Raw genomic sequence first — 121,896 nt, 5'->3', positions numbered from 1 at the left:
TAAAGGCAGGTGACTAATATATAAATTGTTTTGGAATGAATACTGAGGTTTTCCAAGCTCTGCAACAAATGAACCCTTCATGGTGCAATACTTCCTCTCTGGGAGTCACTTTGCTTTGAGTAAGTCTCATGGTAAATTTCCATTCACTACTTGATAAAGCATAGATTTTAAATTAGGTTACTGATGTAAACATTACTGCAAATTTTTAAAAGTGAAATCTCTATTTTGCTGTATAGTGTATTTTACAGTATATAACACATAAAAGATCTCTTGGAATTCAAATTTCTACAAATATTACTAAAATTCTCTACCAATTTCCTGCCTTTTCTTCCTTTTTATTTTTGTCACTTTAACATGTAAATTTTACTGTTTGGTGCTATTTACTTTATAGCCTAGTCTTGTACATGAGAGAAATATTTCTTTTTCCATAGTTGCCCACAGGTTTCTCCTGCTAACACCAGAATATATATATATATATATATATATATACCTCCAAAACCTGGTATTTGGATGTCGGTTACTAGAGTACCATTCATATTTCACTTTTTTAATGGGTGTATCTATGTTAGCTAGTTCTGTCTTAATTTTACTTCACTGGCCAATTCTACTTAATACCAGAGTGTCCTCTGCTGTACATAGCAAAAACAGCAGTATGTTACAGGTTCTTTCATTCATGATGATAAAAAGGCACTGTATAAGTGACTCTGTAGGGATCTGTGCAGTTTCTCTCTTAAATTTCTCTGTCAAAAGCATTTTTGCAGAATCCTTTCTAGTTCCCCCCAAATCACTCGTGCTACAGATGATTTTGTAAATAGAATTCACATTAAGACATCCTAACACTCCCACCTCGCCCTCATCAAAGATTTATGTTTAAAGGGAAGGTTTCACTAGGAACAAATATTAGGAAAAGTGTCTAAAACCAGTCCTCTGGCACACCTTCTCTGAATGTCAGACATGAAATAGGGAGAAAACTTAATAAATTTTTAAAAAATAAAGGCTGGGAAGAATGGTTGATACCCTAGGATGCTCTGCACTGCTTCAGAAGGACCTCAACAAGCTGGAGAGGTGGGCAGAGGTGGGGAAGAATAACCTCAGGCAGTACAGGCTGAGGGCTGACCTACTGGAAAGCAGCTCTGCAGAGAAGGACCTGGGGGTCCTGGTGGACAACAAGGTGTCCATGAGCCAGCTGTGTGCTCTGCGGGCCAAGAAGGCCAGTGGTATCCTGGGGTGCATCAGTAAGAGCATTGCCAGCAGGTCGAGGGAAGGGATCCTACCCCTCTACTCAGCCCTAGTGAGGCCACATCTGGAGTATTGTGTCCAGTTCTGGGCTCCCCAGGATAACAGAGATATGGAGCTCCTGGAGCAGGTCCAGTGGAGGGTTATGAAGATGATAAAGGTTCCCTTTATGAGGAAAGGCTGAGGGAGCTTTGCGTGTTCAGCATCGAAAAGAGGCAACTGAGAGAGGACCTCATCAATGTCTGTAAGTATCTGAAGGGATGGTGTCAAGATGATAGAGTCAGGTTCTTCTCAGTGGTGCTGAGCAATAGAACAAAAGGTGAGGGGCAGAAACTGATTCATGCGAAGTTCCACTTGAATATGAGGAAGAACTTTATTGTGAGGGTGACTGAACATTGGAACAGGCTGCCCGGAGAGGCTGTGGAGTCTCCCTCTCTGGAGACACTCCAAATCCACTAGGACGCGTTTCTGTGTCACCTGCTCCGGGCGACCCTGCCTTGGCAGGGGGGTTGGCCTGGATGATCTCCAGAGATCCCTTCCAACCCTAACCATCTTGTGATTCTTAACCTGTTCTGTGAAAGAAACCGGCCTTGAGGGTTTGCCTTGGGGGGGGGGGGGGGGGGGGGGGGGCTTATTTGCATGTGCGTCTTTATGTTGTTTCCCAGGGCACAGTACGCACGGATCCACTGGGGATGGGATGGATCCCACCGCGTCCCCTCCCGTTCCGCCCCAACCACGGCCGGCCCCCGCCAGCACCGCCCTCCCGCTCGGGCTCGGCGGAAGTGAGGGCGGGGGGCGGGGCCGCGCGGCTCCCCGCGGGTTTGGGCCGCCGCCATTTTGTTGGCGCCCGGCGCTGCCGGCGGGACGGAAAGGGCCGGGAATTGCCTGGCGGCTCCTCCCCCGCCGGACCCGAGAGGCGGGGACTGAGCGAGGCCCTGCCGGGACGGGACGGGGCTGCGGGGCCCAGCGCGGCGCAGCGATGTCGGCGTTCTCGGAGGCGGCGCTGGAGCGGAAGCTGTCGGAGCTGAGCAACTCGCAGCAGAGTGTGCAGACCCTGAGCCTGTGGCTCATCCACCACCGCAAGCACTCGGCGCTCATCGTCAGCGTGTGGGAGCGGGAGCTGCGCAAAGGTGAGGCCGGGGCCGGCTGGGCCCCGCCGGGGCGCCCCAGGGCCGGCGGGTCCGGGGCAGGAGGAGGTGGTGAAGGTGGCGGCCCCCCCTGCGGTGTGTGCGGCGGCGGAAGCAGGGGGATGGCGGCGGGGATGCCCGGCCTGTGGATGGCAGGGAGAGGGGGAGGGTGGGCTCCAGCGCTGGGGAGAGTGGAGCTACTGGGGGCCAGGGTTCAGCCCCAGGTCTCGTTTTTTTTGATGACCGTGGGCTGGGAGGTGCTTCTCCTCCCTCTTTTTCCCCTCTACTCCCCTCTCTCCTGTCTTTTCCCTCCCATTATCCCTTCCTCCCTCAGCGAGATGCCTCTGAGGAGGCTGCCCCTCGTGTTTTGCCTCCCTTTTTTTCTTGTGAAAGGAGAGAGGAAGGTGGGAAACAGGAGGGACGGGATTTGGGTTTTTTGTTATTAATACAGGTAATTACAGGTCTTCCAAGGCGGAGCCTTTTAGGTATTGTCTTTCATCATCTCTGGTGATGGTTGTTAGCTGTAATACTATTTGAATTTCTTGTCCACTCATGCCAGAAACTGTTCTTGTAGGGCAGCTGAGGATGGGAATACTCTGGAGGAAGAGCAATTTAATGTGTCCAAAGTGGTTTTTACTTCCTATTTTTGCCAGATGGCTACTACCAGTGTTAGAATAACAATAAAAATATATGTTTCTTTAGCTATGTTAAGTGTGCAGACTTAAATGCTTATGTGGCTTTCTTTTTAACAGGAAGGAACTTGCAGCTATAGATAGTGGTTCAGGGACTGAAAAGGAGAAATGGCATGTGAAGGTTTATTTGATGTGACTGGAAAATAACTTGATCTTAAATTAATTCATTTAAGAAATTAAAACTCACTCGATAGAACTCTGCTTTGCTCTAGGAAATGTTGCTGTCTTCCAATAGCTTCTTTTGGAGCCTCGCTATTATGTGGATCTTTAATGGAAAAAGTAGAAGACTAGGCTTTCAAGTGGAGAGGAAAAATAGCACTAAGCCATGACAGGACTTATGAAAGAGGAACCACTGAGTTTCATGTAACATGGCCACTGTGTTGGGTTTTTTTAAATACTCTTTTTGTGAGAAGTGTGATGTTTTGAACTTTCAGGCAAGAGTTGAATTCTTTTTTACCATTGCCCTAAGAAAGGCTTACTTGACATATTTCATCTTATGAAATAAATGCATTTTCACTATATGTTAGTTGCAAACTTGCTTTCTTGTTCCTGGAACAAATTAATGGATCTCCCATCTGTGTCTGAAACATTTCACATTTCTGGGCCTTCTAATCAAACAACTTGAATGTTTGAGGTGATGTATGATACCAGAAAGGCATCTTTAATTGAAATAGAGTCAGAGTTTTGGTTGCTCATCTTAATTAATGTGCACAATACTACTACATAATAGTGGAAGATGTTAATGGTCAGTCCTTAACCTTAATTTTCCTGTTGTGCTGTTTGACTAATTGGAGAAATGAAGTCTTTGAAACACGGTCTATGTGTCTGAAGGTGGCATTGAGAGGCAAGGATAACCGTCCTTTTAAGAAGTCAGAGGAATGCTTTGCTTTTTCTCAGCTTTCAATGTCTGACTTCCACTTCTAAGCCTGTTTTGAGCTTTGGATGAGCGTAGCTGCCATAATTGGTTTTGTCTTGAGTTTGTTGAAGCTGTTGTCCAACTTTTGAAGCTGGCGTAGTTAATATACACAGGATGTATTTTAGTTTTTCATCTCTGATAACAGTACTGAGTTTCAAAAATGTTAGCTTGCATTCACCCAATATTAACTTTTTGCTAATTGCATCACAGAATTGCAATATAGTCCCTAATCTCCACAGGGTGGGTGTAGTGATCTAAGCGGACAGCACGTGGAGGATGGGAAGGAAAACCAGTGTACTGTGGTGAAGTGAGGTGCATAAACACCACAAAGCAGAATGCTAGCAATGAGGCTGTAAACAGAGTAAGTTTAAGGCTCCTGACTTGCCTTCCATCCAAGCTGTATAAACATGATTCCTCTCCTACTTGAGAGGAAAATTACCTCTATTTGGAGACTACGGACACAAAAATTACTGGCATTGTCAGCTGCTATTGCTAGCCAGCAGTGTACTGGAATTGAAAATTGAATCTTACCTTTCTAAATTTTATTTCCTTTCATTGTATATCTATTGTCACCCCTATCTTCCAGCTTACTCCCTTTCGGGCTTATGGAATGTGGTATAACTAACTAGGTTGAACACAGTATAGTGTGATGTTACATTTTTTCTGGATGCTTTCAGTTTTGGTAAAACATCACTTGAGTCAGATGAGCTTGCACGAGCTTTTCTGAACATGTCTCTAGTGATACATGAAAACGAGTGCTAAGATCGGAGCTCTTTTGTTCTTAAATGTTTGGTTCTGATTCTTTTATTTTTAAAATAGTTGGAGTAGAGGTGAAGAGGCAGCTTTTCAAATGCGCAAATAATTTACACAACATGAAGTCTTAGTGCCCTTCTGTTTACTTGGCTTAATTGATACTAGTCAGGTCTCGTATTCTGGCATATCTAGAGATCATCGGTTCCATACACCTTCATGTACAGGTTTTCTTTTAAAGTTTGTACTGAGGAAAATGATCCTGCTTTGGCTAGATTTCAGATGTATGTGAAATGTAACACTTGAAGTTAAATAGTTAATTACTTGGTAGTCATAAGCTTTTTCAGTAGTTAAGGAGTTAAGTAGTACTAATTAATTAACTTGTAATGTGAATACATCAGTCATTCCCAAAATGCAACTGGTGGGCCCATTTAAACTATGTAATTTTGTGTATCCATAAAGGGAATAACTTACTGGGTGTTTTTTTTTAAACTGAGTAGTGGTATAATACATAAAAATTTGTTGTGTAAACCTGCAGTCAGTTAAGTGGCTGCTGGGAAAACCCCTAGGAACACCTTTGAATAGGCTTTTCTGAGATGGAGTCTGTTGAGAATTGTTTTTTACTTGCAAATCAGGTATGTTCTCTTGCATGCATCTCTTGCTGCCTAGTTTCAGGATTCTCTGAAACGGTAGGGATTTTTTACTTGTTTGTATGTTTTATTTTGAAATGAAAAATTTCAGTTCCATAATTCAAAGCATCAGCCTTCAAGGGTGAACAATAAGTGCTTGTTCAGGAGGCTCAGTGTGCAATTTGCAATACTGGGTTAAAATGAATTCTTTTTCAAAGCAAAACAAACGCCAAACTTGCTAAAAGTTTGTTATATAGGAGTTGTTATTTTAAGTTCCAGTTAGTTGTCTGTAATAATCTTTTCTTGTCATCTCATTTTCTGTTAGGTTTTCCAGGTCCAGCTCTGTCACTTGTTAGGTATTTATGTCCTAATGATATTTTAATAATCACAGAATATTCTGAGTTGGAAGGGACCCACAAGGATCATCAAGTCCAGCTCTTGGCTCTGCACAGGACGTTGTCGTGTTGTGTCTTTAAACCTAGTTTCAGATTCAAGTATCTGTTTCCTCAGAACCTGACATGGCATCTCATTGATTAGTCAGCCTCAGAAACTGATGCTGATCATCCCCCACCCCCCTTAATCACTTGCCCGCTTGTTTTGGCTGTCATCTGTCACCCCACCCGTGTCACACTGATCACTCTTCCCTGCACAGCTTATCTGGGTTAAGACAGCCACAACTGTGTAAGTACATCTGGGCTACTACAGAGGGATGGATGTATTTTTTAGTGCTGGACTCTGACAGTTTACCTGCTGTTCCATACCTGCTGTTCCAGTTAATATGCCTTTTTTTTTTTTTTTTTTTTTTTTTTTTGTTTGTTTGTTTTGTGGTGTTGAAGTCATTCAGTGGTATGAGAAGCTATTATTCTTTGCTTATTTGTAGTTGTTTGTCTGCAACTTCTGCTACTGGGACATATGCTGGTGTTTGGGTCCTCACTCAGTATAGCTGTTGGCACTGATGCAATATGTTTTCCTGAAGCTAGTGGCTGTTGTGGCAGCTGCTGAAATTTGGAAGATAGAGGATTTTAGTAGGCAAATTGAGAAGACCTAGCAACACTGAAAGCAGATTTGAAAGTTGTATTGCATTTGAATTACTCTGATACTCAAGTCAACTGCTTTGAAGCACAACTACAGCCAAAACTGATTGCAGTATATTGCCTTGCAGATGGGAAGTAGATCACAGGAAATAAGTTCCTGATTTGCAATTATTTTCTATACTATGTTGTGTAGCTTTTTCTGCCAGAAGGAATCTTTCTGTACTGGTGATTGTAAGGTTATTTTACTTAATGGGGCTATAGTGTCATTGGCCCATGTGAGAGAATAAATAGATTCTGTTTTAATTAAAAGAAAGAAAACTGTGGCTTCCTGACTTGGCTGGTTAGTAGGTGTTCTTGAGGAGGCCAGTAAGAATACTTAAGACAGAGGTGCTTGTGGGTGCCTTCCTGCTTATCCATGTGAATTTTCTCATCTATGCCAAAAGGTTTGGAGATCATCAAATAACAGGCAAAACTTTAGGTGAATTGGAGTAATTGAGTCAGGTTAGAGAAACCTATTTGCTACACACATGATTTAAAAAATGACCTACAGTTAGGAGCAACAGAGTAGCAATATAAGAGTATAACTATTTAAAATAGTTATATTTGGATAGCGTAGTCCAAATATGTATTTACTTAGTGCTGTATGTCGAGAACTCATATTTTGCCTGTACCTGCCTGTCTTTTACCATTCTGATTCTGAATACTTAAATGTAATGTCTTTTTCTTGTCCTGAAACTGTTGTTGCTGTTAATTCATATCCATCTTGGCATTGTACTAGCCAGGCGAGCCAATGAAAGAAATTGTTTTGTTTCATGTGTTCAGGTAATTCAAGATACACCAAGTGCAGTGGGAAGCTTCTGCAGAGTAATTATGTTGGAATGGTTTCCTTGGTCTGTGACCAGCTTTCTGCATCCCCTGGTAATTTGATGCTGATGGCCTTTTTCCCAGAAATGTCTGTATGCTGTGTTCTCTTTGTTATTGGCCTCCAAAGTCAAAGTCAAAGTACTTGGACTGTCAATCCAAGTGGGCAATCCCATTCCCTTCTTTGAAAAGAAAACACAGCAGTTATCAAACCTTGGTAAAATTCACCAGGAGAATCAGGTGACTGTGCAATGTTGAACACTTAGTTTAACTTTTTCTTAAAAGAAGGTTAATGAATTTTAAGTGCTCATTGTACAGTGTGCCTTTTATGGATTATGTTATCTTTAAATTGTCCTTTCTGGTGGCAGCCTCTCAAGTGGCTTTTTACAGTCATGTTACAAAAAATGCTGCACTTCATCAGCTTGCATAAAAACTCAGGTTAGCTCTCCTCAGTGTGAAGAATCAGTAATCTTGCCCTCAAGCTTCAGTGCTGCTTGACCTGAAGATGTTTGGTTGTGTAATGAAAAGCTTGAAAGCTTGTCGAGTGTTTACAGAGATGTTGTGAACTCCTCTTGCAAAGGTGTGAAACGTGCTATGAGACAGGAAGTGTCCTAGAGATTCTAGAAGTGATGACACTCTCCTGCATGTATGTAGACTAAAGTAATTCTAAAGCTATTGAGCCAAGTCTTTATTTGAATCCATATTACATAACTTTAGTGGGCTAAATAAACTGTTTAGTCCTGATAACTGTTGTGGGATTTTAATATACTGAAGCTTATTGTCTCAAAACCTCTTGTTAGATGGTATTTTCTTTCAAGGTCAGTCGATGTAGCAAAGCTGGCCTGTAGAACCTTAAAGCCTGATGTAACATTTTCAGATGGCTCAGTCAATCTATACAGTTGAAGTGGGATGTGAGTGAAATCTCTTATGCTTGGGTGTTTTTCTATAGTTTTATCTAAGATGGCAAATAACTCTTGGTTCTGGGGAAGAGGTGTAGAACAGCATGAAACTAATGGGCACGTTACTAGCAATCTTCATGAGAGCTCAATTTCAAATCAGGAGGTAAACCTGGAGAAGACAAATATAGGTGATTATGCTGCCTTTGATTGCCAAAGCTAACCTCAGTAAAAATGACCATCTTATTGCCTTTCAAGGTAAAATACTAGTTTCTTGCACTAAAATGGTGTCTTATCAGTGTTAGGAGTTCTCTTAAGTGTTATGGACTAAAGCATATAATGTCAGGGCATCTATATTGAACTGGCAAAGAACCAGGCGTACCCAGGTATGCTTTCCTAAGAAGCATGGCTTGCCAAAAACTAAGACTTAATAATGTAGTTTCCACTTGGATGCCTCAGTATGCCAATTGTAGGTGAAATATCATTAATATCTGAAGGATATTCATTGGCATTTAAACATGTCAGATACATTTTTCGGACATAGTTTCATTTGCAAGATGCAGATCCCACTTAGTGTCATTGTGGATGCTTTATAATCAGAATAATCTGCTTAATATGGCTCTTACACCAACCAGCACTGTTGACATGTTAAAATATTTCAGAATACAGTGCTTCAGGGACCTACTTTGGTGACTAAATGGTAAATCTAACTGAAACAAGCAGAGGAGTTATGTGAACGCTGCACAAATCTTCTGAAAAGATGACTCAGTCCAATGTGGATGATTTCTCAGAAGTTTTGTGTTAGCTCACTGTACTGTTAGTGTACCAGAGGTACTTATAACACTGTACACTCTGGCAGCATGTGCCTTACAGATCCTTCTTCAACCTAAGTTCTTATGTTTTTTCCCCTTCATTTTCTTCTCACAGTAGGAATGCTTTTGCTAATAGCCTTGCCACGTGTTGAGGACACTTAAAATAATCCATTTGATCCATTTTGTTATTCTGAGATTTATCAAAGCCCTGGACTGCAAAGTTCGTGTCACTACGAGTGAAGAAAGATGCTTTTAACATAATTTTTTTCCAGAACAGATCTGTATGGTCCTGAATTCAGTTTTGTATTTCAGACTTCAATAGTTAATTTACAGTCATAGTAGAATGCTTTTCAGCTCAAATTTGTCAGCTTCAGTTGCCAGAGGTTACATTGTACTTCGGTCTCGTGGGTAAGGCAGGTTACTAGTAGATCAGTATGTAAGTCTTGAAGATTTGTGAAATGAAAGGAAACCATTCTCAAGACTAGGCATAACTTTCAGCATTGGAATTTTGTGCACCACATTCTTACAGCAAGAGGGATTCAATTTTATTTCACAATTGTCTTTGTGAACATAAGGGTACAGTATTGATTGAACTTTTAACCAAAGCCACAGTTAGCTTAATAGTGGGTTTAGGATTTTTGTTCATTATATGCAGCTTTGTTTATGTTGAATTGTAATAGCAAGCTGAAAAGGTAGTACTAGGTGAAATAAACCTGAAAGTGAGTTTCTGGGTTTTCAAGGGCTTCCAAACCTGATATATGGATCTGTTTACTGCAGTGAATAGATCAAGTCTAGGTTTTGTGAGAATCAGCACTACCTGATTTCATGGCACTGTGCGTGCATCTCCTGTCTTTGCCAGCCCAGTTGATTTGGCTTATGTTGGAAAGATAAGATTTGTCACAAATTAGTTACATCACTGAGCATTTTAACATCATTTTTTTTTTCTGTAAAATGGACGGACAAGGACCTATCTTGCATGCAGTTCCAGAGGATATAGTATGGGGAGTGGCTTCATTAGATTTTGGGTCATAATTCTGGGCTTATTTAAGAAATGGGGAGGGGTGCAGGGTCATCTTTGGTAAGTGCTCGTTACTGTTTTGGTATGCCTGTGAGACAATATGTGTTTTCTAAGATTCTCTCTTTGAATAATTCAAAGCTTTCTCTATGTCAGAACTTTGATTTACCTGAAACCTAGGTAGGAGATGTGGTGTTGTATCATCAGTCAGGTTTTAATATAGAAATTGAGTAGCATAAGTTTATAAAATCTACATTTTAGATTAGCCAGATTTTGTCACAAATTTATTTCCTATAGTGACTTCAGTGTTTGCAGTAGACTTTTAATAGATCCACCTTGTGTCCAGCACTTCCAAGCTAATTCTTTTTTTTACCACTCTTTAGTTTGCCTTGATTGTAGGAGGTAGGTGTGCTTTTTACGTTTAACAGAGGGGTTTTTTTCCCCCACTTAGTCCAGAACTCTCAACTTGTTAGATATGTCTGTCCAAGAGGATGGGAAAAATTCAGTACTTGAAGGAGAAATCCCTCAGAAGAGTCTTTCTGTAGTGCAAAATTTATTCTCAAAAACATTTCACTGGAGTGAAAGCATATCAACAATGAATTTTCTCTTTGTATGTGAGGGTGGTGGTTCTGCATTTTTGAGAGGCTGGAGTAGAAATTAACAAAATCAAATCACATTGTGGACTAAGCATGAATTATAGGAAATCCTAGACTGGCTTTACTACAGTTGAGAGGGCAGAAAAACCTTGTCTTTCAAAAGAAACCTCTTTTTAAAATCAAAGTGTACGTACTGAGACTATGTAGTGGTAATGATATTCTGGTGTTAACCAAGGATAGAAGTGTTACAATAAGAGTTATAGACTTGTAGACTACTGAAGATTAGATGAAGTATGATTGTAAATGAAAACACCCAGGTAGGAACACTTAAAAACCATGGAATAGATTTTCAAAAGCAATTGTAAATTGCTTGTAAATTGCAAGCTTGTAATCTATTGCACATTAATGGAGAGGAGGTAGAATACTTAAGATGCTTGGAGAAGGGATACACCAAGGAGCCTGAAAGTGGTTTTTGAATGTTTTCTTGATGTTACAGCTACCAGCATGTGAGTATTTTAACAATTAGGAGATGAGGGAGGAAAGTATCACAGTGATAACAAGGAGACTGACTAGGGGTTGACTGTTCAGTTTGCTCAAATGCGAGAATGAGAAGTGGGTATGTAAGACTGATGAAATTCAGACTGAAAAGGAGGAGGTTCTTCACAGGAATGAATGACTGTGGATCTGTGAATTGACTTGTGAGAGGACTTCATGAGTGTAAGAAATTTGTGCAGGCTCAAAGGAAAGCTGAAGAAATCCACGAGGGCTACCTAACAGACAAATCTCATAAGACTCAGGAAAACACCTGAGAATAGTTGGGGTCTGAAGGACACTTTGGAATTTCTGGGGTTTTTCCTGTTTGTTTTCAAAGATGATGCTAAAGGGAAGTTTTCATACTATGAAGGAAGAGGAATTTGTACAAAGAGAGCAGAAGAGAGAGAACGCAATGGGTGACTGGAGTCTTTTCACATGAAAATGCTGTAAATGTGAAATGGTTGTAAGCAGTAATGAAAAGAGAAAAAAACATCTTTTATTTCAGAGTGGAGGAGGTCTGGAGGTGGGTGTTTGTATTTGGTATAAATGTGGATAAGTAGGTATTAGTTAAAGGAAATAAAATTTCTAATTATTCTTTATTATTCTTTTTATTAGCAAAACCAAATAGGAAGCTGACATTCCTGTACTTGGCCAATGATGTCATACAGAACAGCAAAAGAAAAGGACCAGAATTTACAAAAGACTTTGCTCCAGTAATAGTGGAGGCTTTTAAGCATGTTTCAAGGTACAGTAAACTTGTATGTGCAGTGTCCTTCTTCATACTGTGTTTGAGGGGGATTTAGAGAAGTCCTCAGTTGGTCTCTTCTGGCCCAGCTAGTCTTTGTGTGCTATTTCTGTACTTGAGGTCTTGTTAATTTAATTTATTCGGTGTTCTTTTGATCTTGGAGAGTCTTAATGCTGTTGGATGAAGTTTCATAGTCAATTCATCAGCATTCAGTCCGTTCTGCTTTGGAAAGCTGTCAGCTATTCCTGAAACTAAGACTTGCTTTCAGTTTGTGTGTATGTGCTGCAACAGTTTGATATTTTTCATTGCTGGTGTTTCATGATTTGTTTTTCCCCAGCAGCCATTAATCTCATCGCATGAGGAAGCTAGAGTCTTGATACAGGATTATTTTCACAATGATACACAGCTGTTGAAGCAACACAAACCTATTTGCAGTGTTTGTATAATAGGGTTACAGACCTACAGATTTATGGGTTGAGCAAGAAAACAGGGAGTTGGGCATTGGCCCTTTTTTATTTATGTGCTTGCTAAGACACTATGAACCGGCATTTGCTTTTTTTTCTTTAAAATGTGATTTTGTTATTTTCTGAGATTATTTGACTTCTGATACTTGGATATTGCTAAGGTATGTGAAGGTTCTTCTGTGAAAAATAATCATGTAGCAGCACTGTACTTCTACCTAGTGCTGATGCTTGCTTTTTTCCCCTGTAACAGTGAGTCTGATGAGAGTTGTAAGAAACACCTTGGCCGAGTGCTGTCTATCTGGGAAGAAAGGTCTGTTTATGAAAATGATGTATTAGAACAACTTAGGCAAGCTTTATGTAAGTATTTTGTGTGTGTATCAAGGTTCAGTCTCTTCTTTGAAATACTATTTCCCTGACTGCTCTGTTTGTTTTCATTTAGACGGAGACAGAAAGGGGAGGAAGCGCACGTATGAACAGATAAAAGTTGATGAAAATAACTGTTCACCTAGAAGTTCTCCCACTGACCCTCCTCAGGTAAAAACATGTTTATAAAATTCTGTATTTACATATGATTTCATGCAGAATTTTTCAGTTACTCCTGGTTTTGAATGATCTCTGTTTTTCTTTTTAACAGTTTTTCTGTTTAACAGTACCTTAAACAAAGGTACTCTTTCTGTGCAAAAACTTTTCACAGTATTTCAGGTTACAAGTATGTTGTAACTTTAGTCATTTGACGCTAAACCTGAATGTATTAACTGTATGTCCAGCTTTGCTCACATCAGGATTTCAGCAGTAGTTTCTACAGTGTTTTGGGTTGTCATTCAGTTTCCAGGGTAGTAATGAGTAACCCATGTATTAGAGTAAGATTGTTATGGATTTATCAGTAAAATATTTCTCAGAGTTGCAATCATGATGGTTGGGAAAAATTGTCTACCTTGCACTGTTATAGCTTTCCTAATTCTTGCGGGTTTTTTATTATGGTATTGCCCTATCTCAAAAGGCTTTTTGTTATGGTCAGGAATGACTGTCCTCAAATAATCACATGAGCTCTACTTGCAAAAGAAGCACACTGATCTGGTCTGATGTAATAGTGAAGCAAAATGACACGAAAGATAATGTTAAAAATCTATACTAAAATGAAAGATATTGTAAAATATTCACTGTCAAAAATAAAAGATGTATAAGTAATCCTTATATACCAAGAATTTAAATGAAAAAAATCTGTTGGAGGAAGGTGACCTTTAATACTGGGAACGCTGCAATATTATCCTGAGAATGAAAGGTTTGGTTTTGTTTTCCATCTAAAAGCTGATGCTGTAAATGCTGTTGAAATTGCCATCAAATCAATTCCAAAAGCTTATTGTAAGATACTGTTTTGTTCTAGGATCTGTTTACTTAAAGTAGTTCTCCATCTTGCATGCTTTTTTCAGACCACAGATCTCATTAGAGCATTACAAGAACTAGAAAATGCTGCCTCTGGGGATGCAGCAGTTCATCAGAGAATAGCCTCGCTGCCTATAGAGGTCCAAGATGTGTCCCTGTTAGACAGAATAACAGGTGAGGGTTGGGGACCCAGTAACCAAAATGCTGTTCTGAGAACTTAACGATGTGTGATGAAATCACACTTTACTTGTTTTTCTCTGCTTGCTTTTTAGATAAGGAATCTGGAGAGCAACTTTCCAAAATGGTAGATGATGCATGTATGTTGCTGGCGGATTACAATGGCAGGTTGGCAGCTGAAATAGATGATAGAAAACAGCTGACTCGAATGTTATCAGACTTTCTCCGATGTCAAAAAGAATTCCTTGCAGAGAAAGAACATAAGCTGGAAGTGCGTAATGTTTTGTTTTAGTCCATTCTTCACTAAAGCTTGTTCTTGTAAATGTTTTTAGTTGGCCTAAAAAACTGTTATCTCCAAAGATAAATATTTAATTGCCACTCTTACATCTTTGCTTCCAGCACATTATTAACATTTTGTTTGATTCCAGTGCTCTAAACCTGTTAAACCAGCTCTTTGGTTTTTTAGCTATTCAGTCTTTGTTATATGTACAGACTTAGTTTTAGTAGTGCAGATAAAAACTCTTACCCTGAGTGTTACAAACGTAATGTCTCACAATTTTTTTTCATGCTCCTTTCATTCATTGTTGTAAATCTTAGTTATGTATTTGCTAAAGGATAAGAATTTAATCATTGGTTTCAGCACAACTTTTTAACCAGACTCAAGCATCCATTAAACCTAGTAAAATGTAGTTTTAGCCTCTACAGCCTCTAATACAGCTGGTTAGCAGCACTAGCAGCATTAGGACCAGACAGATCATAATAAAAGAAGGATGCAGAGTCAGCAGCTCATTATGAGCATGATCCCCTAAGTTATTCTGTCCTTTACTATTCCCAGTCATCTGTTTTCCTTTCCTACCATGTAATACTGTAAAGCCTCCTGTTAAACATCCCACATATTTAGAATATGTCCATAATTTTATATGAATTGCTTACCAGGGCTAACTTGAGTACTACAGTAATAAAACTGAAGCTGTATCATTTTTCAAGAGGAGATATCTAAACAATTGCAGTGCCCTGTAACTGTAGCATATGCATATATGATGCCCAAATTAATTACTCTTAAGATTTCATCATACAGGCCTGTCAGGAACATTTTCTTTGCTTAATGGGTTTTTTTTACCTTTTTATAACTTGAGTTCAGATTTTGTGTTGCCTTTGTTCAGGAAAATGCTGTTCACAATGTATTTGAAGTCATCATTCAGATCAGTTGTATCATTCCCACTCTTATTTCCTGACTTACTTACTTTCCTCTATGCCTCACAGAAAAGCAATTGATGAAGGTTCTTCCTGTCAACTTTACTGTGTGTTTATCCTGTGGGAAGAATATCAACCAACTTCATGTAAGATAGGTGGTATCACAGTAGTTCTGATTGCAATAGCAACTGACCCAACTGGATAATGGAACCTGGAAGATTAAAGAACAGGAAGCCTTAAGCTTTTCATCACATACCCTACCTCCCCTCTGACTGTGTGTAGTGGGTTTGAAGGACAAATACCCAATTTCAGTGAAGGACTGGTTGTATAGAGACACTGACTTGTTTTTGTAGCTCACTACCAGGAATTATTCCCTGTTTAGGTATAGTAGACCACTGGGATAGTGAGTTGCTCAAAAGGCAGTGACTTGGTGTTTCAGACAGATTTATAATTCTGTGAAAACAAGAGAGCTCAGTTAAAAAGAAATCACAAATGGTAGTGCAGCTGTGAGCAGATTCTGCCCTTGTTCGTTGTTTTCATCAAATATAAACCAGTTTAATTTCCCAGTATTACTAGATCAGAGAATTCATAATTGTAAGAGACAGGAGTTGCATGTTACTGGGCTGTCCTAGTCCTTAAAACCAGGTTTCTTGGCTGAATTATTTGAACTGCTAAAGAATTGCATTCTAATACAGCACAGTTCCTTTTTTGGACTAGTTTGAGGTCTTTCTTTAAAAAGTGGGAGACACTCTTCAGTAGCTGTAGCAGTCTGTTTTAAACAGATGAAGTCCTAGGATGTTGAAGGATACTGTAAGAATGTTTTTAGGCTGATCAGTGTGGTATACATGTGAATTACTAATAAAGAACTGTGAGCTGAGATGGTGTCAACCCAGGTTACTAATAAAGGCTGATGAGCCAAGAGATCGTTAAGAACAACAACCTTACACTGAAGTTTCTAAGCTAGTGTTAAGATAAATGAAGTGACCTCATGCTCACTACCATTAGTGCTTTTTGGTTTGAGAAGTGGAGGCTGATAAACATTCTGATGTTTTGAAATGTTATGATCAGGATGTTTTCATGATACTGTCTGCAGAGCCTCCTGACTTAGCTCCTGTGTTTTGTTTTTAGTTCCTAAGAAATGGAGATGAAGCAAGGACTCTGTCTTTACTGTCTTGGGAAATTCCATACCTTAAATTGAGCCTTGCTTCTTGGCTTCACATTTGAAATAGCACTGGGAAAGGGGCCTGTCACCTAATTCTTTGAGAATGTATTTCCTTGAACTGTGTTCCTAGGTTTCACTGCTCAAGTGTGATTTCTGATGAAATTAATTTGTTCTAGACAAGATTGTTTCTTTTGTTAGACTTCTGGCTATTGACATTTTTCTTAGTATAACTTGGTCTCTGGGTCGTAACATATCAAGTCTTCATTTCTTCCTGAATTAGTATCACCAATCTGTGAGTATAATGCTGAGACCCTGGCTTACTGATTTGTTAAACACCCAGGGATGGCAAGAAACAAGTGGATGTATTCTTGGTTGAATCTAGAGATGTTACTTGCTGTTGACCTGGTTTAACAGCGATAGAATTTGAATTTCCAGAGAATTCTCATTAACTTTCAACTTTAGATGGGACCATTAGACCTAAATTTGCAGCTCTTTTATCTTCTAAAGACAATTTACAGGTAAGTAATTTTGAATAACCAATCTTTCTATGAGTAGTTTTTTTAAGAATGAGAGTTTCTCTAATTGTTATTTCTGAAACAGAAGTGCATGATTCACATAAAAATCAAGGTAATGTATGCATTAAATCTTGAAAGGAGATTTTGGTAACAAATAAATAATACCATGTCTGCATCAAAAGCTAACAGTACTGCTTAGTAGGTGACTTTCCTAAGTATGTTTGGGGTAAGTAGTGTCATTTTTAACTCTTAAATTGTTTTCTTTAATGTCTTTCTAGCTTCTGTTGCAGGTGGTGAACATGGACCTATCTTCTAATGATGTCACCATCCATTAGTACACACATCCTGCTAAAAATAAATTTAAGAATCAAAATCTTGTATTGTCTGTTGTTTTTGAAAACTTGAAGAGGAGGATTTCTGTAACTACTCATACCAAACCTCTGCTATTTTCATCTATATTCTCACAAACATTACTGAGTTTATACCTGAGATGGATAAATATTTATCCAGTATCATTCCTTTTTCTTGAAGACTAAATCTTTCACGTGATTGTTCTTAAAACTCCCAGATCCTTTTGATAAAATCATTCGAAATTTGCAATGGAGAAGTTTGGGGGTCACTTGCATTGAAGCTGCCATTACCGAAAGGAGAGACCTGTGAAAACAAGACTTTTTCAGACTTTCACTTACACTCTAGCTATTGGGTTTACATGATCAGAAATGAGAAGTGATGAATGCACGGCTTGTCCTTCACAAGCACAATAAAAAACTTTATTAGGTAGCAGAGAATGTGTGTTTTATAATTGCACTTACGCCCTTTTGGAACCCCCCCTTAAATTTCAGATCATCTTAAAGAGTATTTTCTCTTCACTTTTGTAAGTTTTAGATTAGTATAAATATTTAAGGTTCAGAGTACTGTAGCTCTGTCTAGGATTTCTAGCTATATATGATTCTGTTGATTAGAGAAAATGGAAATTTTTGCAGAAATAATTTTATGGAACCATTTCTTTATGAAAACTTTGAGCACTAATACCATTTCAAGTTTTCTGCTTTTTGGGTTGACTGTTCCCACTTTGCTTCCTTTTTTGTATACCCATCCTAACTCCCTGCCCATCCCCTACTTTTTGAACAGAATTGTTGATTGGTCTCTTGGTCTCACTGAAGGCTGATGAAAAGAGCTTTTTATGTTTGTTATACAGGAACAGAGAATTGGGTATTCATAAATTGATACCCAGGTGTGTTCATGTCCTTTTGATAAGACTGTCCTGTACACGTTCTGAGGTTAACATGGCCTTAAAAATGAAATGAATGAGAGAAGTATTTGATTTACTGTTCTTTCATGTTGCTTTGCTCTTGCCTCTTCCACGGGTTGATTACAGGGTAAATAGTCTCTTACTACATTTCAAATAAAGGATCTGATAGTCTGAAATCTTACATGACATTAACAAGTGTGAGGAGGGGATCATGCAACCTTTTTCTAGAAAAACAAGACAGCCTCTCACATTCATTTTGACATTATGGAAAAACGAAGCATTGCTGCACTTAGTGTATACTGGATGACCCAGTTTCTCACATACTGTTTCTGTCAACTTACCACTTAAAATTGGGGAATATCTTGTCACTAGATCCAAATTTTTATGGAGGAACTACTACTCTGGGAAGTAAAACACTACTGTGTTTTAGCAGCTTGCATTTAATTAAGACACTTTTATTGATGATGTCACTGTCTTGCATTCCTGATTTTCTACAGCTGTATATACAATACTCTTACACTCACACATCTGGTTATAAGTGTGGTTTCTTGGCATGTTGAGAGAGTACTATATGTTCAGTACACTTTTATTATATTATTGAGCTTTATGGCTCAGTATAGTTTGACTTGTCTTCCTGAAGGTTTTGTCATGGATTTTTAAAGGTAAACAGGAAAAAGTTATTCACCCTTGTCCGTAGCTCTGGACTCAAAGGCCTTTTATTTTTTTCCTGCTTGGTTCACAATTAATGGTTCCAAGTGTAGGCAAAAATGTTAAGTAAACAGTTCAGGGATGGCAGTGGTATAACAGGCCTCTTGTCCTTAGGTTTTGTTTCACAATACAAGACTGGATTGGTACTATTGTCTGCTGTTGCCCTCCAGCATGGCCTTAATGTAATCACAGGGTGTAGTGCTTTCCTTGCTATTTTTTTTTCTTTTTACCGCTTGTACTTCACTAGAACCTTTGTATGTCAGCTCTTTTCATTCAGTGACGGATTACTTAGGGTAATATATTCCATCATGCTTCCTACTTTTCAAGTCCACTGCAAATAATTCATTTCTTCATAACCTTGCAGCTGAGCAGCTAAAGTGTTGTGCTGAGCTTTGGTTGAAGTCAAAAATTGATTTGTAGCATGAGTCCTACACTGCCCTTTGTTAGGGGGTAGAGTTTGCAGTATTGTAGGTGATCTACAACTCCATAAATGTGGCAGCAGCACAGTGACTCAAGTTGATCTGGAGTTAAAGCTGAGCTGCCAGCAGTGCAACCATTACAGAACTGGTAGCTCGGAGGTAGCAGGAATTGGGCAGTAAGGTTCATCTATACTCATGAGGACTTTTGAATATTTAAGATCTTCTGACACATGCTTGGCAACGGAAATAGTGGTACCAAACAGAACATGTTATATGATCTCTTGACATGAATCATTAATTTCTGTTCAGGATTGCAGCTTCAAAAATTGAAGCTGAGTTGGCAGTGCTTCCAGTTTGTGGATTACGACTTCTACAGAAAGAGGTGTTTGAGTCAATTCAGATATTCTTGTGCTGAGGGGAATGTGACTGTAGACCTCTTCTTTTTATAATAAAGGGAGGAGACCTTCACCATAAGTACTTTCTTTCTGTTGTGGCCCAGTTTCAAGTAACTTGCATTGTTTTTCAGAGAAATGTATGTAACTCTTAACAATCAGGAAGGAAATATAGGCTAAGGATCTCTAATCGATGAATTCTCTTCATCGTAGCTCTCCCCATCCTACCCTTTACGAAATGGAATATGCTTTGGAAACGGGCTCCTGTGCTTAGATATTTGTGTAGGTTGGTTGAAAGCCCTTGCTCATAGGTTGGCTTTGAATAGCCAGTAGAGGCTTTGTGTAGTGTAAATGCTTTATTAAAGTCGAGTTGCACAGTGCAAGTCCTTTAGTGAATATGAGTCATTGGGGTGGTTGTGTTTATTAAAAAAAAAAAAAAACAACCAAAGAAAACTCTAGAAAAACCAAACCCCAAAACTTCAGTGAGCTCAGTAGTTTTGATTATCTACCAAAGGTGACTGGGGAGAATTAAGTGATCACTGAAATACTTATCTCTGCTTAACGTTTATTTGGTTAGAAGTTAAAATAAGACCTAGGTTGGATCTCTTTTCTGCAATATAGGCTTTCAAAGCATTTCGACAGGTAGATAGTGTATCTTTTAAATGTGGTTGCTTTGTTTCCATGAGCACTTTTTTCAGTGGTAGGAGATACAGTTGCAGAGTTTTGTAGCAGTAATTTGCAGGACTAGAATGGAGAACAGCAGCCTGGACATCAAACACAGCAAAGCAAAGTCAAGTGGTCACTGCATTTTATTACCCTGTGTTGTACACATTTTATGAGCATAATGCTTATTTGACCCATTTCTCATAGCAAGCTTATACCCTGTCTGTACTTGAGTAATAAATATAACTTTTTCATATAGTGACTTAACAGTTGCAGGCTAAGATACCATGGTGCATAGTTACTCAGTTTTCAGTACCTGAAAGAGTATTAGACATCACAGATCAATTTAGAACAGCAGAAACAGTTGAAGACTTCCACATTTTAAATTGCCTTGCCAGATATTTGAATATAAATCCTGGCTTTACTAAAAGATAAGGCAGGTTGTAGGTTGTACTTTGCTTATCCTTGTAAAGTAAGGATAATATCTGCTTCAGTTCATCACATTTTAAACATTGCTTGTCACCTTGAACATGCTCTGGTTTTAAAAAAGGGTAATAAAAATGTTACAACTTTTTTTTTTTTTTTTAGCAATTTCACCCTTATTATTTGTGAAGGGTGGGGGTTTTTAATTTTCACTCTGCAGCTTACCTATTACTTTTTATTTGAAAGGGGGAAAAAAAGTACAAGATACCACAAGATACCAGGTACTTTAATACCCTTGAGGTACCTTTTGAATTCCTCATTATAAAAATACAGAGAGAAGATACTGGTCTTACCTAAGTAGGACTTGCTGTTGTTTGCAAGGCTTTTAGACAGAATGTTCCTGGCTATTGCCAGCCAAAAACTTCATACTGCTAACCAAAATGAATGGATCTGTTTGTGTCACCCTCAGAAGAACAAGTTTTGCAGGTATGTAAAACCTTGTGCAAACCTCTGAGATGCTGGGAAATTGAAAAGGAAATAATCAGTGTTATGTCTAGAACTTCTTAAATTTTTGAAGGACAGCTATAGATTGGCAAGTGACTTTGTGCTGCTTCCTGCAGCAGATGTTTCCTTTGCTTTGATCAGGTGTTTGCTGGAAGAAAAAGAAAACCTGGATGTAAGAAATGGATTTAAGAAATACTGAAACCATAGTGCCTGTTTGTGTTGGTAGTAGCAGTGAGGTTTTTCAAGTTAAGACTACACCTTTTCTGCAAGCCTTAATTTCCTGCAGTGATACTGTTACTGTTTACAACTTTTTAAAATTCTGATGTTTGTGTTGCTAGACTTATTAAATTGTAATAATTTTTTTTCATCTGTGTTGTGAATACAAAGTTAGCAGAACTGTAAACCCTGCCTGTATGCCTCCCACAGCTAGAAACTTGCTTCTGGAATTATTTGTTAAAGCAGCTGTGAACTCCAAATAGGAATATAAGACCACACTGGGGTGAAAGTAGTAACTACACAGACTAAACATTGGACTTTCTCTCTCAGGAGTTACAAAGGAAACATCTGTAGTCTAGTTTCCAAAAAGAATGTTGTGGATGGAAAGGAAGAGGGAAGGGAATGTATTGGAAAGCTCTGCCCTACAATTGGAGATGACTTGTGTAAACAAACCTAATGAAAATCTGTTGCTTTAGCTAATGTCTCCTGATAGTTTCATTTAATGGGAAAATAAGCTTATGTGTATTTGAAGATAAGTGTGTCTGACTCAAAAGCTGTGACTCAAAAGAGAACTTAATGTTCTCTTTAAATAGTGTCCTAATTAAGGCCTGTGCTGTTAGGCTGATACTCAAAAGTTATAATTGGAAATTTTTTCTGCCATCATTAAGATCTAGAAACTTTAATATGTTTTTTTTTGTTTAATGAGCTTCTATATGAAGTTCAAGCACCATGCTCAAGTTGCACTTTACTATGCCCTCTACAAGTACTTAGATTTTTTTGCTGTGTTTCTGATAATGATTTGCCTGGTAGGTTGGAATAGCTGATGAGAATTGCTTCCACGAATTTCCGGCAGCAGAAAGAAGAGAAATGACTAGAATATCAGCTTGCTTTTTCTCTCAGCCTTAATGAAACAACACAAAGCAAATTTCATTCTATCTCACTGACAGACTTCTGATGTTTTCACTTAAAACCACTGTAGTGTTATACAGAGCAAGTGATTTATGTGAAATCTGATGTAGAACATAAAAACACTCATGCTTTTGTGGATAGAAGGAAACAGTGTTCAGGTGGACAGCAACTAGTTGTTTGTTAGATGGCATTTAAAGAAAATGTGCATCCAGTGTGCTTACTGTAGATCTTGGGTAGAGTGCTTGTATTTATCTCTGTCCTCATATCTACCTAGGAAAATAATTCATCAGCTTAAGTAATCATTTGAGGTGGCAAGTATTTTCAGATCTTGTTAATGAATTACATATTGTTATCAGTTGTGTTTTAGTGTCAACATAGGGCAAAGTAAAAAAACAAACTGGTGCAAACTAATTAGTAAGTATAGGTGATATGACAAAAACATTGTAGTATGTAAGGACAGTGTACTTTCCATGTGGTTCTGTTTGTTTATTTGGTGGGGTTTTTTTGGTTTTGTTTTTTTTTTTTTTTTTTTAAATCCAGAGCTTGAATTGAAATTTGCCTATTATTGAGTCCATCAACTTTGAATAAAATATAAGAAAGTAAGAAATAAGAACACTCAAGAATTCATATGAATCTTACATGACATAAGAATAATTTTTAGTGTTAGTAATTTTGTTGTCAAAATGATTTGAGTTCATGTGAATCAAAATGAAGGAGTTCATAGTTGAGTTTCTTTAATCAAGCACCCAAGCAATTCTGTTTCGTAATTTAAATTCATTATGATCTTATGTAATGGTCCTCCTGAACTAGTCACAGTTCTGTGACTATTGCAGACAAATTCCATCTCTTCAGCTAAGGCTATGAATATAGAGGGCATAAATACTCTTCAGTAGGACTCCGTGAAACTGAATTTTACAGATCAAAAGCATCACAGTTAAACTAGTGTCTTACTCAGCATAGTAAACCTGGGAAGTTTACTTCAAAAAATAAAATCCAGCCCTTTTTTTTGTTTTTAATCAGCTACTCGTCATTCCTGAAAAGCTTAAAGAATAGTAGTCCTCTTCATGGAGCAGTAGGTCAAGAGCCCCAGCTGAGAAGAGATGAAAACTGTTAGGGAACATAATTCTTAGCTGGGCTGTGCTGATAAATCCAGTTTGTAAAAACTCTTTATCTTTCTGTTATAGCTTGCTGGTTAAAAACAGGATTTTGAGTAATGTTTCCTTTCATGTAGTAGCACCTGTAGTTCAGTTAATACTGGCCTTATTCTGAAAATTGATCTCCAAGAAGAAATGATAGCCCTTTTTCCTAAAGAAGCCAATCTGGTAGGCTTGCTTCCATACTGAAACACACAATGTGTGTACTCTGAATCAAAATGCTGAGGGGGAAAGAGGAGTAGGGGAACTCCAGAACTTTCACACAGTGCTGCAGGTACCTGGCAGAAGTGTTTATTCTTTCACTGATTGGAAGCTGAGATTTATGTTCATGTATATGTTTAGACACATGCCTGCTGTTTGCTGTTTTGTTTTTTTTTCTTCCTAGCATCTTATTTCAAAATGTGTTTTTTTAGAAGCTGGATTATTTTCTTCATACCTAGATTTCCCTGACTGAGCAGGGTATGGTATATGTGTCTGCAGAGCAGGGAGAACAGCTTGGAACTGTGGATTAAAACACGGTTGAGGACAATGCAGAAACACCAGCTCTCATTTTGAAGCTGTATGGATTAGTTATTCTGAGGGGGTGTAATGAAACAGTAAGAGCAATTGGGAGAGCTGTTTTAGCAGCAGTGAGGAAACAATGTATTCCACATCTGTTGTGCTTGCTGAGAATTAATTTCTTAGCTGGGAAGAAATGGAAGCTTTTTGTCACAAGAGTGCTCAGCACCACCTGATAAGTGTGTAAAGTGGTCCTTACACTTGCCTTAGAGTTTTATTCTAAACCAAAGAAACAGCCAGAGTACATTTACTTCTGCATTCAGGCTGAAGCAGTTGTAGTGTTTTTCAGTTCTGCCAAAAGTAAAAGAATATTCTGTTGGTCTAGTATGGAGTTGGTGAAGTTTTTCTACTGCCAAAGTCTGGAATGCTGTGGACTAAAATTGAAGGAAATAAGGAGAAACAGAATTCTGGGAAACAACACAGGATGATGTATAAATCCTGTAAATGAACTCTATGTTGTCTTGGAATTTACTTTTATTTATATAGTGTGAAGATGTATCTCTGAGATAAAAAGTGCATTAAGTTGACTTTTTATCAGATTAGAGAGTGTAAAACATTTTTCTAATATTTCTTAGGTAGTGCTGGCAGCAATTGGCAGAAGAGGGGAGTGAATTGCTCTTATATAAGGCTTACAGGTACTGTCTGATTTCCTGTGATATTTGACTGTTGCAGTTGTGCTGCCAGTTGTATCAGTTCTTTCATTTGACAGAGAAACAGTTGTTCTTGAAAGTTTGATAAAATTACTTCTGTGAATGCGTAAATAGCAGAGGGGCATAAAGGAATGCTTCAGCAGCTCTTCTCCCCTGAGTCTGCTATCCTGAGCTGTAACCTCCACTGCTCTTTGCCGCGACAGTAGTTGGGCAATGTAGAAGATGTCAAGGGATATTGAGATGGAAAGGGGAGAGTTGGAGGGGGCAGACTGGGTGGGAGTTACTGTGGGATGGAGAATTAGGCTAACTGGGATGCAGTTAGGACATTTGGCTCTTGGTTTAGAGGAGTCAAATAGCATCATTACTTATGGAACGCTCTTGTACCACTGTGCTGCCTCATCTTGAATAAATGTACTACTGCGGGTGTAAAATATTTGCATGTGATAATAGAATTGAAACAGTATTTCTCTGAAAGCAGTCTCAAGTACCAGTGTTTTTAGGTGTTCTCTCCAGTATCACTAGCTGTTTTACTTTCTTGCCTGATTCAGTATTAAATTCTTTGCTTTTCACAGAAGCACCTTTGTTTAATTTTCTTTGTCTGTGAAATTCACCTCACAGCAGTTTCTAAATTCTCACTGGGTTGGTAATTTAGAAATATATTATGAATTCCAATTAATTAAAAAAACCCCCTACATATAGTTATCAAATAAAGTACACCCTTCCATCAAGAAAAAGAAGAAAAATCTGCTGTTACAACTTCTTGAAATTGAAGAAGAGCTTCAGTATTTGAAATGAAATAGTACATATTTAAATGGAAACATTTGAAACACTTTGTTGTCCAAGTGTCAAAAAAGAATTTTAGATACTTGTTTTTCCACACTTCGACACTACCAAACTGAAAAAATCACTTTTTTTTAAGTCAATGAGAACAGTATTTTTGAGGGGCATAGGTAGGAGAGGAATGTACTGTGACAGGCAGACAAGTATGTTACAATTTAGTTAGTGGAGGAAAGAAGGACTCTGATGAAATAAAGTATTGTTAAGAGGATTATCTGGCCCCAAGCCTTATCTCACTGAATCAGGCTCATTTCTCAGTGTGAAAGAGAGACTCTTTCTCCATAGTTGGCTTTGTTTTCCACAGCATACACATAATTTTTAACTGGGGGTGAGAGAGGAAGCTGAGAAGTAGGAAAAATGCCACATACTTCCTAAAATAATTGTTGAAGTTACAGTGGCTGTGCACTGGGGGGCTGGGATATTAAATCAGTATTTTGTGATTTAGTGCAAATCCAGAAATATTTGAAACTGTTCTGCGAGTCTCTGATTTCAGTATAGGCTGGTGTTAACAAATAGATAGAAATCACTGTAAAATTAAGCCTTAGATCTTCCTGTAAGTTAGACATTTCCCTTTGTGTTTTGGTGAGATATTTTCCCTCATCCCCATTCATCCAAACCAGACATTTTGCTCCATCTTTGAGGCCTCATAAACCAGATGGGGAGAATTTGTTTTACAGTCAGCACATGCAGCAGTTTTAAAGCTCTGCTGCATCAGAGTTTGGGGTAGAAAACGTGTAGTAGCTGCTTTGTTAGTTATTACATTGCAAGACAGAGGGTCAAGTTTTGAAAAACACAGAATTGAAAGTTGGAGATAAGCACTGAACTTTTGAGTTCGACCCTTCAAAAGACTTTTCCTTTGAAGTGAATTCTGAAAGTAGAACGTTAACAATAACATAATGTGAAGAGGGCTGGAGAATCAAGATTTACATCTGACTGTGGTCGTAGACATCAAGTAAATGCTTATTTTGCTCTATTTCCTCAAATCCTTGGTTTTCATGACCCCTTTCTGTTCTTAATTTTGTATTTCTTCCTTTGTTTCTCTTCAGTCAGTATCAAAGGTTCATTTTACTCCAGCCCAGATACTTAATTCATTGGCCAGCAAAGGGGGTAGAGAGACATCATTGTTTGTTTGTACCACAGTTATTTATGCCTGTGAACAGTTCTCAGATTTTATGTGGAGCACTGAGCTCCTTATAACTTCTTTAAAGACAAGCCTCAGAACTGTTGTGTTCTTAGTAAATGCGAGCCCTTTGATCCTGGGTGCAATAGAAGGCAGGAGACAGCAGATGGTATAACTCCCCCAAGTGATACATTTGGCAGTGTTTCAGACACAAAAAGTTTTGATGTAATTTATTTCTAGGTTGCTAGTGGCTACCATAGAGTAGGAGGAATGATTCTACAAGAGCATTAGATAAGAAATCACATTTTCTGCATCACATCCCTATTTGCTTTTTGTAATGACCCATCACTTTATTTCTTCTTTTCTGCCCTGTCACTTATTCTGCATTCTCCTCAAACCATGGTCACTAAGAGAGCACTTTGCATGTGTATAGAACCTCCTTCTTTGCCTCCCTCCGCTTTGTCTTTGCTATCCTACATATCCAGACTCAACAGTGAAAGCTGAATCTGGTGCACTTCATTACCCAAGATTTTAGTGTCAAGGTGTAGCCAAGTTAATTTCTAGATCTGTTCTAGAAACATCATAAAATTTCCCGTCTTAAGGTCCCTGTTTTCTGAGGGAGATAATTGACATCCATCAGAACCATCCATAGTGAACCATGTACAAAAGGTGCTGGCTTGTTTATAAGGTCACCATATTTAATAAGTAAACTTGGCGAGCTGTGCCATCATCAACTTTATTTTGAAGTATTTGGCATCCAGGGAAAATTAGTTTTGTTGAACTGAAACTCCATGAGTAGCTTCCAGCCATAGCTTTTCAGTCTTACTCATCTACGATGATTCCACAATGACTAATGTGAGAGATACTGCATGGGTACCAGTAGATCATGGTTTCCTCTTTCCTCACTTTCTGTCTTCTGCCCTAGGAAAGCTAGGTGGTGGCAATTTTTGTTGCTACTGTTGTGTTTTAAACCACTAGTACATTAAAAAAATCTTTAGTTTTAGATGATTAAAATCTAGAAGCTGTACCACTCTAATTAGTATTGCATATACTGACTGTTTAAGCAAAACAATTTAGTATGCCATCTTGAAAGCCAGGCATTTTTTGTGCTTGCTGTCACAGGTCATGTAGTTGAATTAAGTGCCATTTCCTGTACAGAAACTCATTGTTTGGTGTAGGATGATATTAGATGCAACCTCTGTACAGAGAATTAAATTCTGTCTGCATGTATGCCTATTAATATGCCATAACACAATTACTGTGCTTAGCTTATCTGAAGACATAGAAGGTCCTTATTCATAATATTCTTATCTGTGGAAGAAATCAGGCATTCTTGCTCAGCAGGGTTATCTCAAAGCGTTTTTATTGTCAGGCTGAAAGATTGTGGAATAAAGCGGTGATGCAGGTGCAAACCCAAAGCAGAAAGTATGGTCACTACATACTGGTTTCGTTTTGAGGAACCTGCATGAACTTTTTCAGACAACACATTCCTCTCAAAAACTAACAATTCCCAGTTTTCTGGATTTCTTGTACAGTAGTGCTGTCTTAGAACACAGCAGCAAGAAATTTAACATGACAAGGCTATCTTCCAGAAAGCAGTATTTAAACCACTACTCTTTTGGTTTCCTAGCTAGCTTCTCACCTATAGTTTATGTGGATTGTCAGTGCATTCCCTTGCTGCAGTGCCTGTAAGTGAAAGTCATCCTGATGTCATTGAAAATGTACTGGGCATTTCTTCAGCAGCTGTTTTGTACCCATGTTCTCAGCATTTCTAGAAAGAATCACCTTGAAATTTCTTTTTATCTCCTGGCTGATTAGTGTCTTCTGCTTTGTGCAGAGTGAAGAATCTAGGCCAGTTTTCTGGAACACCAAGATCTTCCTTTTTTCCCAGCTCATGCTCCAGTAGAGCTATTATGCTTTGTGCTAATCCTTGAGTCCTAGAAGGATGCTGCTTTATTATTGGGCTTACTAATATTATTGGGCTTTACTAATGCTGCATCATGCAACTGCTTTCAAGCCAGGTAGTTGAAAATGATTGTGTTGATGCATATGTAAAACGCAAAATTACTATTAGCATAATTTTTTTCAAATCTAAGAGTTCATGATAGAGAAGGTTCCTGTCACTGCTGACTAGGAGCATTTCACTTATTCCTTTTGTGTCCTCTGCGCTCTATGTGTTCATTTACAACTTGGCAAATATCCTAGCCCCAAATCCTTGGATAACAGCCACTAGTAGTCAGTGGAAAATTAATGTTTTTTTCATGCAACATGATCAGAAAAATTGTTCACACTCAATAGCAGCTATAGGTTTTAACTTATGCTTCTGTTAAACAGCAAGCAATAATGTTTAAGCTTCTGAGGGTAAAACTGTGTGGGCTGTAGGATCATACTGATCACTTGAACTTCAGGTTTGGATTTAAGCATTCATTGTCTTCTGGTGTCTGAATAACTAACATTCAGTTAGGTAATAACTAAAAGAGTGAGAGAGTTTACAGAAGCTACTTTTAAAAATACCAAAAGTGATAAAGACTGAGCTGTATACAGTAGGTTTTAATTATCTTCAGTTATAAAATACTGAGCATAAATGCCGAATTGCATCTTTCAATGTAATTGATAAAGGCTTTACATTTAAATATATATTTTCTAATTTAAGAAATCCTAATTGTATTAGGTGATTTAAGATTTAGAGCAAATTTATTTTCTGCACATGAGCTAGTACACAAGCTTCAATAGGAGGAGAGTGCTGGAAGATACTGAATTTCATTACGGCTTCAGTAAAAACAAAGCTATTAGTGAAAAAGGTACATGCATAGACACTGTTTTGAGGGTCAGCAGGCAGGCTGTCAGTGCTGCTGTGGGAGGGAGGGATACTGAGCAATTCTGACAATGCTGTGGGTCCAGAGTTTCCTTGAAATAATTTCTGCAGGAGACGTGTTCTAAATGTCCCTCAAAATTTTTAATTGCACAAAATGTATGCTACTGCATACAGACTTATTTGTTAAAGCATGTTGTTCACTGCTTCATGGGACATGTGTGATTAACAATGCTATTTCTTCCAACTTTGGGGCACGTAGCATAGTTTTATGTGATGTCACACAACTTTTGCCATGTTGCACAGTAAACTTTATCCTCCGAACTTCAGTTGATCTGGCAACATAATGAAATATGCCATAAACAGTTGCAGCTTTCCTCCTCCACATGAATGACTGTGGAGAGGTTTTTTTTGTTGGTTTTATTTGCCGCTGTTCTCTTAACTCTTCTTGATAACGTAGCTGTGAGCAAGTCACTTTCCCTGAACAGTGACAAAAGCATGGTTTTGTAGTTTGTTCTTTTTAGCTGTGAAAAGGGGGACAGGTGTGTCTTCTCTGCACCATCAACAGGTACTTACCCTTTCAGCAGAGGCTCCTCTTGCTATGTTATTGCACTACTGAAGACCTGCTAGAGTTGGCTGGGAGTCACTGAGGGACACATTTGGGCTGCTTAGCCATTCAGCTTGTGGTGCCTGGCTAGCTTGCTTTTGCAGAGTGTCACTATAGAAATCACCTTTTACTTTACAAGGCAAGCTCTTTAATTTTTTTTTTTTTTTTAATTTTGAATGCATGGTGACTTGTACAGTCACTCTTAAAGACGGTATCTTAAATTTGGGCGCAAGTCTTTATATTGTATTATAAGTCATGGCTAAATCATACATAATTTACTGTAAGTGTACCTTGGGTTTAGTGCTGTTCATTGTCATGTTTCCCCCCACCCCTACAAGGGGGAAACATTGCCCTTTTCCATGATGATTGCACTGCAGACTGAAAGCAAAGTGCTCCTAGTACTCAAGCTCTCTACCTCATAGTAGGGTGGAAACATATACACAAGGGAAATGTATATAATTCTTTGTACACTTACTCTAACCTACCACATGTCCTGGCAGGTGGGGTTTGGTGTGCCAGCCAGCCAATCCAGCTCTTGCCCAAAGTTCAGCTGCAGGTTCAGACCTGCTGGCTTTGTTTCCCTTGATGAAGTCCCAGATGTCAGGTGCTGGGTGTACTTTATTTTTATTTTTCTTTCAAACATCACATTTAGAGGAGATCTGGAAGCATGAGCTTATGGACAGACCAGCCTTAACGGTTTACTGAGCAACTAGGGATAGACAATTAATAAAAAAGTTTTTAAATCGCCCTACTAGCTGTGAATAATGGATTTGTGTTCAATTCAGTTTGCCACCGTGGTAAGCCCTTTGCTGCAGCCAGAATGCAGTTTCCATTGCTGCTTCAAGACTTGTTTTCTCAAGGAATTTGAAGCAGCTCACCAGTGAAATGAGACAAATGTTATTATTCTGCAATTTGGACATTGAATCTGCTAAACCCCATGTACTTCCTTGCTTTCCTGAGACACTGTAAGGCAGGAAAAGTTTCTAGATTCTTATTTTAACCTGTACAAATGGAAGTAGAGCCTGAGGTTTTCTTTAGAAGCTTTGGTACAAATTTAAAGCAGTATCAAGTTTGTGAGAGCAGATTTAGTGTGAATAAGGGAGAAAATTGGAGTGTCTGTCATAAAAGAAACCCAGGGTAATGTACTTGGTGAAAATATATCTAAGTGACTTGCATTCTGACATGCAAGGAGCACATAGCAGAAAAGGAAATTTAAGTGATTTATTACTTTGTATAATTCTATTTTTTTCAACACTGGAAACACAAATAACTAGTTTAGAAAATACAGTAGAGAAACTGATGAAGAAGAGTAACTGTGTTTAGATGCCTACTGAATAGTCAGAAATCTTATTCATTAGAATCTTTATCAGGAATATCTGAAATGCTCTGCTTTGAAACAAATGGTTCTTTCCTGTGTTCCCCTCCATCCCAAAATAACACATTTTTTAAAAATTGGATGAAAATTGAAAGAACAAAAGATTTTTTTACATTATTTACTTCCCTCCCCCCATAACAAGTCTACTGATTTACTCATGCTGATATTTGTAAATATCATGAGGCAAACATAGTAACACTTATTATGTTTGCCTCGTGACCTGATCTTCCCAAGTCCCTTCATCCGCAACTGGATAGAAATACAGACCTACAAAACAGAAAACCCCACAGATACTCTTCAGAGCTTCTATATAAACCAGCATAATGATTTTTAAAGATCATTTTAATGAAATATAGGTGACTTGAATGGATGAAAGAGGCTTTAAAAAACTAAGACATTTTAGATTGAAATGATTGCTAACCTCTGATAGATGCTATCAGTAGATCACAGAAAGGTGTGCATTAGTGAGGTTATTGCAAGCTGTAGGCTTTTGGGAACAAAATAGTTTATAATGGGAAAGAAGGGTTCAGGAAAAGAACTGAAAATGTCTTTTCTTGTTCCTTTTAATGTTGTTTACTTGTTGTGTGTTCTTTTTCTCTGGACTTTTTCTTCTCTAGTTGCTCATAATTTCTACCCTAACAACCTCTTTTTTACACCCTTTTTGTTATAAAATAAAACCTGCAATTTGAGCAATTTGGAATCTGGCAAATAATGTAAAAAATGTGCATGTGCCAAATTTGCTGTCTGAAATTGATTGATTGGTAAGAGACTTTTACATGGTGAATTTTTCTTGTAATTGCTTTGTGACTTCATTGGTATCACTTTGCTAAGGCAGATTTTTCTCATCATAATATTTTAATACTAAAGCTCGAGAATAAGCACTTTCTTTCAGTGATGGAACTTTTATTTATGTGCATTGTTGGAAAATTTGCATTCTGATCCTTGTTGGTTGTAGAACAGGTGCAGTTGTTTGCTTGCTTCGTGCATAGTAGAGTTTTCATTGGAGATATTCCCACAGGGCATATGAAGGGCAGGTAAATCAGAATATGTGTTGCTGCTGTGTTGTTCTCCTTTCCAGCTTTACCTTTCTTAACACTTCTATCCCCGTCACTGAATACTACATTTGAAGTATCTATTTCACACAAAATATGAGAAAACCACAAAAATCACCATGCAGCATATCAACAACTGTCTTACACAGACAGTTATTCTTATTAGTCATGTAAACTCTAGTTTCAATTATCAGTTGACACTGAGCACTTTCAAGTACCATTAAACAAATCAGGCTTGTGAATACGTATTTTTGAAATGTAACTTAATGCTCTTCTTTAGAATCCGTGTCTCTAAAATGGATATTTCAACCTACTTAATGAAACTGTTAGAATGAGTTGACAACTGTAAGTGTAATATGAAACTGTCTACCTGATAAAATTTATTAGAGCGTACACATATGAGATGGCCTATGGCATTTCTTGGCTTATTTTGAGAACCATTCTTTAAAAATGTGTGAGAAATAGCCACATGCTCTTCAGGTAAGGCTTTTCTGGGATTGTAAGGTGGCTGTCCTTCACAACTCTTTCTTCAGGTTGAATAGAAGTAATTTATGAACTTTGAAACAAAGGACAAACATGAATAATTAAAAAAAAATAGTTGTAAGAGCTTGTTCAAAAGGTCCATGACCAGTTTTATGTGGATAGACCTGCACTGATTTTTTAAATGAACAAGGTCAACAGTCTGGGCTTGCCTGTGGCTGAAATTTTGGGTCTCTATCTGCACTGCATTTATTTATTTCACCCTAAATATAGCTAATACCCAATCTCAGGTCAATAAAACACTTTGAATCAAACCGTTCTCATTTTCTTTCTTGCTCACAGGTTAACATTGAGTGGCTCTATACTGCAGTTGCAAAAACTATATGCTTTAGCCGATTTTAAGTTCTCTGCTGTTTGGATTATACTGCTACTAGTGCTTAGCCTTGCTACAATAAAACTAGGCTTTATGCTTCTTTATGTAGATATGTCTTTGACAAAAGAAAAGGATTTGAGACAGTTTTAACATGGCTAGCAATAGATAAATCCGTACCTGGTGACTTGCAGTGGTACTCTCATTCTCAGATTCACTTTTCATCTTCTAAATAAGTACATGAAGTCTTGGCTTTACAGCAGTTTCATACTTTCAGATGTCCATTTGTCTCTGTTAAATAACGAACTTCAAAGTCCACGTTTTTGTGATTCAACACTCATAGCATTAGATTTAGAAAGATGAGTTGCATGTGTGGAATCTGAAGTTGGAACTGATACTGTTGTAATGACCTACAGGCACGGGGGTGCGTGAAATGAGAATTGTGCATCTTATGCACACAATTTTTATAGTTCAGCTGTTGGGTACAGTAAATATTTGAGCCTGAAGACTTTACACAACTGTTCTTAAATGCATTGATAAAGGCATGTTTTTCTTACAGACCACCAAAATTTTTCACTCATAGATTCCTTTAAAATTAAAAACCCTGGTATCCTTTAATTTAGATTTCCTTTAGATTGTTTGTGGATGATTGAAAATAAGAAGCTATCTATAAGCCTCGAGCCATTTAATTTTATTTATTTTCTTATTTTCAAAACTGTTCTGCTTTATCCCTTCTGTGTCTGTATAGAGTATCAACTTGAGTATTCGAGAGCATAATTGCTCAGAATTGTTCTGAAGTATTTGATTGTCATCAGAAGTTCTCCAAAACTTCATTCTGTCAGCCAAGGTTTGAAACTTAAGGATTGAGTATAATTTAAGCATCTCTTGGAATTGCGTAGCTTTGAGTTTATTAATGGCTAATTTTTCAATCAGATAAAAATGCTGTATCAGATAATAAAACACAAGGAGGCCAAATTTAACCTCAAGCAGGTATCTTTCATTTGAGCTGCTGCTCATATCTGCCATCCTGGAATGCTTTAAATTCGATCATAGTCCTGTAGAGATTGTCTAATTAAACCAATGTCTTTATATAGTAATTTATAAATTAATATTCATCACCCTGGACCTTTTATGATTGAATGGAGATAAATATAAACTAAGTAAGCCTAGTAATACTCCTGCTAATTAAGTTTAATCATAGAATCGTCAAAGTTGGAAGAGACATTCAAGATTGTCCAGTCCAACCATCCACCTATCACTGTCTCTGTAGCCCCTAAACCACTAAAGCATATCGCCCAGTGCCAGATCCAGATACCTCTTGAACTCCTCGAGGGATGGTGACTCCACCACCTTCCTGAAGGCTTGTAAGTTCCTGTTTTCTTTTCTTCAACTTTCCCAAACATTGACCACCTTTTTGTCAACAATGCCACAATCCTCAATAATAAAGCTAAGGACAAGTTTGTGATAAAAAAGTCATATAAAATTATATTTTATTTGAAATTAAATAATTTATGTTCTTTCTCAAATTAGTACAGAATGGGGAAATCCTTCTTTCTGAGGGGACATGCATTTTGATATACCAAGGAAAATCAACCTGAATTTAATGAAATTACAAGCCTGTGGAAAAAAATCTTACTTTTGATATGCTCATCAGAGATTTCTTAAAACACTGCTAATTTCTATGAAGAACTTCTCTGTCAGACAGTTTTCTGGTTGGGCTCAAGAAGACTTCTGCAACTGGAACTGTGTACAGTTGTTCTCTAGGCTGACCATGGGCCACTTGGCTGTTTGCTCTCTATGATGTGAGAGCAGAGAAATTCCATGCATGGGTTGTCCATGGCTCCTATGAGTGTGAGTAATGGACAGGTGGAAGCCAATCAGTTTGAATGCAAAGTTTTGAAAAGTGCACATGGAACTTGGCATTAGAAGCTTTGGAGATTAAGAAGGAATCCACGACTAGAAATTACAGTAATGAATGGATTAGGAGATCAGCTGACTGAGAAGGGAGTGACCAGCCAGAAAAGCGTAACATCATGTAGGACTCAAATGAGAGGAACTGGAATTCATTTGGACTAAGAGAATGGATAGAAAGATCTCATGAAGGTACTATAAAGGCAGAGAATAGGGACAGGCCAGGTATAGGACTGGGGAGAAACAGGTGTAATGGGCTCAAAACTATAGGCAGAATGATAAATGCAGATGAGGATTGGAGAGGAAGGAATTTAGATATGGAGTCAGAAGAGGCGGAAATGGGAAGAAGTTGGCAAAAACCAGTTGTGATTGTCTGTATTGCGTGTGAATACAGGCACAACAGGAGTCTGAGAGGCATTGAACATCCTTGCTGGACAAAGGTTGGTTCTAGAAACAGTGTTCCAGGAATGGAGATGGAGACCAGGAGTCAAGACTGCAGTGAATGAGATTTGAGATGCAGTTTTAGGCTGGAAGGAGCTGGACAAAGAAATTGCATATTCAAGGAATGGGAAGAGTAGTTTGTGACCCTGTGGAGGATTTTGCATTTTTGATAATCACTCTTCAGATGGGAAACATCCTGATAAAATGCTTTGTTCCTATTTACTACTGTTTAGCTCAGGAATTTGTGATTTGAAGACCTGCAGTGTATTCCGGTCTGTACCACAGCATAATAGTTGATGGTAGACAAAGTCACATGATCAAGCTTTCCCCAGGTGTTCACTGATTTAGTTTGTGGATTTCACACTTCTGAGTTCATTGCTTCCTGTTGCTTCATTTGCAGACAAGCTGAAGAGTCTCTAATACTTTAACTTAATTCAGAAAATTGATTTGGAAGTTTTAAGTTCTTGGTAATTTTAAGTACTAAGAAAAATGGGATACCCAGAATTAGACGATGCATTTCATTTTGATCTGTCAGCTCAAAGGTTTCTGAAGAATAAATTGTGTTTTGCAATGGTGAAGCATGCCATTAGAAAACCTATGAGAATATTAGTAAATCTGCACACAAAATAATGCATACAGTTAGTAATACCTGGGGCAATGAACAGAACAATAAGGAGTAAACAAAGCAGTCACTAGGTAGGTGTACTCATGGCTTATTTAGCTCTAAATGTGACAAGACGTAATAGAAAATGGTTAGATATTAACATACCAGAAAGTTGCAGTTTTCTTCCAGAAATCTGTTTTCTAGGAAATACACAATGTGCAATGGAAGGTTAACCAGGCCAGTCCTTTCCTAAGCTTGTCATAACTGTCCCTGGTTTTTCAACCTTGTGTGAAGCATATAGACGTGTTCAAACGCAGTTCAGTGTCTTAAATGAAAGCTATTTCAGGGGTTTGTTTGTCCTTAACACTGGTAAATAGATTGAGCTTTTAATCATACTGCCGAAGAATAAGGTATTCCAAATTTTAAAAGGCAGCACAAAATTTCACCCTGCTCATTTGTTTTCCAGGGTGATAGGCTTGTCTGGCTCCTTTAAGTGTAGTTGTCGGTCTTCCTTGCAGAAAAATACCCTGACTGCATGAGGCATTTGATTTTAAGAAAGTGGAGTCTATAAAAAAATACTGTGATTCTGAACTTCGAAATCTAGATATCAGGTTATCATATAATATTTACTTTCATCTGAACCTTTGAAAAATTCTGGTGGTTTCTGCACTGTTGGGCACAGCGTGTGAGAAGCCTTGCGCTGTGACGCAGCTCTGACGTGTGCACCTGAAACTGGAAGGTTGTAATGGACATACAAAGTCAGAGATCTCAGTTTTAAATATGGTGTATGTACAAGCCGTGGATGTCAATGTACACACATGCTCTCAACACCTTAAAAGCCTTTTAAGCCTTTTTTTTTTCTGTACTGAAAGTATTGATTTCCATCTTACCTTTCTTTCTGTAGCTAATAGGGGTGCAGATTAAATACTGGTCTTCTGCAAACTTTTTTATTCTTGCTTTGCTATACATTTCCTACCACACAGTATTTAGATGCATACCATAGCCTCAGTGATCAGATGAAGGTTCAAAGTCATATCAATATCATAAAGAGAAAGCATATCCATGAAATTTCAACTTGTTTTATCTATACCGCCTTCCTACAGAGGTAATTGCAGAAATTTTATATTAAGATCTGTTTTAGTTGGAAGGGAAAATATTCTCTTCAGCCTGTTTAGCCTGCCCACATTTTTATTATTTATGATGTCTGTAGTGTCTAATAAAAAATTATTTGGCTTTTTTGCCCGGTGCTTATTTGATAGAGAATCACTGTTAATCTAGATGCTGAATCCGTATGTTGTTAGCATTGCTTTCACAAAACATCCATATTCTACACTGACAAGTAATGGTAACTGTGGTAATCAGTGGGATTCTAATGAGCAAAATAAGTTCTTCTAATTATCTCATAAACCTACTTTTATGACTGGAAGTACAAAAAATTATTACTTGAAAGTGGTGTTATCTTAAACCACTGGAGAAATTGAAGAGACTTTACTTCCATACATCAGGTTGCCCATATATCCCAAGAGTAAGGTTCTCCACAGGTAGGAAGGAATGCAAATTATTCTCAGTGTAGCAAGACAAAGCATCACACTTCTGCCTGTCCTTGACTGTTTTAAGTAAAAAGCTTGAATCTTGCCTCATTTACACAGGGATAATTGGAAGTATATCTTAAAAATCAGCATAATGAAAATGAAATTCTCCATGAGGATTTCAACTTAAAATTTTCAATTTAAAAGTGTCAAAAATATGGTTGAATTGCTATTTGGTTGTATGGTGTACAGCATTTCTAATGGAACAGAGATATCAAAAATAACACCAAGATATCCCCATTCCCATGACTCTGCTTTAATTTAGTCACACACTCAACATACATGCTGAGGAAAAAGGTTATCGGTACATGTGCATGCTATTATGATAAAATAATAAAGCCTGTACATATAATGAGTATTGTTGGTAATGAGTACTTGATACTTGTATTCCAACAGTCCAAGACTACTTATGTAATGCCAGAACTACAGTAGCAACCTTAAAATTATACAACCAAACCTTTTCAGAAGTCACTAGTGATTTTAAATAGAATCAAACTATGAAAAGCATCTGTCTTGAAAATACCTCAAAACTGCTGGGTCACTGCACTTGAAAACTAACCCTTTTTTGAACTTGCTCACCGGTCATCAAAACTGGAGATTTCCAGAGATTTCTAGGATGGTTTCAGGTGTGTCATGGGAAAAGAGGTGCTCTGGATAAGGTGAATAATTTTTCTATTTGTGGGGGAGGATTACTATGAACATCTAACCTGCACTTTCAATCTCACATATGCAAAATTGAATTAAAATTGCATTCTGTAGCTTAACAATAATATAATGAACTACAAAACCTTATCTGTTTTTTTTTATTTATTTATTTACTCTAGTTTTACAGTAAAAACTTTGAGCAAACTTTCTCAGGGTTCTCTGTTTCTGAGAAGACACGAGGAACAAGTTTTGACTACTGAGGGTGTGCATTATGCCAGAAGTGTTGGCGAGAGGAAGATGACTGTTTTATGTGGGAGATTGAATGTATGAGAACATTTTCCTTAGTGAAAAAAAGGAACCTACTGTCAGTAATATTGATCAAGCTGATAGTCACTAGGCAACAAGTGCCAGACAAAATTTATGTGGAAAATGCTGGAGATCAGAAAAGTGATGTTGTTATGGAAGTTATTTATTATCAGCTAAAGGGAATTTTAAAGGAGTCAAGCAACTGACAGTCTAATATAAGGCATGTTTCAGGTTTTGGAGTAAAGTTTTGCAATAATATGGCTTCTAAGTGTCACGAAGTAATTGTGCATATTTGGCGAGCATCAGGCTTCAAGCTTATAAAGGGATACTGATTTGTTGCTTCACATTCTTCATTGATGGAGAATAAATTTGGACAGGATTCAGCTGTTTACAAGAATTAACTGCTGGATTTTTTAGTTACTATCTTTTATGAATTTTAGGCCTTTTGAGTGTATTGATTGATTAATATTCTGTGTATTGCCAAGTTGGTTGTTTTACTAAACCATGCAACCTGAAAGCTGTCTTTTCCTTTGACATTAAAATCTGTTTCCTAAAATAATAATCAGGGGTATATCTCTGCAACCTCAATTAAAATGCCTAGTGAGAAGGGCAAGAAGTAGCTGGCAAAGGACTATGCATCTTGCACAGACTCAGATCACTGAGGCCTCTCAATGCTGCTGTAATATTATATATGAATGTATATTATATATGAAACAGTGAAGTATTTGTGACCTTTGGGCATTATTGAAAGGATACAGTATCAGGATACAGACCTTAATTTCTACAGCCGCGTCCTGAAGTCATTTGTACCACAGAGAACGTTTTGGGCAAGGGTGAGCAAGTGATGGTTTTCATAGGACCAAGGGACTTGTAGTTGTAAGACTTCTTTGTTCATCTGTATCATAAAAGGAATGTTGCTTTACCCTGTGTACTGTTACCAAATGTTTACAGTTCCACTGACTGGGCATCTGTAGTATTTTCACTGTGTTTAGTATCTTGTAAGACTCTGAACTGTATGTAATATTTGATTTCGAAAGATAAATTATATCAAGGAATTGATGATCCTAATTCAGGGACACTTTGTTCCTCTCTATGTAAAGATTTAATTATTTTTAATTATTTTTAAATTATTTATTTTTATTATTTTTACCTTGTTGTTAAGAATTTATGATATCTTGTGGTTCTTTTACTGCCCTTGGTAAGAAGATCATGCTGCTGCTAGTGGTTGCAAATTTTTTTTTTCAACGTGTGTTGGACCTTGTCCAGTAATCTTGATCATTCCCCAGGTATGTGGGGATACACTTTTACTAGTGTATTGGGTTCTATGACCAAAAGGTCCTTTTCTTTGTCCTTCCTTATTTTTCCATGCTATTAACAGTATAGTAACGTTTCAAATTATCTTTAGATAATAAACAGCATGATTGCTATCTCTAGTAGACATTTGCACAGTGTTTGTATACTTGTTGGAACTTTCAAGTGTTTTGGCACTGTTGCAGGATGATATAGAGTTTTTTCCTCACTATTATATAAAAGTGGTTATAATCATGAGATCTTGGTTATCCATGTGTTGATTGTCCAAGTTGTAGGTTAAGTATTTGTTGTTATTTCTAGCCATTCCCAGGCTGCAGCAAAACCTGCAGCCACTCTAGAAAGCATCTGCATTTGATGTGTTGTGAATTGTGGTATAATTTCATGAAGCACCACTTTGCCTGGTAATGCTTAGCTGCTTCTGCTTTCCAAACTTTCCAAGTATTTGAAGTTTAAGTATTTCTGTGAATTGTACCTTAATCTTCTTACATTTTGGGATAACTTTTCATTTTATACAAACTGGTATTCTTCTCCATTACGTATTATGTTCTTAATAGGTGAGCACTAACTATATTTCAGTGCACTGATTTACATTTTTAAATAGTTCTTCTTGTATAATGTTGTTTCAAGTGAAAAGTGCCTCATGATCATGAAATATATCAATTATGAGTAGTATTCCAACACAATGTGAAATCCTAAGTTTCCAATTCAAGAAGTTTCTCAAAGCTCAGGGTTAAATGCATAAATGTACTGATGAAGTATGGTTTTTATTATAAAAGTAATACAAAATTGTTCAGCTTGGGGGGGCGGATCAGCAGGCCTGGTTAGAGGATATTTGGTTTGTTGTTATTCTTTCATCAATATGAGATGAAAATAACTTCTATGACATCAGTAAGTTTATTCTCCCATAGTCTGTGAATGGTAATGGCATATGTGTACGAACTATCCATAATAAAGTTTTAAGAATAATTCCATTTTACTAGTTACATGGAAAAAGCCTGTGGTTGTGTTAACTGGGATTGTCTTCCTTGTTTAGCAATTATGTACTTACAATTCAAAGCAAAATAATGTGCTTTTGAAGTCAGTTGCTGAAAAAATGCTAGAACTGATGCCTCTGTCTCCAAAATAGCCAGTTTTCTGGTATCTCACCTGTTGAAGGCTGTTTATCTAACTTGCAGAAGGAATACTTAATTTGGAAATTAATTACTGTCAAGTGCAGTAAGTAGTAGGGATGGTATTAGCAAAAGAACCTCATATTGAATTCTTCTGTGTTACAGGAGTACAAACGCAAGTTAGCCAGAGTGTCCCAAGTACGGAAAGAACTCAGGTCAAGGATCCAGAACCTGCCTGATCTCTCACGACTTCCCAACGTCACAGGCAGCCATGTACACCTACCATTTGCAGGAGACATCTACAGCGATGATTGATTACAAGAACATCCTTCCATAACCTCTGCTTTTCTGTGAAATGAGGAGTAGGCCAGACTGATCGGTACTCTTGTAGTATTATTTTTGTATATTGTTGGAGAGTGTCAGTAAAAATACTTTAATAATTTATAAAAAATGGTTTAAAAAGTTGATTTGTTTACTATTTTATTGGCAAGTGAACATAAGGGTACATTTATAAAAGTGGCATGTGTGTCTGTTACACTGAGGAATTAATGATTATCTTATCTTTTGTAAAGATTTTGGTTGGATGCCCTGTAAAAAAACTTGCTAAGATTTTTCTTATGTACCCTATATTTAATGTAGATCAACATATAACGAAGACATAATTCTAACTTGAGACATTTCCGTTGCTAGTGAGGAAGCGAAATGTGGAAATCACAGGCTTGTGTTTGCAAAAAGGTCAATGCAATTTAATGCAAAGTTAAAAGTGATCTTACTGTCTATTACATTTAAATTATCCACTCCCAAAAAAAGTAAGTTTTTTGAGGTAAATGTTAATAACCAATTTTCTGTTGGAAAACATAAGTCATGTTACACTGAGCAGATCTTTAAATGACTCAAAATACTGCAATATTTTTGTTTCATTTAAAAGTCATTGTGTAGAAACTATACAATTGACCAGTTTAATTATGTTTCGAAATTGTAACTTTTTACAGCTGCTTAGTTTCTAAATTGAGGGACCATTCATTTGTACTCTAATCTCTTTCTAGAACATCTGTCTCCATCTAAAAAGGTTAATCCCAGAAATGTGAAGCTATTTTAAAGCTTTAATTAAATTGAAAGGTCATTCTCTAAACTGTCTCAATTGCTAAATGCTCATTATTAATGTTTGGCAACGCTACGTACCATCCATACATGAAGCAAGATGATGCTACAGCTGTTCTGTACATTCTCTTCCACTGAGAAGCCCTAGAGGCCAGCATGGGCTACCAGCTCCCCACCTTGACCCACCCCAGCAAAGATTTCTAAATCTCGATCGTCTTTTTCTCACACAATAGGAGGAGACAGTTCAGACCTGTGTATGAGTCAAACAGTGGAAAATTATTGCCAAGTTAACAATTTCCTCTGCATGGCACAAATATGGTGTTTGTCTACAAACAGCTGAATTTGTGAAGAATCCTTGTTAGTGTGCTATGCATCAGCTACATATCTCAATGGCATCAAAGTACACTGTGCGCCGGTGTCGTCTAGAGCCTTATATCTTTGTGGGTCTGATGTGCCAGGCCATTGGATCCATACAGTCCAATAGACCCGATTGTCCCTCTCCTCCACCTGGCTAAAGGCAGGGCCCCTCTAGTTCTGGTTGTGGTACTCGTTGCTCTCTTACCATAAATATGACCTGGAGGTCCCTTCGAGAGGATCGCATATAATATCATCACTTCTTTACCGTTTGGAGTCTTGCCCATGAGAGACTGGAGCAACATTTATCCTCGAAGAGCTTCTTCTGGTAGTCGTTCCTCTTTTTCAATTCACGTATCCAGGCTGCTAAGGAAGAGGTGGGTTTTCCATCCCACCTCCTCATATCTCCTCCATGCTCATGAAGGTAAAACCATAGATTATCTCGGGGAGTGTACCCTCTCTCCTTAGCTGGGGGATGCTGGCTCCTGGTAGCAGAGGCTCTCCTTTGTCCTGATGAGGTATGGAAGATTCCTTCCTTAAATTCCTCTCTTAGCTTCTGGTGGCCCTCTTCAATCTTCTTTTCTAGGCTTCGGACATGTTCAGCCAGTTTTGTTTCCACAGAGGAGATGTGGGCTTGTAGTGGGGTGGTGACAGTGTCTTCATAAATCCTGAGTTTACTAACCAATGCGCCCACTTTGTCTTCTCCCTCCCTCCATTGTAACATTGCTTAGTAATGGGAATATATTTCTGGCCCGAGCTGTGCAAACTTTAACCACATCTGGGATGTGCACTGTGCGCCGTCTGGACTTTTAGGGAATCTTTCATCCTCTGAAAAGATTATCTCCAGCATCAGATTATCTTGAGCATCATTATCTTGAGCATCAGATACCTTGTTCCATCGTCCTTGCTGCACATGGAAGTCCTCCGTACAAAGATATCTCTCCCTTACACTTGACAACAGTCACTGCCAGAGGCTTTTTCCTGCCTCTTTACAATCCCCTGATCAATGACCATATCTCAAGACAGAGATCTCAGTTACCTTGCTTCACTCCCATCTAGAATTGTATCATTAGCTGTGGCATCCCAGATTCAGAGCAGCCATATCAAAATGGACTCGTTTGCCTGTCACATGAACTCTCTCTGCAGCTCATGCAGATCACCCAGGTTAGGGACCAAGTGGATGATTTCTGGCTCTGTTTCTTCTGCTGAGCATGAAGGTCCCGCCTCTTCCCCGTCACTCACTAAGCAAACTGATTTAGTCTTGGATGCTCTTTTCTGGACAGGGGCGACTGCTGTTGGTTCAGTTTGTCCTTCTGGCTCCACAATGTGGATGTCCATGCGTGGACATCATGCTGGTTAATTTGCTTTGTTTTACCTCTGGCTCAGCCGTGGTTTGTGTGGACGCAGTACCTGTTGATTTGTTTCCTTCCTCCTCCTCCTTAAGGTACTGTACCATACCAAGCAGTGACCGGTAGGCAGTGGCCAGGGCCCAACATGTTGCCGTAAGCTGCCCATCTCTGAAGCTGTCAGAGCACCTTCCTCTCATGTATCTTATTGCTCTAACAGGGTCCTGCAGTTGTTCAGGGGTGAATTTCCAGACCATTGGCGGAGAGAAGCTCTACAAATACTGGTCCATGTCCTGCCACTTTTGATGCCACTTAGCATTATCCACTCCCAGAGAGGCCTCCAGGCAACTTCCCTAGAAGCTGCCCTGGGCAGCTGCTGCAAATGACCCTTCCATCAGAAATCTCATACAGGGTGTAGGATACACAGTTTTGGTTATACCCACATAGTGATAAACTGGTCCTGGCCCCTATAACTAGGACAATGTTTGAATTCCATCCATGGAAAACTTAATTTGTACCCAGAGGTACAAAATAAGTACAGTGACATGGCTTGTTGGGCTGCATTGAAGGATCTGTCTTGGATACTCAAAATCATAGGGAATTTTTAAACAATCTTTTGCTGCCTTAATTGAAAATAATTATAATAATGAAGTTGTATGCTGAATTTTCTTGATCTCTCGAGGGTTTTAAAAAAGACATGACACTTCACTAGATTTGTTTTTCCTCTTCATAACTCTTAGTGGTAACGTTGTTTATCTGCAGATAATGTAGAACTGATAAAAGAATGAGGAAAAAATGTCAACTACTTCTTGATGTATATAAGTTTTAATTTTGAGAGAGTGTTATTTTCTGGATATATTTTTCTTCATTTTACTGTGAAATTGTTTGCTTCAAGGAGTTTTTCACAGCTGGGGTTTTGGAAATGATCCCTCAATATTTCTTTGGAAAAGAGGACTTGTGGAAGGCAAAGGTCACTCTTACAGCAAGTGTTATATATTAGTGGCTGAATGGTACTTTTTTTTTTAATTTATATGAAAAAGGCATCAGGTATCAAGTAGTTAGAAGATTTATCTTGTGACTGTAATAGTATAGCAGAAGATAACATGGTACGATACAAATGCAGTCCTGTAGTGTCAAAAAATACCTCCAAATTCTCAGGTTCCAGAGTTTAATGTACGTACTTCTGACATCTCAGGAAGAAAAGAGGCTGGGTGGGGAACGGTGGAGTGCCTAGGAGCTGGAAGGGAGAACATGCCTGGGTGGAAATGTAAAGCAAACTGAATGTGAACTTTCATCCAAACAGAAGTAACTGTGAAACTGGTTGCGTTACCACCCTGGGAAAGAAAATGTGTGGGTATACCCTGCCTGCCTCTTCTAACGTGGTCTGACTCTATGCAGACCAGAATGCCCACCCTACAAAAGGCACAATTATAAAATATCTGAACATTTTTCATCTAATAATAAAAGCATAATAATTAGATTATTTGCTTCACTGTATTGCACTTTTATTGAGCATTCTCTGAAAAAAAGCAAAGAGATTCCTGCAGCACTTTGCCATATGAGAATGCTTATCTTGGAGGTCACTGGGACTGCTTGTGTATTCTAGTGTTTGCAGGCTCAAGCTGTGTTTTTTGCAGAATGTTTTGAAAGATATCAGGAATATTACCCCAATTCTGTGGTTTGAAAAATAAATGTGAAGTCATTAGTTACAAAAATTACTATTCTTAGAAATTATGTTTCATTACTCCTTTTGGAAATTAAACTACAGCCTGCAGTAACATTAGCTTGTCTGATTCACTCTGTTAATGTTTGTATTAATATATTAAAACACCTCTGTTAATCCCTAGCAACACAACCCAATCTACATGCTTATTATGTATTTTATCTGAGTAGTCTTCTGAGTGTCAAACTGAGAGCTTTCATTATGACAAAATTACATTCCTGTTTACCTGAAGTTTAAAAAGACAGTGTGTTAAGACTTCCACGGACTAATGCTGCTCTCACAAGTCAGTGGCAACTCAGTCTGGTACTTCGATGATGACCCAAAATAGATACATAGGATGCAGTAGCCAGCTGTGGAGACAACTATGGAAGACATGGAAATCATACACAGGCTTGATTGGCCCTCTACAGAAGTGCTGGATGTCAGCCTCTTGAAACGTAAGCAAATAGATCTGTGGGTGTGGATTTTTTTCAGTGGGAAGATCAATGAAAACCAGCACATCTAAAATTTGATGGTTACTTCTATAAATATTTAGGGCCGGTTCTCTTCATTACTCATGCATATAATCACAGTGACTATTCCTGCAAGTAAAGAAGGCAGACTCAAATGTGGTGTCTGAAGTGGAATTCTTTTTTAATGAATGACCAATTTTGTCTTGGCTCCTATTTCAGTGTGTCATTTATCTTGATTAAGTAGTAAATCTCTTCCATTGTGTTATTTACTAATCTAATTCAGAATTCATATTTACAATATTTAAATTATCCTACTGAGCATGATGTTTTTGTGGGAATTTGCAGAAGTTCAATAGCTCTCGTTATTTGTTTGCAACAAAAATAGATTCATTTGTTAAAAGCTAACAAGAAAAGTTTGAAATGTAAAGATGTTTCATTATTGTGCTTTTCTGACAGAACCTGTAATCCTTGTGTAATTTATGTCCTCAGAATAACACACCTGTATGTACGCTCTTTCATATTTAATAAAACATTGTTGTAAAAACATCTTTGAAATTATTATTTATTGCTTGCCTACTCAATCTCATGGTGAGAAATGGCTTTTATGTAAATGCTTCCTATACTTACGAGTCAGACAAGATCTCAGAATGATGATGCTGAGGAAACAGTTGATAATAATTACGAGGTTTATTACTTTCTGTATTTTGTGTGACAGTTTTCATTGAGGAAGCAGTGCATTAAAGGGTCTGAGGTCCTATCTCTAGAACTGTAAATTTTAAAAAATAAACTACTGTTCATACACCATCTAGTTTAGCCGAAGTTTGCTGTTCTTCAGAGGTGGGGATGGGTGTGAGGGAACAAGTTGGAGTATGTCACCTTGAGGCTCCCAATACTCAAAAAATGGGAAAGTGGCTCAAACTGATGTTTTAAAGTAAAACATGCTTTAGTTGAGCTGGTTACATTAAGACACAGTAACATTTTTGATATGGTATGATGCTGTTACTGCCAATGAGACACACACCGTTGCCTAGACAGGATTTGTATGAGCTGGGAAATAACTCTCACTCTATACTTAAATGCCTATATGCAGGGCTGTATGCTTAACAGAGATCTTCTTGGTCTTGCTTTACAAAGTCTGGGTGAAGTTCTGCCCTCATTGAAATCAGGTAGGCTGTTTCTAGAGTTGTTCTTCCAGCTTTTCAAACACAAACCAGTGACGTGGCCTGGCAGTGGTTTGGCGGGGAGGCTCAGGAATAGTCTCTTGCAGCCAACACTTAACCTTCGGTGTTTCATTGAGTACAGGAACATAATGTATTCTGAAGGGAAGAGTGCATGAGATGCATACATGTGTGTAATTTCTGCATATATATATGCAGCTGATGTGTATAGGTATTTATATACCCATATACATTATGTACAGAGATATGTAGATATATATGTTTGTCTGTATTTTTGTGTTTTTCAATATACTGTTTCTGTGAAAGTCCAATAACAGAAAAAGACTGTTTTAAAGGCTTAGGAAAAACATAAAAGCACTGGAGGTCATTTCTACCCAGCATTTTTAAGCACACTTGTAAAACAAGGAAAGACACATACTGAATGACCTTTTTTAATTTTTTTTCACTGAATAAAGTCTTATAGCTTACAATAACGATCACTTTTAACAACACAGCTGGGCATACCTGACAATTTTGGTAATTTCAAAGAAAAAACATGTTTTTTGGAACAAGACAAGAATATATTAACAAATAGCGTGATGTAATAGTGATAGATTTGGAGTGCAGAATAACTGTAGCTTGGTGCCTGCCACCCACAATACACTTTTTGGAGACACCTAGTTTAGACATCTATCCTGTGGTCCGTGAATAGATTGCCCAGTAGCTTTCTCAGCATGCTGGTTGTGCCCCCCTTATTGTCTTTTATCCCTTATCTGTAGTTTTATCCAAAAAGAATGCACTCTCGAGACCACAAGGTGGTACGTAAGAAGCACAGTAAACAGGGACAATTGGGAGATGTGCTTTGATCTAATATTAATGTTGGGGCACCTTAAAACACAGCAGATGGTTTCACATAAGCCTCATGGGAAGCACAGCAATAGCATAACTAATGTGTGTACTTTTAATAGGAAATTTTATTGTAAAACTTGTTTTTTCAAACACTTTCGTGTTTGAAACAATCTTATTTTCCATCAATAAGATTGAAGTATTTTTCCAGAGGACTGGATCGTAAATACAGCAACAGGTGAAGTAATGCCAAGTTCTACACTGGAAAAGGCATTACTCCAAGGTTTATTTTGATCAAAGAATGACAGTTAATTTGATCCTACATGTACATAAGAGACAAACGGCAGTGAACCTTTCTGTTGTTGTGCAAGTGTACAGGAGATATAAAAAGGTTACATGCCAATCTTTGAGACTGTATGTACAATTTACAACAAACTATTCTCCCCTGCCCTGGATTGCTTTCCAGTCTGCCCACTTATTTGCTGGTCCAGTTTTGTTAAGCGCTGTTCACTGAGTCTGAAAACACTTGAAAGGAACTATTTACTAGACTAGCAAAAAAAAAAAAAAAAAGAAAATACAGACATTTAAATTCAAGTATGTAAATGTTTTTAACTGATTCGTTCTCTTTTTCAGAGGGGAAATCTGAAGAATTTACCACTGCAGACTGTATGCAGGACAGGCTATGACCTCAGTCCTCAACAGTGACTTTATATACTGTCCTCTCTCATCTCTGTACCAAACTTAAATTGAAAATCTGACACTGGAGACTGCTTTAATCTTGACAATCACCTTTTCCCATCAAAACGACTTCTCTACTGTCCAGGGCAATACTAGTTTTCTAGACTGAAGTCCAGAAAGGAAGCAACTCTGAAGCCTGACGAAACTGAAAGATATTTAAGAAAGAGGTTCTCAGAACTCGGTCATTTTTACGAGACAAAAGTGACCCATTTTGGTAGCACCAGAGCAACTGGAAAAGAAGTATCCTCTCTTCTTTATGACTGTGCCACTCTTCTATCAGTAACTAATCAGGGTGCTGGTACCAGTCTAGTGTGGAGTTCTCAGTTGGTACTGAGAGCATCCCACATCTGAGTGCAATTAGTGCACCCAAGGCTCTGTGTTATCATGGGACCCATACCATCTGCAGTCCAAATCATGGAGAACATTCTTATGAAAATGAAGAAACTTAAATCTGGTGATAGTTTTCTCTCTCTGTATATGAGCGCTGTCTTAAAAAGTAATTTACTTTTACCTTTGTAAAGGCTGCGCTTAAATTGCCACAGCTATCAAAATACAGCGACACTACATGACACTGCATTAGACCCTTGAAAATACTGTACCTGAAGAAGGTGTCAGTGAGTGTGTCTTTGTTTTACTCAAACATGCAAAGCAAGGGTGAGATTTTTTACATTCTGTTGTGATGAATTATCTTAATAGTGGGACAGTGAAGGGGAGCAAACTGTGACCTCCCCATTCCCAAACTGCTTTCTGGTCAGCCAACCTATCCCTTGGTTCTGGTGAATCCACTGATCAATCTGATATCACTGGCTTCCTCAAAGGATAAATCCTGGCTTTTAATTCTTGGACTATCAGAAACTGCAAAACACGTTCAAGGTTCCCAAGCATAATAGAGTGGCTGTGTTCTCATCTCCCTCTGGCAGACAATCACTACTCTTTGAAACCGAGCTTGCCTGTAAAAAAATATGATCTATGCTTTCGCGGGGTACAGGCTTGAGTTTTAGACACACTGCTTTGTTGATTTACTAGAACAGGAACAATATTTATTGCTGTAATCTTTATTACTTTGAAATAATACAGAACTAAAGTAAAGTTAAGAAGGTCTTGAAATCTGCCTTCTGGCTTCTCTCTTTTTCTTCTAGGTTGAGCATCCGTTTTAGCTTAGAAAAGTGAAATTTGGAGTTTCGGGGAGTCTTGGAAGCAGAGTTGGTTGTTGCCTGTCCAGATTCACATGTTCTGAAAAACAAGACTCAAATGTCTTAAAGGTGAAAAATCAGAATTAACATAAAGTAACTGAGAAAGTGCACATATATAATTTGGGTGAAAAAAAATTCAAGGTAAGTAGTGTATTTTCATGTGAAAGCAGTCAGAAGTATAACTTTGTTATGCAAATTTTAAGACAGACATTTCACATTAATGACACTAACATAACCGAGCATTCTTTTGCACACAGTGGCTTTTCATGAGAATCTCTGATTTTAAAGGCTGGACAGTTAACATTGATCTCCTCAACCATACCACCGAGAAAAACACTTAGTTATCAGTTTAAAGTTTACTAAATGACTGATCTAAAATCAAGACATAATACACTCTACTTGGCAAAGTGCTTCTTTAAATAGGAGAGAAACAGGTACCTGGGAAGTGTTGAGGGACCGTTCCCTTTAGATCCCGACCTACTGGAGCTTACAGGTGTAATTTTCTTTGAAGATGGAATTTTTACATCTGGTGTCTTGAGGCTAGATTTAATACTTGGAGTGCCAGAATTTTGTGTCTTGGTTGACAGAAAATCCCTGCTTTTACCATAATGTCTTGTTGTTTTGTTGCATGATTTGCAAGTAACTAGCTGTGGAGAGAAGAAAAGAAATATCAAGCCTTCTTTCAGTCTTTCTACCTTGATGTTATAAAGCCATTTTAAGAATTATCCAAACTGTTCTCCAAATACCATGACACAAATTAAATATTTGCTTAAGTAAAACATGAGATACTAAAAAGTAACATATACTTTACAACTAATATTTTAATTCAGATTTCTTAAGCCAAACACTTCCTATAGGTTTATCTGGAAATTACTCCAATTCCCTGGTAACTAATTTCAGAAGACCTGTAACTCTGAACTTAACATTGTACAGTGAACTACAGAGAACAACCCTGTCAAGACAGAGAGATGAAAGAGCAACTGAACTGGATATATGGTATCTTGGGCATACAAGATACATTGAGTATACAAGAGCACCTCTGTACATTAGAGGTACTTGTATTTGGCTAAAAAGCATGACATACCATATGATCTAAATACATTAGCATATTGTACGCCTGATAAAGTCATACTGCACACTTTCCAGGGAGTCTTGAGGTAAAATATTTAAATTACCAAAGTCCCAAAAACTGCCATCTGTTTAACTAGTAACACCAAGTCTCAGTGAACAAAGACGAGGGTTTCTATTAGGGCAAAAGTACTTACTACAATAAGGAGGATATTCTGAACAAAGGGCACTTTCTCTTCTCTCTGTTTACTTCTAGGCTGCAGGGAACTTCCAGCAGCACAGTAAGCTGAGAGGTGCATCAGAACAGATAATGTCAGACAGTCACAGAGACTGCCAGATATTCCTGATATCCCTTACTGTCATGGCAACTACCCATATTAAGAGACACGAGAGTAATACAGCCAGACAACTTTCTGAGGCACACAATTACACTGACAGAGAAAGAGTTACGTGATGTTTCTGGTTAAAAAAACATACTCAAAAGACTGTCACAAAAATGTCTAAGCAGTTTTGAAAACATCTATACCAAATCATTTCAAAGTGTGTAAATTTAACTAAATTCAGATTGTTTAGAAAAAAATTGCATTTAGAGATGCTGAAATGAAATGTTTTCAGTTACTTAGGTATTTTGACTGTTTCTAGACATTATTTTGTCAGCCTAATGAACTAAAAAAAAAAAGAAATAACATTAACTTTTGCTGCTCAGGTATCGATGTATTTTTAGTTTTTCTAAATGCAATTCAGATGGGAAAAAAACCAGCATCACATGATGACTTAGCACTCTGTGGAATATAAGTGGAGGTGACCACCTTACAATGCAGGAATTACTGGATTAATAGTAGCACTTCACAGCTAGTTTCTGTTCCCTGAACTGGATCTGCAGTAAACTGCAAAAATTTTGAAGCCCCAAAATTGCCCTGTGTTATATGCCTTTTCATAGCAGAAACAGACTAAAATCAAGCTCTACTTGCTAAGAAAGGTATCAGAGGTACAACCTGTCACATTGTTGCTCACTTTAATTTTCAACCACACTTGAATTTTCATTTTAACAAGTCTCAGGTATTAGATTACAGGGATCTACATTGCTAATTTTGAAAGCTGCCGGTTGCTGACAGCATTTTAAAGACTAAGACGAGAAATACTTAAACCATAATCCGTAGGACAAATGCTGAACAGAACAAAAGTGCAGCAAACTGTAGTTACATACCAAGATTAAAATATTATCCAGAGTTTACACTGGACCTCTTTGGAACTGAATTTTAAACTACTTATATGAATGCACAGTGCGTCCTTACAAACTCTCTCCAGCTACAGAATAAGACTAAGAACCCATCATAATTTCATGTTCATCAGTTGCTTAAAGAGGGAGTTCTTAAGATACCCTTAAATGTTTGTGATCCCAGAAAAATAAAGCCAAGATTTCAGCTCACAGAATCTTAGAACACCCTGAATTGGAAGGCACCCAAAATCATCATCAAAGTCCAACTCCTGGCCCTGAACAGGATATCCCCAAGAGTCACACCATGTGCCTGAGAGCATTGTCCAAATGCTTCTTGGACTCTGTCAGCCTTGGTGCTGTGACCACTTCCCTGGGGAGCCTGTTCCAGTGCTTCACCCCCTGGGTGAAGAACCTTTTCAGATATCCTTTCTGAAGCTCAACTATGCTCTACAATTTGGGGAAAGTCATTTATGGAGCATCTTATTTTGCTCTCACAGCCAAGAACCTCGGTGATATTTCCTGAGTTTAATGTTGTTTTATAACTCTTTAATAATTTTTGGTTTCATAAATTTTACTCCCCAAACCAGCCGACTCTAATAGAAGAAAATACCAAGTGTGCTAGCAACTGCTGTGCACAATAGGGTGCTGTTTCATTTATTACAACAGCCATTCACATAACGTGTTCTAAAAGTAGTACATACCTTGGCAACACTAGATTAAACATACACTATTATTCTTCAAATAGTAGTTATTATAAAAAATAGTAATTAAAGCTCACATTCCTAAGTACTTCTAGGAAAAATAACTGAACCCCCAAGAGCAACATCAGCTTGTTGAAATTACCTCCATAGTTTAGTTTTCAAAGATTTCTATAAACAGTAATATTCAGACAAAAGTAAAAAATTCAATTAATACAGAAGGTAACAATAATCTGATGTAGCCATGAGAGCCTAGTGAAATAAATGAAGTAAAGCTTGTGTAAAAATATATTTGCTCAACAACTGATAAAACTGAAAAAAAGGCAGTAAATGTCAAGTTATCACAACAAGCCTGACTTCAGTCAATGGCATGTTTTGCTCCTTAGGTATGGGACTATTCTTAGCAATGGATTTAGGATCTACATGGCTGTATTAAAGCTCTGCATCTGGTACAGTTGCCTGGTCCTAGTTCTGCCACATTTGTAGGAAAAAAAGGAACAGGCAGAAATCTGCTACTCCTGCCATTTTTTTTGCAAAGCTATGCTGATGATACAGTAGCTGACAGTGGAAATACCAGAGCTTCTGGCAGGAAAAGATTACTTAATTTTCAGCAAAAGCTTAGACATCTGCAGAGTCTACCCAGACTGCTGCTAAAGATATCACAGGGAAGGCAGAGCTGTTTGCATAGCTTCTGACAATGTGGGGTTGTGGGGTTTTTTGGAGGGAAAAATCTTACAGTTCTTGTCATTGTTCATGATTTATCTGTTGGGGAGGGTAGATTTAAAAAGTTTTGATTATGAATAGAAGTTATTCCAAAAGAAAGAGTCATACGCTCATGAAAAAGAAATGTGCAGGTGTGGGCTCCTCTTCTGAGAGAAAGGTTTCTGCATCTTCTTTTTTATGCCACTGAAATAGGGACATGAAATTTAGAGAAATGTCATGTACTTGTCACTCCAAAATAACTGTCCTTACCAGAACGCTGCTTGACTCCCTGTACTTTTTCAAAAGCTTTGTCTGTTTCATGTTAAGTTTATGGTTCTTCGCCTCTCGCTTAAGAACTTTCTCTATCTGTGGAGACACTTTCATCTTTGGTTTGAGACGCACTCGGTAGCTGTCAGGAACCAGGAACTGGAAGCAGTAAGGACATATCCTTTCTAATCCATGTTCATTAGCTACAGATAAATAAAGGTAAAAGAATGAAAAAATTATTTTTATAAGCAAAGATTCATAGAGTATGTTTCAGTTTCAACAATACCTAGATACGTGTTTTTATGTTTAAGATACAACTAGGATCCCTAAATCTTCGTTCGCGAAGCCTAGCCATGATGACAACTAGGATTCCAGAGGAAGCTGGGCAGCAGTATGTGCTCAGCTAAGCACAACTCAGGGTAATTTTATGCTTATGGTGTAAGTTTACACAATATGTAACTGCAGATTTTACTGAAAAATGAAATTACTCTCTGAAAATCTTTTAACAACGGAGGCTCACAATTCTGCAAGGAGCTCCCTGCAGGCACACTCTTCCCAGATCAGGGCAAAAGCCTTGTAAAGCTCTTTGCCCATTTTAAGTGCGAGAAAACGACCGCACCTCAGCCTGGGATAAAGGAATGCTTTGAGATAATTTTCAGACCCAGTAAGAGGCTCCTGCATCTGCTTTATCAGCTCCTGCTACCAGAGCCGGAGTCGAGCCCCTCTCCCCACACCGCTGAGGAACACCTGGCCCCTGCTCTCCGGCAAGCTCGACATTCCTGGCGGCAGCCAGGAGCACAGGGCGGCACAGCCCTCCGTGCAGTGCAAAGGGAAAGGCGATAATGGAGGAAATGGGAAAGGCGGCATTCCCACGCTCCTGCCCCTCGGCAACCTCTGCGCTGCTCTCCCACCGCAGGAGCCTCCGCTGGAGGGGCGCCCTGCTTCGAAGCCCCTCTCCTCCGGCCCCGGTACCACCGTGTGTGCCCGGGGACCCTCACTCGCCTCGGGAGCTGCGGAGCGTCCACCTGCGGGAGAGAGGGAAAGCGTCACGGCACCGCCACCGGGCGGGGACACCCCGCGCGTCACCACCGCGCTCTCTCTCCCACCACCCCCTCCCGCCCGCCCGCCCGCCCCCACCGCCACCGCCACCCCCGGCGCGGCTCCTTACAGCAGGAACCGCGCCTGTCCCGGGCAGGCTCCCGCCAGCTGCGCCGCCGCCGCCGCCAGCAGCCGCCGCCGCCCCATGGCGCCGAGCGCCCGCCCCGCCGGAAGGGAAGCACGGCCGATGTGCAGCGCTCGGCCGAGCCCCGGCGGCTGCCCGCGGCCGCAGCTTCATGGTACCGGGCTCGGGTGGGCCCGCGGTACCGCGGGTCGCTGGGCCGGGAGCGGGGGAAGGGCCGGGGTCGGCCGGGGCTGGCGCTGAGAGCGGCGGCGGGGCCCCGCGGCCGCCCCGGGGGTTCGGCGGGCGGAGGGGCCGGGGGGGAGCCGAGCCCGGCCCTCACCGCGCCGCCCGCTCGGAACGGGGAGTGCGTGCTCGGGAGCCGCCTGTGTCTCCAGCGGCGTGAAAAGTTTTGCCTGTAGGGAAGAAAACTTTTACCCTAGGGAAGAAACATGAGGAAGAACTTTGCGTTGAGGGTGGCAGAGCTCTGGAACAGGCTGCCCAGGGACGTCGCTGAGTCTCCCTCTCTCTGGAGACAAACCGACCTGGACGCTTTCCTGTGTCATCTGCTCTGGGTGACCCTGCCTTGGGGTCCCTTCCAGCCCTAACTATTCTGTGATTCTATGGGGGAAAAAAACAAACAAACAAACCCAAAACCAAACCCTACGGATGTCTCTGTCAGGGATTGTCACGTGAAGGATTTGCAGCAGCTCCAGAGTGACGCCTGATGCTCGGGAGTGCTGAGCTTAACCCGTCGCCCGCTCTATTTGAGGTGCCCTTCTATGAATTTTGGCAACTGCATACTTGCTTTATCGCTCTGCAAATGTGCTCCCATTAAAAAAACCCCAACCAAACAAAAACCAAAAAACAAACCCTCAGCTTTTCACCGTTTGATGTGTGTCCTCGGCCCCATTCATTTGCTAGATGTTTTCCTCCTTTGATCTATTGGTAATGGTGTTCATTTAGGAGAGGTATTCAGCTGAGCAGGCTTCGATATTCTATCAAGGAATTTGAATAAATACAATTATTTCTTATTTTCTAACATGGAATAGCTGAGAGCTTTAGGCGTAGAAAAAGCATGGGGCAAAAAGGAATTTCAGGGCTCCCTTTAATAGAGCTTTACAATGCAGTCAGTAAATCTGGCTTGTTGGTGAAATGTTCATAATAGGTACAATTAGGGCCTCTGCTGACTTTGAATTGAAAATAATTTTTTTCAATGAACCTTTCAATATTATATTTTTATTGCCATGTTGCTGGCTTGGTTGATCATAGTTTTTATGTGAACTCTATCTTTCCTAAGTGGAAGAGCAGGGATGTCGTATAATATCTATTTAAAGCACGACCAGTGTTCATCAGTCAACAGATTTTTCGGCAAATTAAATATTCCTGGTTATTAATATTGGTGGGAAAAAAATGAATGTATTTTTTGAATGCAAGTAAGGAAAAAATAGTTCCAACACTTTTTTGAGGGGTGGGTCTATTTTTGTAATTTTTTAACCATGCTTGCTCCCTAGGAGAGTTGGTTGCAGAGAAAGAATGGTACAGCAGGATAATGCCATGTTCTCTCCCAGCCTCTGCCTAGCAAAAGGGAAATGTGCTGGGGATTTATTCTGTTGCCTGGAGCTGACAGACTGACTTCTTCCTGCCCCTGCAATGGTGCAGGTGGGCCAGAACACTTGCACCAGCACCCTGGTTTAACTTTTTTTTTGGTGAGAACAAGTGCCTGAGTGACCTGGTTAGCAAGCACTGTGCTTTACTTATTAAGCAGTGACTAATACAATGCAAAGGATTAATTTTGATTTCTCCACCAACTGCTTTCCCCTCCCCCACACTCTTACACTCTTCTTATCCCTGCTTTTTTCTTCTCAATCTCTTACAGTCTGGCTGAAATGCTGATTTTTTTTTTAACTCTGCTCCTGAAACAACTCTGGGCCATTCCCTTTTTTATCTTAATTCACTGGGTTCTCTTTGCATAATAGATCATCTTTGTCCGAAAAGCAGTGCCAACAGCCACTCCCAGTGCCATTCATACACAGTATGTGTCTTGCCCCGGGTCCTGTCACATGATGTTTCCCATGTTAGGTGTGGTGCTGAATGTGCTAAACAGAACTCTTAGACACAAAGGGGAAATGACCAAAACCCATGGCCTTAAATTCATGGCTCTCTACCAGCCACTTCATGCAGAACTCCCATCAAAAGTCAGTGTTTCTGTGCATCCAGTGCTGGCAGGACCAAACCCTTAAAATCAGGTAACATTCAGATCCCCAGTACAATATTTGTGGCATCAGTGGGGTGAATTAATCTGCATTTCAAGGCAGAATGCATTCATCTGTACTTTCTCCTGCCTTTTGTTCGCAAAAAACAACAAAAAACCCCACATTAGCAGAGCCATGTTGCTGCTTCCTGCTTCTGTTGTTTAGTGTTTTGCAGCTACCACGGCTGGCCAAGAAGCTGTAAATCTTGCCTGGTGTTCTGTAACAAAGAGAAAAATAGAATGATTTGTGTTGACTTTTGGTCATCGTGTATCATTATCGATCCGAGGGAGGGCGGCGGGGGAACACGTTACCGTGTATCTGTTGCTCGCCAGTTCTCCGGGAAGGCGGCGTTACCCAGCAGTCAGTAGAGGGCAATAGAGAAATACAGTTTTGTGATGCCTAAAGGATTTAAAGCCCTGATTATGTGTTTACAGAAAAGAAAAAGAAGAAAAGAAGAGCCAGGAGGATAGGTTGTTCAGTTTACTACCGGAGACCTGACTGTGACAGACTACCAAGGGAACAAAATTTTCTAAGAGAGTAAAGAAGACCCTCTGCAGCATTTGCAAGGGTCTCCTTTTTTTCTTCAGAGTTACGTGGGATAACTTAGCCAGAACTTATTGATGTCTGCATGTTCAGTGGACTCGGGAATGGACTGGGAGATGCAGAAAGGCACTCTTTGGAAGGAACAGAAGAGGAGGCATTTCAAAAATCCTGCAGGTGACCGAGGTGAGCAAACTCACAGCTTCTCTTTCGGGTGAGATAATAGATGTTCAGTCAGCTGTATAAAAGTCATGAGCAAACTGAGTGAGTGATTGAAATTAGATGAGAATTTTGCTTTTTTGGGCATGCTGGTGCAAGATTAATTTCCTCTTGGAAAAAAAGAAGGGATAATGATGCTACAAGGATAAGCATTTCTAAGCATACGTTATTTTGGAGACATGCTAAAACTGGTGAGCTGTTTTATGTGTGATATTTTATATTAAAACTGTTTGAAACATGCTCATCATTTTTCAAGGTTTCTGTGCTATAGTTCCTAGACTCTGGTTTACAGATAAATATATAAATAAGATGTAAATATTATTGTTCCTTTTAGCGGAGATTTTTGCTCATCTCTTTACTAAGAGGTTTTTGGATGCATGTTGGCAATGCCCTCAGGTTCCTCAAAGGCTTTATAATCAGAAAGATACTGAGAAATGATAACAAAGAATATAGCAATAACAAAGGAGTTGAGCCATAGAAATCAAGGGAGTGACAGAGGCTTGGGAAAGCAGAAAAAAACCCAAAAGACTAAGTTAGGAAATAAACATATGAAACACTTTTCTGTTGCCAAGATCTCAGCTGGTGTCACCATAACACTTGGAAAATATCCTCAGGATGGTGGGAACCATTAAAGCAGTACAGATTATCAGAGGATAAACTTCCACTTCAGCTGCCACTGGTAGCAGAAGTGACCAATAAGAAACGTTTAGGAAATGAAAGATGAAGAATCAAAGCATTGACATTCTGGGGATATCACAGAGCAAGTGCAAGGGTATCTAGAGGTCAGTCAAACAGTATCCATCTGAAACAAGGCAGGGTGATAAATAAATAAATCATATTCTAAAAAGTATCATCAGCTTTGAAAAGCTAATTAAAGGAAAAGTTATCTGGTGTTCCTCCTGAGCACAGATTTATTTTGTAAGTGGTATGATAGGTAAGGCTATGACACAATGATTTTTCTGTGCCTTGAATGCCAGAACATGTAAAAGATTAATATGTTTATTGTTAGTTTATACATTGTTTATACATACTTCTTTGTAGTATATACCTGAGGGAGGTAAAAGATAACATACACAAACCATGTCACTGTTTTCCATAGGTTGGCAACATCCATCTGATAGACCCCATAAATATCAGAATCCACCTGGTATTGAAAGCTACGAGTTCCAGTTTCCAGTTTTTAATTCCCTTCATTCCATTTCCAGTATTCTATGTCTTGTATACTTGCAAATCCATTCTCTCAAAAGAAAATAGAAATTAAAGATGGTACTGAACAAAAACCTGAGAGAGAAATACACATGCAGTTTAAGGATATCTATACTTGTGTGCCAACTCTTCTTTAAAGTATTCTCTCGCAGAAGTTACTAGTTCTGTATCTAAAATATGAAGCTCTTGGGCAATAAACATTCTCTTATAGCTGTTACCTATTTTCAGTGAATTTAGCAGTGTTGCTTTTTGGTGTTTGCTGAAGAGTTTTCCCACAGGTCATATCTCTACGGATACAGTGGAAGGGATTGTTGTAGTGGGGACCCACACAGGTCAGCGGCTGGGGCTAAAGAATAGGAGCTACTGCTTGTTGAAATCCAGGCTTTGCTTTGCCCCTGTGTGACTTTGGGGTATATTAGGCTTGTTTATGGTCAGCATATGAAGTGTCCAGCCTGGCACCTTGCCAAGGCTGAGGGCCAGGCTTTGAATGGCAGGGTGCAGATTGTACAGCAAGGCCCTCCTCGCATGGAAGTTATGAGAAAGGCCATTGACTGTTTGCAGTGTCCTTCAGTACATAGATAAATATACTTCTATGCCAGTTCTGCATAGGAGTCCTTGTCACTTAGAGTGTCACCTTTTTATGACCTTGAGTCATAAAAAAAAATATTCCTTCATTTTCACTCACAGAACGTTGTCTAAAAATGTTGAAATCTCAAGGCAAAGTTCCAACTGTGAAAAAGATGGTGCTAATTAATGTGTTAATTGTCATGTAAACCTCCTTGTTTAATGAGATGTGAAATAGCCCCTACCGTTAGGAATATCAGTGTGCACAGGAGTTTGTCCCAAGTGCTCAGGGTCATTTATTGCTGTGTTGCAGCACAACCCAGGGCTGCTATTTCGGCCTCTTGCCAAAATAGAAATGTTTTACTTTCTGATGAGTCATCTGGGTTTCACTGAGATCTAGCAAGGTTTCCCCACCCTATTCTTCTTTGCTGTACAGTCCAGGCCCTGCCCTAGAGGCCTTGCTTTCCCAGGGAAAGATGGGGTGGAACCCTTCTCAGCAGCTGTTGGCTCTGTTCCTTGATTAACTTGGAGGGGACTGCTAATGAATGGAACATTTTCTCTGTCACTGGAGCTGAACTTGCAGCATTCCTAGCCTTTTCTGGCCAGCAGTGTGGCAGAGCAGCGCTGGCAACTGAGTTGGAGATTGCCACACATTGTGCTTAAATGTTACCTGCATCAAGACAGAAAGGGAAGTAGGTCAACCAAAGGAGGAAGCTTTAATCTATTTTCCATGTTGGTCATATTTACTAATAAACAACATAGAAGAGCTATATGTTTCAAGAAAATATTTCCTTACTTCCCCCCCCCCCTTCTGGTGCAAAAGGGGATGGAGGAAAACTTAATTTTTTTAAAATTCTTTTTCTTTAATTTCTTTTTCTTTAAATTATTTTCTTTCCCTTTTAATTCTGAGCTACCTGTTCTAAGGTGGCACTGATTTGACCATGAGGTTGGACTAGATGACCTCTAGACATTTCCAGCCTTACCCTGTGATTTTCAACAATCATGCTGTTATTTTGGATTCTTCCTGGCTCCAAATTACCTGAGAGAGGAAAAAAACCCCACGACTATTTTAAGATAATTTTCTTTCCCCTTAAGTTATTATTTTAATTCATTGAAAATGGACCAGGGAGAATAAAAAAACCAGGTACTTCCAATAAATAACTGTGTTATGGAATAGTTCTTTGCACTTGTTACTTTCTGAATTTTGTTATAAAATGCTTTGATTACCATGTTCAGGCTGTTTTACAGAATTGCTATTATGCAGAAATTTAGTCTGGCGAGGGCTAAATTGTTTGAGGGCTGTACTCCCTGCTGCAGTCAAAAAGTGACTTCTTATACCTATTGTCACCAAAGTTAGTTTCATGTTTGAGAAGCTGAATGTCATTGCTGATTCTTTCAGTTTATGCTTGGTGAGTCAGATGGCAAGAAGGGGTAAAATATTTACTGGTAAAGTATGTGAAATAATATGAATTTGAAAAATCCATATTGTTTTTTCAGTAATCCATTTTAGCTAAGTTCATTCGAAATTAAACTGTTTGCCCAGCTGACATCCTTAATTCATCACCCTTGCTCAAACTGAGGTCTTCAAAGCCATTTACAACAGCTAAGCAAACATATCTTTCATTAGCTTCGATTATAAAGCCTGATGAAGTGTGCAGAAGATCTGAATCTTTAGAGGTGACAGTGATGGATATGATTTAGACACGGGAGAGGTAACAGAATCAGTGATGCTTAGAGTGAACTTTAATCCAGAGTTTCACAGTCAAATATAGGTGAGCAGTGCGTTGCTCCTTATGTGCTTCAAAACTGCTGCTGAGGCACAGTGGTAGCACAGCACATTGTACCTGCCCTGGGAAGTGAGAACTTGAGTCTTCATTGCTGGCAATGTGGTGTTGTCCCCAAAACTTACTCCTCTTTAAAGGATAAACTGGAATGGAGAGGATGTAACTATCTTCTAAGTCTGAAGCAGCTACAGTAAAGAGGAAAAACTCCATGTGACACCAATTTAATTAGTATGCAATATCATTGCCTTGATTAGTGATGGAAAACAGTGAATGTTGTATTATAACTGCACAATTCTCCATTAGTGAAAGGATCTAGCCTTTGTAAAGTTGGCCTGCGTGCAAGGCCCTCTGCTTTCCTGTACCCCTCAGAGATTTTGTACAAAACAAAACAGCAAGGGATAGATGATTCAACAGAAGATTTTTTTTTTTTCCTAAAACCTCAGAGGTCTCTGCTTAAGCATCCTAAGCCAGAAAAAGCTAACAGTAGTTATATGCGCATATGTTAAACAAACATCAGTGGAGTTGTCATTAACTTGCTGCTTATTTAAAGTGTGGGGAGGGCCTGATGCGATCTCCAGACTTTTTGAAGAAGGCACATAGCCATACGTTTTTATGTATTCTTTTCATTATTATTAGATAATGCTAACAATAGTGTTGAAGTATTGTCTGCATCAGTCTCCTGAAAGATCATATTGGCCCTCAGTGAAGAAAGACTTGTTTTCCTTCTTCAGAGAAGTAATTTAAGGGTTGAGCTGATGTCAGGGCAGATATAACAAAGTTTGTCGATTCATAATTGGTTTGTACAAATGAAAATTATTTTTTTCCTTACTTTGTCCTTAAGCAGTGTTTTCCTGATGAAAGTGTGTATTGGTTTTTGGGTTGATTGGGTTGGTTGTTTTTTGTTGTTGTTTTTTTTGTTTGGTTGGGTTTTTTTATCTCCTTCTTTCTCCAAAGCCAATCTGAGATCTCTGCATCCTTTATCACTGCTTGAAAAAAAGACCTGGTTATCATAAGAATAGGAAACATAGGACAGTGGGAAGCCTGAAGGAGTAAAAGTCCAGACAGAGATGCCCTGGTATACAGTAAGGTCTATGAAGAGCTTGTCACAGTGGCTGATGGCTCTCAGCTTCTGTTTCATTTGCTCTGATGGTTAATCATTTGCTTGAGTGCTCAGGTGCCATGGTGATGGACACACTACCAGTGCCACAAACCCAGTGTGCTGCATATTTATTGGAACATTATTTTTGAAAGGAAGCCAAAAATAAATACAACTTTTGAAAATCCTCAGCACAGCTAATATTGCCATTTACTTTCCACTCTAACAATACAAATTAGCATGGTAGAATGTAGGCATCTTCCTCCCATTTTAGATTTTTTCTTTCTGCTGTTGATATCCATAGCTTTCTCATTAAGTGGTTTGAAAGGCTTTAGGCTTCCTCCATATGTTGAGTATTGCACATTTGTGCATCGGCCTTTCTGTGCAGCTATTGAGATGTTAGTTCCACTGTCATCAATATTAACATCAAGGAAAGGACCTTGGAATAAGAGCCAAATGTATCCTTGCTCTGTTAAGCTCCAGCAGTTTGCTAAGTGTGACCTTTGTGAAGCTACGGGTATAAAGTTCAACCTTGAAAATCTTGGCCGGCAACTAACTGCTGGAATGCCAGTTGGCAAGATATTCCTTCTTCTTCTCCAAATGCGAGGCCTTGTGCATGAATAGCTCCAATGCAGCATCTCTTCCGCAGTGTCACGTTTTGAAGTCTTATCCTCACACAGACCTCTGTTGCTGTTGTTACTTTTTATAGTGCTGTGCTATTTATATCTCTATTTGAATATGAATGGTGGCCACCTCGGGGAAGTCAGCACTGAGCAGTAGTTTCCCACTGAGGGCATTGCTGTGCTAGCATCCCTCCAAGATAACTGCGTGGAATATAGAAACAGCTCTTTATCACAAGCACCTTATGAGTTTGCTCCTGGTTTTAGTATCTTGAATTGCTTCACAACGCTGCTCTCTGACCGCTGGTGCCCGGAGCAGATTGAAGTAGCATGCTGGCAGTCTATGAACCCCCAGAACACGGCGTGCCCACCAGGCAAGCTAAACCACAGAAGAAGGGATCAGATGGAGCTAGATGCAAGGTATGAATCCACTGGAGTTGGACAATTGTTCCTCAGACTCCACTGATCGTAAAAGCTTGCTTTAACTTTTGTTTCAGCCCACAGGAAATGGAAAAGACATCCTTTCTCCCTTACATTTCCTTCACATGATATAAAAGTACCAAATTTTTTTTCACGCTTATCTTACCATCTGCTCCAACAGCAATTAGCTCACCAATTGGTGTTGGACAAGTTCAATTAATACATGGTAAAAGCATGCAGAAAACCTCAAAACTCAAACAGTGATGCAGGGATGCTGCTTATCTCTCCCTGGCATGAGGTAGGAAGGGCCTGCTTGGCAGAGTTGGAGACAGAAGTGTGAAGACAAAGCAATACCATTTGAATCCCCCATATTACTGATATATTTTTTTTTCTGAAATACAGTAAAGACACTAAATATGGCAATCCTATAAACATTTCTGAATCAAAGACAGAGTGAGATTTATAGGACTTGTGGGTTAGGACAGTGGCCACCTCCTAGTGTGCTTCCTGTGAGGTCTGAACTGATGTTGTTACAGGGGTGGTGGGAGAGAAGCCGTGATTGACCCTCTAGGGATTTAGTTTGGAAGGCATTGGAATTGGAGTCCTCTCCTCTCTATCAATTCTTCTGCAGTATGGGACTTTCCACCTTGGCACCATCCAGTGCTTGGACTCTCTAGGATACACAAATCCTTGTAAAACATACCAGTAACAGCTACTGTGCTCTGGTGTTTTACTGGAGTGAAAGAACAAACCCTGAGGAAAGTGGGAGATGAGTGGTGCTTGCCTCTCCTAACTCCAGGGCCAGTGCAGGTAGAGTCATATCTCTCACCCAGATGGAAGATGGGCCAGACTGCCCACACCATGGGGTGTGGTGTGGTATTGTAGGGTGTGGAAGTAATACCTTAGCGTTCCTGGTCCCTGTAGTACGATTGCAAAACTGGCATCAGAATACGAGTTTTCCTGTAAAATAATTTTATTGCCATGATATTGCCAGTCATACAGGCAACCCTTCCTGCCAACCATTTCCTTCTTTTCAGTGCTGTGCGGTAATTTTTTGTTTACTCTGAATACTTTTGGTTACTTTGCTTACTTTGAATGGTTTTTTTGGTGTTCCTTTGCAATAAAGCTGAAGGGTATTGCCATTCACAGGTAGGGTGCAATTCAGTCCATCATCCTTCTTTTCCTAAGGTTGTTCCGCTTTTGAGAACCACCCTAGAACACGTGCAAATTGAGCGTGGATAGAGGCATCTCTTGCCAGCAAATCTGTGCACTTGGATTTTTCTATGGACTGTTGTCTGAAACTTGGCAAGTCTTTTGAATCTTTCCTGGATGAGCAGTTCTGGATCATTCACCAATTTTTTGGGGAGTTGGAATGAAAATAAACATGTGCTTGGGATGCTGAGTGCAAACTCAAACCCAGACTTTCCCACTGTGAGCCCAGAACAGAGAGATTTAATTTGGCCTTTTATGGATTATGATCTAGTGTCAGAATTATATTTTGAGTCTGAGTGGCATGCAGCGTCTGTGATAGTCATGTAAATATACTGGTTTAGTGCTTGCAATATATTTACAGCCTCCTATTAATTGCTGACTAGTGGTGTTTTCCTTTTTGGCTACAGTGGGAGAAGCTGTGGGCCTTACTGTTGGTACTGGATTTGGTACTTTTGATAGTAACAAAATCTACAGGTGTAGAAGCACCATAAATCCTCAGACCCGAGGGTCAGAAATAAGTCCATTACTGAACAATCTTAACGTCTGTTGGAATGAACAGAGGCAGAGTTTATGTAGGTTTATACAGTCAACTGTAGCCGTTGACTGTTCACTATCATAAAAGAAGATCCATGGTATTTCTGTCCTCAAATACTTGGTAATTTTGGCTTAAAGCAGTAGGCCCAAATCCAAACTGAGTTCAGGTGTTTAAAGTGTCTAGTTAACAACAGGTATTGATATGCCTGGAATCAAAAGTATTGTAAGGCAAGGAAAGCAATCGCCTGGTCTGGTGCTGAAGGGGTTAATGAGGAATTAAGGAGAGGAAACAAATAAAGGCTTCTGTGTTAAATTTTTCAGTCTCTTTGCTGTCTGACAGTCCTTTACACGAGTGCTAAAAATTTCATAGAAAAATTAAAAATGTATTTTAAAAACCAATTTAAGAAACTGAACATGCAATGCTAACTTTGGAAAATTGCAGCTCTATTTTCTGACAGAATCTTACATTTGTGACTAAGGGAAAACTTGATTATTTCAGTGGATTGCTGGAGAAGTAGATGTGAATTTCTCTTTATCCATTCTCACCTTAACGGATTGACTTGGAGACCTTCAGTTCCAAAGAAGGTAAAAGTGTCAGAGGAGTTCATATGCAACAGACAGGTTTTCTGGAAAAAGCCCTAGATTTGATAAACTTTCAGAAAAATTTCACAACTTACTGGAGACAAAGTACTTTTGTTGTGAATGTTTGCTGGTCCCACCAAAGTTGATGCTCCTTTGGGAATTCACTTCAGCTGAGACTAGGACTTTGGTTATAGACTGTTGTGAGCACTGAAGATGAAGACACTGGTCATTAAAGCTGTGTCAGCGTCTCAGCAATGAATTGATGTTCTTTTTGGCTAAAGTTCAATGTTCTTTGAATGAGAACTCTTGATTTGCATTAACTGTTTCTCAGCCATTCTTGTGTGAGTATTAAGCTGATGTCTTGCTACTCTTTGTGGAGCCACCAAAGAAATAAGCAAAAAAAAAAAAAAAATAAAAGAACCTCAACCAAACAAAACCCCACAGAAAATATTGATTTAAGTTTGGTGGCTGCTGTTGAATCTGCTTGTCCTTCCCTCATGCAGCTGCAGAACTTATGGCATTCCAGGTAGGTTGTTTGACTGTTTCCTTTTGAAGCTTTGCCAGTTCTGCTTTGTGGATCAGCCAACAACAGCCTCCTGAATTGTGCTTGCACCTGTTTCCTCTTCTTCTGGAATAAGCAGTTTTTTCTGAAAAGGTCCTTGACAAAGGCCAAAGTTGCGCGCCTAGCCCGGCCCACTGATACAAAGGAAATCACATTTTCTTGGTGTTTGTAGACTGAAAGTGGCAGCTGTTACCATGAGAATAGGCAATTTATGAAAGAAGTCTTGAGAAGCCTGAACATTACCACTAATCGAAGAGATTGCAGTCAAGACAAAAGGTTAATGTTCAAGATCTGATAATTAGGAGAGAGCTGCTTTTCTGATAATGTGAGGATGGATACAAATGACTTCTGTTTGATAAAAATGCTGTTGTCCTGGCTAATCCCTGAACCTATTATTTTAGATACAAGGGTTAGATTCATCCCTAGTATAGTATCCACTGATTTGTTTTCAAATAGGTTGCAACTTAATGGGTAAAAATAGGCACTATTTCCTGGAAAGGTTCTTTCAGATACTTTCTACTTCACATTCCCTTTTTGGAGACATTTTTCTGCATTTTGTTTTGTATTTTGCAATTACTGATATCCTCTCTGTCCTTTTGTCTCTGCTCAGCACGTTTTCAGGGGTGTAGAAATTACTGTGGTTCTTCAAATGTCTCCTTAAATGTGCTGAAAATGTTATCAGCAAATAGAGAAAAGGCTTTGTTATTTCTGCTGCACTTCCTCTGATGATTGACTGTGCCAAGACAAAGTGCATAATATAAGTCATCATCTGCAAACACGAATGTTTGGGCCAGATCGTCTCTGCTCATATGAAGTGCCAAATCTTCACTCTCTTCAGGAGAATTCCATCTCTCCACAAGTTCTGAAAGTACAGTTTCTGTTAAATTTCTCAGCTTTAGAGCACCCATCTGACAAACTCCGTCTAAGCAGCTAATAACAATTTTTAAACAATTCCACAGTTTGCCCTGGATTATTTCACAAAATACTTAATTATTCTTAATTAAAACTCCTGTTGATTGTATTTTTGTGAGCCCTAGCTGTTCAAATAATCTTGGGCTCTACATTCTTCTCTTTATTTATTTTCACTTGTAAGTAGCCTGCATTATTGCAAAAGCCTTTATCTGTGTAATTAGTTTTACATGGATTTTGTAATGAAAACTGCATGTGAAAAATGGAATGGTAAATGTTCTTGGTTATGTTCCCCAAAATGACACCAGTAACATCGAAGCAGTAAAAATGTCAACACCACACTATTAATGGAGCTTAAGGACCCTCTGTGACCAGTGGATGCAAGCAGTGGGTCCAGGAAATTGTAAAGGGCATTACAGCGTGTGATACTTCCAACTATATCTCAACCTCTATCTCAACGGTTGTAATTTTACCCTTACTCTTTTATCTGGGAGGTTATTTGAGGAACTCATAGGCTTATTGAAACTTCCCTTCTTTACAGCCTTGATGAATGTGTGGCATGTGTACTGCCTTCCCCCCTGCCCATGCTGTTGTTGCTCTATAAATTAAATAACACTTCTCCCACCTGGAAGCATCTTCCTCAAGACATTTCTAGCCAGCAGCTACGTGCTCTTCTGTTACTGGGCTAAACCACTTAGCTCTGTTAGTATCTTTGGATGGAGAATCTCCATGTCTCCTGTGTTCTACTGAAAATCTCCATCCTCACTTGCCTTTTTCATTATGTTACTTGTTTAGTCATTTGCTCATTGACAACTTCAATCTTCATTTGTCACTACTGGGTCGTCTCCGAGGCTACAATTGAATTTGCTGCCTGGGGCCTTGCTACTTACCCCATTTCTTTGGCTCCCATCTTCGAGCTGCTCACTTTGTATAGTTTCACTGCTCTTCTTTACTGGCAGTACAAGAACATGCAGGTAGTCTTCTACCTGGATGACAGTGGTCAAGAGCTATGAAAGGACAACAGAAGCCCCAGGGTGGATCCTGAAGGCTGTCACTGCTAATCTCAACTGATTTGATGCATCCCTTCTTAATGGCACTTGCCTGTTATTAGTCCTCCTTTAGCTGTTTTCTTTAACCACTAAAAAAGTCTTAGTTCTCAGATTCCTTAATAACATATAACATAGTGTCAAATGCAGTCCTACAGTCCTGAAAGATGAGATCTATTACACTTCATCTGTTCACAAAATCACTTACCTCATCTAAGAAAACTATGTGGATAATTTGTGTGGTGTCCTTTTGGGAAATTGCTGTTGCATTTTATCCCATTTTTCATTTACCTCTGTGTCTTTATATATTGTCTCTCTCAAAATGTATTTTAAGGCCTTTCATACTAATGAGATCCAACGAAATAGCTTGTAATTTCCCAACTGCCATCTCCTCTTATTTTTCTTCACAGATTTTTTGTAAGTAAAGAAACCATATCTGCTATTTTTCAGTTTCACTCCCAGCTGGATGGTGCTATTAAAAATATTTGTCACTGGACTAGCATTACATGTGAACAAAATTTTAAAAAGGGTGAGTTAGTGATTAATCAGACTTCAAGCTTGATGCATTTAACTTTTTGAATCAAGTTTTTTGTTAGCTGTGGGAGTTTCTATTTGCATACCCACATTCTCATTATTCACCCTAACTTTGTCTCTAAATTTAACCTGAAAGTTTCTGATTGAAAACTGTGGAAAAATATTTATTGAAGGCCTTCCTTGTGTTGTCCTTAATCTTTTCCCCATCCTTCTTCTGCAGTGGAACATCATTTCTCCTTGTGTGTTTTTGTGGAGTTGGTTTGTTTGTTTTGTTTGTTTGTTTTCTGCGTGGTTTTGTTTGGTTTTTTGTTTATACGACCAAAGAGCCTTTTACTATATGTTGTCATATTCTTTTCAGGACAGAACTCAGTGAAGTTCTTGGGACTTCAAACTTTATCTTAGTATTTTTTGACTTCTCAGATGTTTCTAGTTTGTGGACAGTACCTTTGGCATTCTGTGTGGACTCTGCTTATTTCCGGTACCTTCTTTTTAGAAAGTCCCACTAGTTGCTGGCTGTAGCTTTGTAAAAGCTTGTTGAATTTACTGTTCTTTTTCCGTATTACAGAATAGATGTAACTTAAAAGAGCTTAAATGCAAGTTTTAGTATTTTATTTCATTTTACAGTGCTTTACTATGTTAGCACAATTCTTAAGTTCCTATGCCTTCCTTTATTCTCTCTTGTAGAAATAATCCTTCTCATGTCATAAAGCTATGAAGATTATGCATGTGAGAAAAGGGTTCCAGATCAGGGTCTACATTCCTTGAAGTACTTTCACCACGTGCAGCATTTTTTCACAGCGGTGGCTTTTTTAGCTGTTTAAGAGATATGCATGCAGTATCAAAAGAAATGCAGAATATTTTGGAAGATGAAACTGCTTGGAAACCGAAGGATGCACGGGTTTGTTCAGGTGCCCAGTATTTCTCTAATAGCCATTTTGCCACTTGACTCATATTTTATTTCTGTCTTTTAAGTATTAGATTTTCTTTTGTCACACTGGTGATTTGCAAATATACAAGTACTGTAGTGAGTGCTCAGGAAAGTGGTCTTTCACAGAACTAAATTGTTGCATGGAAGAAGTTCCTTGGTAACTACTTATTACTGGGATTTTTGTCAGGTCTCAAGATATATCATGGCTGTGTTGCAATAACACTAGAAAAGCATATTCAGCTGCAGACTGTGCCCCAAAGAGCTTGCAACTAAAATACATTTAAGGCCAAAGGAAGCAAACATTCTTTTCATGGTTACTGTGAAATGTGGGGAAATAAACCAGTGTCACTCCTCTGGGGCATGTCCAGTAGCTGCATCCAGTCCCCTTGACTTCTCAGTCTTTCTCTCAGTTGCAGGAAGGTTTTTCTCTTTTTCATCTAGTAGAGTCATTATCAGGAGTAGGAAATTACAGTAGGATACTGGGAATGAAAGGAGACAAAATTTCATTTATTTTCCTGCTGTTTCACTTACTTTAATAATCTGTCACTATATACAAAGCAATTGGTAAAAGGAGGAGGCATGGTATGTTCTCTACTGGTGCCATTGCATTTTTTAGCCAATCCAGTAGGATTATTCTTTAGCCATTAATCTCTTACAGGGAGGAGGCAGTGGATGGATCAAAACCTGATTTGTCTGTTAATTTACAAATTTTGAGCAAAAGGCATAAGCTGACTGAACAAAGTAGATGACAAAGCAGAAAATATTTTTTGTTATTTAGAAAGCTTCCTCTTGAATTGAGTCTATTCATAAGTAATATGACACACAATTCTGAGAAGATATTAGAAAGTCTCAATAGATTTAAATTTTCAGATTAGCTGGTGAGCCGCACAAATGTGACCTGAATGATGACTCTCCTGTGGTTTCTACTTATAAATACTTTTTCCAATACAAATAAATTATAAAATAAAGTAATAATTAATGAGAAAAGAATTTTTTTTAATCTCAAGGACACAGGTACTTTGAATAGTGTAATTTTTTGCTGTGAGAATGAAAAAAAAACCTCTTCAAATCTCTTTTGTGTATAAATACATCCATTTACTTCAGTAGCATCTGTGAATCCAAATTTGACCAATAAAACTCAGCTGGAATGTCACTTCTCTGTGTGTCAGAAAGATTCAGGAGGGGTTGGTAAGGAATCTGTGTGTGTTTCAGTACTTACCTGCTGTGTGATCTTCACATCAAGACGGGATCCTTGGTTATAGGAAAGAAAAGAAAGCAGAATTTTGTTTTATAGAGTGTCATCTCCTGTATGTACAGAGCTATTACTTCCCTCTCTGGCAGTGAAACCATGTACTATATTTAGGAAGAAAGAAATTGTACTTGGTACTAACTGTACTTAGGAAGAAATACTTAACTGTCAGGCTTGTGAGATACTGGAACAGGTTTTCCAGGGAGGTTATGGATGCCCCAACCCTGGCAGTGTTCAAGGTCAGGTTGGATAAGGCCTTGAGCAACCTGGTCTATTAAGAGGTGTCCCTGACCATGTAAGGGGAGTTGGGACTAGATGGTCTTTAAGATCCCTTTCAGCCCTTAACATTCTATGAATCATTCTATGATTTTATGATTTGCAAAAAGAAGAGCAACAAATCTTATCAAGGTGCTTGCATAATGTTAAGGAATTTTAAGGAAAATCTGATCAAGATGGTACTAAGACTATGAATGGAATTTCAAATACCAGCATGATTTACTTTTACTCACCCAACAAATCTTGTGCTCAGTAATTCATTTTAACAACAACAACAAAAAGTACTAATAATTTTATCACTGACAGCGTTTTTTCCCCCACTCTCTGTTCTGAAACAGTCAACACAAATTTCTGTTCCGTTTTTCTGATTGTTTGGGGTTTTTTTTCGGGGAAGAAGAAGGTATTCAAACAATTGGAAATTTTTCCATCAAGAATGTGGAGATAATAGATTAAATGGGGATGTTAAATCACAGTAATGGAAATCTGCCCCTTCTAATATATGTCCTGGTTTTCTGAGAGAAATTTTCACAAAACGGGATCTTAGCCTTAGGATTTGTACTCTTCCATAACTTTTCAGGAAAGCAATTCTGCTACATGAAGGACAGTCCCTTTGTTAACAGCCTTTTAGAGTGATGTGTGTTGATTTAAAATTCAGAGAGACAAAAATAACTGGTTTAATTTTCGGATGTGTAAAATGTAGAGATCACTAGTTGAATAAAAATACCATTTCTTGTAATGCTTATTTGTTAAAAATAAAGCATATTTTTTACTTGGCTTATATGTCTGTGTTGATTTTTCTTATCTCTGGAGCAAGAGCTGCAATACAGATAGCATGGCATAGCTGTTTACTCAGCAGTCATCGAAAGAAACTGACCTGAGTAAGGTGAAACTTTCTCATTGCAGCAGTGTGTTAAAATTGGTGTGTTGAAATATTTATAGTGAAAGGCATGTTCCTTTTGCAGGTTTATTTTAATAAAAAATCCCAAAATGCTCAATGACAAAATCATACATTTTTTAATTTTAAAAAGGCTCCATAATGCCTTCTGAGTATTACAATTTAGATACTTCTTGTTCCTGTTCTGCTTAGGGGCTTGTTTTCCTGTTTGGACCTAGTCTTCCATGACATGCCACTATCTCTGCTTTCTGATTATGGACATAGTGTATTCTCTGATGAATTGAGGGAAATACAGTCTAATAATGTAGCTACACAAGGGAATGAGAATATGAATCACTCAAACTTTAACATCTGTGAGGGCCAGAAGCTTGTATTTAAAACTCCTGTGGAAAATTTAATTCTTTTCTGCAAGGGGAAAAATCGCACAAATATTTTTAATTCCCTCCAGACACCTAGTTCTTATTAACAGTTGAATATGTAGGGTGACTTCTGTAAAATTCTGTGCAAAAACATAGTGTTGTGAGTGAAAGGCTCCATCTGAATTTTTGTACAAATGATTTCTTCTGACAGGTGGAAGAGAAGGGTGATGGTGAGTCAAGAACATGTTGGGCTATTGGTATTCTTCAGTCATACTCTATTTGTACAGAGAACTTTTTTGTTGGTGTCTCTATTAATCCTTTCTCTTAGTTTGTAGCATTTGAGACAGAAAGAATTTTTTTACGCAAGTGTTGTGCGAGTGGCATGGCCCACACAGCTGAAATACATCTGTATCAGCTTAGCATCAATCACTGTCTGTGGCTCCAGGATAGGTATCTTTAAGCATCGAGCAACAAGCAGAAGTTGTATTTCAAAGCCTTGAAACCAGCAGCTGGTTTGAAAGCTCTCCAGTTTGGATAGAATATTCTCGGCTTGGATTGCTTAATCAATGCTCTGTTTTCACTTCATCGGCAAAAAATAATACAAAAAGAAAGCTTCTCTATTAACAAATCATTTGTCATTTCCAAGCTGGCTGCAGAGGTCTGTGCAGTCATGTCTACTGAGTCGCTAAATCTTTATGCCTCCTCCTCTTTGGAGAGTCATTAAGCTTAGAAGCATTACCCTCTACAGGGCTGATCAGGATGGCTTGTTTTAAAACATGTCAAAAATGTTGGACAGCAGCTCGTTAAAAACTTCCACATTATGGATCTTTCAGATTGACTGGCCATAAATTAATGCCAGTTCTTTTATTATTTTTAGCACAACTTGAAAAGATGCTTACACATCGTAATTAAGACTTTAGGCTGGGGTTGGCACAAGGATGTAGTGAATCTAAGCTCTTCCAATTTTTCTTCATATTAATCCAAAATATTTTTTACTGTCTGTCTATTTCTTAGAAATCTCAGTAACTGTTACTCAGTACCACTACAAGACTTTGCCCAGAGAAGCTGTGAATGCCCCATCCCTGGAAGTGTTGGATGGAGCCAGGTTGGATGGAGCTCTGAGCAACGTCATCTAATGGAAGGTGTCCCTGTCCACGGCAGGGGGTTTGGAACTACATGATCTTTAAGGTCCCTTCCAATCCAAGCCATTCTATGGTTCTGTGATTTTATGACTGTTGAGAAACTGCTTTTCAGAAAGTCTGTTTGCTCACATCTTCATTGTCTTCAGCTCAAGTGAAGTGTCACTGCTTCTAAAAACTGCAGTTGACCTAAAGCTCTGCAAGAGACTATTAACTGCAACCTAGCCCTGCAGACCAACACCTCGGACCAAACCTGTTTGCCAGGGATTTGTGTCCAAACACAGAGCAAGTGTTGAGTGTGTGCATATACTCGTGTCCACCCTGACTTCCATCAGGTGACCTTCAGTGCATTCTATTTGTACCCTGGTGTCTCATCTGCTTTAAGACAGTGGGCGACCTGGGGCTTGGAGCGGGTACGGAGCAGGTACATGTTTCAGCTGACAAGGTCTCTGGCAAAGGGGCAGGTGGGGGCAGCCTGTGGAAAATCTCTGTGCCAGAATTCACTTGAGCTTGGCCCTTTGGTGAACAGGAGATGGAGGAGAGGAGAGCAACCCTCCTCCTTTACTCCCTTTCAGGGGAGTTAGTCCCTATCAGGGAGAAAGAAGGGCTCTCTCTGCCCACAGGAAGGGCTTTTGGCTCTCTGCCTTTGTATGCACCATGTGAGGGTGTGAGCTATGTCTTTCATCCTCTCCATTATACCACAAAGACAGGCTCTCCTCTCCTCCTATAACTAGGTTTTCAGAGCTCAGCAAAGGTGCAGACCCATGTTTTGCTAGAAAATGACTTGACATTTTGTTAGTGCCAGAGAGAATTGGACTCTAGTATCCAAAAGCTGATTTTAGGTCTTTTTTTTGAAGACTACACTCCAAATTAAATAATTTTGTTGTCTGACCAATTCACAGTGAAGAACTACATCTCTATTTCCTGTCTTGTATGCTGTAAGTGCAATTTGATTATATTATGTTTATTGTACTTTGAACATTTTTAGTTTCCAGGAAAAGAAAGGAAGAAAAAATAGGAGGAAGATTGTGAGATAAATGACATCATATAATTCACTCTGGTCTAATTTGTGACTTTCAGATTTTGAGCATTTCTTAATTTGATTTGCAGGTGATGATCTGCTGACAGAATAAATAAATCATAGATAGTACTGAGACTGCTCAGCCATTTGCTGTGGTATCACTTCTACATAGGGTACCTGTATCCCTCTCTTTCTTCGAGTATGTTCTCTCTTGTATAATCTTCTGTGTTAGGGGTTTTATGCACAGTGAGTGAGATGAGTTCTGAAAAGTCCAGCTCTGGACTAGATCCTAGGTTTTGTTGTCAGAACTGGAAGCTATAGTCAGGAAACTTAGTTGTATTCTTGTAGAACACATGAAAGGTTTAGTAAGGCTGTGGAGTGTAGTAAATACCACAGAACTAAATTACAGGTGTCACTAACTGTAGTTTTTATTGCCTTTGTCCCCGTGAAGTGGATTGCGTTTGCACAGTGTGTAAAATTTTTCTACTTGTCTGATAACCTGAAATTAAATTTTTTAATACTGGCACCTGTATTTGCAATTTATGACTTTCAAAGTGATGTCAGTTCCTCTAAATAATTAAAAAAGACCCTCTTGTCCAATATTAAAAACAAACAAACAAAAAGCCATAAATAATTCTGACAACTAACCTTTGGAATGGAGACCTAATTAGTTCTTATTGAGCTTGGTCCAGAGATCATTGAAGTAATTTGGAGTCCTTCCATTAAAGTTAATTGACTTTAGAGCAAAACTCTTTCTCAGACACACTGGTTTAGCAACATAGCAAATAGTCACCCTGTCACCCATCAGCAACATCACCTACAGACAGGGTGTGTTAGCTGTTCTATTTGACCGTGGATGTTGCCTAAATTGATGATACCCCTGTGGGCATATAGAGGATGTAGGAAAAACTTTGTGCCCTGGGTACCTGTTTATTTGGCAGTCACCAAAGCCTGCAGGTTACACTCATTCCAGTGTCACTGTCAGGCTTTCGTCAGAAGTGTCAACATTAACAAGATTTTAAACTGTGGGCGAATATAGAACATCATTTGATCCTGGCGAAGAACTGTTTGCCTCAGCACTTGTGGAATAATGTAGAGTAAGCAGCAAATCATTGATGAATCTGTAATGCAACACTACTCCCAGGAGTGCTCAGGCAAAATTGCTGCAAAGAAGAAGGAAAGACACCAAAAGTGATTAAATGCAGCGAAAGATTTTAAACATAAAGGAAAAAAGAAAAAAGAATACAGAATTATAAGCATAACCTTTTCATTCTGGCTTCATAAAGGCCATAAGGAACCCACAGATGCTGAATATTTGCTGAACCTTAATTGGTCTGGAATCATCCTTTTATGGATGTTTCTCTAGTTTTATGCCTGTGGTAATGTTGACCTATGGCTATTAGCTACAAGTTTCTAGTGAAACTTTTACACATTCTATCAGGCCATTAATTCTCATCACTGTTAAACACCTTATTTGCTTTTGTTGTTCATAGAGATAATTAATAAACATAGGTAAAAATATGCATTGATAGAGCAAGGTATTTGATATTTCTTTGTACATTTAAAACGCGGAAAATTCTCTGACAATGTTCTGCAATACTTAATGGAGATTAGAGAACCTCGGTGGACTTGCATTGTCAAAATGGTACATCATATCTGCCAACACAGACAGTTGGCCCTTAACCTAGCATTTCAGTGGATGCTTTCTTGTTCCCCATCTCTGTTTTGTCTTGTATCTGGCTGCCGTAGTTCTAATATAGATCCAGTGGGGTCAGTGCAGGTTCTTCCAATGTAATAGCTGGGACTTGTATTGAAAGCCTTGGTACTTGGGAGATCCCTGTTCAGTTTCCATCTCTGTGGTGTATTTCCACTGGGAATATAAGTAAGTCACTCTTTGCCCAGGGTTGACAGAGGTACTTTCTTATGCTTGAATAGTCTGCTTTGTGACATAAGTTTGTTTGCTGCTAAATTGCTGTACCTAGGGAGTAGGGTTCAAATTCCATTTGGTGCCCCAGGTTACTTAATGTAGCAATTTAATTTAGACAGTTTCAAATAATGACATCAAGATAAAAAACCCCCACTTCCCTATCACATTAATTATCCTCAGAGTAATCCACTCCCTTTGCAAATTTATTTGAGAAACTAGGCAAGGTTATACTGCAGTATTAAATACAGTCATCTGTTTGGGTGAAAGTATTTGCAAAGCTCCAGCTTATACTCTTATGAAGTTTAGATTAGAGTATGCATTCCACCTACTGATACAAAAATGCTGAGTTAATGTACCAAAAATAAATATTTATTTAAAGAAAACAAGGAGCCTTTAAGTGAGCATTCTGAAAATTTCAATGCAGTTTTGCAGTCTGTTGTGTTGCGTGATTCGTGCTTGAAGTATTGTTTTCTACTTTATTTTAAATATGCTTCTCTATTGTTGGAAATTAAAACACCTTTTACTTTGCACTGGCTGATAGTTTTGGAGGTAGATGGAGATGGTTGTTAGTCTTTTATAATTTGCAGCAGTGGGGATGTCCCTTTAGACTATATTGGCCTAAAATGATGTAAGATCTATTTAAGATCTTACATCTAAAATGGTGTAAGGAACTTCATGTTTATATTCAAGCCAGTGGACATCCAAAAGAATTTGTCTCCCAGGTACCATCAGAAAAGTGGTGGGCAGTGTGGATGGGCTTGGCAATGAAACCCTACCTGTTCCATGACAAAAGAGCCCCACAAGGCTTTTCAAGTCTGCAATAAAGCACAAGATCAAGGGATTAGGCAGGAGGGAAGAGGAGAATCTACTCTTTTTTTTTTATCTGAACTCACAAAAAAAAAAAGAAACATTCTCAGGCATAACCAAAATGGAAGGCGATGTCTTACTAACAGAGGAACATATATTTAGCACCATGATTTATTGAAAGTGTGTGTACTTGTTTCCTGAGAAATGCATAGAGCCTTTTGATAACACTAGATGATAGCAATCTGCTCTGTAGGCAGATGTGCATATAATAGATGTGCCTGAGGCATATTGGCCCACATTGGGTGAATTCTTTTTTTGTTTATTTTACTACATGGTTTAGTTTTATTATATTGACTGTTGAGAACAATGTCTACTTAATGTTGGAAATCACTACCTTTTTTATAGGTATGCAGATTTTAATAATGCAGTAACAGTAATGATTTTTTTCTAAGTGTATGATAAAAATAGTGTCAGTATTTTCCTGTGGTTGAAAAGACTTTAAAATTGCTGGACTGGTCAAACTAATTTTGAAATAATCTATTTTTGCTGTTGTTCCAGATGATATAAATTAATAGAAAATGGACTCAGAATCTAGCTAGACAATGCTTTTGCTTTTTTGAGAGTTTATGCACTATGTTTAGGAGTCTTGCTCTATCCTCTCAGCTGAGATTTAGATGGGATCATTTTCTTTGAAGTTTTGTTATTAAGGTTTCAGATCAATACAGGACTCATGTTTGCATGTTTTCAAGTACATAGGTAGTCCATCTGAAATCAGTGAATAAAGTTCTGACTTAATTGATGTCAATGCCAGAACTTTTAGTCACTTCGGAGAGGCCAGACCTAATCACATTTTTCAACTGAGTAATTTTGGGGCAGGGAGAGGGAGAATTGTTCTGGTTTTTTACCAGTGAATGAAGGATAGTCTTATTTTAAGATTTTAGATACAGTGCAGATATCCACAGAGAACTGTCCAACATAATTATTTTAGTTTTGTAAAAATATTCTGGTTTAGTAATTCCCATTCTTTATTTTGTCCTGCCTTTTACATTATATATTAATGTTAACTATATTACTATGATGACATAAAAATGTAATCTAAAATGGTTCAGACAGCATTTAGATACAATTGATGCAAAGATTCTAACTATATCAAACTTAAACCACTCAATTATATAAAAATAAATTGTTTTGTGATTACCAAAATGCTTTTGGTTTAGATTCCTGAATATCTTCTCTTCAACACGTCTGTTTAATGGGAAATTCTGAAGTAGTGACATTCTTTCTGATTTAGAGCATAATCAAATTTTGAAGTGTCAGGGTTTCCTGCAGAACAGAAATTTCAATTTTGACCACCTTTCAGTGCAGTGAGTACTTAGTTCACTGAGACTGTTTGCTGACCCAGTGAAAAGCTGGATGCTAAAGTGCTGTTCAAATGTGGAGCTTAGCTGGCTAATGTTATCCCTGATCAAAATAATGTGAACATATGATCATACTGCTGGACAAATACATTGTCTGTTGTGCCTTGATTTATCAGAAGGTAATGAGTCATTTTATGTTTGCTCTTACTCAGACACTCCTCCTCATTTCTGGTTGACAAGATTTTTAAATAGAACCCAAGCTTTTGTAGAAAATAGAATGTTTATTTTACCTTCCTTCTGCACTCGGAAAACAACTTCATGACATACAGTCAGAAATAAGCCATAGCCACAAGTAGGTCCCATAGCCACAAATAAGTAATAGTTTTACTATTAAAAGCTTTTGCAATAGATTGATGCACATTATAGCCTCTTTTATTGAACCTTTTATTAATTTCTACTTGTTTCTTAATTTCTTGGCAGAGCACAATATACTAACAACAACTCTTTATCCACTTACCTGGTAACTTTACCTACAGAGCCACAGTGCTGTTTGTCTTCAGCTGTACTGGTAATGGTCTGAGATTGACACTGTCTTTACACTATTTTATACAAATATAGTGTCCTCTGTTTAAATGGAATGGGTCCCAATTTATACATGCGGCTGCAAAAAACGGCTTTTTGGCATTTTATCACATATTGAAAGTGCTGAACTCTTGGGTAGTACAAATGCCTGTCTAGTGGTAATATCCTCAAAATGTTTCTGCTTGTTTCCTAAAATATCTACCTTATCAGAAGTGTCGTTCACACAATCATGGAGTCCTTTGTTCAAACAGGGCTGACTATGGTGTAGTAACTATCCCTAGCTGTTTGATGGGGACCTTTCACACACAGGCTGAGTGACAACTAGTCACATAAACCTTCTTCCACTGTTGTAATGGACCTGGAAAATCTGCTAAGCCCTGGGGGACAAGGGAGGTCAAGGAGAGGCAGGATATAAAAAATAATATCAACACATTGTAAGTGTAAGCAAATATAATGAGATTTTGCATTTAAATGAAATTTTATATACTCACAGGAGGCATCATCTAGTGGTTAAAGTATAGAATTGGGAGCTGAATGATGCTGCTTCTATTCTTGGCCATGCTGCTGCAGGTTTTGTTCGAAATAGAGAATAGCAGAGGTCAAAAATATACCTGTATGAAAGAGCTTTCCGTTTTTAATAATAGCATGAGATAAGGCATATCCCAAAGCATTACAGAGAAACAGAGCTTTGATTGTAGATAAGATTTTTATGAAAACCAGCTCAGAATTTCAAAAAAGGGACAGATCAGAGTTAAATGAGAATGGATATGGAAGGAAAGTCATACTCAGTCTGAAATCATGTGAAGAGAGGTATGTAAGTGTAATCTGAGGTCGGCAAATGTGGAAAGCACCAAGGGTAGTAAAGGCACAATAATTAGTTAAAGGGTCGTAAAATGTGTCCATCTAATACACCCATGAAATTTCGGTAGCTGTCTGGCAAAGGATATTAAAAGCCTCCTTTAGTATGAATGTAAAATTACTTATAGAGAGAGATTTGTGCAAAGTTCAGGGTAGAATTCATGGTGTTCACAGGGTTTATGTCTGCAGTTTGAATGGGAATGGATTCAGACGAGTTCATGTCCAGCTGTGCTTAGCTGCACAGGTAAGGTACACATGTGAAACTGCCATCTAAAAAAACCAGAACTTAACTGAGACAGTTTGGAAGGTATGCAGAGCTTTGTCTGCATATTCTTTCTCCTAGCACACCTTCATGCCATCACCAGATTTCTTCACCATTCCAGGATCCAGGATCTTACTGAGCAGTTTAGCTATTGATTTACAAAGCTTGAATTAATGTGTGGTGGATTTCTCTTCTGTTCATATCGTGCTGCTCTATGCTCTAGATTTGGAAGCTGGTGGTGCTTGGACATTCTGAAAATGTGAAGTTATTTATTTCCAAGATAAGAAAATATATAGGTCTTTGCAATCACATATGGGCAGAACCACTTTTCTCTGAATATCAAGTGTAGTCTAAGCATCTGATATTAAAAGGTTCCTGATGTGCCTTTTATCTTGCTCCTCTACATGCCCACTATGTCTCCAGCCTTGAGGCTCTGAGCATTGCATCAGGCCTTGCACCTCAGACCTGTTGGGATTTCAGAAATGGATGGCTCACTTGCAAGACTCAGTGTTACAAATATTCTTTAAGCATGACATTGACACCCTCAGTCAGCTCTAGTGGCATTCATCCAGTAGCTAGGAGATCCCATGTCAAATTCCACCTCTGCCTAGGTAGATATGAGTTTGTATTTTCTTCCTCCCAGGAGAAGCACCTTAAATAGCAGGCTGTAAGAGTAAGCTTTGAGAAAGAGTGATGGGACATTGAGTCAAAATTATCCTTCCCTTGGGTCAAGCAGTTCCAATTTCTATGACGTCATTAAATGTTCATTGGACTGGGGGGGGTTGGAGTCGAGGGAGGAGGCAGGAGGAGAATGAATTGTACCAAGGGATAAAGAAGAAGGAACCAAACATTTTCAGATATTTGAAGGATTTGAAGCTGGAATTTGAGATCCCACATGAGAGCTCCAAGAACGTTGTAGACATCTTGTCTGTATTTGGTGAGTAAGGGGTGGCTTAAGTATCCATCTTCAGGAGATGAATTACAGAAGTGCCAGCTGCAGCTCAGGATAGCACCTATGTTGGGGAGGACGGGGAAAAGAGGAGGGCACCTCCATCTCCAGCAGCACCACTCTTCCAGCTTCTTCAGATTGACCTTCCATGCGTCCTGCGCTGAGGCACCTAACTGTCCCCATGCATTAGGTGGTAGCACATCAGTATCCAAGTCAGGATACGGATTGTAAAGTATCAAAACATCAAGGTAGTCCATTATACTTTATACATCAAGAATCTCAGTGGTATCTGTAAACCTCTTTGTAAAGCTCTTTAAAATCTCCAAATGAAAAGTGAAATAGCAATAGTTTTTCTATTCAGAATGGATTAAAAATCTAAGAGAGGCAATGTTTTAGAGGAGCTATTATCTTTTATTAGATCAACTGCAATACTTGAAAGAAGCAGGCCACCTTTCAGGCATGAACCTCTTCTTTGTAATCTTGATTGTCACTCATTACCACAAGGGGTTGCAAAGTCAACCTCCCAGTTTGACTCTATCTTTGCATGCTTTTCTCATTTTATTGCAGGAAGTTATATTTTCCTTTATGTTGCTGATTCTGTGATTATTCTAGTTAGTCATCTTGCCTGAAGTATAGTTTTCAGAAGCTGGACTGCATTACCTTTTACAGCTCCAGAGACTTTTTTGCAGCAGCAGAATACCCATCTGCCGTGTTCCATCTGGTTTCCACTTCTACCTCTGCCACCTGAATGTAGAAAGCCAAAAAAAAAAAATGGGTCCAGCATTTTGCATTTAGCAGGCACACATGCAGGAAGTATATTTAATGGTTAAATGTTTAATAGTTAATTAATAAATTTTTACAACTGAATCTCTAAAAAGAACAGCTGTTGCTTAATTTTTTGAAATTAAGTTACCCCAATGCACTTGAGTTCACGCTTAAAAAATAAGTTAGTTCCTTGAGGGTTGAAAAGAAGAAGAAGCTGGGGACAGAGGGGAAAAATAATTACATTATTTTTTTCCATATTTCCAAAATGACTGTTAGCTTTCTGTGGAAAATCAGTCTTCGTGTTCATCCACCTGCCCTTCTTTGACTTAAAAGATTCTAGTCTGATATCCAAGAGTTTCTGCAAATGCTCTTCAGAGATTATTGAACCCGTTTGTTTTGTTTTCTCTCTAAAATCTTCACTAGGCTTTCAGGATTTGTAGATGGATATGCATTAATGAGAAAGCAGAAGCTGGGTGTAAAAATGAAGTAGGTGTTCAATGAAGTTTGTCTGTAGCATTTGCTCCAGTAAACTGAACACTCTGTTATGCTCTATTTAAAGATGTCTCTAAGAACCTGTTCAGTTTTGCGTCTGTCCAAATTCAAGGCATTCTGAGAAGAGATTTTGTCTCCAGCTGAGTCCTAAGGCTGGAATTCAGCTGCTCAAGCACTAATGTAACTGTGTATTTTTTCGTTGTAAACAGTTTTCCTAAATTTTTGGTAGATTTTTGTTATTTTCAGCTTCAAATGACAAACAAGTGTTCTCCCAATCCCCAGATGTTCAAGAATATATTGGCTATATCCATATGAGGCTAAACTGTGACAAGCTAACACCTGTACCATACACTATGGGTTTGGTGGATTATTTATGGAGCAAAGCATCATTCATTGATATAAACAAGAGTAATGACACCCTGGCCTGTTGTTTTCCCCCCTTTCTTCTTGATCCTTCTCATAAAGATGCAAAATATAAGGAGGATTTCAGGAAGCTTTACTTTATGGGAGGAGTCAAAATTAAGAATTGTGATGATGAAAATTGTCAGCAAGAGTAGCTCATAAAAAGTCAATTGCTTGCAAGGCATCGGGAGCTTGGCAAGAAAGTATCAAACCAATAGCACATAATGGCTCCCTATTAAGACTATAGGTGCTTTGCAGAGTAACATTAATGAGCTCCTCTAAAACTTTGGGGAAGGTTAGACCAGTCTAAACTCACTTGCTGCTTCGGTTTAATTTAGACATACATTAATGTCTCTACAGTTGCTTGATGCTGAGGAGTAGAAGGAAACCTGATATAATTCACTAAATATGCTGTCGTGTTGTGTTAGCAAAACTATCAGAATTAATAAAACACTTTACATATATAACAAAATTAGTTACAATTGCGAAATAAATTATAATACAGTAAATCAAAATAATAGCAAATGCAAATGAAGAAATAGTAAAGTGAAATATTGCATTTAAGAGTAAAAGATACGGAAACATTAACATTGGTTTGCATTTAAGAAATCACTAAAATGATGATTTAGGATTTGATGCAAAATTTATTGGCAAAGAATTGTTTCTAGATCAAGGCACGACCGTTTGTTCTAACATCAGTAAATTCATTGTGAAGAAGCATGAGTGTACAAAATTTCCCTCTCCACCCATTCTTCTATCTCAACTCCTTTCGGAATTGTAGATATGCTTCTGTATGTCACCAGGACATATTAAAATGTAGCACATTTCTTAAAAGCTATTCAGTTCCTTCTCTTTTATGCAGATGCATGAAAAATGCTTTTGTTGGCTCAGGCATTGATAAAGTAATAGCAATTTCTACAAGCTAAACTACTCAATTTCATTATTTATTTGGAGAAATTCTATGGAATGGAGCAGAGGGAGTGAAATTGAGTGAATTTATTGCAATTTAGAGTTGAAGAAAATGGTAATTAGTATGAAATAAGAAAGAGAATACAAAACTTTCCCATAGTTAGTTACTGGTAAGGTTTTGGGTATTTTTATATGAATGTCCTTTCCTTCCCCTTAGTAGATGTTTTCAGTGCATGACCCATACCTATCTGAGAGTGTGAGAACCGCTCTTAGGGTGTCTATAGAACTTTGCTAAGAAAATCAAGTCTACTGAGTAAATTTCAAGGAACTGGGAGCAAAAAAAAGGTTGAAAACTAATGCTATATGATAGTACCAGTACAGAGTTAGGTAATTTTTTTCCAGTATCTTTATTAAGCTCTTAAAATTGTATCCTAAATACCTTGAAGTCAATAGGAGAACTGTTACTGACTTTCATGAACTTAGAATCAGCATCTCAGTTTACTGGAGTTTTGTTTAAGTGTCTCTAATGTACCCAGGAAGATGCTGAATAAGTGATTGGAATTTCCTAGCTTGGTCATTTGGCAGACAAGGGTGGGGTGCTAGAGACTGGCCCTATTGAGTGTTATACTGATGCTTTACCACTGACTGGCTGTATGACCTTTGCACACTGACCCACCCAATACAGTTAATTTATAATGAAGAGTCAGAAAATATAAAGAACCCATTTTTTTTCCTTTCAGAAGCCAGCAGCTGTGAAATTTAAAATAAAGCATCTTCAGTGATTCTTGGTCAGGGAAAGAGGCAGAATGCTTGAAGGCAGCAAAGCAGAGGTTTCTATGTCTGCAGACAGATCCACATGGCTGGTAGCTAAGTAGAGGAAGAAGCTGCTTGTGAAGATACCAGCACAAAAAGATTTTTTCTCTTAATAATAGTATATTCCTTCAAGTAGAATGGAATATAGAATAATTCCACAGAGGACGATGCTTTTACTGCAAGAACAGAGCTGAGTTTGGCCCACAAGGTGCAGAAATCTTTTACCTTTTCCCTTATGGAAACTGCCATTCACAGGAAGACTTGGGGAGGAAAAAAATAAAATGTTAAGGAAAAAGAAGGTTATAGGAGTGGGAGGCTGCTGTGGTAGTGATCAACCTTCCACTCCTTTAAGTTCTGATGTTTATTATGTTGTGTATTCTGGGTTTAATTATGGATCTGGACTGTCGTGCTAATAAGGCTGCACCGTTTTGTCTTCTTCCTCTCTCTGAGGCAGAGCTAATTAAAATGAGCATTAATTAATATGTGCTTTGAGGTCCCTGAACTTTAGGTGATTAAAATATTCTAAATAATATAATTTATAGCACATGGATCACTATGAAATAGTTTAATGTCACTGACTGTAAAATGTGACCCATCTTAAATGCCGTACATCATAGGGAACAGAGCAGTTTGAATTGACCACCTTCATATCCCTGGAAGAGATCTGTTTAGCTGTCAGTCCCTAGACTCCATTCTCAAGCCAGCCATGGAGACACTATTGGCAGAAACTTTCCATCTTTAATCTCAGTACCTTTTTCTGATGCAAAGACTTTGCCTTATAGTCAGGTGCTTAACAACCTATTGCTAGTTTTATATTTGCTCTAGAAAGTTGGAGGTTTGAGTAAGTCATTTTTTTATGGCTTTGTGCTTTTAGGAGTCTAACCCACAGCATCTTGCCCTCTTGTTATGGGTGATACATAAGAGATAATTAATTAAATATTGCAAACATTTTTACCAGCTTCACATTTGCTCTTTGCATCCATTACTGACTTTTTATGATGTTTATGATCAAGCATATGCAATGTCAGCAAAGTAGACAAGTAGACCTTTTGGTCTAGAATACTTATCTAGAATATGAATTCAGTGAGCAGTAAAGGTAGCAGTGAATGTTAATAAATGCAAGAGCCGAGACTACCTTAGTGCTAAATGGGGAAGTTCCTGGTCAAGCAGGATAGCTTTTAAATGATTGGCATGGTGGTGCCACCCTTACAGCCACCTCAGGGATGATGGTACCTTCTCCTTCACACCCCTGCTGAGAGGAGGAGGCTCGCCTTCCTAATGGGAGTGATATCCTTCAGATCTCCTTCAGACATGTTAGTAAGTTAGACAGTCCTCTCCTTTCAGGAAAAGGGTCAAAGGTTTGCTTTTCAAAACGACCTCTCTGCTCCAATTTTCCATCCCCATGCCCTTCATGTACACAGTAAAAGCCTCCAGTTAGACAGGTCTCAAACCAAATCCCTTGGCTACTGAAAATTTTTAGTTTGTATCTAGATTTCTAGGCAACTGTTTGGTGCTGATTTGTTCTTATAATCACCATGGCAGCAATACTTAACTCATTTCATTAAAAAAAAAGAAGCTTTTTAGACACTTTGTCTATGAAGCACTGTGCCAAAAAAAAAAAGATAATTTTTGTAATTTATTACATGACAACACAAAATTGGAAGCCTGCAATCAGTGGGAAGTAAAAGCTTTCAAAAATAAAGCTCCAAGGTGATAAGTTAAAATTGCTGGTTGTCACATCCATCCTACTGCTTTTATCCATAACTGCTCTGTTCCTTGTATAAAAGCCTGGATTTATTAGCAACCAGTGGAGGCCTTCAGACACCATAAGCCCTTGTAGCTCCCAGGTTAATAACTAGTATTAATTGCTACCAATGTACAAATTTCTAAGGCCCCATACCAGTTGCTATGTTTTTGTCTCAGATGCATCTAAAAATCCAGTCTCTTGCTTGATTTAGTGTCACTGTCTTCAGCACTGAGAATTATGCTAAGACAAAACCATTTACAGGTGTCATGAATAGCCATATTTGTATTTGACTGTAAAAAGGGTCAGTTTATTGCAGCAAAATGGGCCTTTGCTCAGGTTTCAAGGGGAAAAAGGGAGCTGGTGCTTTGGTCTAGCCTCCTTTCTGAATCATTTCACATCTTGCAGAAATGAAAGAACTGTTCGATTGATCACTTATATAAAGGTTAAAGAACAAAGATACAACTTTCTAGACTTCTTCCTGGCTTAGTGGTATCTGTCTTGTCTTGTATTTGAAGTAGAGCCTGACTCTATATGGCTCCTTCAGAGCTCCTCTTCAGTGCTGTATTCACATAAACCTTCTGGGAAGTGCTGAGACTGCCATGGGTACCATTTTCCTGCAGGTAATCCAATAAGTTGGTCCTGCCTACAGGCCACCTAAGGTTTGCAAACAGCCACTTTCATGCTTTATCCTCTGATGTCTCTCATGCTGAGGAACTACCCTCTACAAATATCTGTCAACATCTACTTCATCATCACACTTCAAAACTGTTTTCCTCTGTAGCTCCATTTGTGAGTTACCAGCAGAGTACATGGCAACATTGACAGCCAGTGGGCTGGCACCATAACTTCCCACTGGCTAGGGCTGTCTCATACTGTTCTTCCCACGACAGGTAGATCACTTCTGAAAGTCCTTGTCAAAGGATATAGAATCATAGAATAATCATAAAATCATAGAATCAGCTGGGTTGGAAGGGACCTTCGAGATCATCAAGCCCAACCCTTGATCCACTACCGCTGCGGTTGCTAGACCATGGCACTAAGTGCCACATCCAGTCTCTTTTTAAAAATCTCCAGGGATGGAGAATCCACTACTTCCCTGGGCAGCCCATTCCAATGTCTGACCACCCTCTCTGTAAAGAAATTCTTTCTAATATCTAACCTAAACCTCCCCTGGCACAACTTGAGACCATGCCCTCTTGTCTTGCTGATAGTTGCCTGGGAAAAAGAGACCAACCCCTACCTGGCTACAACCTCCTTTCAAGTAGTTGTAGAGAGTGAACATGGTAGATTCTAAACATTTATAAACATGACTGAAGCTCATGAAAATAAATCCACTGAGCATTACAAAATACTTGAAGCCTACATTCAGAGAAATAAGGTCCTGAGCTAAAATCATTAAAGGCAGAGAGATTATTAGCAAGTTTTACATATGGTTGTACTGTTCTTATGGTTCAATAACCATCCATTTATGGCCATGCTTTGTGGAGTTTTTTTAGTCAAGACACCAGAATAAGATATTGTCAATAGTTCCAGGAGCAAAAACTGTGTTCAGAGATCTCTTAATGTCAATTCTGTAAAAACAAGGATGCTCTGCTGGAGTGGACAGACCTTTGGTCTAATGTACTGTAGTCATTCTTAGGTTTCCCTTTTATGTATCTAAAATGGGAATCAAAATCAGAGCATTTCTCTCTTTTATTGTTTTTCCTGTAGCACAAGTAAATTAGTTACAGACACACACAGACAGCATTGGAACAGTGGCACTCAGGGCAAAAAACCCCAAACCTTACCACCACATCCCAATGACAACACAGATGCTCTGATAAGATGCGAGTTGGAGGATGTCAGTAACATCTTGAGCCACAGTCTTCTCTTGGAGAGCTGTTGTTTGAATCGGAAGAGGGTGAAGCAGGTCCTAGTGCATCTTTTACAGAGAATTTTGTGATGGTTTCCCTGTGATTTATCCAGTGGTACAGTGTGAGAGACTAAAACCCACTATGAGTTTTAGATATTTTGTTCAGTGCATTTTCTACCAGTAGAAATTTAACGGAATAATTTTCTACCTTTGAAATACCAGATGCCATATTGATCTTTCTCTTATAAATGCAGTTATTATGGATTTTAATGCCTCCTTGCTTATAACAAGACACAGAGATTTGTTGTAGAGCATGTTTCTGTATATGTTTTATAAATGAACATATTTTTGAGTGATGGAGATTGCTTTTCTCTTTTGCATAGGTTTGAGCTACAAAAACAGTATTTACAGGAGGAAAAATTTTTGAACATTTGAACCTCAGAAGGTACAGAAGAGGTTTTTATTCAACAGTTAATTTCTCCTTTACCTGCATTCTTTTATGTGGAACTACAAAGTTAATCTGTCTGTCTGAATACTTAAACAGCTACAGGGGCTTATTTTACCTGTCTGTGGCCTCTTAAGGAGAAACACAAGTCCTCATTTACTGAATACTAGTATTCCCTTTATTGTAATTTTTTTTGTTGTTGTGTATACAAATATATTGTTTTACAAATTTCCCAGACCTCCATCTTCTCCCACCTCTTTTAAGCAGTATTTCCCAAGCTGAAGATGAAGAATTCCCTGTGTGGATTCACAGATGACAGCAGTATTACCATTTGATAAACAGATCCTCAAAGATAATTTAAGCACATGTTCTTCCGTTGAAGCTCACGGGAGGTTGGTGCCTGGTAGATTTTAGCCCTGTTGCACTGGAGTGCTGGAAAAAAACTGAACCAGTATAGTTCACCACCAGCTCTATCATAAGGATCAGCTCGCAGCATCACATTCCCCTCATGTATCATATGTACCCACAGCCTGTGCTGGTCGCCTTGTGCTACTTCTCACATATGGACAGTCCAGACTGCTGCAAACATCTCACTGAAAACTACCAGTGACTCTCACTCTCTTTAATATATGCATAGTTGTAAACCTTCTCCAGCTCTGGCCTCTCATCTGACTGACTGTAGAAACTGTTCAGAGCTCCAAGTTTATGTCATGTCCCATCAAAAACTTCTCTGCTGTCCCTTGGCATCCAACTCTGTGTTTGCTGTCACTGGACAGCCTCTGCTCTGGAGCTCAGCCCACAATGAACCAAGCATCCTTAGCATGCTCTGGTCACCATTTATTGTATTTAAATTAATTTATAGACAGTTAAATTAAAATTGAACCACAAGCTCTAATCTAGATTTACTTAGAGACATGTTACCCAGATGGCGTGTGCATTCTGCGTAAATGCATGTTGCTTATCAGTCCAAATCATTTTAATTAAATACAAGCTCTGACCAAAGTACTTTTTATGTGCAGTTTTGTATGAACAACATTGCAGAAGAGCGAGTCCACCTGTAGCAACCGAAGGCTATACTACTGAATGATTCCTGTAAGGAATATATAAATGCTTGATTCCTTTGTTTTCTGTTTCTCTTTCCTCATTTTCACTCCCGCAGCTATCTTTGGGAACCTTCTGTTCTGTTATCTGTTCATTTCATTCCGTGTTGAACATGATACCCCTAAACTTGCCCAAAATTTGCAATTTTCCTAAAGCACCTTTGACCCCGGGGAAGTGGGGAAAGCATTAAATCATATTCAAGTTCAGTGTCTTAGAGCTGTCTACTACCCTTTGAAAGGGTTGTCTCCAGAGTGGGTGCAAGGATGACGTCCTTTGCCTCCTCTTCACCTCCTTGATGTGGCTGCCTTGGAGGCAGGCAGTGGACGGAGTGTGTGAGCAGGCTGTGAAAGCCGTGCACTAATGTGCTGATCTTGCTAGGGCACATGCCCTGGAGGGCATTTCTCATCTGTACCAGCTAATGTGCTTTCAGGCTCACCCCTGAACAGAGGACATGTTTAGTTTTGAGAATATTTAAGCTTTGATCCTGTCCCTGCCAGACATTGTAGCCATGGTCTGTGTGACCTCAGACTAGTTACTTACTATTTTTGTGCATCTGTTCTTCTTCTTTTGCAGTTAGCTGCAAGAATAGTCATTGAAGTATATGAAGTGCTCAAAAACTGTACTTCAATAGTCTGAACTTCAAAAAATGCCTTGCATGTTATTCCTTCCCTAAGTGAAAGCATTTGTTCTCCATGGGGGCTGGGTAACAGAAGGGCATTTATGGACAGGGTGGTAGCTTAGTCTTTTATGTTCTTTTATGTTCTTAAGAATTGGAATGGACATATATATGCTTTTTCAGAGTCAGAAGGACTTTGCACAAAATTTTTCCTGAATTAAAGAGTAATCAAAGGCACAGAGAATACAGCAGGATGATTCTCTCGTAGCTGGTTTCATCAGGCTGGTTTCATCTACCTACATCCTTCACAAGCAAATGCAATAAAGCAGGAGGTCTGTGTAGAGCAGACAGGTACCAGACACGGTGTCTGCAGTTTCTTACTGACTTTGTTCCTTCACCAATGTGATGCAGTGCGACCCATTTGATAGCAAATTCTGTAGTCAAATGTAGTGTAGATGCTTTAGTAAATGGCTATGCCTGAGCACCTGGCTCAGTACAGCCATAGCTACAACCTAACTTACCTAAGTAGCAACTAAGCTGGAGCTAACATGTGCCCTGTGGGTAGGATTCTAGGTGTAATATTTGTATAGTGTAATAATTTGGTATAATTTTGTATGCTTCATAATTTGGTGTGTTCCTACACAATTCAGCCTATCTGGCACTAATGGAAGACAGAAGGACATAAGCTAATGGTGTTCGAAGGTGTTGCACCGAATTTGGTAGCAGGTATCCACGTGGTTTCGCAAAAATTACTGGCAGGGGTGTTGTTCCTGAGTGTATTAACTGTGCCTAGCTAAACACACAGCTTCAGTCAGAGTTGTAGCTGTACTATTGCTGGGGAAGAAGAGACTGGGAACGCATACACTGCCAACCCCCACCTGGGTGGGATGTTTCCACCTGATACATGTTTCACATCCTAATCACCCTTGCCAGATTGGTGAAGGAAGCAGAATTTACAGAATGGAATAAGCTGCCTTTTTTTTTTTTTCTAATAAATTCTGTCTTCTTCCCTTATTCATGAATTTCCACAAGAAAAAGCAACTGCAGTCCCAACTTTTGGAATGGATCCAGATATCAAAGTTCAGTGTTGTAGTGGCAACTAAGTACTTTAGTTCAGTTTGAAGTTAGAGTAATTTAGCAAGAAGGGAATGTATTGCAAAGTGCTATTCAATCCCACACATACATTAGACAGCAAATGGTCTGTAGGTTATTATTATTTCATTTCAAATTTCTGTCAGTTGTGCTGCAGGAACAATTTTTTCATATAGAGTATTTAATTCTGGAAGCAATAGTCAGTTCTTAGTAGTAGAAGGAAGTAGCAGTGGACAAAACCTCCTGCACACTGGCAAATTTAGGGCATCTCTAAGTCTATCGTCAGTTCCATTCTTCATGAAACCATGTTACAGTTACATACCATAGACAACACCGACAGGGCCTTAACAGTGAATGTGGAAATCAGTTTCTGCAAAATTGAAGTTTACAAGCTGTATTTGCATTTCAGATCCATAGGCTGGCTGGGAGGAACTAGATGGCAAGTGTTGCATGTGGCTGATGGCATCTGGGAGGCTTGTTTTCTGTATGCCAGTGTGGCACACCAGTCAGGCTGTGTCCAACCCTATTTTCTGGTGCCCTCTGGGAACCAGCTTTAAGCCTGCCAAGTATTTTTACATACATTAGCAGATGCTTGTTCAGTCACACTTTTAAAATCTTATTTGAATGGTTGATTCTGCCCCACAATTTCCATGTAACTGTGCAGCAGGGCTCCCAGACATAAAATGCATGCAATAACTGCTCAGTTCTCCAGGACGCAATATTCAGTGTCACGTCTCCATCTCATGGAGACATTGGTCTGAGGGTCACTGTATCCATTAAGGGTACCACTAGATGAAACTTTTGTATCAGTCCATGTGTATAGCCATGTCTTCCCTTGGTGCTATTTCATTTAATAAATTAGGATGGTTTTAGTAACTGACTACCTAGCTCTGCTTTGCAAACTGGTACCCAGAAAGCAGCGAAAAGACGGTGTTAAGTGCACAGGAGCAGGATGTGGATGCTGTTACACAAGCATCGTGTGCTGTTACACAAGAGCATTTCTATGGGAGAAGGACAGTTTGAATCACAACTGAATGAGAAGTGGAAAAAATACGAAGGCCTGTTGTAATGACAGTGACAGTCTCCTTGTGTGTCCTCACCCTGCAGGACCAGGGAGGCAAAGGAGCCTGAACCTTGAGAGTCGCAGCATCCCCACTGGAGGATGTGGATGCACAGCAGCAGGCATGTGTTGGTGGCTGCCCAGCGAGGACAAATGGCTATGTAGAGCAAGGCCATGGGAGGACAGCACTACCTGACAAGACAGAGCTTCTGTTGATGGCCTTTCTCCCAAACTGATGCCAGTCCTGCGGTGAAAGTGGCAGTTTTGCAGGTTTTCTTCTGTGTTGAGTTGAAGTTCTGGGCCAGCTTCCACTCTCATTTAGGAAAGACACACTTTTTGTTTAGGAATTAATGCCTGACTCAGTTTTGACTTTGTCTGTGGAGATGGATTTTCTCTGTGCTACCAAGCTAGATAATGAACTGCAGCCCTCTTACAGCATAAACTAGCTCTGCCTAAGGAGGAAATGCTTTCACAGGGATGGGTTTGCTAAATAGAATCACTAGCACAATCATTTTCACCTTGACCCAATGCTCCATCCTTCTGGGCTCCTGAAATAGCTGTGATGTTGATTAATTCATGCACTTTATGCATGTTTGCTGTACAGCTGGAAAACAAGCAACAAGCAAGAATTTAACTTTCAGACTTTCTTTGGAGGTTGATGCAGAATTTGGACAGATTCTCCAGAAACACAGTGGCCGAGGTGATTGAATCCATCAAGCATAACAATGTGAAGAGATATCATGGGGATATGATGCAAACTTTCGCAGTTCAGTGATGAGGACTGTCAGCAGAAGCCTCAAAATAAATGCTCGATTTGTTGAGATGGTGTGCTTTTTTGTGGCCTCTTTCCAGAACTGGAAAAAGTCAAGCAACCTCAAAAACTTTGCAAAGTCACAATGTATGAACTGATGGTAAAAGAAAGTGGAGGTTGACTAATAGAAGGCAAATTAAAATGTTTGGAAAATTCATAATGGATATAGAAATTAAAAAAAAATCTTTCCCAAAAGGTAATATATCTAAATCAGCATAAAACAAAAAACCACTAGCCTTTAGAATTTTGTCTAGTGGTGCAACCCCAGCTCAATGGAGTGTGAAGCATGACAACCCATCCATGGCAACTGCAGGTCATTTCCACACCATGGTTTGTATGCTCTAGTAGGAACAAAGCTTGGTATCTCCAAGTTACACAACTCCACAACTCTGAAGTAATCTCAGTGTTCAACCAGAGATATTGAGTGTGAAGAATGAAGGGAAGCTCCTTAAAATAAAGGCCATATGAGATACTTACCCTAAAGCTGCAAGAGCCATTGAAATAATTGCTAGCTCCTTAACCTTTCAAGAAAAAAATTATCTGAACTGTAAAAAATGGAGGATTAAAGAGTGAGGAGGGGGGAGAGAGAGAAAACTAGTAAGAGAAAGACACTTTTAATTTGCAACCTGCTCTCTTCATCAGAATTACTTTAAGATAATCAGACAGATGCAGATGTTTCTTGGAAGGAAATGCTTGAGTGGTGAAGGTGAATATGATGGTTGGATAATACATGCTTGCAAATTTGACAGGTTACATTATCTTTTATTGACATCCAAACAGAACTGCCAGACTCTGGAGGCTTTATTTTTGCATCAGCCTCTTTTTTTATGACATCTGCCATCTTTAGAAATTAAACAAACTTTTTATTGCTGAGTTTTAGCAGAGTATTTCAAGCAATCTTGACTGCTTCTAGGTAAATTGTGTGATATGTGATGTGCTTCTGACTTTAACCTGCATTTTTTCTCCTTTCTTTTTTTTTTTCTCTAAAATCATTCAAAATAATTTATGAAATTCACTCTATGTTGTAATCTAACTTTGATCTGGGGAGACAATACCAAAGCAAAATAGAAAAAGATGGATTATAGTTCCTGCATTAATAGACTTGCAGAAAAAACCCCCGTGCACTTTGTGAAATGAGAAAGATAAGAGCATGAATTAATAATGCTTTAACAGCAATGGCACAAAATCCTTGAACGGTAATGCTCCCAAACTACTCATATTGATTTAAAATCTATATTTAAGACAGTTAGGTCTAGAAGTCCCCCTTCAGCCACATCAGATATAGATTTTCAATTTACAGGATTATTTTAAATCACAGTCTTTAATTCAGAAAATATCATACAAAGCTTTCCATGTTTAAAAGTAAATTCCTTTCTTTTGCTCTCTCAAGTTATGCTAGTTAAAGTTTAACAATCACCACTGATAAATGCTCGTGCATGACCATGTCAAAACAGAACCACAATGCCCCACAGAGGCCTTGTCCTAGGTTGCATGGTTATTGGCTTTGGAGTCTAGAATGAGGGAAATCCCACTGTGGATACTGATCTGAAGAAGATGAGGCTTACGGGGAGCTTAAGGTTACTGAGGGCCAAATTCTGCCTGAGGTGATATGTACCTATTGAGTACCACAAGGGTTTGTGTTCATGCAAGGGCAGAGTTTGTCAAAATTGTTTTACTACTAATAAATAGAGATTGATCTTCTTAAAAAATAAAGTTAGCCAGATCTTTGCTCTATATTGAAGTAGCAGCAATAAGAATTGATTATTGTTTTCTTGTATTCCAAAACAGTTCTTGAGGACTTTGCTGGAAGTGTGCACTGTTCAAAGGGAAATGATTACAGCCTGCAGCTACATTAATGTACTGATGTGTAATTAGTACAGTGTCACCTTAAACAGCAAATTAATTGGAAGTAGTTAGGTAAATTGTAACACATACCCACATTTATTTTTCTATAAAATGACTGCAACTTTTAGTGTGCCCCAGCAAAAGTGCCCTCACTAAAGAAAAAGATGAACTGGTGTGAAACAGATGTGAAACTTAATTAGAAAAACTAAAGAGTATTTGTCATAAACTTAGAAATTGTAACAAAGAGTGGGGGCTGGGAAAGAAAATTAATTCTTCTTAATAACGGTGGCAAGAAATTTCTCCCTTAGCTAATAATAGTAGTGGGCAGAGAAGGCAGTATCCAGATCCAAAGGAAAGTGCTAGTTTTTAATGGCTTGAAGATGAGGACAAATCACTCCCGTCTTGAGTTCAAATTCACATTCTGTGTCTTCAGTATTCCTGTGATGTGTTTCTGGAACTGGAAAATAACTCCCTTCCCATTTTGGGTCCAGCCACACCAACAAATTTTAAGTGTGGGTTTGGTGGTGGAAGTCAGAATTCCTGTCAGGCCTCCAGTTTATAGGTTTGATTTGATGGCCAGGTCTGGAATGGAATCTCCTTGCCCCAGAGAAGGACCCCTTGGACACCTCTGAGGTCACATGAGCACATTATATCTATTCTTGCTCGTTATGCAAACCACAGAAGTAATGACTGTCTGGCTAATGATATCACCACTGATTGTTCTCAAATGGCTCACTATGAAGATTACGCTGGCCAGTTTAGCTGAGAGGCAAAATTTCAATGATTATTCACTGCAGCTTCCAGCTTCCTCTCACAATAGGAGAGAGAGGGGAGTGAAATACCAGGCAAGAGGTGATTTGCAAATCTCTCCCTCCCTTCCATCAGTATTCATCATGACTCAAAGCTTATAGCCATGGAGTGAAAGATGATTGCACTGTCAGACTAGGGAAATGGATCCCGAGGAATGAGCAGGTTTCCCATTTGTCCATAAATCGACTTACCCTTGTTGGTAGCATAAAACAGGTAAAAGGATGGGCTGTATAGAGCAGGTTACCGTGCTAATGCATCCTGCTTATTATTTGAGATGTTGCACAGAGCAGACAATGAAACCCTTCCAAAGAGGCTTGTGGGCTCAGACCAACTTCTCAGAAATGCCTTCAGTGAACAAAAACAAGGCGACACGAGAGAAGGAAACATAGAATAATTAATTGGAATCTTCTCTAACTCAAATGATTTTCATGTTTTTTCTACAGGGCATCAGCAAATTTTTAAGGATGCAATTTCAGCTCTAACCTTGAATTTCCTTGCTGTGGAAATGGGATAGAGTGAATCATTTAGCTTTATCTGAACATAATTTTTCTGTAAAAAGCAGATTAATTCTGGGTCCCAAGATTCTAGTACTCTGTTTTGATTTCCTTTTAGTGCCTATATAGGCACAGTTTAGGGAATTGGTAAGACAGATGGAGCTTGGCGTGATTTTTTTTTTCACACTGAATATGAAAATGGTTGGGTTTTTTTTACTATGTGGCTGAGATAAGAAAGGCAGGTGGCTGGAAATAACTAATTTCTAGATAAACTGTATAATTCTTAGCAAAAATCTCAGAATATATACACAAAAAGATTTGGGGATTCTTCAAGCTTCAGACTAATGGCTGAAAACTGTTGTTGCACTTGTCATTAGACAACCTTAAGAGCCATGTTATTGTCAAAAATACTGATGGCATTCCTTTTGATGCCCTTATATGGAAAGACCAGACCTTTTAATTCATAGCTTTGTCCTTTGCCTAATCTGAGCTGTGACTAGTTGAACTGTACTTTGTTCCATGGAAGATAAATCTGGAAATGAACAAAGCTGATAGCTATGAGTTTTATTTGAAGTAGATAGGAAAACTTAAAAAAAAATTAAAATCTTTTGAACAGAAGTTTGAGGAAACAGCTTATGTAGTTTGCTAAGTTCTGTTAATGTGAGTACTTATCATGAGAGTGCCTGTACAGGCAGTCGGTCATCTTCGTAAAAATAGCAGCTAAGTACACTTCATTTCCTCTCCTGCTTCTTTGAGTTTGTTTGGAGAAGCAAAAGTACCAAGCAAAGTAGTGACAGCATAAAAGTAATATATGGAAGGTCAGGGACAAAAAACCAATAAATCTGCCAAAGATATTTTGAACAGAGATAGTAATAATCTTGTGTTGTATACCTGGCTCCATAGTGCTGATCTTTATTGTAATGCACAGCAATATACTGTACTGGATTGACATTTTTATATAAATATATATATATATATATATACACACACACACATACACATATATAAAGGGATTTTCAAGCTCTGCTTTTCAAAGTGTTTTAGTTGAGAATGAATTGTAAGTCCACAAGGAAAAGAACATATACAAGTAAATACTGTGCTCATAAGAAATTCAACAACAGCTCTGAATATTTTCATTAGCATTAATTTATGACTTAAGTTGAGCAAGCAGTAGAAAAACATGCTGTCCTGTGACTATCTGCTTGGATTCACAAGTGAATTTCAATTTAACTCTTTGAACCATTTCAAAGGGTTGTTTTATGTGGATATTTGGTACCGAGCTTTATTAGCAGAAACTGTTCTCAGCGATGCTCCTTTTAAATTCATAAGTTTGGATGTTCACCAAAAGTGATTTGTTCAGCTGCATATCCATAGCGTTAGTTAGTTAATTAGACAGCTAACCTCATCAGGAGTAAGTTTTACGTGGCTTATATAATTAAGAAATGCAATGTGATTTGCAAATGTTCACGACTCCTTATGAGTGATCTGCAGACCTGGAATTAATAATTATGAAGGCATTCATAAATAATTCTGCATAACAAATTTGAAAATGTTGTGATCCGTATAAGGGCAATTTGCAAACAAGAAACAAAAGGCAACATTTGTTTTTACATGATTAGTTGCTAATTATTTGCTTAGCTTTATCTACTATTGAAAGAACAGGTGCTGGCAAAGTTGCCAAAAAAATGCTTTTAGCCTTCAAGATCTGGAGATCATGCTGGAAAGGCAGTAGGGCTAATTTAAACTACTGTGAGCTGGCATGTCTTTGCTGAGGTCAACTGAATGGCAGCTTTTAATTCCAGGTCAGAATTTGGCCTTTTTGCTCCAGGTTGGCAGCTACTCTGGTTCTTTATCCATTTACTGTGTTGACAGTAGCAAAAGCACACAGTGTTATCTGTGCATGTGATTTCCATTCTTCTCCACTTCTCTTTCACAGATTGACACTTAGGTTGAATTCAAAAGTGCAGGAAAAGAGCTTTACCTATGAAAGGAACCTACACGCCAGAGGGTTTGCTCTAAACTATTGTGAGACCTCCGGCTACAACACAGGACATGGGAGCTTTTCTGAACCCTCGTGTCTTGTGTTGCAGCCAGAGGGGCACATCTTTTCAACTGAGTCTGAGACAAGTAGAAGAAACCAATGTGGAAGAGATGTAAAGAAAAAATGAGAGACGAGTACAGGCGTGGGACTTCACTGAACATCTAAGAGAAGCAGACTCAGGAATGTGATCCTTGGCATTAGCCTTTGAAACTTTCTCCTAGATCCAGAGGAGATTCTGTCAGATTTCTGCCTGTTCTTTAGTGCAGGTTGAAAGATCTGAATCAGGTAGCAAAAGTTACTGTACTTACAATGCTACTAGTATTGATCTTTTTTGTTTCTTTTTGCAAATTTGACTAGGATCACTGAATTAAACACTAAACTGTTTGCATGTATCTCATGATCTGTGCTTTTGAGACTCAGCAGTTTTGTTTCTGTCCTTCAGGAGTTGTAGGTGTGAGTTTTCTGTAGAAATAGAATTAAGTATCCTCACAAGTTTTGAGCAGAGAGCATGTATATGATTAGCATTGAACTTTTTTGCTTCTCACTTGGACAAATTTTTCACTTTTTCAGCAGCTGAGTTCAGGGTGTGCCTGAGCTTGGGTGGGAGCTGCAACACAATTTCTTTGTTTTGGCTTAACTTTACCACTTGATTAAAATATTGCATGCTTTATGTCCCATCTAATAAAGTATACTCAATTGAAATCTTTTCTTTTTAATGCTGCATTAGACTGGATATACTGGGATACAATGTTTTAAATATATGCATTAAAAATATATTGAAATACCGAAACACTCAGAAGAGGACGCTGGAATTGTATTTTGAGTTGTTAAAATAACGAGGATGATTAAAAATGGCCATGTTCCCATCCTTCCATTTTGTCATCTTTTAGGAAGCTACAGAAAACGTTTCCTCATGTGGCAATAGACACGTTTAGATTTTCGCATAAAAGCTGAATAATTTAGAGTATGTTTCCAGACTGTCTCTGATCATTCAGACTTTGCCCCATTCTGTATTGATTGATTTCAGTGAGAACACACACAAAACAAAGCTCTGTTCAAGGGGTTAAGAATAGCAGGAGCTAAACCTTGTATCATCACAAGACAGATTTTTTTTTTACGATTGCCTTACAAGATAAATATTTACTTTTCTAGTCCATTTTAGATTGCTATTTCCTGTGGGAAAAATAGAAAGGTAGTTATAAGAAATGTAAATAAATACTCTTACCTTCACTCTTCTGATCAGGCTCAGTGTTTCCTGCACACTTTCTATAGTTATCATATAAATGAGAGAGAATGCTTTCATTAAGAAAGTGGCCTTCTGGCTCAGTACTCCTGGCTTACTTTTCAATGCCATTTACATTCTTCTGTTTGTTTTTCTGAGCTTTGGTGCAAGTTCAGCAGAATGAATTAGCAAAATAACCCATTAGACACTGATGATCCGTTGCCATCTATTATCCCTTTAATTCCCACTGGCTTAAAAAGTCCAGTTGTTGCATCCCTGTGTGCATGTGTCTCTGCGTCCAGGGCCTCTTTCAATCCTGGGAGCATAAAACCTGATAATCTGAAAATTTTTGCTAGAGAAGCTCCATCTCACAGTATTCTCAAATACAAGTCACGTTCAGACATCTTCTGAGGGAAAAAGGAGTGAGAAAAACTTTCCTATCCCAGTGGAAGACGTTGGAGGTGTCAACACTTCAGGAGGAAACAGGAACACATGCACCTGGATAGAAGAGCAGAACTCTGGGTGTAGATCTCTGCAGTTGCAAAGTTTACTACAGCCTAAGCATTTTACCTACTGATTTTTCTGTTTCTGAACTATCCCATGTGGGCTAGCAAAAAATTCCAAGAGCTTTCTAAAATACTCAGAGTGAAGGATGTACTTTGGGGGTTTTCCAGTGATCTTTATTCAAATACTTTGCTTCCTGTTGCATACATTAAGTTTTGCACTTGAATTACAAAGCAAATTATTTGAAAGAAAATTATGCCTATACTGCAGGAGAGTTTTTTTTTTGTTTGTTCTGGAATCTACCAGCTAGACCATACCAGTTGAGAAGATTTTTCCAGGTAGCTAACCATCAAACTGTAGCCAAACCTCTAGTTTAAAGAAAAAAAACCCCAGCAGTTAAGTATAGTTTAAGCACACCCCCCCCGGAAGTATTGTTATTATAAACTGTAATTAGTGGTTTTAACTCAGCAGTATTTCATTTCTCTTGCAGGAGAAAAAGCTTCCTAGCTGAGCATCTTTGTTAGAGCTGTCAGTGTCTGCTTTCATAAAAGGAAAAGAACTGTGATCGAAAACGGGTAATTTCTTGGCAGTTTAGATGCACACCCCGCCAATCAGGAAAGCCAAGGCCTCCTAATGATATTAAAATAACAGAAAATGGAATTTTGTCAAACATTCAGATGTTTTTCAGAGAACCTATTTGCTCAAGTGAGAAGTTTATTTGTTGGTGATGGCTGAATACTTAATTACAGTAGCTGTACTAAATATCACTACTGGCACTTGAGATATATTTAGATTCAGCTCCCTCTGTCTCAGAAAACCCAGCAATTAAAATGCAGCACTGTAACATAACTTAACTGATAATAGGTATAGGGCTGAGGAAGCTTTGAGATATTGCCAAATCTGCTATGGAAACCATAGATGAAGAATGAAAATGGTGTGAACAGTTTCTTCCTGTACTAGTCAGACCCCTTACTCAGTTCCGTCTGTGCAACATGTAGCAGTACAGGGATTTTCTGGGGAATCTGAGGGAGTTATATGCCTTTGACAGTAATAATCACTACAGCATTAGTCTTACTGTCTATAATTTATCTGCTTCACAAGATTTGCTTCAAATAATGAACCAAAGCTTAGTCCTGAACAGACCTAAAGTATCCCTTTAAAAGGCTCTTTTCTTTTTCCTTTCCTCGCACATGAGGTTTATCCATCCTTTGGATTTTGAATTGCAGCATGTGATTCCTTCCCATTTTGTCTGACTTCTTGCACAGATAGCACAAGTCTACACGATCATTCCAGTTGTCCCCATAAGGGCTTTGATTTCGTCTTGAGTTCTCAGATGGTGATAGAGAAGGAGACTGAGTGTGGGACATAAAACCTCAAGGTTTATCCTAAGCGCGCCTGAACCTTTTGTGATTTCATCAGTTCTCTTCTTCCCCATTCTCCTCCTCCCTCTTCTCTGAGTACCCTAAGCCCCTCTGATTTAATGAATACTAAAGTAGTTAAACCCTATTAAGGCTCAGACCCTCAGACAGTCCCAGGACAGAGCACGTAGCAGAATGCAAACTCTAATATGTAATTCTTGATTGTGTTTTTAACTGTCATCCATGTGCAGGAAACCCAGCACGGTACATCTTGAAGGGCAAAGTGGGAAGGCATTGTCTCCTAGGCACATACTGGTTTGACTTTGCTGGAGGAAACCTGCTTTGCAACGTGGAAAAAGCCTGCACTCTTATGGGCTCTGAATTTTCCAGGAGTTGCATTAATTGAGAAAAAGAGATGTAATAAAGACCTATCCTTGTCCTCATTTAAGCTCTGCTTAGGCTTAAAAGTCCCATGCAGTTCACTGAAAAAGTTTCTCCATCCTTCTTCAAAACATGGAACGTATTGATTGTCAGAGCTCCGTACTGACAGGATATGGAACTGACTTAGCCTGTTTATCCATAAAACAGTGGCACTATATAAGTTACTTTAGCCAGTGAGTTGCTTGGAAAGCAAAGGGGCTGTTTGTATTTGCAGGCTGATTCAGTCTGTGATCACTATGTAGAGCATGAGAATAAAAGTGACAATTTATTCAAACCACACAAAAAAATATTATCTGTCATTTACAGCACCATTCTTTAAAGCTCCTTTTCTTTCAGTATGTTTTTTAAATTGAATTATTATATGTATAGTGCACGTCTTTGTTTCACTGAGTATTTAATTGACAAAAACCTCATTTTCAACTGAAAACGGCAGCTTTGCTGGAAGCATAATAATCCATGCACCATTAGCCTTGGTTATAGTCAAAAAGAAACAGTAAAAATGTCACCTTCTAGCTCAGGTCAGCTTCCTGAGTGGATCACATGTGGTGTTTGTTCACCTTACTGACTAAAATAAATCTTACTCCTCTTGGCTGTAAGAACAAAGCAGATAATGGATATGGAGGTGGGCTTCAGGCTGTGTCACATATATTCAGCAGAGATTAATTTAGTACTTTAATGAAGAATGTTTATCAGTAGTTATGATGCAGAGGAAACATCCATTAAGAGCCTTGGGTGAACTTCCAGTAGTCAGAAAATAGATTGTCCCTGTACATTAAACCTAGCCAAGGGGGCATGGTGAGCATGTGGGTCCCCATAGTATTCCTTGAATGGGGCCAGGCTAGGCAAGGCACGCCAGCTGGGGGGACATGCCTCCTCCTGCAGGTGAAGGAAGGGAGCAAGGCAAGGTCTGGCAGAGCAATCCCGTAACTCTGACACCAGAGTGGTGGACACCAAATCCCAATTGGAGTGATGGGGTAAGTCAGATCAGTGCCTATGGCATCAGGAACGTGCAGAGGAGGTTTCTTCCCTCTTCACACTGACCTGCAAAGCCAGCTAGCTGTGAAAGGACATTTTTCAAAGTTGTCTGCTTTTTTTAAGGCAGACTGGCTTCTGTGGCGTTACAAACCCTGTTGTGAACCCTCCTGCATTCTGCTGTTGGATGACAGGATGACACCATGGCAGCGTTGCTGGCTGTCATGCGTGCAGTATCAGACTGTTGGCCCTCACCCCAAGTGTAGGCTCTTGTCTGGCCCCACTGTACTTGTGACAATTTTCTCCCTTCTCTCTGCTCTCCAAAGATGAGGCAGAACCAGTAGCAGAAGGGAGATTGGTGGGATTTTCTACATAATGCCATTGGTACATCTTTTCCTCACCATCACTGTGCCAGAGAAGAGCTGTAAGCTATATGAACCCAGAGGGGGGTTTTGGTCATATGGTGCAGCTGGAGCAGGAGGGAACTCTACTGGGATTAGGGCATTCCATTAGGGCAACATGGGAGTGGGCAAAGGCTCCCAGCTTAGGTCACTGTGCTCTAAGGGGGCTGGGAGGGAGTGAGAGAGGAAGGGAGAAAGAGTCAGGGGCTGAGGGAGAGAGAAAGGAAGAGGAGATCCAGACCCACATCCTTCAGGACTGCACTGCCTCCCCCTCCTCCTCCAGGTTTTGCAGTGTGTACTTATACCAAGATACTACTTCGATGTCAACTTTGTGGTTGTTTGGATTGCCATTGGACCTCAGCATTTGACGCAGAAATGGAAAACCACGGTCTCTGCTTTAATTACAGAAGGAGGCTGGGACTGTTTTGAATTTTGAAGTCATGACAATCAAAAAGGTTGGAAAGGAGAATGGTACAGAAAAGGAGACAAAAAAAAGAGCATATGTGGGTGTGTGCAGGTGTACTCTTCAGATCATGAACTGAAGAGAGAAGAGGTGCAAAACACTTGGGAGCTGATGTTAGAGATGCCTGTTTCCCTCATGTTCATCCGGAGCAATTCCATCAACTTCTGAGCCATGTCGCTTCCCTTTAGAGTGATGGGTCATGAAACTTTGCTTAGTCTTTGCTGCATGAGCCATTTCAATTATTCGGAAGAGTTGCAAACCTGCAAGCTGAACCTGAACGTCATTCACAAAAGCTGCTCCCTTTACTTTTCCCTCCTGTGTGGGCGCATCACATTGGGTTACTCAGGCAGTGCTACAGTTCGGCGTTCTCTGTTTGAATTTGATCATGAACACTGCAAAAGACAAACACATTTCCTTCCACTCTGCTAGCAGGGCAAAAGCAAGAAGTGGAAAAGGCACTGAGATGAAAGACATAAATACAGGTGGAACATATCCACTGGGTAACGAACAAACAATACCCAGGATAGATGGAACATACTTTCAACACTGTTGCAGGACAGGGCAGGCTTTCCTGTTCCCACACATGGTGTGTAGCTACAACTGTGGCTGTCATGGGCATCCTAAAGAAACACCAAGTCCATCTGGCAGAGGGTTCCAAACTTTCCATGGTGTCAATTTCCCCAGAATGCCTCATTGTATGTACTGGGGCAGTTCCAGACAGGGAGCCAGTGGCAGCCCTCCACGTGCATCCTGGAATTGAGCTGAGTATCCAGTGGGCACTGGCTCACTGCAGCACACTCACCTGCAAGGTAGCAGATTTCAAGGCCCAGTCGGTGTTGGAAGTGTCCTCCCTTCTCACTCCCAGCCAGGAGAAGCCTCTGTGTGCTGGGGACCGCAGCTTAGTCACTCTGCAATGTGCATCTCTCTTCCTCTCCTGGTGCGGAGTAGGGGAGAGTGGGGAAAGGAGGAGAAATTGGTTATGAGCACCAGTAGGCTGTCACCACCTAAAATATTGGTCCCAGAGGACTGCACTTCTGTGTGGGTGCCTCTGCCCTATGTGAGGAGTGGGAATCACATCGAGGTTGGGAAAGCTGGGTTCAGTCAAAGCAGCTACCTTTAAAAGGTTTGTGGGAAATTTAAATGCTGGGCTCCTCTAGCAGGCTTCATAGCCCCTTCTCCAGGTTTTTTTAATTGTGGATTACCCCTCCTCCCTCAAAAGTATGTTTTTTCATGCAAGAGAAATCAACAGTAATGCAGTCATTGTTGATCTAATCTCTTCCTTTTGCTTAATTTTGTTAACATCATAAAAAGAAAAACAAAATTCTCTTTTTTACTGGGCCTCCTATGGTCGCTGTTGATAGCAGAGGCCAGTGCTGAGGAAGCACCTGGAGCCTTCCAGGTCTGTTGATCTTTTTTCAGCAGAGGACTCCAGTATAACCAAGTTAAATTGGCCAAACCCTTTTATTAGCAGTGTACACTGCTGCACAGGCTAGGTGATATAGTAAGGGCTAAATATAATAAGGGCTAAGAAAGGCCTTGCAAACTATTTAAAGGGAGAGTCAATAATTCTTATGTGCTGCCGCCTTCTCTGCAACAGATCCATCCACATGTATTATAAGAAGAGCTGAATCACTGCATTATAAATAGGCTCACCACGTATTTTTTCTCCCTGAAAATAATTTCAAACCCAACATGCCTACTCTATTCACTTTGAATTACTGCTCCTAAGAAAAGAGAAGATGGTGACATTTTCTAACTCTTTCTACTTTCCCCAGTAGTCTGACTGTTAAAAGCCTTGACTGTTAGCCTTTGGGATGCAAACCTGCTCCTATTTAAGTCAATATGAGTTTTATCATTGACTTAATTGGAAGTGAGATTGAGCCATTGGGCATGTGAGTGGCTTTGTGTAGAGCTTGAAATAAAAAATAAAGCAGACTTAGGCAAAATGTAGTGCCAATTTTTTCATCACAGCGATAACCCAGCTTTGCCCAGCCTGCCCATAGTCATGCTAAGAGGAAAGCCTAACCTCTAAGGAAGCGCTCATAATATTATAGCTTAATTAGTTTATGGGAGAAAAATGCTGAAGGGGAGAGCCGCTCCTGTTGTTAGATATTTTAGCATTGCAACGCTGACTAATGTTGTCTTCTCAACACTAAGGTAGCCAGAGTCCTTGCCCTGTTCCACTGCAGCCTGCTCAGGATTCTGTGCTTCCTCCTCAAGCCTCGGTTTTGGTTTAATGACAGTCATGCCGAGTGCCTCTGAAAGCACAGAAACATTGCTTTTCTGTGTGTCTAATTTGCCTGTTACTAACATTATCCCCAATCTTTTAAGTAGGTGATTATTAAGCAAAGAAATAGCAGTGAAGCAAGGAAAGAATGTGATAGGGAGATTTACTGTGTGGGAGGCAGAGATAAAATTAGATTTCTTTAAGCTATGTAGTACAGTTATTAGGAAGTTAGGCTAATTTTTCAAGGAGCTGTCGCTTAAATAACCTCATCTTATTATTCATGCTGAGGTATTTACTACAGAAATTTCTTCCCCCAGGTCATCATTTTTTCCAGCAGAAGTTGGGAAATCAACAATTGTTTGCACACCCGAATAATGCAATGACATGTTACGGTAATGCAAATAGTAGATTATTAAAGGACATGATTTAAAAATACTCTGCTGGTTCTAGTGGAATTTGTTTGTTTGGCCTCTTTTAGTATTTTCACCATCTCTTTCAAAATTTTCCATTCACGGTCTCAGTAGAGACAGCAGTAAATTTTTCCCACCTTGATTTGTTCTTAATGCTGCTTCTTATTATCTGCTGACTTTTCTAGAGGTGCTCCGGCATTAATCCCAGTGACTGTTAATAGCACCCAGTATCTCCACCACCACAGAATTCTGAAGTGTATTTTCTTTTCATTACTTCCTTTTTCACCCAGCTCTGTTCTGTTGCTCCCACTCCTATCATGTGTATGAATTAATCAGACTTACTTGTAGGCTAAACTATGGACTCTTAGGAGCATGTGTAGCTCTTTACACAGAATACATTTTCCAAGACATGAACTGGAAGGTAGTCTCAAATCGTTTGTGGGTTTGGCAGTCCCACACTGCTTGGCAAAAGTTTCCACTTAATGCTTCTTTCAACAAAATGTCTCCAGCTCTGCTTCTGTTTTGTTTTGTTTTACAGGACTGTTTACAGGACTACCTTAGCATGTACTTCTCAGCTCCAATCTGCTGGCACACCAGCCTGAGCACTCCTCCTGACCTTCCCAGTGAGCTAGGAGAGATCTGCATAAACCCATGTGGCTCTTTACTGCAGAGTCAACTCCTTAAAACTCAGGGGGACTCAAAGTCTTCTATAAATGAGGATACTGCTGGAAGGTGGCAGGTTATGGTGTTTATACCAGAAAACATAATAAAGGGATCAAGGGGGGGGGAAACAGGACATGCTTTTGCCATACTTTAGTTATTTGCAATCTTAGCATAATCTCTTGCCACCGGTGGTTTGCCAATAAAATGGGTCCTTCCTGTTTCAGAGACGACACTTCCATGCTGTTGGCTGTGACCTGCTCACATGCCAAAGGCTCCAGGTGTAGAAAAATAGTCAGCACACCGTGCAGAGCTGTGCTGCTCACAACGCATGTGATTTAATTTGAGGACAGGGATACTGAAATGAAGATCATCTAAAGTACCTCAAAAATGTCTAAGATTTAGGAGCCTCCTTAAAGTTACAAATCCATGTGTACCCAAGACTTCTCCAGGTTAGGCAGTGAAGAGACACTCTTGCTTCCACAGAGTATTGACTACTGATCTCCTGTGTCAGAGTGCATGTAGCTGTTCCTCTAGGACAAATTTGGGGAGTTTGGGCTTACCACAAATTTAATTTTTTTCAAAAGAAATGTTTGCTTGTTTAAAATGAGGTAGAATATGAACATGAAGGTGAGAAAAATGTGTCCTTAAAACATGGACTCCGTTCTAGTAGCTGAAAGGGAAAGTCTTAACCAGCTCTTGGGCCTGATGCCTCCAAAGCAACAGCAAATGGGAAAAATCAGTTTTGAAAGCAACCACTTTGGTGCATGTAAGTAGATGTAAAAAATGCTGGGGAAGCTCTGAAGTAAGATGGAAAAAATTAATATGACTTGTTCGGCTGGAGTGGAAAGTGGTGCATTTTTTAAAGTGCTAAGAATAGGAAAAGATGAACATAGGGTTGTTGGGAGATGTATTTGTCTCTGAAACTTCAGTGACTGCAGTAATTAAGCAGCACCAAGGAACATATTTTCAAGGCAGGTACGGAACTGGTGGAGTGCTAGCAGAGACAAGGACAGCGCATTAGTGACGTACAAACATCTCACCTCTGCTGCTAACTTCTCCTTGTGCTGCTCTAGGTCCACACGCTTCCTTCCCTCCTCCTTCCCCTCTGTCTCTCTTTCTCTCATTTCTTTCTCTTTCTTTCTTAACATGAGGCTAATGCATACGCTTTTTATTAGCACCAGTAGGGCAAGGACAGCGGCTGAATCTGCCAGGCAAATCTGTATGCCCAATTCACAAGATTGTCAGGCTCCTCTCATTCCCAGAACTATCTGTCCTTAAAAACACTTCTTGTAACAGAAGTGACATTGTAAACAAGACAAGTGTCCCCAATGAGCAAATGAAGCTTTTCAGAATTAAGTTTTCAGTAATATGTGTCAGCAGTTAGTCAATTGCTTTCTTAACCTGATTATGGCATTGCACTCCTTGTAACAATAAATATTACGTTCATTTTGCTCTTTTATAGGAAAAGAAAAATGGAGGTAAGGAATTATAACTTGGGAATGTGAGGACAGGAAGGAAGACTGTACCTGGGACATGGATTTGAGGCAAGATGCCTTGAAAACCTCTTTCAGATTTGTTTTTTTCTCTCTGTGACCTTGTCCAGTCCTTTTAGGTTTCTTTTACTGCAGTACATGTGACTGTAGGATGGCAAGAGAAACTCCCTTCTCCATCATGTGAGAACAAGAGACAGTTCCCCTCAGTCTCCAATGTTCACATGCGTGCGTCCCTGCACTGACTTCATGTTGCACCATCACCAACATATTGGCATGCATGAGGAGCACAAGCCTGCTGTCTCTTCAGTTGCTCACTGCATGCAGGTGACACGAGTTGTGTTTGCACAGAGGGTTTCCATGGGGGTTTGCTCTGTGACTGCTCTGCCAAGGGTGACACGCACTGATGGGTATGAGCTCTCCTTTTTTTCTAAGAGGAAAGCGATACTCTAAATGGATCAGAAATTATCCTTATTGTCACAGTATCCTGGAGCCCTTGGCTTGTTGGGGTGTCCCAGCTGCAGGAGTGGGGTGTCTGTGCTTTTTCTCCAGTCAACCCCAGCCCCAAGAGTATTAGTGGCCCACCCTGAATGTACAGCACACAAATTGGGGCTTAGTGAACACCCGTCAATGTTTTGATCAAGGGTTCATTTCTAGTCACCTTCTCCTGCTTTGTCTGGCTCCCACAATCCCATGAATGCTGTGGGATTCATTCCCCTGACCTAGATTTTCCTCTGGGGCCCTACACAACTCCCAAGGCCAGAGGTTAAAAACCCTCTGCTTAGCTGTTCTGCTTTTGTCTGAACTCTCTGTGAAATACAATTAGCACATATTTAACTAGTTGAGGGGCACATTGTAAGGCCTAATGAATGATTTCACAGTACCTGATGTGGTGAAAAGCCTAGAAGAACCTGATAAGGAGGTGAGCTTTACTTAATTAAGTTAACCTTCAGATTAATTGAGCTGCTTTCTAAAAAAAATGCAATGTGAGAGCACACAGCTCCTGCAGGGCTGTAGTCTCGTTTCTGGGCCTGCACTCATTAGATGCAGCCAAACACAGTGTCTGTCAGAGGGTATGTACATTGCTGGGGCGCACGCTGATCCTCTCTGCTTATTTATGCTTTACAAAGTGTAAATTTCAGAAATAAATTGTTGATCTACTCTGCATGCAGCGAAACTTTGCCCAAGGCTGGAATGGTGATTTTTTTTTCCCCGTGTGCCTCCTTGCTCTTTTGGATGATGCCCTCATGCTGCTATTTCAGTTTCTAACCAAGCAATTATCCAGCTACATATATGTGCAGCAAGCACACTGAGCACAGCTGCCTCCCCAGTGACTTCAAGGAAACTCAGATGTCTCTTTCCCTCCTTTTATTGAATTGACCCTTTGTACATTATCTTATAATTCTTTTTCTTTAGCAATTTATGGCTGTAAAGGTATATCCTTTTAAAGCCCTTTTTCCTGTCTGGACAGATTGCAATTCTTTTTCTTTCTTTCTTTCTTTTTCTTTCTTTCTTTGTTTCTTTCTTTCTTTCTTTCTTTCTTTTTCTTTCTTTCTTTCTTTCTTTCTTTCTTTCTTTCTTTCTTTCTTCTTTCTTTCTTTCTTTCTTTCTTTTTCTTTCTTTCTTTCTTTCTTTCTTTCTTTCTTTCTTTCTTTCTTTTTCTTTCTTTCTTTCTTTCTTTCTTTCTTTCTTTCTTTCTTTCTTTCTTTCTCTTTCTTTTTCTTTCTTTTTCTTTCTTTTTCTTTCTTTCTCTCTTTCTCTCTTTCTCTCTTTCTCTCTTTCTCTCTTTCTCTCTCTCTTTCTTTCTCTCTTTCTTCTCTTTCTTCTCTTTCTTCTCTTTCTTCTCTTTCTTCTCTTTCTTCTCTTTCTTTCTTCTCTTTCTTTTCTTTCTTCTCTTTCTTTTCTTTCTTTCTTTTATTTTATAATGACTAATTAGCCAGGGACTTTTTGCATAGGCTTTTGATTTCAGTGCCTCACTGTAGGACCCCTTCCTGCTCAAGTGTAAAAGGCAGAAAGGTTGCAATAGCAGTGCTCAGCATAAATCCCCCCCCTCCTCCGCTGGAAATCTGTCACCCACCTCTTTAGCTCTTGACATGAAAAAAGGAAGAAAGAAGCAATATGTGGGAGAATCTGTGGTGTGTTGTCTGGCAGTCTGACATGCTAATGTTTCTTTTGCTTGGAAACCACTGAAAAGGGAAAGGGCTTGCTGACTTGTTTCTCTTGCTATCCGTGGTCAAGCAGAAGAAGACCCTGAGTGAGAAACCAGAGGTGCTACAGCCAGTAGGCCATGCAGAAGCAGTCATAAATCCACCGTCGATGTGCAGATGAAACTCAGTCAGCATAAAGTTCTCAGAAGATACTGAATGCCAGCCTAGGTGGAAGAAGACTGAGGACAAACAGTGTCACTCAGTGGACCTGGGGCAGAGGGGAAGGGAACCGTCAGTGATGCAGGGTGTGACGCAGGGCTCCAAAGAGCCTCATCACAAGCCCAAGAGCACTCCTGAACAGGGGACTGTACCAAAAAGGGCCTCTTCCAAGTCTGTGCTAACTGTGCCTGATGGGAAATCTTTCAAACTGTGTAGCAGTTGGGGTGGTTATTTTGTCTTCCGGGGGTGAAAACAGTGAACAGAGCCAGCATGACTCTAGACAGTGTTACCTGATGTCATCAGGAGCTGCTTCACATCTAATGGAGCTTTAATTGTGTAAACCTATTGGTTAATAAATAGTTTAAATATAGTTTTACATAGTAGGCAAAAACTACTTGTTTGGTTTTTTTCCTGGGAAAATGTGGAATTCCGAGGAATGATGAAGACTCGCTTGAGAGTTGATGTGAGTATCTGTGGCTTTGAGTGATTTATCAAATCTCAGAAAATACACCAGTCTTAAAGAAAAAGCAGATATAAAATGGAAAAGTGAGTGGTTTACCTTTAATGGAAAGATCTGTAGTTTAATCTAGCATAGGACTAATCTATACATGCATATCTTTATAAATTTAAAGATTATTTCTTCCAACTCATACTCATCATGCTTATAAGATACATTTTAGGGGACAGAAAACATGTAAGCAAGGAAGCGAACTTAAGCCATTTCTTATTTGTTGCTTTTGATCATGTCTGCTCAGAGTCCTCAGAAAGAGATCTAACAGAAATATTTACAGTGACACAGATGACAATACACACCCTGGGGTTTGGCTCAGGCAAGTGAGATATCCAGGCAAATGACTTTTTCTTACTGAAGAAGAAAAAAAAGCATTAAAATGTGTCATTTAATGCATGCCATAGTTGTAGAAGGGTGTTTTTTATACAGGAGGCCACTGATGTATTTCCTTACAGACAGAATATATCACTGTAAGCCAGCCTGCCTGTTTTATTTTGTGTATCTGTCTATACATTCACTTCCTGTTCTAATTTAATTTCAAGAAGCTGAACTTCCATGAAGAGATTTATTATGGATGTGATGATTTCAGACTTTAAAAGTGAGACACAGGTGATTTTAAAAGATGAGATAAACTTTCAAATACATCAAATGTCTCATTGGATGAAACATTAAGATGAGCTTGATTCTATCTGGATTTTCTGCAAATGCCCAAATTAGCTTTCACACTATCTAAAGGGATGTGGAGATCTGGGTTTGCATTTGTGAATCTGAAGGCTGGGGCTGGCTATCACCTGGTGTCTGTATGGGAAACTGGATTTTTTTGGTTTTGGATACAGCCCACATTTCTCTAAGAAATTTGCTCTTTGTCATTTGGAAACTTTGTCCAGACACAATTTGGAGACTTTGGCCGTTTGTCAGAAGTTTCTAAGTGCTAAACAAAGCTTGCCAAGGGGGCAACACTGTACCTAGTGGTGCTTCACAGCTAGGGTGTGGGTCTGTGGCTTGGTTTCTTTCTGCACATGTGCACAGGCAACAGGCTGTGAACCGCAACATAACCTTTGCCTGTAAACTGTCTCCTGAAGCCGTGTTAGCAGGGGCTGGACCCAGTTTCCCACTGTCTCTTCAAATCTATGGATGGCTGAGAATGTCTGCATGGGATGTATCCATGCTCCCCACACAAAGAGAAACTGTCAGTTCCCATTTGTAGTCAAGATTAAGTGACAGCATCACATGCAACTACAAAAGAAAAGTATCCAGGAGGGAGTATGTGATCTGTCCTCCCACCTCAGTTCTCTGCTGCTAGATCAAAGCTGCCAAGAACTTAAAGGGGCAGGTCCAGAAAAAACCTAATCCCCCACTTGCTAGTGCTTGCCATTTAGTGGTAAGGTTTGTGATAACTGGTGTTTTCCCCAGTGCCCCAGTTCTTTGATTCACACAGCTTGGTGAGAATTGTTTTCTTAAATGTTAATTTCTAGGAAAAAAAAGCCTGAAGACATGACCAGAGTCCTTCTTTCTCAATGAGAAGTGAAAAGAAAAAGGGTAAAACTTATTCTCTTAAGCAGTAAATGTTAAGCTTTTCTGAGATCTAACCTATGTTTTTTTAAAGTGTAGCTGTGACAACAACGTGCAACGATTACACAGCCCAGTGTAACAGTGCTTCCTACTGCCATCACTACCTCTCTACCTTGCTAATCCTTTCTGCTTCTCCATCTTCTTCTTCCTGGGGTTACTCCAACCCCCGTCTCCCCTCTTTAGTGCCTTTCCCAGACTTTCCTCCCTCCTCAGCACCTCCCTGTGCTCCTCCTAGTCACTGTGAGCCCCCAGTGAGCACTAGCAGGGCTTTAGTCCACTTCTCATGTCCCTTCCACCTGTGGCACTTTCTCACTCCTGGCTCCTGGTGGCTTTCAGGGGCACAATCACCCAGAGCTTGCTGCCTCTGATTTCGTGTTGAGGTTCACAGGGCTCCCCGACGCTTCTGTAGCAGCTGGGGTTTGCCATCTCAGGGGGTATGCAGCTGCAGCAAGAGGTACCAGAGGGTCACAACTCCCAAAATTGATCTTCTCAAGGTGAAGGCACCTCATATGACCTACCTTAGCAAGGAGAAAGATACAGGAGAAACAAATAACGTTGGTGGTTGTATAAAAGGAACAGAAATGGGGAGGGAGAAAAGGGTTGGATTTCAGACCTAATATTTTGTAGTGTTTTACAATTTAGGCTTAATTTTTTTATCCAGTTGAAGTTTAGTCTGTGGGGCTGTGATTGCTGCCTGTGGAAGAGAAGGCAAGGGAGGCAGCTGCACAAGGAAACTTCTGCTCTTGGTGTCCTCTGGCCGTGGGTTCCCCTGACACTCACTGGAAAAAGGTAAACTCCTCTGCAGGACAATTCAAAGCAGAAAATTAACTCCATGTTCTCCTTTTTCCGTTGAAGGCCAAAGTTCCCCTTTCTGAATAATGCTTTCTCTGCTTTTCTTAACACATTGCTTTGTTGGATTAAATGGGGCTCAGCGTGTGAGTTGACCTGGACAACCATTGGCAAGCATATATAAAAGCTACAACTGTGAGGAACAATTGCAGGGAGGGCTGTCATGCAGCTCTGCAGGCTGCTCTGGCTCAGAGCAGAGAAGAATTGGCAGTAAAGAGTGATGGCTTTATTTGTACACTAGTTTCAGGTGTAAACAACAACTGCTTCATGCAAAACCTTCTGTTCATAAAGCTCTTCTCTTGCCTGTGGAACCATTTAGCAATCACTAAACCCTGTTCAAGTGCAGATGTTGGTTTTTCATTCTGAAAAGATATATATGTGTATTTCCTTCTGATAACTTAGGGTTGCTACCAACAGCTATCAGCAACATCTGCTTGAAATAACTCTTCTGGTCTGTTTCTCTCCCCTGCTATATGTGTTCCCAATCCTACTCAATTTCTATGTAACCAGGGGCAGTGTTAGCTTATGGTGGTGGACTAACTGTGAGTCAAGTGTGAAAATGTGCCTGCACACATCAAGTGACAGTCACGTATGCAATCGGGTGCAGCTGTAAAGGAAAATGAGCTCTGCGTGTTACCACTGCAGGAGTCTGTCTGCAGGTACCAAGGTTTAACTCCCAGAGGTTGCTGAGATGAGGTGCTGATCATCTTCAGTTTCCAGGAATTGCTGTGGCTGGTGAGACCAGAAAGCTTCATTCCTTATGGAAGCCTTACCCCTAGTAATACCCTACCCTTGCCCTGCAAACCTCTTCTGTGTAACTTTTGCAAATACTTACTGCATGTGCAAGCACTGCAGGACTTAATGGTGCTATTATGGTTAGCAGGAGTTTACATTTTCTTTTTTCATGCAAAAAGTGCCACCTCCACCAAGGCCCATTAAAGTCTTGCTGTCTCCATCTGATGCTAAATATACCATTTAGAGTCCTTCTGACCCTCTCAAAAATGTAGCTTACTTCCTGGGCAATTTCCGCAAGTATCCAGGACTCACCAGAGATCATAAACTCCCACTGGCAGCATGAAGCCCCTGAAGCATATATGCAGAGTTGCTTGCAAATCTACCTCAGAGCAAAACATAAGAAGCCCAGAAAGAAGACACCCAAGCTCTGCAGAGGTACGGCTATGCTTATAGGCGTTTCCAAGTGATAACAAAGCCAGGCATGGGCTACACAAGTGACTGTGGGAGAATGAGAGCAACTCAGCTGGGTGTGGGGAGCCCTGCATTAAGGTAACTATTCAGAGAGTTGGGTTCGGTTTGCTTTGGAGGAAGATCTGAACCCACTTCCAGATCAAGACATCCTACCCACCAGCCTACTTGAAAATCTCCAAATCACATTTATTTACACCATCTTCCTTTGACCACATGAGAAGAAGCTTGCCAGGGCATTTCTACTATTCCAGAGAGTGAGATGGCTATCTGATTGGCTTCTCCTTCTGTCTGTTCCAGAGAAGCAGAGGAAGGGTCTGAGCTCATTTAAGTCTGAGCAGCAGAGTTTTGAGGACCCTTTTCCATGCCATCTCACTCTCCCTTGAGTTAAGGGTCTAACCCAGAGCTTTGCATTCCCATGTATGGGCCATTCACTTGAGAGTTGCGTTCAATGATCCTTGTGAGTCCCTTTCAACTCAGAATATTCTGTGATTCTGTGTCCCATGTCTGTGTGTGATCGGTGGCCACTGCATGGAGTGCAGCCCTGTCCAGACATCACTGGCAGAGAGTCATTCAGTAAACCCTCACAGTGAGAGGCTATTACCAGCCTTCTCTCCCTCCTACTTTCTCCCCCTGGCCCTGCCCCCAAATCCTTTTGCTATTACCAGGACTGTTCTTGTCCCTGCAGCAAAATCAGCATGATGCACTTGAACACTTCCCAGGACCAGGGCAGCTTCTTGTAAACTGCAGTGTTTAAGCTATGGTGTAAGCACCAACGTGGGTGAGGAGCGAGTGCCCCACACCCCTCTGTTGGTTCTGTGAAGGTGCAGGTAACCACTAGCTGGAGTTGGATAGCAGGAAATAACACTTATGTGAACACAGTCTTAAACTAAGTGAATAGGAGGCAAAACCCTACATATCTCTCAGATTTAAGCTTAAGGTGCTTTACAAGCTCCTAGGAAGCAAATTTCATGGTGCTGTTGGCAAGTTTTATAGGTAAGTGTTTAATCCTTGTTCTGTTAATAAGACAACTGATGCAGAGAGAGCATGATCTTCCCCTCAGTTTTACAATGTACCATCAACCATGCAAAATGTTTCCAGACCAGAATGGCAGGGTCTTGTCTGCACCTCTGGGCATGACACACATACAGCAGAACACCTGGTGTGGGATAAAGGAAGCCAGACAGATGCAGAGCCTCCAGGGATCACAGAAATTCTTGCTGATTTTGTTTGGCATGGGATGCATTCAGGAGTGATCTGCCTAGGGCCACAGCTCAGTCTGTGCACCTCTATCTGAAAGCCATGGCCCGAACTCTGGTCTCTGAGCCCTCCCTGCTCCTGTACTTGGGCCGAGCTCTGCTTCCCTTGGCACAAACAAGGGAGCTCAACGGGCTCCATCAATTTCCTAAGAACCAAAAAAGTTAATGCTAGAAGTGCTCTTTTTTTAAACATTAGTACTTGACAGCTCCTGCCAAGTATTAGCAGGCCAGCAAAATCTCTCTACATAAATTGTGTTGTAATTAGCATGATTTGTTTAATGTCACCTTGTCTGGCTGTCTGAGAAACTGTCTCAAAATGTAAAAGCACCATGCTTTTCAGTTGAGAGAGTGGACTCTGACTGCACTAAGACATTTTTATTTCTCTCAATTTTTTACAATGGCCTTTTCAAGTCATTCAGACTGGTGAGTTTAAGCCAAGTCAGGCAAGAATTCCCAGATGAGGAAAATAAGACATAATAACAACAAGCATCAAAATTTCTTAATAGAGGCAATACGCTAATAATTGATGGATGCTGTATTTGGTATGAAGGGCAACACAGTAAAAACATCCTGATAGCCCAAAAATACTTTGTACATATGCAAAAAAGCTGTTTTAAGGGGAAGCAATAGAAAGGGTGGGAGGAGAAAGTAGTTTTCTTGCTGGAAAGGGGTGTTCGGGGCTGGTGTCTCCTATGCTGGTCTCCCTGAGCTGCACACCCATGTCTGAAGGGCCAACACGAGTGATGGCAATTTTTCCACCAGGTGGCAACAAGGAGAGTAATAGGAAAGCAGTCGAGGGGCGCTGGCAAGACTAGAGAGGAACTGGGTAGCAGCACTGTGGCATCCCAGTGGACTCCAATACATTAAAAAAGCCCCAGCTTGAAGGTGGTTCCATTGACCAGAGCACAGAAAAAGCTCATGACAGACAGAGGAGGAAAAGTGGTCAGGTTTTACCCTTGGGTGCAGGAACCTGATAAAATGACTTATCTTCCTTATCCCATGAATGTCATCAGCAACCCAAGAAACAGAAAGAGAAAAAAACCGATTGTGGGGCCTTTTCAAGAATGAGAAATGTTTGGGGATGAGAAAGATGCAGAAGGAGCTCTAGATGCCCAGCTCAGCAGCAGCATTTTTCAACTTTAATGTTCCTTCCAAGTATTTTGCTTTTATTCCAACTAATTGAACAAATGTCTTAAAATTCACAACACAAACTGAATTTGATTAAATCTAACTTGGTTCATATGATAAAGCACTGCAGTTAGAATGCAGCTAGAAAAATACATTATGCTAGGACAAATAAGTATGGTTAACTTCAATAAGAACCAAGGTAAATTGCTTTTTGCGTGAGATGTGCAATTTTACCTCAGTACAACTTTAATCAAAGTAAAATATTATAGGGCACGGGAAAAAAAGCCCTCACAATGTAATGTTTTGTCCAACAACAACTCAGGAAAAGTTCAGGTTTAAATTGCTAAATAATGTCAGGACTATACATTATCTGTCCTCAGTTACTATGTAAACAATTAAGTTGAGGCAATATCTGGCTATGAACTAATTTATATTTATAACAGACCAAAAAAAGCCACAGATGGGAATGCAAGCTGTCCGTCAGAAATTTGTCTGCCACCAAAACTTTCACTGAAAGGGGAAGAATGAAAATAAATACAGGTATTTAAATGGAGTTTGCATTCCCACTTACGCTGGTGTTTTCGCAGCCAAATGAAAAAGAATGTAAATTAAACATAGCTAATAAATGGGATAGAAAGTATAAACCTTGCATTTGTGAGAAGGAATGTTGCTCTTTGCTCCTCAGTAGTCCATAGCTGATGTTCTGTTATCCACACTGGGTGCTTCAAATTCCCACTTATGGCCCATTGCAGCCTATCTTCTTTTTGGGGAGGACCTGCCCTTTTTTGAGAGGACTAACACTGCTATGCTGCTGCCATTCTCTGCTTTGATTATATGGATGCCTGCTTGTGGCAGAGCAGGATCACCTGCAATCCCTTTCTCGCAGGGCCATAGCTGGAGTTGTGCCTCCATTTAGGACAGAGAAGGAGGCTGGGGTAGCTCTGACACACCACAGCACAATCTAGATGCTGGGAAAAAGCTCAATCTTTGGTTGCATCTGGGACTGCCATCCCTGTGGCCAGGATGGGAAGACACTGACAAGCGGCTTCCAATAGAGCCTCAGAAGGGTTTCACACTCCCATATTTCTGTGTGCCACAGGAATGTATTGCCTAACATGTAGTTGGGGGAGACACAGAATCTACAGGGGGATGCCTGACCATATCAGAAGTGGGTGACACACAAGAAATGGGATTCTTTGTTCACTGCAAGAGTCCTTTGCCTCCAGCACACCCTCTCTTTGCAGGTTTCTCCCTCAGCTTTCCAGCTGGGCACTGCAACCAGCCAGTGTAACTGCAGAAGAGGAAACAACACTGGAGGGTAGGAGTCATCAAACCTTGTGCTGGTGAATCATCAAGCTGCAGGCTTCTGAGACCAAAAAAACCCCCACCTACTCATCTGTCTGCCATGGATAGAATGGAGGGAAGTTTTCTGACAGTTCGTGATCTTGTGTTTTGCTACCCGTAAGCTGCATGGCTGAATAGAGAGAGAACTCTCTTCTCAGGTCTGAACCTGAGCAGTGGCTGTGTGGGAACAAGGGGTGCTTGCTGCCTTTGTCACAGCAGTCAATGTAACCCCCTGGTCCCCATCCCTCAGTCCAATAGGGAAAGGGCACGGGAGATGTGTGTCAGCTAGCAATTCTGAGAGGATCTGCATGGAGGGTAGCAACTTGAAGAGCCACCAGACATGCCTCAAGAGAACTAGTAAGGCAGTTCTCCACCACACTGTCAACTGGAGTAAGAATAAACTAAAGCAAATGTATAAAGCCTAGATTAAAGTTAAATGTTTGATAGAGGCAAGATAAGGATTCATTAGATAGAAGACAATCTTGACAGTTTAGCACTAAGTCATTTCTCAGAGAGATAAAGGATTTGTTGTCTCACCGTTCAGTATGCTTTTTATTGACCATCCCACCAAAACCATCTTCATCTGGATTTTATGTGAGAACTTTAGCTTCTGGGAGGCAAGACAAGGAGAGACATGACAACCTCCACTGTCTCCAAGTGGAAAACTGTTGCACAGAAACTAATTCTGGCATTATGGAAAGGTGACATGTGCTCTCAGGCATCCTTCACACTCAACACTGAGCTTGAGGAAGACCTTTCCGTGGTACCCTAACTTTGAGCACCTAACTTTAACCCTGAGCTAAAAGGCTGGTTTGGCTGTGGAGTGGGGGAGAGGTGGAGAAAGACGGGCACTTCCTTCCAGTGGGGTTTCACAAGAGATAGAGTGTATTAGGTCACTTGGCCAATCAAAAACTCCAGAATGGGAATCAGGATTCCTTCTGGGAATGTAGAGGACATGGAGGTGTGAACAAGCTAGTGCCTGCCAGTGCACAGAGAGGTCCTCATGAGCTGATGTAAACCAGGGGTTTCAGCCTTGCCAATAGACTAGTGAATCTCCTTTCTGGTTGACCCTAGAAGGAAAATGGGACCAAGCAACCTCTTTGCAGAGGTCAGTGAACAGCTCCAGTTACCTCTTACTGTCCCCCAAAGCTGTGGGGACCCTGGAAGCCAAACCCACTCCAGGGGTGACCTGAGATGAGACCACAGCCTACCTGAGAAGATAGGAGAACACCAAAGGGAATTACAGCCAATTTCTGCTTTGGAGAAGGCTCTCTCCCTCCTTTGGGATGGACCTAGTGTCTCTTCATATGACCACATGTGTCCTAATTTCACGGGGAGCTCTGGATCAGTTCTCAGCAGGAAAATGGGCTGGTAAAGGCTGAGAACGAACTAGTTTTCCCTGCCTTCCTTCTTTTCTCTGTGCCCTCATCCCTGGCACATTGCGAAGCACAGCCCCTGCCTCCTCATACCAGAAGGCCAGTAGGGAGGGGAGACAGGAGCTGCAGGAAAAGCAGAGTCTTCTGGTGCTCTTGGGACACAGACTGAGCACAGACTATGGCCCCCTGGGCATGGTCTCTGCTAGCCCTACCTGGTCAGTACTTTATCTTGAGCTAGGAATGCCTCCCATGCCAAGGAAGGTGTTCTCACAAGAACTTGGACTCGTGCTGTAACAGCCCACCTTGCTTCTACTATTTTTGGAGACCGTCTAAAGGAGCGAAGCATGTTCATCTGACTCCAGCTGAAATTCAGCAAATCTCACTAATCTTCAGAAAATGTTTCTTTGTGCCTACAGGACAATTTTTAATCTGCCACATCCAATGACCCAGGTACTGTTCAGGTCAGACCAGGAGGTCTTGAGGGCAGAGACAGATGTTCTGTTCTGTGTGGCACCTCCCCCTCCTCAGATGCCTTCCTTCAACAAAGGATCTACCATCTCTGTCTCTTGGATCTCTTAGGGATCAACCAAACTTTTCTGCTCCATGTTTTCAGTTGTGATTTATTCATGTACTTCCTACTAGACCCAGAAATATTTTTTTTTCTCTTTCCAGCCCCTCAGTTTTATTAGTGCACAAGTGTGTTTGTTGCACAGAGTCTCACATGTGATGGGATTTAACAGGAGCATTTCAACCAGCCAGATCAGAAACCACCTCCTCTTGGCTGCACACATATCACTGTCTCAAAATGCAACACTTCATGTAATTTTGATTCTGACAGTAAAGGCTGCACTGAAATCTCATCTGGGCTTGTTAGTGATATATTGACTTAAAATACCCGCTTTAAAGAAGGCTAGGAAAGGAAAGCAAGAAAAACTCAAATCTCCCACTAAAGCCAATCCTTTCTAGGGAGA

General features: G+C 39.5%; 2 protein-coding genes and 2 long non-coding RNA genes across 10 annotated transcripts; 2 read left to right on the top strand and 2 right to left on the bottom strand.

The window, feature by feature from the left end:
* The first annotated feature begins 2,028 nt into the window (after nt 1-2,028).
* Nucleotides 2,029-46,677, top strand: RPRD1A (regulation of nuclear pre-mRNA domain containing 1A). 3 transcript variants are annotated; one of them, XM_032688414.1, is made up of 7 exons: nt 2,029-2,366; nt 11,714-11,843; nt 12,558-12,664; nt 12,747-12,841; nt 13,738-13,864; nt 13,963-14,138; nt 41,321-46,677. In XM_032688414.1, exons 1-7 carry the CDS (start codon nt 2,216-2,218, stop codon nt 41,468-41,470), a joined length of 936 nt encoding a protein of 311 aa, XP_032544305.1. In that variant the 5' UTR covers nt 2,029-2,215; the 3' UTR covers nt 41,471-46,677. The 3 variants fall into 3 exon arrangements, with proteins under 3 accessions (XP_032544305.1, XP_032544320.1, XP_032544311.1); XM_032688429.1 differs by lacking the exon at nt 41,321-46,677 and adding an exon at nt 24,512-24,571 and having other exon boundaries at nt 2,041-2,366; XM_032688420.1 differs by lacking the exon at nt 41,321-46,677 and adding an exon at nt 17,017-17,111 and having other exon boundaries at nt 2,041-2,366.
* Nucleotides 32,210-34,987, bottom strand: LOC116787121. 2 transcript variants are annotated; one of them, XR_004357178.1, is made up of 4 exons: nt 34,876-34,987; nt 33,420-33,530; nt 32,760-32,945; nt 32,210-32,469 (listed from the first exon to the last, which is right to left on the bottom strand). It is a non-coding gene; the product is annotated as an uncharacterized LOC116787121 (long non-coding RNA). The 2 variants fall into 2 exon arrangements; XR_004357177.1 differs by lacking the exon at nt 32,760-32,945.
* Nucleotides 46,678-49,890: 3,213 nt separating the features above from the next.
* C1H18orf21 (chromosome 1 C18orf21 homolog) lies at nt 49,891-56,106 on the bottom strand. 3 transcript variants are annotated; one of them, XM_032705570.1, is made up of 5 exons: nt 56,066-56,106; nt 55,022-55,044; nt 54,023-54,222; nt 50,504-50,712; nt 49,891-50,105 (listed from the first exon to the last, which is right to left on the bottom strand). In XM_032705570.1, the coding sequence occupies exons 1-5, from the start codon at nt 56,089-56,091 to the stop codon at nt 49,952-49,954; spliced, it is 612 nt and encodes a 203-aa protein (XP_032561461.1). In that variant the 5' UTR covers nt 56,092-56,106; the 3' UTR covers nt 49,891-49,951. The 3 variants fall into 3 exon arrangements, with proteins under 3 accessions (XP_032561461.1, XP_032561455.1, XP_032561470.1); XM_032705564.1 differs by lacking the exon at nt 56,066-56,106 and adding an exon at nt 55,188-55,284; XM_032705579.1 differs by lacking the exon at nt 56,066-56,106 and adding an exon at nt 55,188-55,284 and having other exon boundaries at nt 54,155-54,222.
* On the top strand, nt 55,751-110,693 carry LOC116795696. 2 transcript variants are annotated; one of them, XR_004360133.1, is made up of 3 exons: nt 55,751-58,159; nt 75,218-75,301; nt 109,290-110,693. It is a non-coding gene; the product is annotated as an uncharacterized LOC116795696 (long non-coding RNA). The 2 variants fall into 2 exon arrangements; XR_004360134.1 differs by lacking the exon at nt 109,290-110,693 and adding an exon at nt 99,062-99,132.
* Nucleotides 110,694-121,896: the final 11,203 nt, after the last annotated feature.

This window comes from Chiroxiphia lanceolata, chromosome 1, assembly GCF_009829145.1.
Source record: "Chiroxiphia lanceolata isolate bChiLan1 chromosome 1, bChiLan1.pri, whole genome shotgun sequence".
Taxonomy (NCBI): domain Eukaryota; kingdom Metazoa; phylum Chordata; class Aves; order Passeriformes; family Pipridae; genus Chiroxiphia; species Chiroxiphia lanceolata.
The sequence above is the reverse complement of the archived record's forward strand: the minus strand, read 5'-3'. Positions and strand labels throughout refer to the sequence as shown.

Excerpts from the sequence above, each read along its gene's own strand:
- RPRD1A (XM_032688414.1), top strand. The coding sequence starts at position 2,216 with ATGTCGGCGTTCTCGGAGGCGGCGCTGGAGCGGAAGCTGTCGGAGCTG. Across the intron at positions 13,865-13,962 it reads CCTGTTAGACAGAATAACAG|ATAAGGAATCTGGAGAGCAA; the intron begins GTGAGGGTTGGG and ends CTTGCTTTTTAG. Across the intron at positions 14,139-41,320 it reads AGAAAGAACATAAGCTGGAA|GAGTACAAACGCAAGTTAGC; the intron begins GTGCGTAATGTT and ends TCTGTGTTACAG.
- C1H18orf21 (XM_032705564.1), bottom strand. The coding sequence starts at position 55,264 with ATGGGGCGGCGGCGGCTGCTGGCGGCGGCGGCGGCGCAGCTGGCGGGA. Across the intron at positions 55,045-55,187 it reads GGACAGGCGCGGTTCCTGCT|GTGGACGCTCCGCAGCTCCC; the intron begins GTAAGGAGCCGC and ends TCTCTCCCGCAG. Across the intron at positions 54,223-55,021 it reads GACGCTCCGCAGCTCCCGAG|CTAATGAACATGGATTAGAA; the intron begins GCGAGTGAGGGT and ends ATTTATCTGTAG.